This window comes from Aspergillus thermomutatus, assembly GCF_002237265.1.
Source record: "Aspergillus thermomutatus strain HMR AF 39 chromosome Unknown NODE_28, whole genome shotgun sequence".
In the NCBI taxonomy this organism is placed as follows: domain Eukaryota; kingdom Fungi; phylum Ascomycota; class Eurotiomycetes; order Eurotiales; family Aspergillaceae; genus Aspergillus; species Aspergillus thermomutatus.
Genome location: NW_020798076.1, coordinates 1 through 131,762, shown reverse-complemented (window position 1 = coordinate 131,762; position 131,762 = coordinate 1). Strand labels below are relative to the sequence as shown.

Here is a 131,762-nt window from a genome sequence, read left to right as displayed (position 1 = left end):
GACCAAGCCCGGTCAATACTCCCCCAGAGGTGGGATAGCATACCTTCCACAGGTCCCATGGATTGAGCGAGGAACTATCAGAGACAACATTCTGTTTGGTACTCCCTTCAAACCGGACCGGTACGCGCACGTTCTATTCGCCTGCGCCCTGGAAAAGGATCTGGAGCGGTTACCGGCCGGAGACCTGACAGAGATTGGGACTGACGGCGTCAATTTAAGCGGTGGTCAGAGATGGCGGGTGTGCCTTGCTCGGGCATTGTACAGTCCCGCGCATACCCTGCTTCTGGACGATTTCTTCAGCGCCGTAGATGTACATACGCGGGCCCATCTCCATCGTCATGCGTTGATGGGAGAGATCGCCCGTGGGAGGACCCGGATCCTGGTGACGCATCATGTCGACCTCTGCCTGTCTTCGGCAGAATACCTGGTGTCCCTGGGCAATGGCACTGCGGTTGCGATGTCGGTGGAGGATGCTCGACAGGAGCAACTGGGCAGGGTGCACTCTGTGGCGACAGTTGATGATGATGGACTGCAGGAGAGCGAGCCTGAGATAGAACATACTCAGGCTCCTCGTAGAGATGACGAGGAAACCGCAGGGCTGAGCTGGGAGGCAATCCGGGCATACTTGAGCCAAGGAGGTGCAGTATTTCACTGGGCTCTGGTAATCGTGTCATTTGTCGGATATAGCGGGCTCATGCTGGGTCGGGTGAGTCATAATCTCTTGTATTCTACTTGTCCAAAATGGTGTTGCTAATCTTCCACATCAGGCCTGGTGCATCAAGCTCTGGACCAGTCGAGATGCCCGCAAACCAGAAACGCCCTCCGATTACCCCGATAATCTCCGGTATGATTTCGCTATCTACCTAGGACTATCCCTCCTTACTGGCATGGTTGGAATTGCCCGCTGCTATGTCATCATCCGTGTTGCCTTTCGAGCCTCCCAGCGCCTGTTCAATCAGATGCTCCGAACGATCCTCCGCGCTCCGCTGCAATGGCACGCTGCCACCCCCTCTGGCCGCATTCTGGCCCGGTTCTCATCCGATGTGACCGTCATCGATTCACGACTGGCGAAAGACCTGCGCAATACCCTCGATCGCGTCGCCGACGTCGCCATGGCCCTTGCGGCAGGGTCCCTCGTGAGCCCCCTCGTCCTGCTTGTCGCAGCCGCCCTGGTCCTCCTGTATCTCCGCTTCGCACACACCTACCTGCGCGCATCCCGCATGCTCAATCGCCTCACGAGTGCCGCCAAGGGCCCCATCTACGGACACTTCGACGCGTGTCTGGCCGGACTTCCCGTCATCCGTGCCTTCGGCCGGGTCGATGCATACCGCCGCTCATTACTGGACAAAGTCGACAACCACAGCCGGGCGTACTGGTCTCTACGCCTGCTCACGCGCTGGCTCGGCTTCCGCATCAACATGATCGGGGCCGCATTCTCCGCCGCCTCCGCCGCGCTGATCGTCTCGCTGCGCGACGTCGACGCCGGGACCGCCGGGTTCGCGCTCAGTTTCACGATGCAGATCTCCGCATCCATCGGGCTGGTGATCCGCTACTACGCCTTCCTCGAGCAGGATATGAATAGCGTCGAGCGGGTGCGCGAGTACGCGCGGCTCGAGACGGAGCGGTACGACGGCCGCGATGCACCCGCCGCCTGGCCCACCCGGGGCCGCATAGAAGTCTCCGATCTTGCCGTGCGACATGCGCCGCATCTACCCCCCGTGCTGCAGGGCATCAATTTCCGGGTGGAGGAAGGCCAGCGCGTGGCTGTGGTTGGGCGCACGGGCGCCGGCAAGTCCTCTCTTGTGCTGGCGCTATTCCGGATCCTGGAAGCGGCACACGGCCGGATCCTTGTGGATGGCCTCGATATCTCACAGCTGAAGCTGCAGGTGCTCCGCGGCCGGATCGCAGTTATCCCGCAGGACCCGTCGATCTTCCGCGGGACAATCCGGTCGAACCTGGATCCGTTCGAGGAGCACGAGGAGAGCGAGCTCCTCCGCGCGCTGGAAAGCGTCCGGTGGACCATTGACTCTCCGTGCGCAACCGGTGATTGTTCGCCTCTGGATCGCGCGGTGGCCGCCGGGGGTAGCAATCTCTCGCAAGGCCAGCGCCAGCTGCTCTGTATCGCGCGGGAGATCGTCCGGCGACCTAAGATCTTGGTGCTGGATGAGGCGACATCGGCGGTGGACAAGCAGAGTGACCGGCTGATCCAGCAGTGCGTCCGGACGGTCTTTGGGGGCGGTTCTACCACGTTGCTGGTCGTTGCGCATCGGCTGGGCACAGTAGCTGATTTTGAGCGGGTCCTGGTGCTGGATGCTGGGAGGGCGGTTGAGTTTGGGAGTCCGCTGGAGCTGATGCAAAGGGAGAATGGGATCTTTCGCGAGATGGTCGAGCAGGATCAAGAGAGAGCCATGCTCAAGGAGATAATTGCCAGAGGGAGGTTGGAGAGTGATTCTTGTACAGAGTGACTTGTATATTTCCTGATTGGACATATGTATACTATTGTAGATTCCAGAGTATTTTATTTCCCCAGTACACCACAATCGCCCTCGACATCGATCCATTCTACACTGAAATTGCCCTCAACTGTGCATGAAACTGTGTTTTACCGAGCTAACTTCGTCGTCGGATAGCTGACCTCAGTTCTCTACATAGGCCATTTCGGTGCGGAAAGGCAGACTGTCACTGCGCTTTGCAGGACGAAAGTAGCGGTGAAATCTGCATCTTTAAGGATTACCTAGAGTCTGAGGAGTCACATACAGAGTACATGATTAGTTCACTCCTTGAGCTATGCATGACGACTGTCAATAAAATACATGTGGCGTATAGTACTACTGCAAATATTCTAGTGTTTTATTCCAGGTATTGCCATAGTTTGTGTCGTGCTATACGTGTAAATTATAATATCAAGGGCTGAACTGAACGAATGCCCCACAGGACCATCTGGAGGTCAAAGATGACGACTGGCTCATGACTGTTCAGTGTTCCATGTCCAGTGATGATCCTATCCATGTCCGTCATAGCCTGGTAGATTCAGATCAGGAGCTGATCCATTGCCCCTCTCAGTGGGACAGACATGAATTGTGCGGAGTATGGTGTACCCCATCTGTCGTACCAAGTAAATTCGTATGATGCCGAGACAATGATATGCACTATCCAATGGTCTTAGACATGAAATATCCTGCTCTTAGCAGCCGAGGCAGTTCATCTAGACCAACTCCCTTTGTGCTTCCTTTCGACCAAAACTGATGATGGCACAATTCAACTCAACCTGGGCCATTTCTGGCCGCCGCAGCGCCATCAGCGTAGATACTTTCCATGCATTATCGATTCAAGCCCCCGGGCTCCTTCTTGGAACATTACTTTTCTATCTCTTCTACAAGTACACCACACGGATCTACTTCCACCCGCTGAGCGGCATTCCCGGTCCCCGTCTGGCGGCGGCGACTCATCTGTACGAAGCCTACTATAACATTCTGAGGCAAGGATTGTCCAAGCGTGCCGTTCAATTGCACAAAGCATACAGTCAGTGTTTAGCTTGAACATTCTGGACCTCGCTAAGCATATCAGACTCCCCCGTCATCCGGCTTGGGACCAATCGTGTCCACGTGGGTGATCCCAGTTACTACCATACGTACGGCAATCCTCCAACCGTAAACATCAGGATATCAATTGACTGCATGACATTAGGATCTACAACTCTGGCACGGACTATCACAAAGACCCCGGAGTCTACAAGTTGCTCGGCATCGATGGATCGATCCTTACCATCACCGATCCCGAGGAGCACAAACAGTACCGCAGCATCGTCGGTTCCTTGTTCTCCAGGAAAACGGCCGATGACCTTGCCCCGATGATGGCGGCATTGTTGAACAGATCGACCGAGTCAATGGCGCGCCAGGGGAGAGAGGGCAAACCCTCCGTCATCCAACGCATCTACCGGTCAGTCGCGGTAAGACAGCAGCATCACCCGGATCCATGGCTAGACTGGAATCCTGCTGACCGTCCCTGGATTGTCCCAGGCAGATATGGTGTCGTATCTGCTGTTTAATCGGCCGCTGGGTTTGATCGACTCACCCCAGGAGGCGGATCATTACCACTCGTTCATGCTGAGTATTGACCGATTTACTGCTATCACCTGGCCGAGTAAGCGGGATTGCTTCATATGCCACGGCGATGTCGCTGACTATAACCTAGGATTCTACTACCCGATTTTGAACTGGGTTATTGATTCCTTTCCTGCCTTTGTGGTGGAGAGGCTTCAACCGGGCCTGAGAAACTTACAGGAGGTCAGTCTCCGCCCTGTCCCTAACCTCTACGCTCTAACCCTTTGCAGCTATTCAAAGGGTGGCTAGACGAGAGCATCGCCGCACATGATGCGGGAAAGCCCGTCGAAAGTCGCAGCACCTACTTCGACCTGATGATCGAAGCAAAACGCAAGACCGGCGAGCCTCTGCGCCCGGACCAACTCTTTGACGATATCTTGAATTATCTCGTGGCCGGCATGGAGGCGACCAGCTATGTGCTCTCCTTCGGGACATATTTCCTGCTCAACAGCCCCGAGGCGAAGGCGAAGCTGGAGGCGGAGCTGCTGGAGGCTAGCCCCTTCATTCGAGAGAAATTCGACCATCGCAGGATTATGGCGTTGCCTTATCTGGTATGTTCCCTTCGTCAATCTCCCCTGGAAGTGTATCTGAGAATCTCCCAGACGGCAGTGGTCAAGGAGTGTCTGCGGTTGAGTAATACCGTGCCGGGCTTCCTTCCTAGGGTTGTGCCAAAGGGTGGAGTGGATATCGGCGGCTACCACATTCCGGGTGGTGTAAGTAAGACATCTTTCGTTAATGGAAGGTATCTGACGTGGAGGTCGAATAGACTCAAATATCGATGATCCATCCCGTCGTCGAACTGAACGAGGAGATTTTCCCGAACCCGCACGAATTCATCCCAGAGCGCTGGCTCGGCGACAACGGCCAGGATCTGGAGAAGTGGGCTATCGCATTCAGCAAGGGGCGCAGGCAATGCATCGGCAAGAAGTACTGTCTTCCCCGAGATCCATGGAGAATAAAGCTAATGAGGGTGTTTAGTTTGGCTTATATGATGCTGTATGCGTCCATCGCCGTGGTGTTTTCGCGACTTGAGATGGAGTTGTACGAGACGACAGCAGCGGATATGGAGATCATTGACCAGTTCGCGCCAATCATCCAGGGCGTGGTCAAGGTGAAGATCACCAAGGATCGGTGGAGAGAATGAGCCACGGGAGGCCACGAATGAGGACGGGTAGGAAATAGGAGTGCGTGCTGTATCTGCCTTACAGAACACTACCATGGAACTTTCAGTTTTGCAATTTACTAGCTGTATGTACGTAGGTTGGATCGGCATCTCCACTGTTCAGCTGGTTTCGAACCCGCCTGCCATTTCCAAGGCACAGAACTGGGCCCAGCGCCTGTAGATCCGAGAACCTTACTCCATAGTCCATCTGCAAAAAAGGGCTGCAACTATTGCGTTAGTGGAACTAGCGGAGTGAGAGCTTCATGCAAGACCCAGTCACAACGTTGCCTAGGTTCTGGCAGCCCACAAGTCTCAAATGAGCCGTGCAGTGGCCATAGCAACCTACTGCGTCAGTTAACTTCCAGCTTCAGACCATAGGAAGCCGGCGCACATCTCGTCAGTTCGTCCAGGTCTCAATTCTTCATAGGGCATTCCGTAAATCTCGTGACATCTTTTGACTTGAGTAGTGGCATCCTGACTGAATAGCATATTCACCTTTGACATGACTGTGCCACCAATAAGCGAACGAGCCTCGTTCGAGGTAGCCAAACGTCTTCTCTGCCAGATTCTGAACGAAGGTCTTGTCAGCGGGACTTTAGAGACATTCGAATCTGAAGAACCGTACCTGTGTCTGTTCAGGAACTCCTGCAATACAGAGAAGCCGGAAAAATGCATCCGCGTCAGACTCCAGCCAAGCGCGCAGGCCGGTATTTTCATGCGTTCTGCGCGGATCGTGTCGCTCGTGCGCCCGGAGATGTTGCAAATGCCTGTTACTCTCGTGGATGGGACGTCTGAGCGGCGGGAGCTTCGTTCGGGGGCTTTGTTTCAGTTTGCAAGTAGCTTGTTCACGGAGCATGTCGAGGCGTCTACACTGGAAGAGATAGCGTTGGGGTTGGAGAATAGTGAGGCAAACACAGGTTGGTAAAGACTCCCCCGTCTCCCAAGTCATGCTGATGAATGAGCAGAGAAGTGGCTGGAATTGCACTCCTCCCCTGGGCCATTAGACCTCAACTCGCCGTCGGTCTTGTGGGAACGAGCGCTGATCTGGGGACACCCGACTCATCCGGTATGTAGTCGTCCCTCTGCAAGGTTCGCCCTGTTTAATCGTCCGTCAGTTTCATAGACTGTGCTATGCGCAGGAAGGCTTAGCCCCAGTTGAGCCCAGAGATCTGCCCGAATTCCTCACGCCAACGCTGGCATTCGTGTCCGTCTTACGGGATGAGATCTCCATCTCGGGTCCTTTCGAGGAGTCACTGCAGCCTCTGCTGGCGCAGCTGGACGTCCCCGCTCCCGAGACTGCCGACAGGGTCGTTGTCCCCTGTCTCCGTCTTCAACTCCCCTGCGTCTTTCGCCACTTCCCCAGTGCCGTCCTGGTCAAGACAGTTTCCGGCTGCGCAGACACGCAAGCCTCGATGCGCACCCTCACCCTGCGCCCGGAACTCAACTTCCCCTACCACATCAAACTGTCCATCGCGTGCCAGATCACCTCGGATGTGAGGGCGATCCGACCCTGCCAAACCCTCGGCGGACAGCTGGTAAGGAAGCAGCTGCACGAATTCTTCCCGCCGGATCTGTGGTGGTTTAAAGAAGTTGCGTCTGTGGCGGGGAACCAGACGGCGCAAGGAGATACGCAGGAAAACGAGGATAAAGCGCGTCATATTGGCTGCATTCTGCGTGAGGATCTTGAGGCCAGAGCTAACGCGAACAATGAGGCGCTGATCATCGCCGGGTCTCTGGCTCAACAACCCGCGAACGATCCTCGGACTCATGCGGAGATTGTCTTTGGTCTGGAAACTGTCGAGCAGAAGCATGATTGGCTCAAAGAGTAATTTCTTCTCCGCTGGAGGGCAATAGAAGAAGAGACTGATATTGATCTAGGTATGTGGCGGGCTTTCTGCGGGCTGTCCTCCCTTCGCTGGTGCAGTACGGCATCGGCATGGAGGCTCATGGACAAAACGCCCTGGTTCGCGTGTGTCGTGATACCAGAAAAATCACAGGGTTCGTCGTCCGAGACTTTGAGGGAATCAAGGTGCACGTCCCCACGCTCGAGAAACTTGGCATAAACCTGTGCATGACCTCTCCAGGATGCACGAAAAATCTCGAGGACATCTGGAGCAAGATTCACCACTCCATCTTCCAGAACCACCTTGGCAATCTGGTCTACGCGCTGGGTCTCGACCGCCATGATGGATGGACGATCATCCGGGACGAGCTCTTTGCGGCCCTGAAGCCGGACACGGACCCGCGAGCCAAGGAGTTATATGACTTTATTCTTCAGGATACGATGCCATTCAAGTGCTTCTTGAGGATGCGGATGAGCGAGCACTTTAATGATGTGAGATTCTCCCAGTGGTTGGTGTGATAGTGCTGACTTTCTTTCGCTCTGTCGTAGTATGATGGTGATGAACAGGATCAGCCGCGCGTCAAGGTAACATTCTTGATTCTGTTTACGTCGTCTTATTACTAACAGTTCTTGTGGCCAGCGTGACGAGAGACCGCTACCTAATGCCCTTCTCATGGGTTCTGCTAGATGGGAGAAGGTTCTAAATGAGTGTGCACCGAAAAAGCTCGAGAGTTGAAGTTGCTATTTGACGCAGTACCTGACTTGTGGCTGTGAGACTATATTTACTGAGGTGATTTCATTATATATATTCATTTAATCCACGTAGCCTCAGGAGTGTGCACTCCGTATAGGGTTTGGGAGTCTTGGATTTGGGACTACATGATTGTACGCTTTCGATGTTTGCATTTGATCAGAGAATGGTTGTAGAATGATGTCTATTGTCCTAGAAGGATGGTATAATTTGTTTATGCCATATCACGCCAATACATTGTCCAATCATGAATCATGACTCCATAGATATAGTCTTCAATCAGACATTGCAAATACATCCCTTTTATCAATCGGGGACTTCGTCGTAGTTGACATCCCCATTCTGCTGATACCTTCTCCTCCACTGCATATCGCCTATTCTCCACTGGGCTCACTGTACACATGACTGAAAGGCACCGACGTCCCAAAGTTCGGGCTACCATCGCTATGCGTCCCAAGCAACTGGACCATCGTGTACCGAGTATTATCACAAGCACCAGCACTGTTATTTGTCGCATGGTACGCGATCCACGTCTGCGTGGTATCCGGGCTCTGGAAGAACGAGTTGTGGCCCGTGCCATAGTTTCCGTTCGCCGAGGACAGCACACATCCATTGTGCTTCGTCCAGGCACTGGCCGAGGTGGGGTTGGTTGTTCCGTCCCAGGTCAACAGGCCCAGACAGTAGTACGGTGTCCAGCAGTAGGAAGCCGAGTAGGCGATGTATGTGACGCCGTTGAAGTAGAGGGCGACGGGGCCTTCGTTGACGGGTGTGCCGTGCGTCTCGAATGTCTCGGTGGGCTGCGAAATGACGGAAATGTCGCCGGTGAGGGAGACATAGTCCGAGCCCAGCTGCTGCAGGCAAATGGACTGGTAGGTTACGCCGTGGAAGCAGGAGAACATGAGGAAGTTGCCGTATTGGTTGGTGCGGAGGACGGAGGCGTCGATGGACCATTCGGTTGTTAGTTGGCCGGTGTAGGTGAATGTGTCCCAGGGAGTGGAGCCGCCTGAACTGTCAGTATTTCGTTGAATGGGGAAGTTTCCATGGTGTCTTACCGGTGAGAACGTGGAGCCGTTGGCCGTCCAGATCAGTGGTTTCGCCGGCCGTGTAGTAGATGTACCACTTGCCGCCGAGGTAGTGGACCTCGGGAGCCCAGACATTGCAGCATCGTGAGGTAGTCGAGGTAGAGTACACCACTTTCTTTTCGGCGGTCTTGAGACCCTCGATGGTGGTTGCGCGTGCCATCTCAACGTCCGTCCATGTTGTGGTCATGAGATAGTAGTACCCGCCAGTATACACCATGAACGGATCGCTTCCCCCTGGGTTGCGTATGGGGTTTGTGAATGCAGAAGTGGAGGAAATCAAGGCCAGGAGCCCTGTAAGGGCCGTGATGAGCCTGGAGAAGACATTCGCCATGTTGGCGTTGCGTTATTGTGGATGGTCTGCAGTGTATGGTCTCATGGTGTCGTTGAGGCCGTATTTATAGGAACTCTGAAGGAGTCGATCAACGTGCATCTCGGTAAATTTGATCTACTCGCAGTGTAGCTCGGTCAATAGTGGGCTTTCCCGCTATAGTTTTGGTAAGATCATAACCCCGCCGGAGAGTAGCTCTTTTGATATATCGTCAGTCTCGCATTTTCCCCGCAATTCGTCATGAAGACCGGGGTCAAGCCGCGCCACACGACGCTACGGAAGATTTATGGGTGCCAACGTTATTTATGTTCTTGAAGAACTCTGCCGAGGGTTCTTGGATTGTGACAATTCGTTGTGGCAGTCTGCTTTGCCAGTAGTGGAGGTTCATTTCATCATTCCGCGAGCCATGATTAGAGGAAATATTGGCAGATGTCTTCTCTGCTTTCACCACAATGAATAATAACGAGAGGAAGATGTTCAAGACACGGTGGACTTTTGCGGCAAGACGTTCTATCCTGATTACATACAGTGCGATATACGATATCATCAACCATTGCCGCTGACCAGTAAAGCTTATCAAGTTTATATTGGTGGTAATATTATACACGCTTCCACAGGTGCCGCTCCTGAAGCTCTATCGTCATGCGAACCATGTTCTATTTCCATCAGCACAGATCACAAAATAAAAATTGGTCCAATGGCATACCAACAACTCTTACTTCAAATCCTTGCGCTTCGTGTTGGGCTCAAACTCCAACACCTGGAAGCTCTTGATATCCGTCGGCAGCGCGGTGGTGCCGGCCTCTGCAATCGAGAATTCGAGGTCCTCGCAATCGGCGTCCGAGAATAACATAACCTTCTGGTTCTTGGGCAGTTCGCTGACGGTTACTTCGAGACCCTTGGCCAGGGTTGCGGAAGTGCAGTAATCGACCTCGGAGCTGGCCCAGTAACCGGTGGTGACTTTCCAGGCGCTGGCGGCGAGGGGAAGGGCAAGAAGGGCGGCGGTGAACTTCATGGTTATAGTTTGGATTGGATGGTTGATTCTAGCAAGGTACGCCAGGAGATGTAATGGAAGTGGGTGGTAGGCGCACGATTGGGAGCTGAGCGAGAAAGGTGTCTGTTTATATGTTGGTATGGGCACCACTGCAATTGAGATGTGACCAGCTGAAAACATGCATGAAGCTCATCCCTACTATTGGGAATGGTCTCATTGAGTCTCCATAGGACTCGCTGTACGATTCGTCGACCCTGGGAGTTGTCACGTAAGGGATATTATAATGTTACACAGATCCACAACTAACGAGAAAAGTTCAAGTGTGATCATCACCGGGGTGCTTGTTCCTGCAGTGGCAAGCTGAATGGTTTGACAGACTCGTTGCCAGGCTGAGACTTGCATATGGAACTCTTCTTGGGCATTTGATGACCGCGAAACACTTGGTGCCCTACACCTGCGCTACAGTACGCGTCGCAGCTGATCGTTGGCAATTGCTCATTTTCTGGCTCTTGTTTTAAGACGCAGTTATTGAAATAAGAGATAAATAATCCGCAAGCAAAGTCCCAACGTCGATAGGCATTAGCTGGTTTCTTGACCCTGAAGACATACCTCCATGTAAGGGGTGGATACTGCTATGTTGCCAAAGAATGATGAGGGCGTTGGCTGGGTGAATTTATTCAGAATACATTGGCCCCCTGTGAACCACAGTTTCTAACTCAATTTCAAAGATCACACGCTGTTTAACAGACGATGGCTCCATTTGGTCTTTTCAACTCGATGGGGTGAAGGTTGACAAATTTGTAGCAGCATTTTCAGACGGCAATTCCATTCCACAAGATGGTATACAATGGCCTGGCCTGCTTCATGTTCAGGTGGTCGGTTCCCGAAAGAAAGGCCCAAATGACTTTTTAATCAGTAGAAGGAAAGTAACAATATAAGTGGGAATTCTCGACCTGAAGTCTGTTATGCTGGCAGCACAGCTTCCCTTTCATTAATACCACACCACATGGGTATATAAAGCCTGCATTGGCAATTCTTATGCTTAGAGCAAATCCAGCAGTCTCCGACTCAGAACTCTGATGCGCTTGTAGGATCATTATTCATCTAATAAAATAGACGAGGTTTTGGGAAAGAATAGAGCGAGTATAGAGGAAATTGGAGTAGGTGGTCCTCTGATTTCACCATGCGATGCCAGGGTGACGCAAGTTAACCCCACAAATGATGCCATCTAGCAATGAGGATAATGATTTCACACCAAAATTAACGTCTGAACTATATAAGATCAAAAAATCCAAAGTCTCTAAAGTGCCAAAATGCCAGATATCTCGCAATTCCAATAGATGCTGTTAATTGGGGGCAATAACCGTCTGGCCCTGCTGAAGGAGTCGGACGACTGATATCTTCGAGAAGATATACAGCCAACCTCCATGAGCAATGCAAGCCACAGATTGCGAGCTTGACGATGTAGATTGACCCAGAGCTTTTGTGTCAGTCTCGAGCGTGGTACATCAGGTGCCTTGGCGGGCGCTGGGCAGATGGTGCCATTGAATGTGACTGGCCAGGCAGGCAGGACACAGATGAAGAGACAGGAAGCACAAGATAATGCAGAATTAGAAAGGGCAATTGAGATATACGCGACAGTTGGCGTAAATGGCGTGCCAAATCGAGATCAATCCGATTGTCTACATATACAACGCTGATATTTAGTACAAGTTTCTGAAGAAAAGCATCAGGTTACCTACTCAGACAGTCAAGATGGCCAACGACAAGACGATCACGCAGAAGCTGGTAGAAGAGAGTGAAAGACAGTCCTATACAAACCCGCCTTCAAGCAATGAAGATCTCAAACCAAAACGTGACACGCAGGTGCGAGTCGAGTCCTACGAAGAGTCAATCGACCCACACTCAAACAACCCCTTCGCGGACCCAGAAGTGGCAGAGCGATATGCCCTGATCTATGACAAAGCACAGTACGAATGTCGCCATGTCTTCGATCCCAGCATGACATGGACACCGGAGGGAAGAAGCTGGTGTGCGCAAACTGGACTGGCATGTTTGTCTATGGGCGGTATGACACCTTTTCTCTGCTTCCATGGACCTGACTGATGCCAGCTAGTGTGTCATGTTCTTTGGTCTCCAGGTCGACCGAGGCAACCTCGTCCAGGCAGTGTCGGATAACTGTTGGATGACCTCAATTTGTCCACGAATGGTAAGGACGCACAAACCCGCTGGGGCAAATGTTGATGGCGACAGACTACAACACTGGAAACACGATCTTCTACGTTTCGTTTCTCCTGGCTGAATTGCCCTCTCAGCTCATCTCCAAGAAACTCGGTCCTGACCGGTGGATCCCCATGCAGATAACCGTGTGGTCTGTGGTCGCTACCGCGCAGTGTGCTTTGACCGGGAGGGGCTCGTTCTTTGCTACGCGCGCGTTGCTGGGCATCTTGGAGGTATGGATGTTCTTCTCTAGCAGTGACAGCGAGGCTGATAAGACTAGGGAGGATTCATACCAGATATCGTTCTCTGGCTCTCGTACTTCTACACGAGCCGGGAACTTCCAACTCGATTAGGGTATATCCCTTGGATAATGCCTGCTACTCATGACTGACTTTACAGCCTTTTCTGGACGGCTCTGTCCGCGACAACCATCATCACCTCGTTCATGGCATTCGGTCTTCTTCATATGCGGGGCGTGCTAGGATGGGCGGGCTGGAGGTAAGTCCGCCTCTCCATCCACTAACGGACGATACTCACAGCCCAGATGGCTCTTCCTCATCGAAGGGCTAGTAACCCTCCTCGTTGGACTCGCCTCCTTTTTCAAAATGCCCGCCTCGGCCGTCGACACAAAGAAATGGTTCCGGCCGAAAGGCTGGTTCACCGACCACGAGGTCAGGATCGTCGTGAACCGCGTCCTGCGCGATGATCCCTCAAAGGGTACGCCCTGATCATCCCCTCGTTGATCCAGTACTGATGACCCGGCAGGAGACATGCAAAACCGCCAGCCCATCACGCCGCGCATCCTCTGGAAAACCCTCCGCGACCACGATCTCTGGCCCATCTACGCTCTGGGGCTGACCGTGTACACGCCAATGGTGCCCGTGTCTTCGTACATCACACTCACCCTCAAGGGGCTGGGATTCAATACCGTAAGCCTACCCCTCAAACTGCTCCATGCGATACTGACAAGCTAGTTCGTGACAAACCTCCTTACGATCCCCTACAGCGTAGGCCACATCATCATGCTCCTCGGCCTGACCTGGTTAAGCGAGAGGCTGAACGAGCGCTCCCTCGTCGCAAGCCTCCAGAGCCTGTGGACGCTCCCCTGCATAATCGCACTGCGGGTTTGGTCGGGTACAATGAGCGATGCCTGGGGGACGTACTCCGTCGTCACGGTCTTGCTGTGTTACCCATACTGCCACGCGATCCTTGTAGGCTGGACATCGAAGAATGCGAATAATGTGGGGACGAGGTCTGTGTCGGCGGTTATTTACAATAGTAACTGTTCCGTGCATGAAGGAAATTTTGTGTTAAATTGGGCTAACTTGTGCAGTGTGCATGCAACTCGGCAACATCGTCGGAAACAATATCTATCGCGGTGACGATAAGCCTCAATACCGACGGGGAAATTCAGTGTTGGTCGGGATGAATGTGCTGGCTTTGGTGCTGTTTGTGTTTACGAAGGTTTATTATGTTCTGAGGAATCGGTATAGGGATCGTGTGTGGGCTGGGATGACTGAAGAGGTGACTATTTATGACTTCCGTCTATGACTCAAGATGACTGACAGTGTCTAGGAGCAACAAGACTATATCAAGAACAGCAAGGATACAGGGAGTAAGAGATTGGATTTTAGGTTTGCGCATTAGGTATCGACTACTCTTGTGACGGTGATACTTTGGGATTCAGAACACAGTATAAAAAGATGAGACTTCAGATTAAAGTATAGCTAGTATGAAACAAACCCAACACCACATCCACTACATCAGACATAAGTTGTCAAAGACAGCGATCAGGCAGCCGACTTGCCAGTAACAGTCTCGTGGTACGTCGCCTCAGCCTGGATCTCCTTCTCAACCTGGTGCAGATCAATGTGCGCCACGGCGTCGTCGCCGTCGAAGATCCGCGCCACCTCTTCCAGGGTGTTCCCCTTGGTTTCGACGTAGAAGAAGTAGACGAAGATCAGCTCGCAGAAGTCCCAGAGGGTGTAGAAGAGCATAAAGTTCCAGTGGTGGGGCAGGTTGGTCCAGGCGACCATGTTGGTCTGGTTACCGATGGCAAGAATAGCCTGGACGGCGATGTTCATAATCATCATGCCCTTGGCACGGAGCTTGAAGGGGAGGACCTCGAGGGCGTAGGCGATGAGCAGACCGGAGAAGCCGATGTCGTAGGAGACACCGAAGAGCCAGATGAAGACGAGCTGCGCGTAGCCAGCGTGGCTGTTGGTCTCGCCGGAGTTCTCGTAGACGGCCCCGGTGATGGTCCAGCACACGAAGGCGGCAACCATGCCTATGCCGGTTAGTTTGATGATGAACAGGATAAGACAAAGGGGGACAAACCTGTCATCGAGACCAGGAACAGGGGACGACGACCGAAGTTGTCGACCTGGGTGGCGGCGGCGACCGTTACAATGATATCGAGGATGGTTTTACCGGTACTGAGGGCCAGCTTCTGGTTCTGGCTGGTGATACCGGCACCCTCGTAGACCTGATTCATGTAGTTGGAGAACAGCGCGTTACCGGAGTACTGGGAGATGACACCAAGCGAGATGACAATGGCCAGACGCCAGAGGTTGCCCTTGGTGCGAAGGAAGTCGATGTAGCTGCTCTCGGCACCGGCCTCCTTCTCCAGACGGATGGTCTCCCTGATCTCACGGTATTCGAACTGCACGACGGTGTTGTTCACGTCGCCACCACCGTGGTACTTTGTGAGAACAGCGAGGGCCTCTTCGTGGCGCTCCTTGTCGACGAGGTAACGGGGGGATTCGGGGATCCCTAGATGCCACTCGGTTGAGCGCTAATCCGCCAATGAAGCGGTAGAAAGGATGACTTACACCAGATGAAAGTCAGCTGGATGATCGAAGGAATGATCTGCAGCAAGGTGATGGACCGCCAGGACCACTCGCTCTTGACGTACGAGGTACCCCAACCGATGACGGAGACGAGCAGAGCACCGGCGTTCCAAAGACAGTTGTAGATGGTGGTGACGGGCCCACGGTGCTGGGGGTGGACAATCTCGACGAGGAGCAGAGGAGAGCACATCTGGGCCAGGGAGTTGCCGAAACCCAGGATGAACCGACCGGCGATGTACATGCCGTAGCCGTTAGAGGCAGTGCCGACGACACCACCAATGCACATGAAAATGCACCCGATGATGATGGCGATTCTACGGCCGAAGCGATCGGCAATGTACGGACTGGAGGTCGGCGTTAGAATTGTCAACTCATGGCCAGAGGCTATAGAGAACATACGTGATGAACATGCCGATAATGGAACCGATGTTGAACATGTTGACCAGCAGACCCAGCCAGTTGCTCTGCTTCACCTTGGGGGAGAAGAACTCGGTCCAGGTGTCCATCATCTGCGAAGTATTGACAAGCATACTATAGTTGATGATAATTAGTCCCGCAATTGCTTTGTCCCCAGCAGAGATACGTACCCATCGTAACCCGTGGTGGCCGAAGCAACCATCAGCGCTGCCGTCAGGAGGTACAGCTTGCGCAGGTGAGGCTCTCTCTTCCAGTCGACTTTCTCAAACTGGGGAGCCTCAGCCTGGGCGATCTGCACCTTGGCCTCTGCGCCCTTGGCGCCGATGTTGGCGATCTGAACCATTGTGACTGTGTTGCGAACAAATGCACCTCTGGGACGAACTCGAGAGGACTGATCAAGAGCGAGAAAATGGCGGGGTAGAAGCTACATATTATAGCTCTCAATCTGGGGACTCGGGAGAGACACGAGGATGGAGCACACTGGCCTTGACCCGACTTGGACAAAGCTTGGGACGAAGCAAAGCATAGCAGAAGGGCTAGAGGGGAAAACATGGACGCCACCAGCTGGCATGATTGATTGGTGTGATGAATTGAGCCGGAGACTACGCTGTCTACCGTGTCTAGCGTGATATCCGGGGTAAAACGAGGACGAACTGGATAAAAGGGTCGAGCAGACTGGGATCAGAAAGGGATAGGCGAACAGCGCACGAGAGGTGATTGGGTTGAACGAGCAAGCCAAGGAGCACATGGACAAGCCAACATCAGGGCCAGAGCTCTTGGCGTCTCGCTTGCGCTGACGGTTTCTTCGGCTGGACGGGCCGCATTCTTTCTCTCAGCTTTGGTCAGTAGACTGTAGACAATGCTGCTGTTGGAAAGCTAGACTGGCAGATGTGTGGTTCTTATTCATGCCATCGAGATATCTCAATATGTTCTCAACTGAGCGGATAACTCTTGATATCTGAAAGAAACGGAACATCTGTCGAAATTTCTCCGTGTCAGGCAGCCTTGGCCTTCTAGTCCTGTAGGCTCCACCAGCTGTGTCTCTCTCCCCGGATAAAAGATCGGATCTTCAGGATAAACTCGAGCCCTACAAAGGGCCAGCAGAGATGGACGTATTCGGTTAGTTCTCCGGACTTGACTCGTTTTGACTTTATCCCCGCATTCTCTTCTTCTTTCCTTGGGTCCCCCGTCTTTACCCTGCCAGCCCGTCTTCAGCCGAGGTTATCATTTGACGGCCCTTGCAACATATCTTAGCCTGTCGGCACTGCAATTCTGGACCCAACAGCCTGTATTCATTTCTATTGTTCTCAGGATGCTCTTCAGCCTGGAAAGTCCTTGAATGAGCCTGCCAGACATGCGAGTTAAGCGTCCAGGTCAAAATGTATCGACTAACGGGCTATAACGGCAAGACCCAATAATACGAGCATTCTTCCGGTCAGACGAGGCCAATCCTTTCAATATGAAACAGCAGATGCTCCGTATGCAGTCTGATATTTCCCCCTCGGTACTTGCCACCTGATACTCAAAGTTTAACTACAGAGATCAAATCAAATCTAGTGGTCATATTAACAGGGTCTTTGGCTCCTCCCAACACGAATTCAAGCCATGGTCCAAGTAGACCTCGCGCCACTGTTAGTATCCAAAGGGTGAGTCAAGTGTCAAAGCTGAAAGTATGGGATGTACTCTGTAAACGGGCCGTTACGCCGGCACAGGAAAGTTGCACGTACACAGCAACATAAGGCCTTTGGGCTATGTTCAGGACGGGACTCCCAAAATAGCGGCGAGACGCTACATTAAGCGAAACATCGCTTGCCACTACTCGTTGACGATGTGAGATACAAGCCGTGTGGCCTGGAGCTGGCCACACAAGCCAACCGTGGCGATAGTTATCTGGGCCTCTGGGGTGCATGATCGGATGGATCTCGGTCAGAGAGTAGCTCATCTATTGCTCGAAAGTCTGGCCCGATGAGGAGGAGACTGGGAACCCGTGACAGGACTAGACTGAAGGGCACAGAAACATGTCTTCCCGGACCAGGGAGAACGGAGAGCTACTGGTATACCGGTTATTGAGTGGAGCTGTTGATTAGGCTATCAGGTTGCCTGTCCCATCAGAACAGCTGACTCTTACCAGCTTCCGTGGCAAATCTCGGTGAATAGATCATGAGATAGTAGCTTTTCTTGATAGCCATAGGCAGATTTTGATTTAGGCGACCATTGCACCAGCAGAGTACTTACGTTTCGGCTCCGGGTGAGTCAGGCCCTGCGAAGATAGCTGGGAATTAGCCCAAGGCAGAGTAACAAGGATGTATCTACTCCGTATTCTTTCTGCCATTTGGGTGGAAATGCTGCTTGCTCGTCTCGCTTCTCTTCCCTGATGTACATTCATGATCCCTGCCTCCCTGTCGGGTAGCCACCGATCTCCTTTATGGCAAGGTTCCATTCCTGTATGTCCGCCCTGCTGGGATTGATTTCAAAGCAGACATGATTTACGACACGTACCAATTGCGTGTATAGCATAGCAATAGTTCTGTTGGTAGGTCTGTGCTTTCATTCCAAATACTGCCTCCCGCTCCGTCAGGCAGTAGAGCTCAGATAACAGACTATTTGGCCCTCAGCATCTGTTGGCACCAATCTGGTCTTGATACAGGTATCTTCAAGGCGCTGAAATGAGCCTGTTCAATCGGCCGTGCGTGGACCGGCCGTCCATCCACGGTTCTCCACGATCCTGCCAACCGATTCCATTTTTCGGACCCTTGCCCCCTTGGAAACGATATCAGCTCAGATTTAGAACAATAGATATTCACGCCCAGCGCCATCATGTCCGGTTTGATTGGTAGGGCGACTCGCTCATTGACATCTTACCATGCCTCTCCTGACCCCTCGTGTCGCGCACAGGCTCAGGGGAGCACGACTGAAAGCCCCTGAGCACGATATGGCCTACATTCTCATTTGCTAGAAGCGATTCCTGACTCTGATAAAATATCATCAGTTTGGATTCGGGCTGAAAATGGTCTTGAGAGGTCTATGCCATTGCTTGCACATTACCCAAGGCTCATTGCCGGTGTCAATTAGTCTCAGCTATTGTGACCGACTGGTGAGCGTCCATTTCTTATCATTGACAATGCGGCACCTTTCACTGAATGTCTTGTCTTCTTATCTAGGTACCCCTGATGCACGAGTCCAAAACCCTTCGATCCGGGAGTGGTCACCAAGATCAGCTTTAATCCGCACATGAGATTAATCATATCAGATTTGGAATGTGTATAGTCGACTCCGGGTCTTTCTGGTCACCTTCACCCATAAGGTAAACGTTGACACAGACTCAAGGATCAGACCGCGAGCATTGAGATCCAAATGCATATTGATGAACAGTCAATGATTCATCCCACAGACCCAGATGGGGTCATAGCCGATTGCCAGAGACGACTGGAAGGTGATATCTTCATACCGGGTCCCAAGTCCATGCATGCAATTGATTGAACAGATCCTTGGTACTGATGGCCTTCACATTTACGAAGACACAATGGTAAAAAGACACGGTAATAAAATTTCTGTTCACCTCAGCAACCTCGTGATACATGATCCCCAAGATCTTGCCGCAGGGTGAGCTTGCACATCAATGGACCCCTCTCCCAAACAGCAAATATCTTCTGGTCCTTCCAATCACGACTCCCCTCACACAGTTCCAAGTCGAAAGTCCAAAGCACCCGTGCAAGTACCATCCGCATCTCGGTGTAAGCCAGGTTCCTGCTGACGCAGTTCCGCGGCCCGATAGAAAATGGTTGAAACACGTCACGGTTGTCCGAGAAGAACGGCGAGGCTGGGTCATCGATAGCCGCTGGTAGCCATCGTCCAGGGATGAATTTGGTCCGCTTGGTGGAAATTTCTCGGAGACGAGTACGCGGCAGACTGGTGGCCAGGAACCTTGGTCTGAGAAATCAGTCGGGGCCCATTATATTCTCGATGGAAGACCTACGTTTGGGGGAATGTGGTAGCCCGAGATCCAGGTGGGCGCTTCTGTCCAACGCTGGACACCTCCCGGCACAGGAGGATACATCCGAAAGGCTTCGTTCAGGCACGCCAGCATGTATGGTAATTTTGCCGTGACCTGGTTGAATGTGATATCCGTCTCCGACGCAAAAGCCGCTCTCACCTCTCGCGTCACCTTGTCAAGCGCATCCGGGGTTCAAAGAAGCCAGTACGTAACGCCAGACAACAGCGCAGCAGTGGTCTTACTCCCCGCCAGAATCAGGATATTCGCGTCTGCCTCGAGTTCCTCCAGACTCAACCCTTCCTCATCACCGCCATGACGCAGCATCAAGTCCATAAAGTCCCCGCGGCCTTGTACCGCCGGGTTATTCAGTCGTTTACGCACAGTCGCCTTCGCGTGCTCGACCTGCTTGCTCCTCGCCTCCATGAACGAGCCCGGCACGAATGCGAGAAGCACTTTGAACAACACCGGATACTGATTCATCATTCGGAGAAACGGAATCGCCTTTATAAACCCAGACATAGTCGCTACCCAGTGATGATACTCCGAGATATCCAGTCCCTCAAACGGCTCGCCGAACGCAAGGTCCCCGATCAAGTCGAACGTCGTCAGATTATACCACTTGCCCATATCCGCCGCCGTTCCCGACTCCGCGAACCCCTTCAGTCGTTCATCAATTTATCGATGTACCGCGTGACGATTTACTCCTGTGGCTGCAGGCCTTCGGAAGCGAGCATGGTCAACGTCGTTGGCGCTGATGATGTCCCTGCCGCTGTTGGTGAAGATTTGCACTTTTGGTAGCTGGCGGTGGCCATGTCCGTAGATATCCTTCCAGGCTTCTGCGGTGATGAAGGATACCTCATCCGGGCCGAAGGGTACCACTTGGCCGTATCTTTCATGCCAGTAGCGAAGGTCTAGGTCTAGTCTTCCGCGGATGGCTGAAAGGTGCTGGAGGAGTGGAAATGCAATCCATGACTTTGGTCCGGGGATGTGGCTTAATGGGTGGAAGAAGATGGTTTTGATGGCTGACAAGAAGATATAAGAGATGTAGAGGAACGACACGGCGGTGAGTATTATGAACATCATGACCTATTTATGATTGCCAGAGACACTTTAGAAGGACCACCAGGCACTGCTCAGTCTTAAAAAGTTGTTGAGTGGGGAACTACATTTCCCAAGATGTTGCACAAAAGGCAAATACAGAGTAAGTGACACGGCATAGGCGTGATAACTTTGTGAATCCCATACCTTTAAACAAGAAATGGTCATCCTTATCTAACGGATGATTGGACATGCAAAGCTTGTATGATTGTATCACCAGGTCAGTTAGCAATCTGCACGATGCCAAAGCAGGTTATTTCACAATCCATAAGGGGCCTACACTTCAGCAAGGTCTCAAACTCTCTGGATCCTCTCGAGTGACCTTGATGGGCTCCTTTACTCTTAAATAACATTCCTGAAACCCCCTCTTACGACCCTAAAAAGAGAATCCTTATTTCTAACCTATATCTACCGCCTACTCCCTAATCGCTCCAACCAATCTAATGACCCTAATCCAGGGGGTCAAATTCGATGGTTAATAAAATGAATAGTTGAGACCTTTTTGAACTGTAGCCCAGACATGAATGGCTTGTATCAGCATGCAAGTGGGCGCAAGTGGGCTAGCAACAGGACGCCGGCCATGTTGTTTCGCAATCCGCAAGAGGCCTGAGTCCACATATACACATTAGGTGGCAGAAATGGCTGGACGGCTGCCTAAGTATCTGTAGATGATTTTTCTGGCCTGAAGCCAGGTCTCATCTTTTAGAAAGATGATGGTTTATCGCGCGTACGACTGGGGAGTTGTCATCTGGTGCGGGTTATATATTCCCTATGATCAGGTATGGAGAGGAATTTTAGAAAGAACCACAGATATACCTCCTGGCTGACAATAGCCTCAAGATCCATCCGATGCATCATTATGAGTATTGAACTTACAATATCACTGTCCAGGACCATATTACTATTGCACAATTATCCAATATCTCTACCTAGCGGAGACTACACTATACTAGAACTCAACGAAATGGGACTCCATCAATAGATATTTAGACAATATGTTCCGACGTTCCCATATTTCCCTCCTCCTCCTTAGACACGTACTCCTGCTGATTGGCAAACTCTGCCCGTTGGTTAGAATAGTAGATACGGAGCAAGGGGAGGAGTAACATACGGTCCACCTTTGTATATTTGAACTTTCTTGAGGGCACGCGGTGGTGAAAGAGCAAGTCAATCTCTCCAAAGGTGCGGTCCTTGGTCTCAGGAAGACGGAACCAGCACCAGATGTTGCAGAGGAGGTTGGTGCCAGCGTAGAAGAGGCCTGTCTTTGCTCCCCAGTTCCATGCTACAATATTCAAGGTCAGTTTTGTTCAGTGAGAAGTGCTGGAACTTACAAGAAGCAGCCACCATGCGCGGGGTCAGCGAGTTATTGAAGATGCCCGTCAGATTGTACACAAACCTCCCAATCACAATTGTCTTATACCTTAGCCGTCCCGAAGGTGTCTCTGCAACGATGGGGTAGCAGGCCGGTCCGACGGTAATCATATTGCAGAGAGTCGAAATGACCAGTAGGATGCCGATTGCCATCTGTGCGTCCTTGCTTTCCACCCAACCGAGGGCACCAATGACCACGAGGCAGACAAACATGAAAGACATGCCGCTCATGTAGATGGTTGCGCGGCCGAAGTGCGGGAAGAGAAGCCAGCAGATGATGCCGCCGATGATATAGCATGCAGAAAGGGAGATGTTGACATCGAATGCCTGCAGTTCACTGAATCCGGCAGCTTCGAGAAAGACGACTGAGTAACCGAGGATGGCATTGCCGCACAGGATTTGAGCCGCCCAGACGACGCAATTCTGGTAGATTGGGTTAGCAACTGAAGGACAATCCTCCACAACAAGACCGGATCCTGATTGAGCGACCTACAATTTCCGTTCGCCGCAGGTTCGTCCCCTTGAAGCATTCCAGGAAGCTTGCATTCGCCGTCTCCGCTTGCTCCAGCTCCGTTGTATGCCGAATATATGCCAGTGTAGCATCGACCTCTCGCTCTTTGTCTGGAGTGTCCTGTCGAAGGCGCATCAAACTCTTTCTCGCCTGGTCGATCTTACCCCGTCGGACGGCATTCCAGGGCGATTCAGGGGCAAAGTACGCTCCCACAAACAAGGGAATAGGCCAGATCCACTGTAAAACAAATGGTAGCCGCCAGCCTAGGTCTCCTTCAATGCTGGCGACGGCTCGGACAACACCAGACGACAGTAGAATACCAGCACCCCAGCACATGCAGACATAGGCTGTGACGTACGGCCGTAGGACGGTAGGGACGACTTCGGAAGCATACGTAGTCGAGAGGGTCTATCAAAAGACTCAGAATCATGCACTTCAATGGGGAGGTGGACGAACCTGAAAAACTCCCCATGAGATCCCACACATCGCCTCTCCCCAGGCCAGGACCGGCAACGAAGGCGCAAAAACAGGGATGAAGATCATAACAGCCATCCATACCATGAAGAACATCATTGTCGGTCGACAGCCAAACCGGTCTTGAGTGTAAGCGTTGACAAGTAACCCGGCCAACTGTCCTACCATGGACGAGTTCGACAGCCCCGACTGCCATGCTGCTGTGATAACCTTGGTTCCTGTTTTGGTTGAGAAGACGCCGAATCGGTCGATAAACTGGGATTGCCCATAGAAAGAGGTTATCTGCCGGTTCTTGTGTCAGATTTTACTCTTCCTCGTCAGATGGAGAAGCAAGCTACTGACGATGACCAGGTCGTATCCCTCCATAATCAGACTGGTAGAAAGGAACATGGCCCAGAAGACAGCCTTTTTGTACTTTGACAGGGCTTGTCTCACGGTGAGTAGGCGATCGGCTGCATCACTTTCCTGTGCATGGTGAATGAGCTCGAGCACATCGGGGTTGCCAGGGTTGAAGTTTCTCAGTTCGTTCTCGGACGGGACAACCGTTTCGTTACCCATGATGACGGTATGTGGATGGGACGATCACTGATAAGTTTAATGATCTCAGTGAGTGGAGACAGGGTTCTAGTCCGTTTGACGATCTGGGGAAACGGGCCGTTATAAAGACCATGGGATGTCGATCGTGTCCCCGCCGGAAGCAAGGAGAGGAGGAGGCCTCCATGGCCTTGTAAGGTTCATCTCCACCTCCCCCGGAGTCTCACGATGCTATGGGTGGCACGCTTTCTACCACAGTGGTGATGGTTGGGATTCGACTAACATGCCGACAAAGAACGGGGCTTCCCGCTGGGGTGTCTCTGCCTTTTGTTCCCTTCTGGTAGAGGAATCATGGGCTCGGCTGACCCCAGATTGTCCGGGGCAAAACTCCGGGGGTGGAGACCCGATCACCGTCTCCACCCCTTGACAGCTGATCCTCAGTACTTAGGCTGGCAATTGACTGTTCCAGCTTTATACATTCGGACGCTACGGTCAGGTTCTAATTCGCCCTCCGAATACTCATCGATCACTTTCTCCCCGGTTGGAAAGGGCTTTCTGCCGACATTGAGCCCATGGAAGCAACCCGCAAGGTGAATGCAGACGATCATAGTCCATATTTGCCATATATATCGACTGTAAATGCTGTACAGGATTGCAAAGTGCAAATTATACTGCGAAAGAGGGTTTAATTATTGTTCCCCGAGCGCAGGACCATTGCGCTTATGTTGCAAAGGCACGGGGATACCTCCAGTTAATATATATTAGCGAAAGAGCGCACTAATACGGTATCATTCAAAAGAGCCGAACATTGAATCCTATATTTTCGAATTCCGATAGGATGCAATCAAAGAAAGGAAGCTAATCCTATTTATTAGCACAGAACTGCCTAAGCTTAGTAGAAGAACTGGAGCTCCGGAAGTAGTCAAGATTGAGAAATAATAGGCCGACGGCACGCATCTCGGCCAGAATACGGAAAAGTCCCGGTGGATTCTCGAATAGTATTGCAGCCGATTAGCCAGCCTTCTGGGTGAACTGACATGGTACTGTCCTGGCAGTCGTAAGGTTAGAGTAAGACGGAGGCAATCCTTTTCAACCAATAAGTAGATGAGATAGGCTCTTAATCTCCCTCATTACGCTTGATCCCCTGTAAACAGACATGAAATGGCAAGGATCTAGAAACAACTCGTTATATGAAGTGCGTCCAAAGGCGAAAAAGCACGGTAAATTTATATAAATATATATTGAAAGCGAGGTCGGAAAGTTGCTTAATCTATCGTCCAGTCCACGTTAAACTGTCCTCAACGTCAAAGGCAGTCGCAAGAGATCCCACCGCAAGACGGTAGGTTCCAGGCTCCAACCGCCATTGGTTGACATCCTTATCCCAGTAGCTGAATGCATGTTTCTTACTCAAGAGGAGTGTCACTGTTTCCGACTCCCCAGGAAGTATCCATACTTTTGCATACCCCTTAAGCTCGCGAGCAGGACGCCACACCTTCGTGCTCTCTGGAGGAGATACATAGAGCTGGACAACCTCCTGACCCGGGTAAGTCCCAGTGTTCTTGACTTTGACTGAGATGGTCAGGTCAGAGTCGCATGCCTCCTCAGTCATGCCCCGGCCGCTGACAATGATGCCCGAGTATTCGAATGTAGTGTAAGACAACCCGTGACCAAATTCCCATTGCGCAGTGTGCTGGGATCGAGGATGTCTGTATCCTATCTGAATGCCTTCTTCATATTTGATTTCATATCCACGTTCGGTAAGTTGCGCAGGGAAGTTGTGGTAAGTAGGCACGTGCTCATCATCGAACTTCTTCGGCCACGTCGTCGCCAAGCGGCCGCTCGGGTTGGTTTTGCCAGTCAGGATATTAGCAATTGCCTGTCCGCCCTCCTGGCCAGGGAAGTGAGCATTGAGAATCGCGTCTACTTCATTCACAAAAGGCGATACGTCGATCGGATTGCCGCAGTTGAGGACCAAGACTGTCTTCTTGGAAACTGCCGTGACGGCTCTGATGAGCTTCACCTGGGGTTCGGACATGCTCATGGAATCAAGATCAAACCCTTCAGATTCGTATTGCTGATTTCGACCGGCAAATATGATGCTCACGTCTGATGTAGAAGCGACCTGGACGGCTTCGGATATCGACGCCCGCTCATCATTGAATTCCTCGTAGCACAGCGTTGCACCGTGAGGAGTGGGCTCGTAGTCGTTCTCCCGAGGGATACGGGCCTGACTCAGTAGGCGCACCAAGTAAGGCTTTCCAGCCTCCATGAATACAGAGGCGCGGTGTTCCAGGCGAGCTGGCTCGAAAAGGAAATCTTCCATTGTCACTTCATGTTGTTTCGGGACCGAAAGAACCGCCCTGCTCTCGACAAATAGAGAAGAGCTGCCCGTAACGCGAGCGGCTAAAGTGTGTGGGCCGGTCGTCTTGGGGGTAATGGTAGTTGAGATCTCGTAGCTGAAGCCCGGCTCTATCAGACCGGGTTTCAAGTTTCGAACCATGGCAACCACCGGAGTCTTCTGGTGTTCGGTGTACACGGGCAGATCAGAACCCTGGTTAAAATAAGAGACGTCAAAACCTGGGCTGCCATTCTTGGACAGAGTGTAATCCAGCGGCACAATGGGGACGGTTCTGTTTGTATTAACCCCTCGAGCATATTTCACCAATGAAGGGAAGGGGTGAGCGTCTTTCAAATAGTCCAATGGCTTTTGTAGGTACTGCGGAGGTGCACTGGCACTACCTCCGCCGCTCACGACGGGCTCACTGGCGGGGACACCAATGACTGCAATCTTGGGAGCACGACGCATGTCAAGAGGCAAGACATCCTGCTCATTTTTGAGAAGGACAATGCCTTCCGATGCGATCTGCAGGGCCAGTGCGTTCGTCTCCGGATTTACTTCAGATCTTTCAGGTTCCTGTGAGTGAGACTCGCGCGTCTTCTCGACCAACGAGAGAACTCGAGAAACACACTCATCGACCGCTTTTTCGTCAACAAGCCCGTCCCTTACAGCTGCTACAAGCTTTGGACCACGAAAGACGGATGGACCGGGCATCTCGAGGTCAAGCCCAGCATTAATGGATGCAGCACAAGATTTAGTGGCAAACCAATCGGATACCAGACATCCATTGTATGCCCATTCACCCCGCAATATCTCCTTCAGGAAAGGATGCTCTGTTGTATGTGTGCCATTCAGCTTATTGTAGCTGTGGCAGGTGTCAGAAATTTCATCCAAAAATCATGGCAAAAGTGGAAAAGCAATATGAGGGGATACTGCCTTGATACGTACCTAGCCATCAAGCCGTTTGGCTCACTTCTTCTCAACAACTCCTGGAAAGCAGCTACATATATCTCCCGAACAGTGCGGCTGTTGTGAGACTCGGCGACACTGTACTGTCTCCTTTTGAACTCACTCTCGTTGCAAGCAAAATGTTTCGGGCAAGCAGCGACCCCTTGTGACTGTATGCCGCGCACGACCCCGGCCGCAAGCTGACCAGATAGAAGAGGGTCTTCGCTGATACATTCAAAATTCCTCCCCCCTCGAGGATCGCGGTGAATGTTAATTGTTGGTCCGAGAATGACTTGTGCGGATTTCAATTTCGCTTGGTACGCCAATGCCCTTCCTAGTTCCTCCATGAGCGTATTATTCCAGGTCGCACCATATAAAGTCGAGCTTGGAAAAATGGCTGTTGGGACGCCGTGGTGAAGTTCGGAGCCTTTGACCCCGTTGACGGAGTCGACGAGCTAGACAATCATGGAGGCTAAGTCAGCCGTACAATGGAAGACACAGGGGATGTGCCTACCTTTAATGGAGGAATGTTCAATCGTGAAACTCCGCTCGAGTGAACAAAATCTGTTCCCGACAACAAGCCAACCTTCTCCTCTAGCGTCAATTCCGGTAGTAGGGAGGTGAAGTTCGGTTGCGCTGATCGTTCAGCGACCTCTCCTGTGCTCTCATCTTGGGAGCTTGGAGTACCAGCTCTAGAGGAATCAGATATTTCATCAACAGCGAGTGTTACAGCCTTGAGGTCGTTGCCCATTGCTGGGACTGAAGATGCCGATTCGACTTGCATGTTCGAACAACTGTAACCAGTTCTTGCCAACGCTCGAGCTGATAGATCAGAAGGGATCCGGTGGAATGAATAATGGAGAGACCTTGACGGATGAAGATATAAAATCCGCGATGGTAATATGAGTACGTAGCGTCGTCAAGTACCCCGACATCTTCTTTCCCGAAAGTTGGCTCGCCGTCCGTATTACAGGACCAGTAGAAGAAATTGGGAGATAGCCTAGATGGTCTCATTGGCTTTTGCTGAGGATAGTGGATAGCTGGAGGGCGGAGATGCCGGACAGTGGACGTGAAGGGTGGAGAGACGGACAGTCATGTGACACTACAACATCGGCTCACGTGAGCCTACAACGCCGTCCACACATTTTTCCTTCGTCCACTCTCGCATTCCACCTCAGCCACCTTCAGTCGTCCTCCCTCCAGTTCAAGATCCGGTGGCATTGTCATCGCTATTGATTCTGACGATCCACCTTCCACCTCTATGCGTCCCATTTGCTACGAAATTCATTCCATGCCTCAGTTGGATCTGAACTAAGATTAGATTACTATGCAGGTCGCATCAGCAAAGGCAACTAGGCGCGAGTCAAGGTCGCATAGGAAACAACCCTCTGGTCCATTCCTCTGTCATACTTGTGGGAAGGTATTTACACGAGTTGAAAATTTGACTCGACATGCGGAGAATCGTATGTGCAAAGTCCACCTCCATCTCTTAGACTGGATCCGTATGTACTGAAGTGAGGTTGTGGTAGACAAAACTACCGCCAAATTTGTGTGCCATGTCTGCCAGAAACGATTTACTCGAAGGTAGTTGGCCCGCGCGTTCCTGTGTTCTGCCCATCTCGGACGATATATCTGTATGTTGCATTGGTGATTGACAAAAGTGGCGACTCCTGGACAAAGTGCATCAATCGCCTTGTATTGTGATTTTTGAACTTCATGTAGGGACAAGTCGTAAGGCTGACTTTTCTCAAGTGACCTTCTGAAACGTCATTCAAAAATTCATGGCAAGAATGCGGGTCGCCAATATCTCTCTGATGCGCCTATGCCGGACCCTGCGAGCAATCCGCACCTTGACTATGATGATCAACAGCTTCAGCAGACCCACCCTAGGGCTGAGGACATCGACGAATCCCACATGCATATCGTCCTTCGTTCATCAGATACACGGCCCGTGCATTCCTTCGACTCAAGGTATCCTGAAGTGTTTAACGCGATCCATGACTCCACCCGGGATGTTGAGGTCAGTGGAGGTCTTAGTGGTAGCCATGATGAAGGACAAGACTACAGAGCACCTTTGGATCCCAACACATACTCATCAAGCAAGTCGATCACCCAAAGCAGTCCGAATTCCGGTTCGCCATGGCCCTACGGCTCTTACGGAATGTATGGAGAAGGTTGTCTAGATACTGATCTAGCCTGGATCCTCGACATTGATTTAGTGGACTATCCCGGTCTTCAGAAAGACCATGGCTTCAATCTCGACAACATCGGATCTCAAGCTTATCCGGATCGGCATTATGAGCGGCCCATGCCCGGTAACATTTCAACCATGGGCGAAACAGCCTCCAGGCATCAAGGTGGTCAGACATGCGATTACCCGGCTGATGACAACCAAAATGATTGGCCCGACGAAGATCCCGTTCCAGGTGCACCAGCGCCGCCTGAGATACCACCAACCGACATTCCCGGTCAGGAATCGTGGGTAGAGCCTGACGAAGTCAGACTTTTCCGTAATCGGTACAAAAGCGGCCACTGGCAATTTCTGGGAGTAACACCTGACGTGAGAGCGCGTTTGTTGGCCACCTTAGCTGATAGTGCTTCGATCGAGCATGGACTCTTGCCGCCAGATGAATCGAAGTTTCCTGTTCCAGAGGTGCTTGAGTATTTTCTTTTACTCTTCTTCGAATTCGTGCATCCTAGGTTCCCTGTTCTTCACAAACCGACATTTAGTATGGCCGCTGCGCCACCATATCTGGTGTTGGCGATGATCCTTCTGGGCTCCAGTCACTCTAGGACAAACCGAGGGAAATTCGTTGCTGTGTACCTACACTCAGCTACCACGATGTTTATGAGGCTACATGCCTTGAAGCCATCATTCGTAAGAAACCCTTGGCCATTTTCACGTCGAGTAACATCACAGGACTCGGTCGTCGCTATCCCAGCTGTATTATTTTTTAGTCCATTTCCAAAATCTTGCTAACCGGTTTCTGTGCTCAGCTTCGCTCGGTGGAAAATATTCTGACGTTACTGTTTCTCTGCGTCTCCGGCGCTTGGTCTGGACATAAAAGTGAGTTTGAGTTTGCAGAAGGGGCTCGTGGGATCCTTGTTACTGCTTGTCGTCGCTGCAGGTTGCTTGATTGTCGTCCAAAGCCCCTTATTAAGGACACAGGAGCTACACGGTCTACGCGAGCGAAGCTTCTTGACACTTGGAAGGCCTGGATTGAGCTGGAGCAACGTAAGCGCCTGGGACTTGCCATATATGTGCGTCATCTATGACTTGGTGTGGTAGAAAGTACTAACAGCAGGAGAATAGATGTTTGACCTTCAGTTTCCAGCATTGTTTCACAATCAACCATACATTTCCAAAGGGGAAACTGTAAATCTGGTGTTGCCTTGCGAAGCTGCATTCTGGGAAGCCAAGTCTCCTGAAGCGTGGAAAGTCCTCCTTGGTCCCGCCGAAATACCCTCTGCAATGTATTTCATGGTTCCGTTGGATACTTGTCTTCTTTATCCGGAAATCAAACATGACCCTCCTTACGCGCCTATCGACTCCTACAGTAAAATTATCCTCATGTACGCTTTGTTCGGCCACATTTTCGAATGGCGACAGAATATGAATATTGTTCTTCATTCCGCCTTCATCAGAGGCCCAGAGAGCATTGGGCCGGCTGAAGGTCTCGCCGACCGTCAACGATGGCTTCGCAATGGTCTCAAGGCTTGGCTCGATAACTACCACCACTCGAATACGAGGGGGAACGCATCCCAAGCTCCACCCGCGGGACTCCTTTTGCATCATCTCGCGAACATATACTTGGACATAAACATCTCCGATCTCCATTTGTATGCCGGACGTTCGGGGTTAACTGAGGACATCCAGCTAGCTGAGGATGCGTTGAGAAGATGGTGTCAGAGCTCGGGTTCAAGACGTACGATCGAACGCGTCCATGAAATGCTTGATCTGGCTCGCCGAACCATTGAGGATGAAATAGCACCTACATGCAGCTTTGAGATCTCGGTTGCATTGTTGACCGGTGGATTAATATGTTGGATGTACGATCGATTGGGCGGGGATGCCCCATCTGGTGATTGGGTATGTCATTGATTCCCTTTCTCTTCTTTCTGGTTCCCGTACATCCTTCTCTCTCGCTTCCTCAACCGGCACTGGGGGGAAGAAACGGGATCCTCAACGTCAACTGATCAGATAGATGAGTCCTCGAGCAGGCTTTAGCTAACATGAAGAACCAACAGTTGCAACAAGCAAGCCAAGCGCTTGAACGACTAAACAGCTGGGGTATATGTACCAACTTTGCTCAAATATTGAGAAAGTTCAGCCGCTAATATGTGAATATTGTCCCTTTCCCGTGAATTGCTTTGCGACGACCTTTTCTATCCATGTGTGCAAATGGTCGCACGCCCTGGACCCGCCACCATACAATGGGGTTTTCAGATATATATTAGTCTATGCAACAACGGATGAGGACTTTTTCGGCGGCCAATTCCGGCTTATCGGACATGTCTCCAGCTCAAAGCCGTATACATATATAAGTTTATTGAGACTACTATCACAGGTTTGAGAGCATCAACATTCTATTCGATGTTGGAAAGCTAACACATTGCCCAGACTCGGCAGCTACCCTCTATCTCGATCACAAATCTCCCACCTTTGCCTCTAGCAGCATTGCAAAGCAACTGAGAACTTATTTGAGCTCACCCTGTCCAACGCAGCGCTTGACAGGGTAAGTATCTCTCAGACACGTCGTCACCACGCCCTTCACCCAGTTCAGCGTTGCGGCATTATAGGTATAAGTCTCGTCGGTAAAAGAATCCGCCTGGTAGTACTCAAATTGTCCGCTGCCAGGCGAGCCAGTGAAAACATAACCTCTTTTCCGGTGCGTCAAGGGATTGCTCACTATGGCCCCCCATTTGTTCTTCGGGATGGTCATGGTCACCGTGCCGGTGAGGGTGCTAGTTTTGGTGTACTGGTAATTTGTGGTCACTCCGATTTGGAGGAATTTCTCGACGGTCGCAGTGAAGGAAGCACCGACCGAGATGCTGTTGGCTATCATTTGGCCTGCTGCCATGGCCACGGTTGCGTCGGCTTGGTTGGCGTGGACAATGGTGGACATGGGAATGTCCCAACCGAGGAACTCCTGATCGGGAAGGGGGATGATGATTTGAGGGCCTCCGCGCTTCTGCAGGCCGTTGAAGTTGGTCGAATTGAGGGACCGCGGGATGTTGTCGGTGGGAGCCTCGAGCAAGATGCCGTCGAGGTGAGAGGCCAGATCCGTTTTCTCAATGGTTTTGGTAGTTCCATCGGCGAGAAGCAGGATCGCCTTGTCGGCGTCGACATGATCTGTGGGAAGTGCCGCAGCGAGAGCGCTATTGGCAAATAGAGCTGTGAAAAGCACGAATGGGAGCTTCATTTTGTGCTTGTTCAAAGTTATACACTTGAAGACCTGGGACGAAAATGCAAGGATAGAAGGTAAAAGATATGAGGAAGGACCAGCCTATATAGCATGAAGCCGAAGGATGTGATCTCAGAAGTGTGCCGTGCTAAAGGACCCATGTCCCAGTACATGGACGGTGGATTCCCTACAGACCTTGTCCATCACACATTGAATCGAATATTCGGAGTTACGTGGGATTATCATGGTCAATCTATAGGAATTCTCCGAGGAATGGCCGCCGACGCTGAGTACCTTGAGACATATCAAGTCAAAGGATCAAATCCTGACCCTTAACACGCAATAAAGCTCGCCTCTGGCGAACAGATTGACCAACAATAACCCGCGATGAACACATGGCGATCGATTTTGATTTCCGTCTGAAGATAGCGTCTGCGGACCCTGTTCCTGTCGATCATCCCATCCTGACCCCATCACAGAACCTCATTGGATGTGATTCAGCCCAGAAAGACACAACGTTGGCGGTCTGTAGATCTTTGCCAACCCGAGAGAGGATAGAACATATCGGAGCTTTATTGACGAGCGAGTTCCGACCTCAGTGAGAGAGAGATGCGAGAGGGACCAGAAATCTGACGCCGAAACAGCCACGGGGAACTGTTATCTGTCATTTATCTGTTGCAGCTCCTTTATGGATGACATCTTGGGTCATCCCGTTGCATAATAACGGTCGAATCCGATAGGACAATGGACTCGAGAGATTCAACCCGTTGAATGCCCCAGGACCGCAGGAATCGGCAACCCACTACCTTTATTAGAGTGAAACATGTACCAGGCTGCAGGAATCTACTATGCATTGCCTTGTTAGATTTTCATTGGCCAAAGGAGAGAAGTATTTGGTCACGTCGCTGCCGGCCAAGATCCTAGCACAGCATTATTGAACACCTGGACGAAATTGTCTCAGCGCTCGCTGAAGCTGTACGGGGAATCCTCGGGCTGATCAACCTGTGCGAGTTCGGCATCACGACCGCCAGGGGACTTTGTCGAGCATTGTGCATAGAGTTGATACTCCTGGGTCCTCCACTGGCCCTTAAGTACCTGCTGGGTTCGTCGAGAAATAGAAGTCATAGAAGTCAACGCTCATTCTCAGTCCTATACACTCCTTCACGAGCTTTCCTCGCCCAATATACCCGTTCAAACATGAAGGCCTCTATCTCGCTCGTTGTTGCTAGTCTGGCCGCTAGGTCAGTCGCCTTATGTCCATGATGATTGAGGCCATACTAACGGCTAGAAGTGTTTTTGCGGACCTACACTACACTGGGATCTGTGTTGACAATCCTGCCAGGGATGTGGTACGTCGCCTCAAGGTCTATTTCGATGGTCTAGAACAATTCAATTGACAATGGTTAGACCGTATACAACAAGCAAGCGACTGAAAAGGCATGCGCGGCATATAAAAGACGCAACACGGGAAATGAACAATGGGATCAATGCCCGGACTGTACACTGAAGAGTGACCAGGACATTCTCTTTTATTGCCAGTCGGCGGCGCAGCACATCGGGGGAGACGAGTTGGAATATTACTGCAAGCAGAATGGGGCGAGCAGCAGTGTGGCTTGGTGAAGGGAGCAATTAAACTATATTGCTGAATTTGTGCTTCCATATACAGAGATGACTCCGGGAATGTGAGAAGTCACCAAGCTCAGAGAATAACATGATAAAGAGCTGTATATAATGCCTCCCGTGAGCTAATCCCGAGTGTCACGAACGTCTTTTAGCCTTTGGCAAGCGGCTTCGCATGACCTGCGAACAGGATGGTCTGATGGACAGGCTGTTTTCGCTGCCGCAAATGCAGTCTCGAATGTGTCCCGCGCAGTACGCAACTTTCCCTGGCGCTCATAGAACATTCCAAGAGTGAACATACTCCACAGCGTCGAGGGATCATCGGGACCCAACACCTTCCGCTTCACATCAACCAGAGAAATGTTTAGCTCTGTCGCCTCGACACACTTTTCCTGCCACGCCAGCACATTGACCAGGTCCTCCATGCTAGCTATTGTCCTGGAATGTTCAGGACCTAAGATCCGGACTCGTCCCTGAAACGCCTGTCGGTTCAGATCTTCTGCCTCGGCGAATGCACCGCGTTTCTCTAGTACTTCGGCCAGGTTACTACACGTTGATAGTGTATTGGGATGATCGGGTCCTAAGACCAAAAGCGAGCCCTCAAGGACCTCTCGGTGGATTGCTTCGGCGGAGGAATGGTGGCCACAGCTCTGTAGCACGCCTGCCAGGTTGTTCAACGACGTAAGCGTGTAGGGATCTACCGTGTCTAGGGCGTGCTTGTCTTTCGAGTGTCTTCTAGTCTGAACTGCTCGCTTGGCGAAATCAGCCGCAGCATTTGTTCGACCATGATCGAGCATCAGCATTGCAAAACTGCTCATACACTGTAGCAAGTCCGTGCTGTTTCCTCTGATCAATTCCACCTGTCGATCGATGGTGTCTCTCAATAGCGATTCCGCCTGCCCTCCTCGCTCTGTTACAAGAAGGAGCTCGCCCAAAAGCCTTACACTGTCCATGGTTTCAGGGTGGGTGCTGCCCAGAAGCTCCTCGCGAAGTGCGAGTGCCTGTCGAAATAGGCCTTCTGCCTCCTCGCAATCACGTTGATCCCTCATCACTCGCGCCAGATTTGTCATGCTGGTGATGCTGGAACTGTGCTCTTCGCCATAGTGCGCAAAATACGCCCTCATGGCTCGTTCCAGCATCCGACGCGCTAGGTCATATTCCCCTTGTTTTTGTAAGAGTAACCCAAAATCGTTGAGAACCCGCAATGTCACAAGGTCATCGCTCCCGAGAGCCTCGTCGGCAGTTCGCAGGGCGCTTTGGTACATTGTCGCAGCTTCATCGTCGCGATCCTGCTGCTTTAGAATCCCCGCCAGTGTAGTGGCCGTCGTCAATGTTTCGCGATGGTGGTCCCCAAGCAGTTGTTTTTGCCCGTCCAGAGCATGTCGTGCTGTTTTCTCTGCCTGCATCAATTGTCCTCTTTTCCAGAATGCCTCCGCGGCGCGGCTGAGGTCTTTCAGAGTGTCTTCTTGGTTGGCTGCTGCAAACATGTTGGCGACTCGTCTCTGAGAGTTGACGCTGTGAGAAATTCATGGAGACATGGCTGATGGAGGGGAAGATCCACCCTTTTAAGGACTGCCTGGAAGATCCCTCGTATTCTTAGACTTGGCATCCATGATTGTCAATGTTTGCTCAGTCATGACAAGCTGGCTAGTGGGAATGTTCGATGACACCTATCAAAATTTGTCTTGCATTTTAGTGAAGGTCCGAAGTGCTCTTTAACACCAGGGCAGTCAAGTATTAGCGGACATCTACTGTCTTTTGTAACTCCCTCACTGTTTGATCTATAGATCTACTGTCTGCAATCACTATGGCTCATCTGTCTCGAAATTTATGTGATGCAGCTTCTCCAGAATCTCTCTAGGCATCAAGACGAAAGACATGCACAGCAATCTCACTGTTTCTATTATTTGCAGTGGCACATTGGCGGGCAAGGCAGTTTAGATATGCCTCATGATTCAAAATGTCCAAAGTCACCTCAAGTGAGGGCTTCATGGTTCTATCTTCTTTCCTTTCAAGAAGATCATCCACCGATTCCTAAGTGATGAATGGTCTTTAAAGACTTGCCTCATTGTGACACAGCCAGATCCCTTTGGTGTTCTTGATAATCTGATAAAAGTATATCGATGATAAGCTGGCTAGGCACTTGCTCTGCTCACTGCAGCTTTTAACGTATATTGCAACGATTTCATATTCTCTGCTGGGGCTTAGAAGATAACTAACACATCATACTTGGGACTCGACCTCGCTCAACGGTTGAAAACCTTTCATTTACCCTATTGAATCTCGCTCAGGCCTTGACGACGTCGAATCCCTCCTCCCAATTATCCAGGGCCCTCCGAATTTCCATGGCATAAGTGGGGATACCACCAGCGTAGCACACTGGTTCATAAACCTTGCCAGGGATGCTGCCACCCATGTAGGTCGACCTCGTCGTGGGAAAGAGAGTCCGGTCGTTGAGCTCGACAACATGCTTCTTCCACTTATTAGCGGCCTCGATCTTGGGATTGATGTACTTGATGCCATTGGCCTCGATCTTGGCAATAGCGTCGGCGATCCACCGGCCCTGCACCGCGACTGACGTGGGGCCATTGCTCAGGAGCGTCGGGCCGTGCGGGCCATAGATGTGGAACATGTTGGGGTAGCCACTGACGGTGGTGCCGAGGTAGGTCTTTGCGCCTGGGATCCATTCCGTCTCGAGCTCGGCGCCGTCGATGCTCCTCAGGCCGAGCTGGGTCATGACGCCGGTGACAACATCCTGTGACTGTCAGTCCGTGTGCTGTCTTGCTGGTGTATCAAGCGGAAAACCTACAAATCCAGTTGCGACAGCAACGACATCAAGCTCATGGTGAGTCCCGTCCTCGAGGGTGATACCGGTCTCGGTAAACTCCTTGATCGGGTTGTTCTTGATGTCAACCAGGTGCACCGATTCCCGGTTGAACTGCTCGAAATACGTCTGCTCCAGGCACGGCCGCTTGATACCAAAGTAGTGCGGCATCTCCCGCGGCGCAAGCAGCTCCCTCAGCTTGGGGTCGCCAATACGAGCGCGGGTCTTCTTGGCCCAGAAATCGTACGACTCTTTGTTGGCCTCAGGGTTGACCAAGTTATCCTTGTACAAGGAAACCCAAAAGCGGAAGCCGCCGTCCTGCCAGACGCGCTCGTATAAGGCCTCGCGCTCCTCGGGGGTGTCGTCGAAGGTGTTGCGCTCGCACCAGTCGTACATGAAGCCGGCAAAGGTGGTCTCGCGGTACCGGAACAGCTCCGGGTAGTAGGGCTTGATGCGCTCCTGCTCCTCGACGGTGAGGTCGCGCTTGCGCATGGGCACGGCGAGGTTAGGAGTTCGCTGGAAGACCTTGAGGTCGCCGGCCACGGGGCCCCAGGCCTGCGTGATTTGCACACCCGAGGCGCCGGTGCCGATGACGGCACAGCGCTTGTTTTTCACGTCGACTTCTTCCTCGGGCCAGAAAGACGAGTGGTGCACGATGCCCTTGAACTTGTCCATGCCGGGCCATGGGGGAATATAACGCTTGGCGGCCTAAACGCTTGATCAGTAGACGCTCAGTTGACTGATGGGTGCAATGACTTACAAAGCCGGTTCCGAGGACGAGGTACTTGGCCTTGGTCGTGCGACCATCTGCAGTCTTAATATTCCATTTCCCCTCCCCGGTATCGAACTGCGCTCCAATCACGACGGTGTTGAAAGCGCAGTCCTTCTTGATACCAATTACCTTGTCGACGTGATCGAAGTAAGCACGCAGGTTTTTGTAGTCGGGGTAGTTGTTTGGCCAGTTCCATGTCTTGTACACCTCGGGCCAAGAGAACTCATACTCGGGGACTTCGGAGTCGACACCGGCGCCGGGGTAGCAGTTCCATCGCCAGGTGCCACCCGTATCGTTGCCGGCCTCGAAAATGACCGTCTTCAGGCCGCGATCGCGCAGGGTCTTGAGCATGAAGACACCGGCTGTCTCGTTAGCTGGTGGATGAAGCCTGCAAGTGATGGCGACTTAACTTACCAAAACCGGCACCCACGATCAAAGCATCGACCTCGAGGTTTTCGGCATATGGCCCAGTCTTGTCGGCGTGGACTGCCGAGTAGTCGGTGAGCTCGGTGTTGTACTTCTTGGGCCTAGAGACCGTCTCTCCTAGGCTACCCATTTTGATTATTGCAGTGGTTGTAATACTCGACAGAAGAAACACAGTTTGAGATGTCATTCGGAATTTTTCTTTTTCGGACACCTATTTATATTGACTTCGTTTCTATACATGCCCTGGTGTTGAAGTTAGCATCCGCTCTCAGCAGTGTCACATGAATCATCATGATACAGGTAACCGCAGCTCTGTCGATCCAATCCATTGTACGCGTTCGATCTAGATACACCCGGCCGTCATGCACCACGACATGTCATTGGTTCCCCGCGCGCCCCAGATTCCATTCATCTTTAGGTGTGCTAGTTGCGGTTGCGGAGACGGTGCAGCCCGCAATCCGCAGTCCGCAGCGGTTCCGCAAAGTGCGGGTCCGCAGTTGTATACAGCCGCTCCAGGATCAGGGGAACTCCTCATCGGTGTCACAGGCAGACTGGGGATTGGAGAAGTTATTTCAACGGGCTGTTTAAACTGATCGTTAAATAAGCCACGCTTGCACTCCCGGGCACCCTCGCTGTTACCTTGGAGGTAGATCTAACCCTATATACTCAAGACCTATAATTTCCCGGACAATCTCCCACCTTTCCTCATACAGCTACCAACATGACTCTCGATGCGGAAGTGACCTCGCGTCTCCGCGACATCATAGACACGGCCTGCGAAGACCAACAGTCCGGTATCCCCGGGACCACGGTCGTCGTCGTTGGCAAAGATGGCAACGAACTATTCGCTCACTCTGCCGGTAAGCGAGGCACGGGATCCAAAGACCCCATGACTTTAGACAACATCTTCTGGATTGCATCTTGTACGAAGATGTTGGTGGGTGTCGCCTGCATGCAATTGGTTGAGCAGGGCATTCTCAAGCTGGATGATGGGGCGCAGACAGAGAGTCTTTGCCCTGAATTGAAGAATCTCAAGGTTTTGCGGCCAGATGGCAGTTTTGAGGAGAAGAAGCGTGCAATTACCCTGCGTATGCTGTTGAGCCATACTGCCGGATTCGGCTATACTTTTTTCAATGAGAGACTGAGACAGTGGTCGTATCCGGTTGGCGTGGATGAGTTCTCTGGGCGGATTGAAGACATGAAGCTGCCTCTGCTTTTCCAGCCCGGGGAAGGTTGGGAATACGGCGTAAGTGTCATTCATTCAGGGCCATGAAGCGCATCGCTGATGAAAACAGGTTGGTATCGACTGGGCGGGAATCGCACTGGAGCGCGCCACTGGCCTGACGCTCAACGACTATCTCCAGACACATGTTTTCAGCCCCTTGGGATCAAGGACATGTCCATGATTCCGAGCCACGACATGCGCCAGAGGCTGGCGTATATGAACAGTAGAAGTCCAGACGGCACTCTGAGGGCCCGAGACCATCTTCTTCGAGCGCCTCTGGTTGTTGATCCGGACAACAAGGCCGAAGTCGCCCGAGTGTTCAACAGCGGCGGCGCAGGCATGTTTGCCAAGCCGCAGGAGTACTGCAGTGAGTAGCCCCGAAATCCTGGCGAAATTCCACACACTGACCTGTGACCGCAGAGGTCCTAGCTGTGCTGTTAAACGACGGAACGTGCCCTAGGACGGGCAGCAAGTTGCTTCGCAAGGAAACCGTCGACGAAATGTTCTCCAACCAAATCCCCCATTTCCCCAACTACAGCCGCCAGGGCATCCCAGCTGCAAAACCGGACCTGACAAACCCCATCCCTGAGCTGTACCCGGTTTCTGGGGACCCTCCACAGGGCTGGGGCCTCACGTTCATGCTGAGCAACGGCGGCGCGACAGGGCGGTCGAATGGCACAGTGCACTGGGCTGGGCTGCCGAATTTGTGGTGGTGGGCGGACAGGGAGAAGGGCATTGCAGGGATTGTCTGTACGCAGATTCTGCCGTTCGCGGACGCCCAGGTGCTTGGACTATGGGGAGCAGTCGAGGCCGAGATATACAAAGGGCTTGCCTAGGTCCCTAGCTAGTTGTCATGGATCGATGCTCTGCTGTGGTCTTTTGGCCGAGCTAGAATCTATATCCGCGATGAGCTTCATAAAACACATCTTGTCCGTACTTTACGCACCTGGGATTCAGACTCGTACGCCGTGGCATGTACCTGTAGCCTGTACACAGCACACGTCCGAATCCAATCCCAATCATGGCCAATCATCGTCGAACCAGCAACATAAATGCGGGAAATCCGGGGAAATGCGGGGTATCCAGGGACCCACTGTCTGTGTATAAGGATCTCCCGGTTCCCCGCCTTTTGCCGTCGTCCAACTCGCCCCGCGACTCCACTAGCTCGACTTCATATTCTTCACATCCAACATCTCGAATTCTCACACAGTGGTCGGCATGCCTGTGGAGAAACACGCCACAGCGCTCGCTCAAGGATCCAGATCCAGGCGTCAGAAGCACTCTTGTGACCAGTGCAGAAAATCCAAGCGAGCATGCGATGCACTGTGTCTGGATCTGACCCGTCGAGCATCATTTAGCACCGTCGATGGCCAGCGACCACCATGCTCCTACTGCGCCAGAACAAAGAAACGCTGTACCATGGAATGGGCCCGGTCACAGGCTCAGTCTGCGCTGAAATTCCCTCGCCAACAACCCCATCCCGAGCGTTTGAGTCGAGACGTTCTCTTCCCATGGAAGGCTGATGAGCCCCAGGCCGAGACTGGATCTGGAACATGGGATGACCTGCTCGGAACGAATCCCTGGGAGCCAGCCAACGTCGATCTGTCCGGGTCGTTGTTGGACTATGATTCGATGCCGCTCAGTTCCATAATACTCAATGATAACGAGGTCCCCCAGGAAGAGATGCAGACGGAGATGTCTGACGCATTGACGTCTGCACGATCTCTGTCTGATCTCCTGCTACCAGACTTATCCAGTACCTCAGACCTCGAACTTGATCCGATGTGCCATCAGACGTGGCCGTCCTCCCAGGCGTCCCAGACGTCTCAGACGTACCACAGCCTCCAATCGACCTCTTCAAAAAGCCCCTGGCGGCCGAGTGACTCCGCCTGGGTGTCCTGCAACCAGCCATCCTCCCACTGGAACAGCCCCCAAAGCTCGCTCTCCCCATTTTCCATCGACCAGCAAATGATCACCACATCCAACTACCACCTGACTTCAGCAAACCTGCTCCAAATCTACCACGACGTGCTAGAGCACAACCTATCGTGTTGGGTGACCGAGATGACCTGTCCCTACCAGCGCAATACCACCCACGTCGTGCCGGAATGGGGTTCATCGTGGTCCAACAGGATATACCAGCGCACGATCAAGCTCGATCGCGTCGCGCAGTCTTGCAAGCTTCTGCAGCTAACTCGCTCTGAGGACCAGGCCGCGTCCAAGGCTCTGCACCTTGCCATCATGGCGTTTGCTACGCAGTGGGCGCAGGGAAGCCGTCGGCACCGCGAGAAATATCCCACCGGGGCTCTCGATCATGGCGCGGACGAAATTGCAGATGGCATCGCCGACGAGTTCGACCGCATTCTGCAGCACCACCTTTGGGACCAGGCGCAGCGCGCTCTGCAACAAGTCGCCGATCTCGAGTCGTACAGAGTGGCTTGTGCCGAGCTGATCTTCGGATTGACACAAAGGCCATGGAATCCCGGCAACCAGACTCCTGGATATAGGATGGAAGCACGAGGCCGCAAGTTTGCCATGGACTCGGTCTTGTCACAGGTGCGTGATATAATACGCAAGGAAGGGCCGCCGGTATACTTGGAGAGCGCCGCTCGAAAAATGCACGCACTGAAGTATCGCTGCGACGCGCTCGAAAAGGGCCTCGGCAAGCAGTGCGGCAGTCGAGAGCAGGGCGCCCACGGCATTGCAGCCATGAGTTCCGAGGATCGAGCGACGATCGGCCTGCTCTACTGGCTGGCCATCATGGTCGACACCGTCTCCTCGTCCATGAACGAACGGCCCGTCGTGGTGGTGGATGAGGACTGCCAGCACGAAGCGCAAAAAGAGATCCAGCAAGCTGCGAATATGGACAAGTCTCTCGCACGAAGCCGGTGGGATCTCGACCTTTTCGTGCAAGGAAGCCTCGAGGAGACGCATCAAACGCACTGGCCCTGCTCCTACGAGGCCGCCGCCGAGGATGTCATCAAGTCGGCGCCGGTCAAAGTTCTTCTCTTCCGCCACCTCTCGTACCTACAGAACGCCATTCGCAAGGGCGCTCATGAAGAGCAGATCGAGGACATCATCCGCAGCACGACGGCGCTGTATCAATACTGGAACAAGACGCACGGTGCCTTCTTCGGCGAACTCGTGCAAAACTACAGTGCGGTTCCGCAGCGTATCCAGAGCTGGTTTGTCTGTATCTCTGCGCACTGGCACCTCGCAGCCCTGATGCTTGCGGATCTGCTGGAATTCGTCGACGAGAATGGCCTGGGTATGGAAGATGCCGCTTGCAGTCGTATCACCAGTCGAATGGCTAGGAGAACTCGGAAGCATAGTGCCAGGGAGCTATCAGCTCTGGCAAGAGTCGCTTCACCGGCTACCCGAGATGCCAACCTCGGGGTGCCGCAGATGCCGGACTTTCACCACGCCGTCAACGAGGGGACGCTACTGACTGAGCCATGGACGATGATTCTGATCAGGGCGTTTACCAAAGCTTGTGTGATCTTTTTAGGTGAAGCAGAGGAGTCCTTGCGCTATGCCGGGACTACTCTCGGGCACAATAGACATAATTTTGAGCGGAATATGGAGCAGGCTGAGGATTGTATGAAGGGGCTGTGGCTGCTGGGTAAAAAGTCGGATATGGCACGGAAGATTGCTGAGACACTTTCACTCGCGTTGGGAAAATTGCGGAATGAGTGTGGAGAGTATCAGTTCGGGCTCTCCGGGCTATAAGGCCCTCTGAAGAGATCAAGGCCAGGTCCAGATGTGCCGCGGACAAACCGTGGTGCCAGAGAGTGACCTGGATTGGTCCAATGGGGACCTATATAGCTTATCTAGGTCCCCCTAAATGCAAGGAAGCCCCTTTCTTTTGCTTCCTCGCGCTACATCTTGTATCTAGAGTCGACTATAGCTGTTCTCAATACTGATGATTCATCTTGAAGATACTATTCACCTCTATGTATTTGTGAGACCCTCACATAAACCCCTAGAGTGCCGTGGTCAAGACTAGCGAAGGTAATGTAATGTTGTATAGTTATTGACGTCTTAAGATAGGTGTTTTCGTCGGCGATGGGGTTAATTCTTAGCCTTCACATTCTGAGCACACATGGACACGGTGTGTCAGGACACAAGGCATGATTGTGGATGGCTTAGCTGGTTTCATCCGAAACTTCCATCTCCACTTGAAATGCTCTTACCTATACATGAGGGTGGTGGAATGAGGGTGGTCAACGGAGAGGTGGTTAACCCCATGGAGATGAGAGACGGGCACCCGACTACTTGGGATGTGCCGGCGACTAGCTTCCACAGACGACATGGAACGGACTGCGATATGTCGGCTCATATCAAGGATCAACGTATCATTCTTGACACTACCTCTATGTACAATAAGTAAAAGGTCCCGGGCGTGTACAAGGTCCTTCTCATCCAGCCAAGTGTTCTCCTGATTGTCGTACCCCAGCCATTTGACCAGGTACTGCGTTTTAGTCTTTCCAGCCTTGGTGCGGTGGTGCCGCTTTGCCATGATTCTCCCAACTTCGTACTATCTTGTCCTTCCATCTGTATCGGGCGTGATTGGTGGGGTGCGAGACGTTCGAACGGGTCGTCGCCCGATGGATAAGGTTCGAGGTGCGCAATCGAGATGACGGGATGGATGCGCCACGATTGCGGTATGTCAAGTTGGTATGCCAGGGATCCGATGCGTCGCAGTACGGCGAACGGTCCTGCGAAATGGTCGCTGTACGTTCGGGATAGCACTTGCGGTGTTGTGTGTCCTTTGTGTAGGGCAAGGAGTACCTTACTGCCCGGCTCGAACATAATAGTCTTGTGAGCTCTATCATATTGATCTTTCACGGCGATCCCAGCGAGCTTGAGTGCTTCCGCGGTTTCGATTTGTGCCTTAAAGCTCTGCGTACGGCTCGTGCCTCGCAGGCCCTAGGCGTTTGGTAATGGTAGCTTCATGCCGTACATGAGTTCGTCTGGTGAAAATCCCGTCGATGCGTTGCGATAGCCATTCAGGGCCTCGGGTACCTGGCGGAGTTCAGGATGTGCCGCTGAGACTGGGTATAATACTTGCGAGGGCCATGTTCCTGGAGACTTTAGCAGTGCTTTTTGAACCTTCAAATCTCTCAAGGCCTACACTTAGATTCTTAGCAGGGCTGTTTGAACTGAAAAGGACAGATAAGTATGATTTTTCTGTTTATACTTGGACATGCTATCCATGAGGCCGTCAGTGATGGTTCAATATCTCTCTCAGGGCCGTCTGAACATCGGTAGCCTGCTCAAGAGAATAGAACTCTCTGCCGTCGGGAAGTGGGGTGCTCAGACGCGAACCCCTGATTGTGTCTGTGGAACGGTCGTACTGGAAGAAGCGCACCCTTGCGAGGATTCCATACGCGGGGCGTTGCGCGGTGGGCCGCATTCCATGCTTCGTGCCCAGATATCTCTGTAGCTGCTCTGCCCCGTCGTCCCAAACTCCATCCTTCCCTTCGCCTTTTGCAGACTTGCATTGAGTGATTAGGAAGGACCGGCGAGTTCCTCCCGCGACACTCATCGTGTGAAAGTCGGAGAATCCCCTCTTGCCGCCGTATTGCCTGTGCATCGCCTGGGGCTGGGTGACGAATCCATTGACTGGGTCAAAAACCCAGTTTAATATGGAGTTCCAGACTCCATTGACCTCTCCTTCCATACTCTGTGGGTTTAGGCGACGTATCTCAGCAGCTATTGCAGGGATGTCCGTGTGCTTGGTATAGCTGCGCAACGGACCCATCATCCCAAGCCCAGGCGGAAGTATGTATAGGAACGTGTGTATATGATTGCAGCATGACAATAAAGATGCTTTCCAGAAGCAAGATAATCCATGCGGGGATGCCATCATCAAAGAACTGAGCCAGTAGTTTGAATGACCGATCCGACCAGTCTTTGCTTGGATCCTGGAATAATGAACCGGACTTGAAGGTGGAAAGCCGTCCAGACTGAATTATTCATTTGTGACAAGGACCCGGCTTATGACTCCGTTAGAGCTCGACCCGACGTAGAGGCCATACTCAAGATAACAAAACTGTTGACGGGATTGAAAACCAGTTCAATGTGGAGTTCCAGACTCCATTTACCTCCCCTTCCACACTGTGTGGGTTGAGGCGACGTATCTCAGCATCTATTCCAGGGATGTTGATGTACTAATCTTGGTCAATCAACAGAACGAATCTCCATCAAAGTCCAATACGTACAATGCTTTCAATCCTAGCAGGATTTGATCGATAACAGTCATATTGTCATCGAGTTGGTTGTTTTGGTGGGCTTGGAGAGAGTGGTAGGAAGAAAGAGAAACATAAGCAGACTCTGGGGGCGTAATATATCTGGATGCTACCCCTCCAAGGTAAAGTGGAGCAGACAGGATGGTGAATATACGCAATGCAGGATAGTGAATATAGTAATACTTGATAGTGAATACAAGAACATCTACTAGGTTGTGAATAACAGCCTAATGTACAACCAAAAGAACAAGAAAAAAGAAAAGAAATAAGGGGAGAGGAAGGAAAAGCCATTAATTAAACTAGCTTCTAGCCCCTTAGCAATAGATTTTTGATATCTTAGGACTATCAGCGAATACTCCAGATCCATAACTCGAGCTTCTACATCCCAATCACTGGCCAACGCCCTGATTCAAAAGATGTAGAAAACCCTCCTTGATGCCATTGAGCAGTTTCAGCGTTCGAGCACGATTATTCAACCCACTATTACAATACCAATCGTCGTCTAATAGTAGCTCCTCGATCCCCAGGCACAGACCCGGCCAGTTTACTGCAGTTCCGGCCTTGATCAGGTCGTCGAGTTCAAACAATAGCGGTGTGTTGCATCGTGCTTGCCAGTAAGTGTTGGGCAATCTCCATCGAAAGGCTTCCAGTAGATTTCGTGTATCGTCAATGCGCTGCTGACAATGAGGCTGAGTCTTATACATCAAATCCACGATAGTCACCGCAAGATCGAGAGGCAAGCAGAAAACCGGCGACTCGATCTTATTCTGTCCTTGACCAGAATTGTCTCTTTGTGACAGAAGATTTTGAGTGATCAAGCGCTGGATGTCAGGAATTCTCAATGGACTCCCAGGGGCATGCCACTTCCTGATTGCATCCGGGTACTCAGGACAGGAGTCCGGAGTACCCTGCTCTGTGGGCCAGTGTGGGCCTTTGTTATAGCAGACCGCATCGACAGACACATGGTCTAAGAAAACAGCCCAGTGCCTTTTGTTTTCCTTCCAAAACCCTTTGACAGCGCGGACAAAGGCATGGAGACTTGACATGATGAGATCATGTCCAACAAAACGGTCGAGGAGCAGCCAGCAGTGGGGATGAATCGGATAGGCTATGCGTTCCCCTGCCTCTCGGTTCCAGTCTGGTTCGAACAGATTCGCCATGTGGAAGTCCGCATTCCAATGGTTCTCTGTTAGTGCCAGATTTAGGAGGGAGGCCCTTTGGGGGTCTCTCGGGACGGGGCGTGGCCGGAAGTTAATGGAAAGTCCGTTGGAGATTCCAGATAAAAACATCTGGCTTGTCTTCGGATCGTCGAGGACTAGAGAATTCGACTCAATCAGCATGATCATGCCCGAGAAGCTATCGAAGTGATGGCTGACTTGCTCGAAACCAGAACGACCACAGATACGGATATTTCACAAAGTCCGTCTGCTCCAACTCTTCGGCTGGGACAATTACAGATTTCCTCCGACGCTTGTTTGCAAGCTCTCTCCAGTCCTCTCGCTCCTCCAATACTTCCTCAACAGCGTACATGGGAAGCTCAGCTCCACAAATCACACAGCAGAGCGTTGGATCCCGCTTGGCTGGAAGAGTCCTGCAGCGCCTGTTGATACCCATCTTGCTCTCAACCGCACACGAACATATGGCTACTGACAATAAGCGTCATGCAAGAATACAACAAAAAAATTTGCAAACTTCAAAAATGATGTCATGTTGAGCCGTTGAATGGCTATACGAGAAGTCGATCTCGGAGATAATAGTGATGTCAAGGGATATGAAGCTCATCCATTATCTGGTATCTCTTTTGTTTACGATTCTACGCTCTAATATATTGACAGACATTTTCATTGTCCTGGTTTGAGTACATTTGCCGTAATGATATATATACTGAGGAGCGAGGACTTTTCACTTATATAAGTTTTATAGACTCTACCCATTATGGGTTTAAGCCTCGCCCAGCCCACGAAAGGTCGGAAACTGTTAATCTAACTGGCTAGACACGTAGGCAAAGGTTTCCAAGGCCTTCAGGGCCTCACCACTCGCGATACAAGACCTTGCGAGACGGACACCTTCCTTCCATCGACCGCCACCGGGGCCCCTCTCTGCGTTGGCATCCTCCTGAGATGTATCACAAATTCCAGAGGTAACAAAAAGCGCGGCAATATGCATGAGCACACATTGCAAAACAGGGTCATCGTCAGACAACTGATTATGCAAAACCCGAGAAAGAACAACAGCCTCCTGGTCAAAACTACCTTTCGCCTCAATGCTGGTCAGTGGATTTTCCGACAGCCCAAAGTCCCTGGGCTGCAGGCGAAACTCCTGTATCCCTGAACCGTTGTCCTCAGCGGGTAGATCCCTGACCATCCAGCACGAGGTTGAACCCTCCGGACTGATAATATCCATTGAGTCATTCCCACAGACGACGAGGGCTTTCCTGACCCCCATGTTTTGGATAGCCTGTGCCAAAACAGGGCCGAGGACTGGATTCGCCACACCGACCACCCGGGCCTCCAAGACGCAGCTGGCATGGATGGGATGTAGCAATGTGCTCGTTAGGTCAAATATCGTCCTGATCCCCAGTCCCAGCCGAATGCGATTGGCGTGTTGCATTTCCGGAGCAAAATTGCGCTCTGGGAGAAACGCATAGTTGCTGCGTTTGTAGATTTCGGGGACTCGTTCCGCCGTGACCTTGGCCAGGAGCGGAGCGTTTGGTTTGATGTTTGAGAGGATGTCCTCAGTGTTAGCCGAAGAGGTTGGAGATGTCGCGCTCAAGTAGCCATGCTGGGCGATGAGGAGCATCGACGATGCGAGGACTGACGCCACGGCAGCCACGGAAATGATCGCGGCCGCATTTCCTCCTGTTCCTGAAATATCACACTGGAATAATCGGCAAAGTTAGCTCTTAATTGCCCAGTTGTACTTTTTGATGGCTACAACTTGCCAGTCCGCCCAGATATTGTCCGCACGTTTTGTTCCGGTCCAGAATGACCCTGTTTAATGCAGCTTCATCGACTTTTGCCTGCGACGCGGCCAGCGAACGAATACACTCTGAAATTACGTTCACATCTTTGTCTTTATTTCGGTGATGCAGTAAAGCCAGAAGAGCAGCAGCTTGTAGTTCACTAAGCTTCTCATCCAGGAGCAATGACAGGGCGTTGGCGATCTCGGCGGCCAAGCCTGGGTCTGATGCATCTGACTGTTGAGCCAGTTTTTTCAGTGTCGGCTCGATTGACACATAGTGTGAACTGCCTGGATGTGCCATTACAAACAAAAATATCTTATACTGATATTGTGTATTCCACAACTCCTGTAGAAATGGAGTGGTTAAGTCTGGGTGGGAAAAGTGGCCAGCGCATGCTTTAAATATGCACAGCCCATAAGCATGCTCCATTGTGATAGGAGACAATTGCCCGATGATTGTGACTCATCAACTCCAGACTAAATAGCTAGGTAAAGGCTTAAAATAATTCATTAGGTGAATATAGCTGGTATAACCCAAACCTCAATACAGGCCCTTGCTACAGCAACCTGCAGCAATGTTCGGCTGCCAGAATGATGTGAGTGTAGAACTCCAGGTGCCCATACATGTCATGCTATTGGGGCCGTGGGAGAGGTCTTCTTTTCAGTGTACACACCATACCTACGCCTAAGTACTATCACTGGGGTGTACAGGACCTACTGGTGGCCGCTGTACGTGCCATAATTTGACCACTATGTCCTTATTATTAGCTGTGAAGGTAGCTAAGACAAGGCAAAATCATGCCAATGTGTCCGCAGTCCATCCATTGTCCCAATTGTACAGGTTATAAGGAGTCACTCCTGTTAAAACGGGATAATTCTGTTGATCATCCGACAGCGTGCAGTTGCCTGATCCCTGCAAACACGACGCGATGAATTCGCCCGTATGCTTTCCCTCGAAATAGGCTCCTTGCAAGTAACCGAAGAATTCCTGGCTAGTTGCCTCCCCGGCAAAAAATAAATTGCCCACATTGGCACGGAGGTTCTGATGCGCCTGGAGGCTCGTGGCAGGTGGCCAGTTGGAATATGAGCCGAATGCCCTATCTCGCGGTCAGTAGCAAAGAAACCGTGCGTGGTCCAATACAGAAGGGGAAACATACCAAGGAGTCTGAGTCCATCGCTTATACCACAAATGCGAGGGATCCGGGATGTCATTGCCGTACATGGATCGCAGAACCGCCATGACCTCCTTTTGAGTCTCTTCGTTGGATTGCGCCTCGACCCGATAGGATTGATCGTTCACCACTGTTGCCACAAGAAGCCCCGAGCCCTCCAGGACCCCCGGCAGGTCTAGAGGCTGGAACTCCGGGTAGTAGCCTCTAGTGTCTGATCCGCGTAGATGAGGTACTGCGCATTGTCCCAGAAGGGCTCGTCAAACTGCATGAAGATCTTCGTGTACGTGCCCAGCTCGAAGCTGCTAATGGCCGAGACTTTCCAGTCAGGGAGCCGGGGGGCGAATTCGACGACTTTCTTCTGGAGCACACCGAGTGAGAAGGTCATGATGGCGTAGTCGGCGTGGATGCAAGTGCCGTTGTTTGTGTGCACAGTGACTGCATCCTTGCCATATTCCACTCGCGTGACTTGGGTGCTGAGCCGGAGTCGAGCGTCATCCTGGGCAAGGAAGGTCGCCGCCTCTTCGCGAATGATAGTGGCGAACCCGCGCTGGTCATATACAAAGAGATTCTCCTCGGAGAAGTATTTGAACGTTGCATTTTCCGCCACGGAAGTGTAGACCTCGGAGCTCTCTTCTGGACTGTAGATGAACTCCCCGTCAAAGAGCCACCATTCCGCGGTCTGCCGATGGGAGTCATTCTTTGCCGGATCCCAGCCCTGTGTCCGGAAAGCAGCGCGGAACGTGCGATCCTGGAGATTATTGAGTAGCAGAGATCCCGCGTCCACTGTGACTTTATCGAGTGCGTCGCTGAACTCGCGAATCGCATACTCAAAGTCTGCGGGGCCGTTTGCGTCAAACATTGTCAAGTTGTCCTGATCGGTTTCACTACAACATTCAGCTCTGCTTAATGTTCGGACTCGCAATTTTCCTCTGCTTACAGGGTTTTGATGTTGTATTTCTTGGCCTAATGTACGACTATCAGTGTCTTTGCCGTAAAGTAGGTTTGTTGCAGCTGTGATGGCTGTCTTACCAGAGTATAGATAGGGTTTTCTGGGCCATCGTCTTTGACAGTTCCTTGGACCTGAGAGCATAATTTCGGTTTTAGGACATTGGCCAAATATTCTCTTGAATCAGTCAATATAACATACCCAATTGGCTCCTGCTTCGACGGTATACGGTGAGCCATCCGGTCCTTTGCCAAACTTGACATTGTGCATGCGACCCCCAATCCGATCCTGATACTCGATGATAACGAAATCATTGATATGGTTGGCTGACAGTGCCTCCTATATCGTGGAGATGCAATTATTATCCGTGTGCACGTCGCACAAGAGGCTGACCTACTGCCGCTGTGATACCTGCCACACCTGCGCCTCTGCGGTGATTTAGACATGATCATTATGTAGCAAGAATAAAGAGGCATAGGCATACAGCACAGCAACTTTCGTTCTCTCACATGTCTCTTGACCCTCCACAGCCAGGGCATAAAGAAAGGTACCGACCAGAGTACACGCTCGCTTCATGGTCCTGGTGATGCCGACTAGTACTTTTGAAACAGTACGGTCATAGAATTGGCCAGAGGAGGCTTCTGAACTTGGCAGAAATACGAAATACTCGGGGCTTTCCTGAGACTATATGGAGCTTCCGATCGGGTGAAGTTTGCTGGGGTATTTGAATATCAACCGGGTGCCTTCTGACTGTTACACAAGATTCCTCCTTAATGCAGGTGACATTCCTGTGCTATTGCAATCTGTCAAGCATATGTAGGCCTGCCCCTGCGAATATTCTGAGCCTGAGTTGGATTATTTAGTTATGGAACGGTTAGTGTGCTCTTTTTGAATAGGATCTAATTATCCAGGGTGTAGAAGACCAAGCACTAGGGGAATGTCAGCCATTGATGGACATTTGGCACAAGCACTGTAGATTTAAAATGAAGATGAAAACAAGGGATTGTGTAGAGACTATCACTTCGAGGTACTTGATGCTTTCTCCAATTTCCGTGGTTAAATGATATACTTATGTATGTTCAGAGGAAAGTTAGATATAGGCAGGTAATGAATGGCATTCTTGCTGCCTCTGGAATGCTTGAACAAACATAATTTGGATTATCTTCCTTGCATCTGCTTACTTAATTATCATACTACAAACTTAGGCGTTCGGAGGGGGTAAATCATTCAACATCCCCTTAGAATAGTCCAATCTTTGTCCGAAAATGCCTGTTCAGGGGCCGCTTGCATGAATACTGGTACGAGTCGTCACAAGAAAGAAGGAAAGCAAGGGATGGAAGAGAAAGACGAGGGTCTCTGGTTCTAAGCGCGGAGAGCAGCCCGCCATGGTAAGTTTTCAGTTGGAAACAAAATATACTGCCTTCTTTAAGTGCACTCTTGTTCTGCATTCTTGCCATCTTCAAGGCACGCGAGGACAGCTCCATGAAGATGCCAACAGACCAGGTCGTGCCGATCAGCGGATTGCTTGCTTATGTGAACGGCACTAGAAAGTAGCTTTCAAATTTGAAAACGTACCGGATCCGGACATATTGCGCCAATGTCTGATGCGGCTGATGCAAATCATGAACTGGAGGCAGCTGGGTGGACATCTTTGTCAAAGGGTCAGCTCTGCCAAATACTGGGTGGACTGCCTTCACGGCAATAGAAGTAAGGTATTGATATATATAGGGCAGTTCTGACAGGACGAATTTCGAGCTCCATCTTTAGACATCGGAGTGAGCTATCAGTCTCAATGCCCACCTTGTCACCTCCCAGTTGCCGAGAGGAAGTGATACTCTTTCCTTTTCTCTGAGACTTAGATATGCCATGTCTATCAGTGTTACATCGGGGGGATCTCAATATAGCATCGCTCCTACTTTTTCTCAGACAAATTAAGCAGAGATAAGCTTTGGAAGCTTTTGGCGCAAGGATGTATTAACACTATCAATACATAATACTCTTGGAAGTTGAGACTGATGCCCTTCATAGGCCAAACAAGCCCTGCACGGCTACGGAGTAATGTAGCTCATCTTAGGGTATTGTGTGACTCATCTTAGAAATAAGATGCTAAACAGGCCGCAATTTCACTCAAAAAGAAGAAGTATTTATTACCAGAGCTGATCTGCATTTTGAAATGCAACATACGGGTAGATAGTGAACCAGAGCTACTTTGCTTGGACTGAAGTAATGCATTCCACTGTTATTGCACATGTCCTTGGGACTGTGGACTTATTGTACAGTTCACTGTACAGCTATTCCCCGGCCGTTAAGTGAACAGGATTAGGAAACTTGGATCATTTACTGTCTTGGTAACCTGGCTTCATGTCTGTAGTATATCCCCGCACAGTGATCTATTCAGCCAGATCAATGGACAGGAACTCAGTCATGCCACCCTTCTCCGTCAACAGAGAGAGTATCTCTGAGCAGAAGGCGCTCCAAGGAAGGGAGCCACAAGAGATCAAAGACGAGTCTAAATATCTGAATCCACAGACAGCAGTTATCAATTCCTCCACCCTCATCACCGCTCAGGCAATCACTACCTCTGACCTCACCCAGAATACGCTGCCAATGGCACCGCAATTCCAGACGTGGGCTTCGACATAGGCGAATCCTACGCTGGCCTGATACCCTTCCACCCTGACTGATGAGATATGCCAGTTGTACTTTTGGTTTTGCCTGCTTCCGTCGACCTCCAACGAATGACATTCTGCGCGACGTCGTCTGAAGTACCGACCTTGAGATGTACATGATGGTGATGTTTGCTGATAATTAGTATTTCAGCGCCAGCTTCGATCCAAGGCTTTCCAAAAGATGTACGGAATTAGGAGCAATGAGTCGGACAAGGAAAGAGGGAGGGGAGCTCAATGTATGTGGCGCATGGTTGTTGCGGGATGATGTGCGTCCTCGTAGGATCAGAAAGAGGCAAAAAGGTAGGTGATTTTCAAATGTGATGCCTGCATTATATATAATGCCAAAGTGCTGACCTTTTAGTGGAATGGCGGCTCTCTTTGCTCTCGAGTATTTTAGCATGGGTATAGGGGCTTTGTCCCCCGAGGAGTGACTCAGAGAGTCCAACAAAAGTCCCATTTTCTTGTCATCACCACTACTCCTTCCTCACGAATCTTTGGGAAAGGTCAAGGCTAGCTGGATTTCAACATGGTAGCTACCAGGAAAACTCTCCTATCTGCATGACTCTCTCTTCTACGTCGGACCATATAATCATCCCAGGTCTGTTGTCATTTCTGGTATCGCCCAAAAAGGCACAATGCCTTCAGCATCATGTCTACAAGCAGACCACTCCTGGGGACCGACTTTGCCAACGCATTGTCATGGAGGGTTTGACTTTACTATCTACTTTGAACAAATCTGTGCCATCAATCTTGTTTTTGGTTTTCAGCGGTCCTCGGCTGTGGCAGCTCTGTCAAGCCCCAATAGTTATCCGCAGATCGAAGAGCCAATTCATCAAATTGGTAATACGGGATTCCCCAGCATTTATGTTGGAGTAGGACTGACACGGTCTTTCCTTTGACACTATCAGGGCACTATCACTCTCCTGATCGTTTTTCAGTTGACCCTGCTTCCCCTGTGGTCGTTGAGGACATCACTGCAAACCTCTGCTTCCATCCCAGCTGCTCTCTTCTCATTAGTTGCTGCGCTTATGCTCGCTCTTCTGTCCTATTATGAGCACCAGCGATCCCTCAGGCCGTCCACGTTGCTGAGTATTTATCTTTTCTTTTCAGTCCTGTTTGATGCCGTCCAAGCTCGATCACTATGGCTTCGCAACACCAATGCTCCGATCGCAGCGACATTCACTGCAGCGCTGGCGGTTAAATTGATCATCACAGTCCTGGAAGGACGCGAGAAACGAGCAAGTCTACAAGCACAGGGCACCAAGTTGTCACCTGAAATCACCAGCAGTATATACAATCGCACAGTTTTCTGGTGGTTGAACCGTCTGTTTCTCGCGGGTTACAAGAGTACCCTGCGCTTGAACGACTTATATCCGCTTGAACCAGATATGGCCTCAGCCAAACTAGGCGCCGCCATCGAGAATGTCTGGATGAAAAGTAAGCGGCCAAAACTGAGTGGTACAGCAGCAACAGGACTAATGTCGACCAGCCAAGCAAACTAGGCTGTATGCTCTGCTTATGACAACTGCAGTCGCACTGAAATGGCCCCTGCTCTTCCCAGTGCTCCCTCGTATCGCGCTCATTGGCTTCAAGTATTGCCAACCACTCTTGCTGGCGAGCGTAGTCAACTATGTGCAGCTCCCAGATACGGACCGTGACAGGAATGTCGGCTATGGTCTGATCGGAGCGACAGCCATCGTCTACATCGGAATTGCAGTGAGTGTACATAACTGCTAAGGAACTAAAATGGATGGCTGACCCTATCATTTAGGTGAGCACTGGACTCTACAATCTCAAAGTATACCGATCCACCGTCATGATACGCGGCTCGCTTGTGAGCATCATCTACCGCAAAACCCTGAGACTACATCTAAACGAAGCCAAATCTTCCGCCGCATTAACTCTGGCTAGTTCGGATGTGGATCGTATTGGCCTGACCGTTGAAAGTGGCCATGAGATTTGGGCCAGTAGCATTGAAACCATATTAGCCCTCGTGCTGCTGCAACGGCAATTAGGCTGGGCCAGTATTGCCCCTGTATTATTCGCTTTGCATATGTCTGAAGTCCATTGGATATCCCAAGTATCGCTTCCTGACTCTTTCTAATTCAGTGGCTACCGCCGCAAATACGCGAATCGCAAAGTATATCCCACGGCGCCAACGGGAATGGGGCGCTGCGATCCAGGAGCGGGTAACCCTCACATCATCAGTCCTCAGAAACATGAAAAGCGTCAAAATGATGGGCCTGCAGGAGACGGTTGCCCGGACGATCCAGAGGGCCAGGGTCTACGAGCTAGATTTGTCGAAGCGCTACCGGAGGTTCTTTGCGTACATGGCCATTATCTGTTGGTTCTCCTCCTAAGAGCACAAGCATATGAACTAATCCCATAACTCTAGCAACTATACCTTTGCAATTTTCCGCACCGTTCGCTTTTGTGATCTATATATATGGCGTCAAATCACACCATGGACATGATTCCGTTGCAGCACAGATCTTCGCCTCACTTTCACTGACCCAGCTGCTCGCCACACCATTGCAAAAGGTCTTCTCTTCCATTCCGTCATTTGCTGGGACACTCGGTTCCTTCACTCGTATCGAGGCTTACCTTCGGCTTGACGATCGTGTCGATGGCAGGGATACCGGCCTTGCAAGTAGTCGAGAAAGCTGGAAGGAGTCAATTCTAAGCGAAAGCCAGCTTGAATTGGGGAACTTGCGAATGAGAGGGAGAATCACGGCTATCGGTAAACATGCAATTTCAGTGCATGAGGCAGACATTGCCTACTCAGCGGACTCACATCTAATACTCCACAAGCAGAGCTTTGAAATCCGCAAAGGCCTCTTAAATGTAGTCATCGGCCCTGTGGGCTGTGGAAAGACCACGCTGCTCAACGCCCTCCTCGGCGAGATGACGATTTCCAGTGGCAAAGTGATGGTAGATGATTCTCCAACTGCCTATTGCCAGCAAACGCCTTGGCTTATCAACGCCTCTGTCAAAGAGAACATCCTGAATCAATCCCCGTACGACGAAACTTGGTATAACAGGGTGGTTTGGTCCTGCGCACTGATTGAAGACATTGAACAACTACCTGATGGAGATGATACTACTGTTGGAAGCCGGGGAACCAGTCTAAGCGGTGGACAGAAGCAGCGGCTGGCCCTGGCTAGGGCAGTCTACGCTCGAGCACCATTGGTCGTCTTGGACGATACCTTGAGTGCTCTCGATGTGCGAACGGAGAAATTGGTGTTTGATCGTCTACTGTCCAAAACGGGACTCTTCCAGCAACTTGGAGCGACGGTCATCCTGGTCACCCACTCAGTGCAGCATCTTCGATCGGCGGACAATATCATTGTATTGGATTCAAAAGGACATATTGAACAGCATGGCTCATTCAGAGAGCTAAGTGGCCGAGAGGGACCAGTCCGACGCCTGTTAGCTGATTGCCCTCCAAACAAATCCAGGGCAGAAACCCACAGTTTGGAACCGGCTTCAGATACATTCTCTTCAAGCCAAGATCAAAAGGGAGCAAATCCGGCATTTTCGCGTGCTGCTGGTGCCCCAGGCGTAAAAAGGAAGCCTATCTCCGATTCAGCTGTCTTGATGTATTACTTGAAGTCCATCGGATGGTATCGTGCCTCGATATTTCTCCTCACAAGCCTGGCGTATGTGATCTGCACCAGCTTCACCCAGATCTGGGTCCAGTGGTGGACCGAATCTGAGAATCCCAATAATGGGTCCTTCTTAGGGGTCTACTTTGCTCTGGCTGTCGGAGCCATTGTGAACTATAGTTCGAGCATCTGGTGCATGATGATCTCTATCGTGCCCATTTCAGCGGCAAAACTGCACTGGCAGCTCCTTGATTCCGTTCTTCATGCGCCCATGTCATTCTTCTCGTCCGTAGACTCGGGGATTACCCTAAACCGATTCAGTCAGGACATGTCGCTGATCAACAGTCGCCTGCCTGTATCCACGATGCAGGCAACGCCGATGGCTTTCCAAGCGCTAGCACAGATTGCCCTCATAGCCGTCGGGTCTACCTACCTGGCCGTTGCGATTCCCTTCTGCCTCGGTACTACCTGGGCCCTACAACGATTCTACCCTCGGACATCGCGACAGCTTCGCTTACTGGACCTGAAGCTGAAATCTCCATTGTTCTCAAGCATCTCCGAGACCCTCGAGGGTCTCCCGACGATCCGCGCGCTTGGCTGGCAGGAGAAATTCGAACGACGTAATCAGGAACGGCTGGACGCCTCGCAGCGTCCAGTCTACCTCCTCTACTGCATCCAGCGCTGGCTGAATTTTGTCCTTGATCTGATCGTCGCAGCACTGGCTATTCTGCTGGTCAGTCTGGCGACTCAGTTGCCGAGTAGCACAAGCGGGGGCCGTCTGGGAGTGGCGATGCTCAACATCCTCGGTTTCAGCCGGAGTCTGTCTCAATTCATCTTCTTCTACACGGACTTGGAGACGTCGTTACAAGCGGTTTCCCGTGTGAAGGAATTTGTGGAAACGACCCTCTCGGAAGAAGCGAGCCCTGGGTCACGGACTCCGCCGCCGGAAAACTGGCCTGCTCGCGGCGCGGTGGAGTTTCGAGATATCAAGGCTTCATATGCTAGTGACATGAACCGCAACGTTCTGAAGAATCTCTCCCTTGCCATCCAGCCCGGACACAAGGTCGGAATATGTGGCCGGACAGGAAGCGGAAAGTCCTCCTTTCTTTGTGCTTTGTTCCGCATGATTGAACTCCAGAGTGGCAGCATTACTATTGATGGAATTGACCTCGACAGCATATCCCGGCAGGAGGTGCGTTCACGGTTAATTGCGATTCCACAGGATCCATTCTTGCTCCCCGGAACAGCCCGTTTCAATGCGTCGCCGGGCGAAACAGTCGCAGACGACCGGATCATAAAAGCCCTCGAGAAAGTCGGGCTGTGGGAGCACATTCAGAAGCGCGGTGGCCTTGACACCGATATTGATATTCTTGCTCTGTCACATGGCCAGCAGCAGCTCTTCTGCCTTGCGAGGGCAATGCTGAGGCCCGGCACTATCCTCGTACTGGACGAGGCAACCAGTAATGCTGACTGGGGAACCGATGAGGTCATGCAACGGGTTATTCGGGAGGAGTTTGCGAACAAGACTATTGTCACTGTTGCGCATCGCTTGAGAACAATTCTGGACAGTGATTTGGTGGTAGTGCTGGGTCAGGGATGTATCCTCAAGGCAGGTCATCCGGGGGAACTGCTGGCGAGTCCAAGTCGATTTCGGGAATTGTGCAGTGCTCAAGGGATCACCATTGACAGCATCTGATGTATCAAGGTTTCCTGCGAAGCCTTTGACGAGCACCTGCTGAACGCAAAGGCACTGCCAGAGTATGTGATATATTGTCTTCTTGGGTCGCGCGTGGAAATCAGAACCGTCAACAGAAGGGAGATAGACCAGGCAGAGTACTGAGGGCACGGAGTACATAGAGAGAGAGAGGATTTCTAGCATAACAGTCTGAAAAATAGAATCTGTCCAGTCCGTGTGGCGGTCATAGTAGGTAACCACGTTTCCTTCAGCACTGACGAGTAGTGTAACACCTACCATCATTAAATCCAAACAGCCATTTGGCATATAACTGAACAATGGAACTGTTTAGGCATGCTCTTCTGGATCTTCTAGGATTGTGAGAGCGCTATTCACCCTCGATTGAGTCTGCCCATTGCCTGAGTGCTTAACCGACTCATTATCCAATAGATCCTCGCAATGCACTAGGGCGTGGAACAGAAGGGCAGTATAGTACGTTAGATAATTCGAGTACCTATTCTGGTTTTACAAATGACTGAACAGACGTGAATCATCGCAGAGAGACACCACCTGTTACCATCCATGCGGCAGAACCTCATCCTCTGGTAGTATGTCGTCCGGAGGTCTGAACGGCGGCTGCAACGCTCTAACGGGCCATTCCTGGGGACGATAGTCGACTTCCCATGTTCTCTGCCCTGACCCAACAACAATCAAGTCCGACGAGCCCGGTAAACGGACCTGGCACTTTGTATTAGGCGGCACGACCACCTCCAGCCAGAATCGCTGTTGTTTGCCCTCGTCCTTGATCTCCCACCTAACACGGCAGTCTCCGTACACGCTCCGGTACTCTGCCTCCGCCCATTGTAGGTTTCCCCCCGGGACAGGCTCAACCCTAAACACCCTCCAGCCTGGCTCCATGGGTTTAAGCCCAGCGATAGTCTGATGCATCCAGCTAGCCACCGCGCCCAAGGCGTAGTGGTTGAAACTAGTCATGTCGCCCGGGTTGATGCGGCCGTCGGGCAGCATGCTGTCCCAGCGTTCCCACACGGTCGTGGCGCCCATGGTAACCGGGTAGAGCCAGCTGGGGAATTCGCGGTGCAGCAGCATGCGGTAGAAGACGTTGGACATGCCGGCCTTGGTCAGCGCGTGGCCTAGGTATGGTGTCCCCGCGAAACCGGTGGAGATCTTGAAGCGGCTTCGCTGGCGGATGAGGAGGGAGAGGCGCTCGGCCGCGTGCGTCTGTTGTTCGGGGGTGGGGAGGAGGTTGAATTGGATGGCGAGCGCGTAGGCCGTCTGCGTATCGCATGCAAGGCGTCCGGAGGGAGTGAGATATTCGTGTGCGAATGCGTCGCGCAGGTCGGCGGTCTGCTTCTGGTAGAATGCCTGCTCCTCTGGAGGGGCGTTCAATGTGGCGGCGATGCGCGCCATCAGCGTCGTGACGTGTACTAGGAAGGCGTCGCAGACAAGGTACATATCTGTCATGGCGTTGGAGGGGTCGTCGGCGGGGGCGCTGGGGTCTAGCCAGTCGGCCAGTTTGTGGCCTGCCTGCTTCCATAGACCAGAAGTCGAGCGAGGAATTGCATTTAGCCAATCCTTCATGCTCTGGTAATGCCGTTGCAGCAGGTCGATGTCTCCCAATGCTAGGTACAGAGCCCACGGCAGCATGACGGCCACGTCGCCCCAGACTGCTTCGGCAGATTTTCCAGGGCCAAAATCTCCGAGAATATACGGGATGACCAGCGGTACGACGCCATTCGCAGCATTCTGCTCCACTATCATATCCTTCATCCATGACGATAACATGCCGCTGACGTCGAAGAGGAAGGAAGCGGTGTCGCCAAACATGTTGATATCACCAGTCCAGCCAAGTCGCTCGTCGCGCTGGGGACAGTCTGTCGGGATGCCCACAAAATTGCCTCGCATGCTCCACACGATATTTTCATGCAGCCGATTGAGCAGGGGATTCGAGCAGCGGAAGTGTCCGGTGCGTTGCATGTCTGAATGAATCACTACCCCGACAATATCCTGGGCTGTAAGAGGAGACTCTGCGGGCCATCCGTCCACCTCGACGTATCGGAACCCATGAAAAGTGAACTTGGGCTCCCAGGAAATTGGCCCTTTACCGTCGAGGATGAGCGTATCGACGCATCTGGCAGACCGCAGGGGACGAACCCCGATCTCGCCATCCTCAAGTACTTCTGCGTGCCGGAAGCGAATGGTTGTCCCCGCGGGTCCGGATACTGATCTGACCCTTATCCAGCCGACGAAATTCTGGCCGAAATCCAGAATAGTCTTCCCGGAAGGAGATGGGATGATTTCTCGCCCGGCCAGCTCCTGCGTCTGCCGAATCGGCGGACCGTCGGGCGCAGTGAGGTGCGTCATGGAATAGCCGGGGACCGTTTGGACCGGCTTCCATACTGTGTGCGCTGAGTGCCTCTCACGAGCATCATATATCTCGCCGTCGAGCAGGCCAGCTTCAACAATCGGCCCGTGAGCCCACACCCAGTCCGGATTCGTCCCCGTCCGTACAATCATGCCATCATCCAATTCGACAAGCACGAGAGCGATCAGCCCCATCCGTGAACCGTACAGGTTGTGCTTGCGGAGAAAAGCCAGGGATCCGCAGAACCATCCCTCAGCCACATCGACCTCGATCTGGTTCTCCTGCCCAGCGAGCAACTGGGGTCCAATCTCGTACGTCTGATAGATCAATCGTTCCTGGTACGAGGTCCACCCTGGCGCAAGAAGCTGTTCCCCTATCCTAGACCTATTGAGACGCGCCTCGTAGATGCCATGCGCCGTGATATACAGTCGTGCGCGCTTGACGGCAGCACCCTCGGGCAGCACCAGTTGGCGCCGGAAGATGACTGGCCGATGCTTCCCCGGCACGGTCTCGGTAGATTGATTCGGCTCGATCAACTGGCATCCGCTCCAGTCATCTGAGCGCAACAGGCCGGCCTCAATCACCAGCGGTGATGACCAGTCACTGCATGAGCTGGCGGTGCCGCCTACTCGCACTCGGACTTCGACCCGCTCTCGTGACGACAACGGTCGGAATGGCCACGGGACGAGTCGAGACTGTGATGACTCGATCGTTGCAGACGATGGTGTTCCATGATCGTGTTTGACCTCAAGCTCGTAGCTGCTCTGCTCCCAGTCCTCCTCGTCGCCGGCAAAGCTCCAGGAAATGCGTGGTCGGGCTTCACCAATGCCGATAGCGTCGGGCTCGTGGTGCTCGGCCCATACCTGTGTGATGCGCACCATCTTTGCAAGTAAGTCAGTACGTGACACAGAGATGCAGTCAACTTTCACAATTGCCTGCAATCGACTGTCAGAATTATTTCATCGGGCCTTGTTGCACGTCACTGCCTAGTCATGCGGGATATCCAGGACGGCACGTGGCCGGTAGACAGACAGAGCGTCCACTTCGGCGTCCGCCGTCCACTTATATCGGCAATTCCGACACAAGCTGCCGAGACTGATGGATGCAGATTCTTCATAACTTGAAATGAACTCTCGTTGCTGAGGTTTCGTGGATGTTCATTTGGAATCCGCAGCGTGAGGACATAGCGACGTGAGACGTGTGTTGACAGCATTCCAGCTCCCTACGTAGGGTTCTGTAATCTCTACCGACATCATTTCTCCTCCATTGGAGGTAGTAATGTGTAATTATAGCGGTGAACAAATGGTCCTGGCCTATCATTGCCTGATAATTAGAGTGCCTGCTAATCCTGTCCGTCTTGGTTGTCTTTCTCATGTTGTGGAAGGCCGTTGATGCAGAGTTCTATGGCACGGCAACTCATTGATGGCCAACATCCACTCAAAATCATGTTTGAGTCTATTGTATGTCGGTTCAAAGATACACCGGCCTCTCTCCGTATCCCTCCATGTCTGGTAGAAGTTGTCTTGCCGGTGACTACCGCTAGACGAACAGAGTTTACAGTCCACTTCCCCAGGCGAACCGTCCACAGCGCCACAGATCAACATTTTCGGACAGACTCAACATGCGGGGATTAGCATGGAAAATCTGGGGGTTGCATCAGGTTGACAGAGCTATATCATGCGATGCTAACACTGCGGGTTTCCTGATGTGTGACCAGTCTGCTCTATACGACAAACCTGCAACCAACTCAGTGGTCGTTGTGTCTCCAGCAACAGCACCGCCAACATGCCCGAGGACAAGGTCGAAGCCATCGAACATGTCGAGTCCAGTCATCATGATGTCAAGGTCCACCAGGAGGCGATTGAGGAATTCCTTCGTGCGGAGAAGGAGATGACGACCTGGCAGGCCGTCAAGACGCATCGGCGCCTGCTGCTCTTTGGTGCGTCCCTTTGCATTGATCGTGTCTGTCCTACTCCAGTGCGGCTGCTTACCGAGTCAATTATCTAGCCGTTCTCCCCTTCATTTGTGCGAGTAACTATGGCTACGATACTGTCTCCAATGGTTCCAGCATTGCCATGCCCGCTTTCATCATCTCCTTTGGCGCCGTGGATCATGCCACAGGGTCTATGTATCTGCCATCCATCTGGACGTCGCTCTGGACCTCCATGACCAACCTTGGCCAGGCCTTGGGCTCTCTGATAGCCGGTTTTCTCGCCGAACGCATCGGTCGTCGCTGGACAGCCGTGTCACTTGCCATGCTTTCTATCGTGGGCACCTTTATTCTCTTCTTTGCCTCCACCAGAGGCATGTTACTGGTTGGCAAGACGATGAACGGAGCTGTTGTGGGAGGACTGATGGCGATCGGAACCACGTACGCCGCTGATGTACGACATCCCTTTGTTATGACTTGATTTGATTAGGAGAAGTGCTAAGAATTATTCTGCTGGTAGATTGCTCCCATCAAGCTCCGTGGTGCTCTCCTGCAGGCCATCGTCTTCTTCGGCGTGGCCATGCAGGGCGTGAGCTTGGGAATCGTGCGCGCCTTCATCCTCGATATGAGACCGCTTGCCTGGAAAATTGTCTTTGGCATTCAATGGGCTTTTGCCGGCTTGGTCTTGATTGCTGTTCTCCTCGTGCCCGAGTAAGTTCCCATCCTGCCTCGCCGGTTTCTGATGCCGCATCTAAGACCTCCGTCCCTAGATCTCCCATCTTCTACGTGGCACACGGAAAGCATGATAAGGCCCAAAGCGCACTCAGACGCTTACACGGCAGTGCCGACCCATACCTCCACACACGCTACCAGGCGATCGTCCATGCGCTCGACGAGGAGCGGAAGCAGCAGTCCGAATCGGCTTCCTGGACCGAGCTCTTCAAGGGCTCCAATCTCAAGCGGACCATCACCATTGGGTTCATCATGTTTAGCACAAGCGCCATCGGCGTGCCCTTCCTCACGCAGAACATCTATTTCCTCATCACCGTCGGCCTGAACGTCACCAGCGTTTTCGACATCGGTATCGGCGGTTTCTTCCTCGGCTGTTTCTTCGTAATGCTCGGCTGGCTCTCAAACGAGAGGATCGGTCGCCGGAGACTCTGGTTCTGGGGTTTGATCGGCAACTTTCTCTGCATGGTGACCATCGGTGCCTTGGGATTCAGCACGAAGAAGGCGAGCCAGTTGGCCATTGCCGTGATCATGTAGGTCTTCCCCGATTCAAACCACCACAGACACTGTCTAAATATTCATCTCCATGCAGGAACGTCCTCATCTCATACGGTGTATACGCCACGGTTGGTGTAGCCTGGACCATCTGCCCCGAGATCTCGTCGCTCCGGCTCCGGCAGTACTCGCAGTCTGTTGCCTTCATTGTGGGCGCCATCGGCGGTTGGCTGTTCAACTTCATCACCCCGTACATGTACAACGTCGATTCTGGCAATCTCGGCGCGAAGACCGGGTTTGTGTATGCCGGGTTGACGGTGGTCGTCACCGTTATCTCTTGGTTCCTCGTTCCCGAGACGGCAGGCCTCAGTGTTTAAGACATTGACAGGGCATATGAGATGAGAACCGCACCACGGCACTTCAGGTCCTCCAAGACGGCAGTCGGTGAAGAGAGTGGACATTGATAGGCTACATAATATATGTCATGATCTCTCTATCTGCAATGTGGCTCCCTCACCACTGCCGAATTTGGCCGCGGATTTGGTTGGAACAGGTACTGCCTGGAAGAGGAATCGCTGAAGAATCCATATTGCTTTTCTCGTTCATCGACCACATACGAGCGTTGATTTTGCTCTTGGCAGAGAATCGATAGGCTTCTGAATCGCCACATAATTATAACGCCGATATATATAAATATCTAGCACATTCTAATATTGAAATCCGCCCAGAAGTTCACAAAAGGTTTTCACGAGTAATGTAGACCTCAGAATGTTAGATTACCAGCCTTTCCAAATGAAAATAATCTCGACACAGGGCGATGGACGGTATTGGCAGCAGGCAAGGAAAGGTGTAAAGATCTAGCCCGGTGGCCAGACTATCCTGTGCACTCCTATTGGATCTGGTTTCTCGAGATATTGCATCTCGAGGAAGGTCGAAATCCTTGCTATCTGCATGGTATAGACAACGTAACCTTCTAGAACATAATAAGGAAGAGCTAGCATTGATGCATTGGTTCCTGAAAAACCGGCATACTTTAGGAAACAGGCCATGGGATGATATTGGCAACTTTGAGGAGATTCTGAGACAGTTTCTAGGAAGATGAATGGAACCATGGCCCGAGGATCTACGGAGTAGTATGGGAACTTGCAGGGATGGCCGTCTGGTGTATATCTCTTCTTGGAAATAGACTCGATTCCGATTGAGGCGTTCTCCGTCTTCTGCAGGACGCACCGTCAAGGATTTAGAAATGAGAAAGTGTCACGGGCCAAAAGTCAAAAAAGCAAAGGGCATACTGTGAGGGAGCCCATATAATTATCAGAACTGTTCTGCCAGTATCCTGCACATAGGCAGGAAATGGAATCCCCCGCTCCTGAGCCCTTGGCTTCGCTTCATCTGAGTCGCCATGGTATCCACAATCCACCACTGCCTCCGCAATACTCGTCCAACGACGATCGATGCTATAGGAAGCCTATGGGGTATGTAGATAGCTGCTTACACATCCCTCTACAGTGATGAAGAGCCACAGTCCTCCTGGCCAGCCGGGCGCCGAGGACGAAGACATAAGTGATTCACGAGATCTACGACCCTGCCTCCAGGGAACACAAGCCTTGGCGTTCCTTCTTGCTCTGCGGACATGAGAGGAGCCCTTGGAATACTTGATCTGAGTTGCAGCTTCTGTTTTATCACCGACGGGAGCAGATATGCCCCTTCAATACACGATTCGGGAATGATATCATCGGAGTGGCAGGGTCCGGTTAAAGGTTATGCCTCATAAACACTCTTCATATTTGGCCATGGCAAGCAGTCTCATTTGATCAGCGGCCCTTGCAAAATATATCGATGCCCTTTGTTTTGAACAAAACGGTCATCCGTCTATGGCGCAGAGCAAGGGCTTCTCCGGTATGGAGCCCTTGCATATCGCGCTGCGATAACTTGATGGACGTTAGCTGCACATTATCAATAGTCCTGTGCTACATTTCTCAGTCGGTGGGCTCGATTTGAACCCGAATAATGTGGCGACAGTCTGAATCCACAGGCAAAATTCAGTGCTCGCAGCTAAGGACTGATTACGCTCCTGAGTAAGGACCAGGTAGATACAGTGTCCCCTCCCTTTCGGCCATTATAGGTTCGATGCAGCCCGGAACGTAACTCCGAAGCAATACGGCCGGAATATGGTGATAGTAGGCGTGGGGGGTCTCAAGGAATGTGAGAACGACGTTTTTGGCAGAGGTTATACGGGCAGCATTGCGAGCAGGCAAGGGATGATCTGCGACCCAGTGAATAGAATTCGGTGAACTACAGCAGATCCCGAGGCATGACGCATTTTTGAGTTTGTGGGCCAGTCGAAGATCTCACTAGGATCCAGACATGGTAATCGACGCATCATACTCACGATCCTCTCATAGGACAACAGCCCAATTATTATGTCTCTTTCGCCCGTTCAGCAGCTGCGGATAGGCTTCTAACTCAGCTACTTTTACCTTTCAGAAACATACTCCCTGGTAATGACAATTTGCGTTACTTTATCAACGTGGCATTGCACGGAAGCGACAGGGAAAACTCTATCAGCCTTCCGCTGATCCGGACATCTCGGCTCCAGCGTCATTCTTCGCACCGTGCACTATGACAATGACTTTGCAATAGTACAGGAATTCTACAAGGATGGCCGTGTAGATGTCTTGGAGGGAGCTTGTATGTCTAGCATCAGAAAGGCTGAGCTATCCGAGTTGTTCCATCGATCGGCCTATGGGCCTCGATTCAGTCTTTTCTTTTTTGCGCCGAGTCTCGGTAGGTTCATGACGAGGCGGGACCTCAATGTACGAAGAAAGCAGGCAGCTCAGTCGGCATCAGCAATCTGTGTTGACGATCATCGAGCGCGTATGCTCATGTCTGTCTGTGACTGCCTCGTTTATCGTGATTGCGACATTTCTCAGCTCCAGGGAGTTTCGCAAACCAATCAATCGCTTGATCTTCTATGCCTCATGGGGCAATATCATGTCAAATGTTGCGACTCTCATCGATGAGTCCAGTCTGCAGGGTGGGTCGGAAGGCTCCCTGTGCCAGTTCCAGGCATTCATGATTCAGTGGTCAGTCAACGCTCGTGATATGGCAGGACTCGTTCACTGATACCGGTCTGTAAGGTTCTTGCCAGCGGACTCTCTGTGGGCGCTCGCCATGGCTTGCAATGTGTACCTGGCCTTCTTCAAGCATTACGATACCAGGCGTCTAGGGATGCTCGAGTGGAAGTATCTGCTTTTCTGTTACGGACTGCCGTTTATCCCTGCGTTTATATATCTCTTTCTCCGCTCCGAGACGAGGGGAAAGGTATACGGTGATTCTGTGGTAGGTCTTGTTAAAACACTTCTTGGAGATGTCAATATTTATCGTGATCAGTTATGGTGCTGGGTCTCGTTGCCGTGGGATTTTCTCCAGATAGCCCTATTCTACGGACCAGTCTGGTTCATTGTCTTGCTCATCCTCGCCATCTACATCCGTGTCGGTTTCACCATCTGGCAACAAGGACGCGAACTGAGCAATCTCGCTACGCCAGACTTCGCACATGCGACAAACACCACCTCGTCGGGGGATGTTGAACTCCATCAAATACTACAACCAGTGCCCCTTGATAGCTTCCGGCGGGACTCAAACGGAGAGCAGAGCCCTGCTACTTCTGCCCCTACTTCTTCCCATCTTCACGTTTCTCCCGAGAACTGGTCTACTCAAAGTCACGCCGGTCCCCCAAACGCACCTCCTAGTCCTGCATGCTCTGCTTCCTCCAATATCTCTCCTGGAACCTGGACTATAGCCAGCCCCCGCAACTACGACCTAGACCACGCCGATACCCTCCACCAGCCCGATCCCGGCTCGCACAATATCTCGGCCTCCCAAGCGTACTTCAAATATGCCGTTCTCTTCTTTGCGGCATTAATCGTCACATGGGTACGTGCTTGGCCCTCTATCATTCTGCAAATCTACTGACATGGCGTAGGTCCCTTCATCCGCCAACCGGGTTTATGCGCTTGCCAAGTCCAATCACTATGACTTCGGCCTGAGCTGTGCCTCGAGCTTTGCTCTTCCTCTGCAGGGATTCTGGAATAGCCTTATCTATATTACCGTGTCTTGGCAGGCGATTCTGACCTGGTTTCGACATGTTGGGGCGCAGGCGCGGCGCACTTCGAGTGCTACACTCCGACCTTTGAAATTTTCCTTGCGTCATTTGAGTCGGGGTTGACTGGAGTTATGAACTGTGGATCAGCCATTCGACGTGCTAGATCTGATATCGAATATACCCCATACAACGGCAGAGGTATGGTGCTGCTCACTGTGCCATAACATGATAGCACCATATGCAGTCATACTTCTAAGGGTCCGAGCAAGCTGTAAAAGAGCGGTCATCCCTGGCAGGATGCGGTGTCAGTGCTGTCAACGCTAGCCCTGGGTGACTCCTTCGTTTTCGTCGTCGGGGATGGTTGGGAGATTATCTACCCGACTACAACACAAGAGCACAGTAAAAATCCAGGTAGCTACAAGCATAAGGTACGTAATTGTCAAAGGCAGTCTCTCACATTAGTAGTTACGAAGATGCTCTGTATTTTACCACGGACTTCACCTGACAGTATTCAATCAGCCCCATTAGACCATACTCTGCACCTACTCCACTCTCCTTATGGCCCGAGAATGGTACTCGGGGATCAGGACGCGAGGGCCCATTGATAAAGACCGTTCCCACATCTAGACAGTCCGCGATTCGCTGGGTGGTCTCTGCATGTTCGCCCCATACACTTGCACTCAATCCGGTTGACGTGGAATTGGCGGCGGCAATTACCGCGTCGGTATCAGAAAAGGGCATGCATGGGATGATGGGTCCTGGCATGTCTTGTCAGTGTTCATCCTCCCTGAATTTCGGCCCACCCACCAAACTGTTCATCAGTGACCAGCAGAGAATCTGCCGGAGGATTATCTACAATCATCGGCCAGAGAAAGAAACCAGACTCGAGGGATTGTCGCGCGAGATCCTCCTCTGCTGTAGGAGGTTGATCCAAGGAAAAGTTGCACCCTTCCCGTCGGCAACTTTCGATCAGGTCTCTTAGTTTCTGGTACTGCGCCTCGTTCTGAATTGGGCCCAAGACGGTGGCACCATCAACCGGAGAGCATCCGACCGTCACCTGGGACCTGGTAAATTCCACCAGGGCTCGAAGGAAGCGCTCATAAATGGACTCGTGGATATAGACGCGCTTGATCGCAATACATGACTGACCGGAATTCCACCACGCACCCATGGCGACCTGCGGAGCCACTTTTTCGATGTCAACGTCCGGCAAGATGATGGCGGCATCATTTCCTCCTCTGCCTCGGTCAGCCTGAATTGGCGGAATGTGCAGAGACAGTGGGTACCAACAGCTCTAATGTCACCTTCTTGAGCGTCTTTGCCGCGGCCTGCATGATCCTCTTCCCGGTGGGCGTCGAACCCGTAAAGGAGATATGGGCAATGCCAGGGTGATCTACCAGAAGAGGCCCTAGCCGGCCATCATCCGCCAGCACTTGCACAACGCCGGGAGGGAAGATGGACTGCGCCAATTCTATACACTTCAGGGTCGTGTATGGTGTGGAGAGTCTGCAACACTTAGTCTCGGCTCCATCATCAAAAGCAATTCCCTTACGCAGGCTTCACAATTACACAATTCCCGACTGCCAGCGCCGGGGCGATCTTGCCAAATGCTGTCTTGGTCAGCTCCTTTCACACCACACTCATTATGTCAGTCTCACATAGCATGATTGGATCTGTGAAACAATTGTCAGCAGGTTGTCCTGAGGATCAATAAGCAAGTAACTTACAATTCCATGGACAGATGGCCGCCACCACCCCTCTTGGCTCATACCTGATGGTCACTTGCTTGTCTTCATCCTGCAGTACCTGATGAGGGAGAACAAGCGACGCTATGTCCATCAGCTTGTCTCTTCCCGTCAACTGTGTCGTTCTCTCACTCACCTGGATAACGAAGCCAAAGGACGGACCAATGGACCTCAATCTGCGCGATATCCTTCTATTATAGCTATCAGCAGCGTTTACTCGGCAGAAGCCCGATAGAGTTGGCAGCTTGACACAAATAGTATGAACTTGCAACTCACCGTTCGACCAGTTTCGGCCTGGAGCAGCGCCGTAAATTCAGGGGCCAACTGCAGGAAGGCATCGGCGAATCGGTTGAGCAGTTGCACACGGGTGCTGTACTCGGTGGCGGACCACTTGGGAAAGGCTTTTTGTGCGGCACGAACGGCCTCATTGACATCCTCCTCTGTGGCAATGGGAACATCCCACAATGGCTTTCCTGTTGCTGGGTTGATGCCGTGGTGCAAGCGGGACGACCCCCGCCGCTCACCGTCAAGGATATTCCAGAAAGAGTCGAACGATATGTCCGTGCTGTTGGCCATGGCTCTTGCGGGGTATCGAATTGTTACAAAGCTGCTTTTTCCGTCACTGGGATGTCCATCGCGTCCAAGCGTGGTATTAAGCTTTGATGGTGGATCGGCGTATTTCGGCGGTTTCGGTGGACGCCATGTGGTTCACAATCGGGCAATTCTCCCTCTCGCGTGGCTTACCGGGATGCGGCTGAAGATTGGATCAGATCCCTAGAGACGATGGCATGACTCATTCCGGTTTATGTCAAAATTGGCCATGATCCGCGCAAGATTAGCGGGAGAAGCAACCACAGTTACAACCATAACCGGTTTATTCCATGGCTCTTTTCATCCTAAGGCTTATTGTCGCGGCCGTCACTGCCAGGATCACCATGGCCAGTGCCAGTAATGCTGCCCCGTCAGCAACAGCGTCCATCGCGCTGCCCATGCAGTCATCGGCGCTAGGTCCACTTTTCAACATCACTGTCGGAACACCTCCGCAGCCACTGACCGTGTTGAGCGACTGGACCTGGATGTCTCTGTTCACCCGCTCTGCACACTGCGAGGGAAGCTACAACGTCACCGCGTGCATTCCACCAGGCCAGCAATGGTACAATGAGCGCCAGTCGACCACCTTCCACAATACCAGCTATGACGCCACGGCGTGGGAAAACACCAGCTTCCTTCCCGGCTACCCTTTCGCGGTGACCTACGGGCAGGACAGGGTGTGCATGGGCGAGATTTGCTCCAACGAGACGGTGTTCCAACTCTCCAACTTCAGTATCACCATTCCCGACGTCGTCCCATTCGGTGGCATCTTCGGCCTCGCGCCCGTCCTGCCCGGTCTAAACGAGACTTTCTTCCCGGCATCCTACCAAGCCTATCTGGGGGGACGCTTGGGTCCCCAGGTCGGCTTCCATTCTTGCGCGGCCTTGTCCTCCACGGACACCTGCGGCGGAGGCGATATGCAAGCCGTCCTCGGGGGCACCGCCGGCCCGGATGTATATGACCCGGCGGACCTAGTTTGGTTCGATGTCGAAGCGGAAGACTGGCTCTCTGAGAGTGCTCCGTTGAATGTGCGGCCGGCCCGCAGCAATTTCTGGGCTGTCCAATGGACGGGGATGTGGATCGGCGAGGAGAGTCTACCGCTGGCCCAATCCACCACAACGGGGGGTTGTGAGAACATGCCCCTGGCGGTTTTCGATGAAGGGTCCGAGGGATATAGAGCCCCGGTACCTGCAGCGGCCTTGGATACGTTTCTGAGCGCGACAAACGCCACCGTGTCAGGCTCGACGTATTCGCTTCCATGTGATATTGATCAAGAGGGCCTTCCGACCCTGAGATACGAATTGCAAGGCAAGCACAACTATACTATCCTCCCTTCGGAGTACGTCACGCGCAGCGATGAGGGATGCGAGTTGAGGATCCGGGCGTGGGATTTCGAGAGCAATGGGCCCATGGCACTATTTGGACAGGCTTTTCTGGGACGGCTCTACATTGTTCTTGACTTTGCAAGATTGCAAGTTGGTTTGACTCCATTGAGAGAGGAGTTGTTTGTATAATTCTAATTTTTATTTTCCTATTTTTTCTGGGGAGGCATGCCGCCGTTTGTATATAATCGTCCAGCGGGCTGTTGGTCAAGTCTCAAAGAACGGAAAGCAGCGTAAATCTAAACACGAAGGAGTTTGACAAAAATAAACCAACAGCTCACTCGACTATCACGGTGCTGCTGCAGAAAGACCTCCTTAGTCAGCTTGCTCCATTCCACCAACAATCCCTCGCGGGCACCTTCGTCCAGTCCGGACGCCGCCACTTGCAACGCTTTGGCAAAGTATCCCGCGATGACAGCCATCATCCAATCCACCACGGTATCCGCGTACGATCGGCTTGCAGTTTCAGACTCGACGCCCCGAGTTTTTGCTTGCTGCAGCTGCTCGTACGCGGGATGGGTGATTTCCGCCTCGAAGAGCTCCTCCGTCTGCCAGAGATGGTTAACGTGGGCCAGAGACCGTTGAACGTCCTCTATCGTCCGATCGTAGGTGGGAACATGGAACGCGCCGGCCACCTGGGGGGAAATCCTCCCGTCCATGACCATCTGGATCATGGCTTGTCGGCAAGCATCCACCAGGTCAGGGTAATTGGGGACTCCTGTCGATGATTGACTCACGAAGGAGAGGACCAAAGAACCACCTTGTCGAAGCTCCTGAGCGCGCAGAGACAGGAAGCGAATGAGGTCCTCGTGTGCCTGTTGTCGGTTCAGTTCCTGGTTCTCATCTGCATTGTTAGATGCCGGAGTGTATGAAGGCGATCGTTCCAGATGATGTAGGGTCGCCAGGGAGAATCCGACGTCGACGGTGTTTTCCGGGACGACGCGGTCGTAGAAGCTCCTGGCCACCATCGATGTGAATATCGTAGGCCGTTGGGGCATTTCAGGGAGCCACTCTGCCTGGCTGATGGTTTGCACGAGGGTGTTGAAATCGTTGCCCGGACGATCTGAGAGGATCAGATGGGCTTCGTGTGTGTTTGCATTCTCGGCTGAGAAGCGAAGCTTGAGAATGTGTTTGAACGGCAATAGTCTACTCTGTCCCTTAGTCTCTGAGAACGGCTAGAAGAAGGAAGGCATCAGGTATACGCACGAATTCGCCCCCTGGGCACAACCATACTCGACGACGGTAAACAGTTCAGATGCAGTGTTGACCGGAATGGTATCAAACAGAGGCAACGCTCGATGCATGGCAGCCGCCTGGAGGGCCGAGTGTGCATTATAGAAGCCGGCACCCTGCATGGGGACATCGTTTTCTAAGGCCCTGGAGTGGCCATGCCCTTGGTCAACCGGGTTCAAGTGAGTTTGAGCCGTCATTGTGGAGTTTGATAGGACTCAGATGATCATTAGGTGGACAGAATCTACATCCCCGTCTACGACCCGTGGACGTCTTCTAATAACCATTGCCATTCGGTGGATTACTATCCTTCATTCTTGCTTCTGCCATCGGCCACTTTGGCAGACGTACAGTCATACATGGGCTGTAGCCGGTATAAACCCCCAGATACGCTCCCCTCACAATTGAAAAGTCGACAAAACAGCCGCAAAGAAACTCATCCAACCAGGCAGATCGGCCACCAGCACGCGGATCCGGTGGATATCGATCCAGCGCTTCAAGTCCTTGGTGCTTTGTCCCTCGGAACGATCCTCCATGATATCCCGGATGGGATAGGCAATCAGGGGCACGAACAGAAAATGACACACAGTGAAGCCCAATCCGGCCCAGTACCACCGACTCGAGCGGAGCCGGTCCAGCGCGGGCCGGTCGATCAGCAGGTTGGCGACGGAGGAACCCAGAGTGAGGGTGTTGAGGCTGGCGATGATCCAGATGCCTTGCTCAAAGAATCGGCGGAAATAACGCGGCAGCATTGCCTCACTGTGATTCTTGTACTCGGGACGCAGGAAGCCGGAGAGGAACCAGTGCTCGTCCCAGGCGTACATGAGCGAGGAGGTGGTGGTGACTAGGGGGGCGATGCGGAGGAGTTTCATTGGGTCGAAGAAAAGCCCCGACGCCATATTGACTGTATGGAGGAGCGTAGGATAGTCCGGAGATAATATCGAGTATTTGCTGGATGCAATTGATAGCGCAGTTGACGTTGAACAGATGCCAGATGTTTGAGAGTTTGTGGTGGACAAATGAAGCTGAAATGCAGCACAAGGCAGGAATCCGCCGAATGCGCCGAACGGAATCCGCCGAATCAATTACGGGTGGGATAAGCGCTAAAAATACGTGCAGAATGCTAATTGGATGATTGAAATGCGACAGACTGTGAGAGAATAGGCATGAAACGGACAAGGATTCAACTTGGAATCTGGCGAGAGCAGTCCCACACGGAGTAATACATGATGTATATATAGTTGGCCGTTGCCTCAGGCAATGGTTCTGTGTCACGTGTCAAAACAAACTCCAGCGTCCTGCTCAAACCATGATCTTGTATTTCTACAAAGAGGAGAGCTAACTAAGGAGCAGCCATTGGTGCAGCTTCTTTCCCGGTCTCCGTTTTGGTCTCGAGACCAAATTCACTGCTGACCTCCTCACGGAGATGCAGTTCCTTGATCAACAAGGCCAAAGGCACTCCGATCCCGCCAAAGGCAATCGAGACATACCACACCGTCTTCAAACTGTCCAGGTAGACGTGGAGAATGGCTGGCCAAAGAGGGGAATGCCGGTACGCACCAAGAAATTGTTTCGTGGCATGTTGATAGGCGCCCCCATTGACGAGCCATGTGCGCGTCGCAGCGTCGGGAATTGTGTCCAAGAGGTCATTTACCCGGGAATTGAACACGGCAGACGGAATCGCCGTGCCCCAGATTGATCCAAAGCTGCGCAGGAAGGTCCATGTCGCCGTCGCCGTGGCCACTTCGCTCTCCGGCAGCGCAGCGAGAATGGCGGGGAGGCAGCTGGTGAAGATGAAGCCGGCACCGACGCCGAATAGAATCTGAAACCCTACCCAGTCACCGGTCGAGGAGTGGTCGTCCAATAGTGTGAAGAGACCACAGGCGATCGTCATCATGCCAAAGCCGGCAAAATGGAACACGCGGTAGCGGCCTGTCGCTGTGATGAGAATGCCCGCCAGCACGCCAAAAGGGGCGGTGGTGGTGGCGATGGGGAACAGCATGATGCCAGACCGAGTGGGAGACGCGTCCAGTACGGCCTGAAAATATACAGGGAGGAAGTAGCACACCCAGTAGAGGAGGATCCCATGCAGGAAGCTCAGCACGAAGGTGGTACTGGACGTTCGGTTGGCGAACAGCCGCATGGGCATCGTAGGCTCCTTGACCGCCGGTGTCGCTTCGTAGAGAAGAAAGCCCAGCAACCCGACAAATCCCAAGACCAACGGAACGATCGTGCGCCAGGAGGACCAGGCGTGGACGGTGCCTCCCCAGGTCAGAGCCAGGAGAATGGCCACCACCGCTAGGATCAGGATGATATTACCGACGTAGTCTACGCGTTTGAGGCGATCGACGAGACTGCCCTCACGTCGATAGCGCAACCGCAGGAATGGAATCAGCAGAGCCAAGGCAGCACCGGACAGCGGCAGGTTGATGTAGAAGATCCAGCGCCACGAGACGTGTTGGGCAAAAGCACCTCCCAGGATAGGCCCCACGACAGATCCAATCGCCCACATCGACCCGATCAGACCGACGTATTTGCCTCGCTCGCGGAGAGAAACCAGATCGCATACCACGATCTCCACCATCGTGTTGATGCCTCCTCCCCCGATGCCCTGCACCGTCCGGCCCCCGATCAACATGGCCGTGTTGTAGGCACCACCCGCGATGCCACTGCCGAGAGCAAAGAGAGCAACTGACAGCAGGGTGAGGCTGCGCCGGCCAAAGATGTTGGCGGCCTGGCCAAACAACGGCTGCACGGCTGTCGAGGCGAGCAAGTATGAGTTGATCGTCCAGACATACAGCGTTTCCGAGTCGAGATCAGCGGCAATCGTGGGTAGTGCCGTGGAGATGATGGACGTGTCCAGGGCCGAGAGGAACGCGGTCATGCACAAGGCGCAGAAGATGACAGTGAACCGCCATCCTTTTTTGGGAGGTTGGGGGGCGGAAGTAGACGCAGTCATGCCGAAATCATGCGTTGTTGTGAATGTTCTGTACCGTCGTTCAGTTTAGAGAGCTGAGATCGTAAGAAGAAGAAGAATGAGGAGGAAGAGTGAGAGGAGTAGAGAGTGGCGCAACCTCGGAGCGATTCGGCGGGTTTTGGCTGGACTGTCGGGGGAAGAGTATATCACAGCAGTGATTAAGACATGCACAGTCATATGAAGAGTCATGGCCCAAGGCATGGCAAGGTTGATCAGTTCAATCTCTTCCATCAGATCTAGTGAAAGCACATCACAATGGGCGTTGCTGATCTCCAATCCCTCTCGACGGCAGGACTGCTTCGCAGTGCGACTGTGGCAGTGATCCTCTGGTTTCTGATTCCTCGACTCTGGCAGGTGAGAGAAACCCTCAGTCTAATTGGCAAGGGTCTCTAAACCAAATTGCAGGTTCTTCGCGCTGCCGTCTCTCCCCTCAACTGTATTCCCGGTCCACGGCTCCATAAACTGTCCGAATGGCCACTGGTGCTGGCCATCACCAAAGGACGCAGCCACCAGAAAATGCAGGATCTGCACCAGCAATACGGCCCCATCGTGGCGCTGGCACCTAACATAATTGCCGTATCGGATCGCCAGCTCATCCGGCGTATCCTCGTCACAGAAGACTGGCCCAAATCCAGCGCCATCTACGCCAATTTCCGCCAGGACCCTGAGCGTCCGACGTTGTTGGCGTTTACCGACAAGAAGGCGTATGCGGTGCGCAAACGGCTCGTCTCGTCCATGTTCGGCATCCGGTATATACGGGGAATGGAGCCCATTATGCGCGATTGCGTGCGCATAGCACTTGAGCAACTGCACAACGCCTGTCAGCAACACGGGGGTGAGACAACGGTGGATATCCATCGACTCATGCGAGCCCTCGCAGTGGACATCATTGGCGCTACGACGTTCGGACAGTCGTTCCATGTGGTTGAGCAGGGGAGCCATCCCCTGCCGAAGAAGATCGAGTACAGTCTGCTGCTCTCCGGAATTTTCCAGTTCCTGCCATGGTTGAAGGGACTGCCCGGATTCCCAACCCGCGACCCGTACATTGACGAGTTCACCAGGGCGATCGTGGACCGACGACGGGAGACCATGAAGACAGAGCACCGGCACGATTTGCTGCAGAAGCTTGTGGAAGCAGTCGACGACCGGCCCTGTTCGCCCTTTCGGACGTCAGATCTCCAAGATGAGGTAGTTGTGCTGTTGACAGCCGGTAGCGAAACCACCGCTAACGCCGAAATCTTCCTGCTGATGCTTCTGGCCAAGCACCCGGCCAAATTGGCTCTGCTGCACGAGGAAATTGATAGGTTCTACCCAGACCCGGAGGAGGAGATTACGGCCGAAAAGGCGCCCCAGATGCCATACCTGCAGGCCTGCATTGACGAGACGATGCGCCTGTACGCCGCCATGGCAAGCGGCAGTCCGCGAGAGGCCCCCGAGGACGTGACGCTGCTGGGATATCACATCCCCAAGGGCACCACAGTCTTCCCCACCACGGCCACCTTGCATCGTGATCCAGATCTTTGGCCCCAGCCGGATGACTTTTTGCCGGAGCGCTGGTTGGATCCGGCTGTCGGGCTGAAGCGCAACGAGATGCCCTTCTATCCCTTCTCCGCAGGCAGTCGGGTGTGCATTGGCAAGTATTTTGCTTTGCAGGAGATCTACCTGAGCGTCGTGTCGCTCTTGAGGAATTTTACGCTGAAATACATACTGGGACAGGATGAGTCGACAGTCTTTCGGGTGGCATTACAGCTGAGCGCAGGGAAGTACATGGTAAAGATTTGTGAGCGTCGACGTCAATAGGAATGATATCCAAATAGGTCAAGCTAAATCAACGTCATAATTTCCATAAACTTGCTATGGTGTGATCTAAGGGTGCTCTTGTCTCTCGCTGATGAAAGTCGCCTCGGCAAAAACACTGCGGATTTCCTCCTGGGCGATGACCTGGTGATACCATCGCGTCACCGAGGGGAATTCCTCGCGCATCTTTGTGTCAATCACCTGCATAAACCCCCAGTATAAAGCACTCGCCAGCGAGACATCTGCCAGGCTCAGTGTTCCTTCAGTGACCAGCCACTGTCGTGCTGCCAGATGCCTCTCGAGACACTGCAGTCCCTGGCGCAGAGTGGCCATAGACTGCTCCTCGATCGTGGCGCCGAATGCCGCCATGCCAACTCGCCACATCACCAGTTGAATGACCGGGTTCATGATCTCATGGTCGGCGAAGCAGATCCACTGCCGGATGGAGGCGCGTTCGAGGGCATCGCGCCCAAGCAACTGCTCGCGACAAGGGCCACTGTCAGCGATGAACTGAGCAATGGCATCGGACTCGAACAGAAGCGTTCCATCGGAAGTTTCCAGGCAGGGAACCTTGCCCATGGGAAACTTTGCGAGAAACTCGGGCGAGCGGTTGGTGACGCCCATCTGGAAATGGGGAGCGAGGTAGATGTTGAGGCCATTGATCTGAGCTGCAGCTTGGATCTACGCATGTCTCAGTATTGAATAGGATAGGCAGTATAGAAACATTCCAGTACCTTCAAAATCCGTGCGTTGGGAGTGTACGTATACAGAGTTCCAAAGGCCATTGCGTCTCGAGTTATCATGGATTGCACTATAGGGATAGACCACACTACCTCCAAGCACCAAGTACATAAATAAAATGAAATTCGGCCAATCCACCGCAGCAGAGATCCCTTCCTCCACCGTTCACCAGCCCCATTCGGCGGATCCCCCTCATCGGCGGATTTGCAGCTGCTCGTCGAGCCAAGCAAACATGCGCTGCTGCTTGATGCCGATTGCGCCAATTTTGGCTTGTAACCCTCCCTGGCCAACGCCCTCAGCCACCCACAGTTTCTTCTGACTCGGGGGTAGATGCTCTAGCTTGGCGAAGATCCGTTCCGCGTTCATCTCCGGCGAAAAGTACATGGTGTCCTTGGCTCCCGTCACCAGCACCGCCCCGTCGATCTTTCGGAGGAATTCTTTACCATCCGGCAGTCGCAGGGTGAAGGTCTGCATTCGGCGCATCACATCCGCCGGCGTGCCAACACCGTACACCCACATGCTGTGCCCGAACTCCCACGCCAGCTGGAAGCTCTGACGCGACAGGCAACCCACCACCCAGTTGAAGACGGTATCGCTGATCCAGCCACTGATCCAGCCGTTGATGAACCATGCAGGCATGCGCGTGCGGGTGATGTCGAACATGTCGTAGAACCCGTCGCAGGAGACACAGGCCCGGATCCGGGAATCAGCGGCTCCTCGGAGAGCTAGATATCCGCCCATGGAGGCGCCAAAGATGGCAATCGCCTTGGGATTAATGTTGTAGGGCGCAGCTGGACCAGGCAGGAGAGTGTCAATCACGTAGTCCAAGACGCTGCCGACGACTATCTCCCAGTCCGGCCGGAAAGGCTTGTGGTTATGTCGTAGGACAGTTCCTTGACCGGGTCCGTCGAAGATCAGGACGGCGTATCCTCGTTCGGTGGCTCCCGATGCCACGTAAAAGTAGAGCTCCTCGCCAATGGAGTCGAATCCCCCCGTGTGAATGATCAACGGAGTTCCCCCGGACAGTCGTTTGTGCACCGGCGGGAGGAAGAGATATCCAGGCAGATGGATGTCTTCGTACGGGATTTCTAACACCATGGTTGGGCCTTCCAGCAGGGTGATCGCCTGTTTGAAATTTGACACACTCTGCTCAAAGACGCGCAGGAGGCGCGGATCAGACGGGGTGCAGTGGAAAAAGAATTCACTCGCCCGCCAGTAGTTGGACGAACGGAAGAAGGCCCATCTCGCAGCCTCGCGGTCGTTTACCTGCAGGGCCTCTTCGCCGAGCGTGTTTGCCCGTCTTGCCAGATCGGTCCAGACATTGTACCAGCTGTCGATATTGCCGTCCTGAATGCGCGACACGGCTTCCAGACATTCGCCAATCTCGGCTCCCTGCACAGGAGCAGTGCCAATGACGCGCAGGAATTCAAAGTCAAAGAACTCGGACTTGAAAAACCAGCCCATAGTCGCGAGGAAGGACAGCCAGCAGTGATGGGATGGTGTAGGCCAGAACTGAGGCTAAATAGTTGATATCCACCGTATATGAAGCAGGGATTCGGTGGATTTTGCCTCCTCAACCATGTGGCCGCCGACGGGCCAAATGCACACGTGGGTAGAGGGAGCACTGGATCTCTTGATATTCCATATATCATTGCAGTTGCAGCATGCTGGTATCACCCTCCATCCGCTGCACTCTCACCGTTGTACTACAGATCTAGGTTCAACACCCTATATCCTAACTCATTCGTTCACTGAATCTTTTCTCTCATAATGGCTCCCAGACAACGTCCCGAGCCAATTGCGGTCGTGGGAACAAGCTGTCGCTTCCCCGGTGACATCCACAGCCCTTCTCAGCTCTGGGAGGCGATCTGCTCACAGAAAGACCTGCTCACCCGCATTCCTCCGTCCCGGTTCAACACGAAAGGATTCTACCACTCGAACGGCGAGCGACACGGCAGCACGAACGTCGACCATGCCTACTTGCTGGGTGGAGACGTCAGCGCCTTTGATGCCAGCTTCTTTGGAATCAATCCTCGAGAAGCCGAAGCGATCGATCCTCAGCAACGGATGCTCCTCGAAACCGTCTACGAAGCGATGGAGGACGCTGGTCTGACCATCTCCGGAATGAAAGGATCAGACACCGCGGTGTACGTCGGCTTGATGACCGGTGATTATCATGAAATGCAGATCCGCGACCCTGAGAATATGCCTATGTATATGGCCACTGGAACTGCTCGCAGCATCGTCTCCAACCGGGTTTCATACTTCTTCGACTGGAAGGGACCCTCCGTGACCATTGATACCGCCTGTTCCTCCAGCCTTGTTGCTTTGCATCATGCCGTCCAATCCCTCCGAGCTGGAGACTGTCAGATTGCACTGGCAGCTGGGGCCAATCTCATTCTTGGGCCCGAGATGATGATTGCCGAGTCGAATCTCCACATGCTGTCACCCACTGGACGATCTCGAATGTGGGACATCGCAGCGGATGGATACGCCCGCGGTGAAGGCTTTGCCGCGGTCATGCTCAAGACGCTCTCCCAGGCGCTGGCCGATGGGGATCGAGTGGAGTACATCATCCGGGAAACCGGAGTGAACCAGGACGGCCGGACGCAGGGTATCACCATGCCCAACGCAGCATCCCAGACTGCTCTCATCCAGCAGGTCTATCACAAGGCTGGCCTTGACCGCGCGCGCCCTGAAGATCGGTGTCAGTTCTTCGAGGCGCATGGAACGGGGACACCCCGAGGCGATCCCATCGAGGCGTGTGCCATCAGAGATGCATTCTTCGCCGACTCGCCGGCCACAGAGGAGCCGATGTACGTTGGATCAGTCAAGACGGTCATCGGCCACCTGGAGGGCTGTGCCGGATTGGCCGGTCTGCTCAAAGCAGCTGAAGCTGTGCGTCGAGCCGAAATCCCCCCCAACATGCATTATACAGCCATGAATCCCGATATTGTCCCTTTTGCGCGGCATTTGCGGGTGCCGACCAAGGCCCTTCCCTGGCCAGGTCAGAACTCGGTTCGCCGGGCCAGCGTCAATTCCTTTGGGTTTGGAGGAACCAATGCCCATGTCATCATTGAGAGTTATGATCGCCCCGATCCAAGCCTGAGTCCTTCGTCACCCAGCATCTTACCCGTTCCATTAACATTCTCGGCCGCCAAGGAGACGTCGTTGGCCCGTCTGATCACTGAGTACGTCAATTTGATAAAATCCGAGAATACCCTACCTCTGCATGAGATAGCCGCAACTTTGGCATCTCGGCGCTCCCAACACTCAATCCGAGCCACCTTCTCCGGCACAGACAGGGACAAGCTTCTGCAGAAATTGGAGACTGCGCTTACTGCACCGTCTGTAGGAGAGCGTAAGCAGACAGCAACCACGTCGAACCGGATACTGGGTGTCTTCACTGGCCAAGGAGCTCAATGGGCATGTATGGGACGGGAGATCCTTCTCTCGTCTCCAATGGCAAGAAAAACTCTGAAGCACCTTCAGGCGTCTCTGGACGAGCTTCCTGATGGACCAACATGGACTCTCGAGACGCAGCTGACCCAGACTGAGGACCCATCGCTGATCCAGGAAGCCGCGCTTTCGCAGCCCTTGTGCACGGCAGTGCAGGTGATGTTGGTTGATCTGCTGCGGGCCGCTCATGCCTCATTCCACACTGTCGTAGGCCATTCGTCTGGAGAGATTGCCGCGGCGTATGCGGCCGGAATGATCTCCGCACGGGATGCCATTCGCATTGCATACTATCGCGGACTATACGCCAAGTTCGCCGGAGGCAGAGAAGACCGGAAAGGCGCCATGATGGCGGTAGGTATCAGCTTTGACGAGGCGCAGGAGTTCATCAACGACACCAGGTTCCAAGGCCGCATCGCCGTCGCAGCCAGCAATGCGCCCCGATCCGTGACCCTCTCTGGGGATGAAGATGCCATCGACGAGGCCAAAGCCATTTTTGAGAGACAGGAAACCTTCTGCCGCCTCCTCAAGGTCGATACAGCTTACCATTCGCACCACATGCTTCCGTGCCTGGACCGATACTGTGCCGCCTTACAGGATGCCGCGATCACCCCCTTGAAGCCCACCGACGGATGTATCTGGGTCTCCAGTGTACACGGACGAGTGATGACCACTGATGAGGAGAGAGAGTCACTCAAGGCCAAGTACTGGGGTGACAATATGGCCAATACAGTGCTCTTCTCCCAGGCGGTTCAGAAAGCGACGCGGCTACACGGCCCTTTTGCTGTCGGACTGGAAGTTGGGCCCCATCCCGCACTGAAAGGACCGGTCACTCAAACGACAAAGGAGGAGAGCAGCCAGGTGTTGCCTTACAGTGGTACTTTGGCGCGTTTGGGACACGACGTTGAGGCTCTCTCCGACGCATTGGGCTTCCTGTGGAAGGAAACCGGCCCTCATTCGGTTGATCTCCGCGCATACGGTGCCGCGGCGTTTGAGATATCATTCCAGCGCCATCCCCAGAAGCAGCTACCGCGGTACCCGTGGGATCACAGCCAGCGATTCTGGAAAGAGTCTCGCGTGTCTAGAAGATATCGCCAACGCTCCCAGAACAGGCACGATCTTCTCGGCACTCGCTGTCCTGACGACCATAACCACGAGTTGCGCTGGAGGAACACCCTGCGCGTCTCCGAAGCGCCGTGGCTATCCGGTCATAAGGTCCAGGGACAGGTTATCTTCCCAGCGGCAGGGTATCTCGTGATGGCCATGCAGGCCGCGCAAGAACTCGCTGTTGACGCTCCTATTTCCATGCTACATCTCCGAGATGTCAATATCGACCGGGCGATTGCGCTCCCAGAGGACAAGGGAGTGGAGGTTATGTTTTATCTTCGGCCAGACAATATCGCCTCGTCCATGATAGAGGCTAAATTCTCATGTTACTCGGCCACTTCGGACGAGGAAGGTGCCCGGTGGCAGCGGAATGCCTCTGGAGTGGTGCAGGTTCATCTAGGTCCAGCAGACCACATTCAGCTTCCATCCCCGCAGGAAGAGCCCGTCTCGCTAGTGCCGGTGAAGATGGATACTTTCTACACGTCATTGAACGAGATTGGCTTGGAGTATACGGGCCTCTTCCAACGGCTAGACCAAGTAAACCGTCGCGCGGGCCGGGCTACTGGTTACGCACAGGATATCCCGTTCGACAGAGAAATGCCTGTCATGATCCATCCGGCGCTTCTGGATGCCGCGTTCCAGACCATTTTCGCTGCTTTCTGCTGGCCAGGAGACGGCAGTCTGCAAGGCCCCTACGTCCCCACGCATCTTCGATCTCTCCACATTGTACCAACCACCCATTTTGATGGGCAGAAGATGACAATCGAATGTACCATCACTGAATCTCTCCCGCAGACAGTCACAGCGGATGTGGACATCTTCGCGCCAAACCAGCCGCGTGTCCAGTTGGAGGGACTGACCTGCACGTTGCTGGACCCTCCGACTCCTGAGGACGACTGCGAGCTGTTCGCCGAGACGGTCTGGCATGCCGATGCTGGAGCCGGTCTCGATTCCGCTGACCTAGCTAGTGACCGTACCGATGACCTAGAGCTTGTGGACCTCTGCGAGAGGCTGTCCTACTCGTATCTCCGCCAGCTCAATGCCACTATTGACCGCAGCGAGGTGGATTCTTTTGTCTGGCATCACCAGCGTATCTTCGAGTTCATCGACTACCTATTTCCCCTGATCGAAAGCGGCCAGCACCCCACCATCCGGCCAGAATGGAAAGATGATTCCCACGAGTGGTTGCTTGGCCAGGCCCGACAGCATCCTGGCATGGTGGATCTTCAGCTGATCTCCGCGGTTGGCGAACACCTGGCGGACGTGGTTCGGGGCAAAACCACCATGCTGGAGCATATGATCGCCGATAACACCCTGGACCGATTCTACAAGTACGGCCTCGGTTTTCAGCGGGCCAACAGCGCTCTCAGTCGTGTAGCTGGGCAGATCGCCCATCGCTACCCGCGCATGAGGATCCTGGAGATTGGCGCCGGCACAGGGGGCGCAACCAAGGGGATACTGGAGCAGCTGGGCGACGCGTTTGAACAGTACGTGTTTACCGACATCTCTACAGGCTTCTTCGAGAAAGCCCAGGAACAGTTTGCAAGGTGGGCGTCGCGGATGACGTTTCGGCCCCTCAACATTGAAGAGGAGGTAGCCTCCCAGGGATTTGAGGACGGTTCTTTTGACCTGATCATCGCCTCAAATGTGCTGCATGCGACCAAGAGGCTGGAGTACACGATGCAGAATGTCCGCAGATTGCTAAAACCAGGCGGGTTCTTGCTTCTCCTGGAGGTAACAAGCGATATTCTTCGGGTCAAGTTGATGATGGCAGGCCTTTCCGGATGGTGGTTGGGCGCTGATGACGGTCGACGATTCGCCCCGACTATCAGCGCCCCTCAATGGCATGATCTCTTGATCCGTACCGGATTCTCCGGGGTCGATCAGAGGGTGACTGATTTCCAGGATGTGTCCAAGCATATGACCTCGGTGATGCTCTCTCAGGCAGTGGATCCTGACGTTGCTTTGTTAAGGGATCCCCTGGCCCTGCCTCACCCTGCAATGACTGTGGATCGGGTCATTCTCGTCGGAGGCCAAACCGCGACTGTACGCACGTTAGCGGAGCAAGTCTCGTCTCTGATGCTGAGCTGGAGCACTGAGTCGCCTGTTATTGTGCCCTCTTTGGAGGACATGGCTCGCTGCGATATAGGCTCTGCCGCCGCAGTTGTGTGTCTGGCTGACCTGGAGCAGCCCGTGGTGTGGGGTGTGAACGATGAGCGACTCGCTGGACTGAAGAAGCTTCTCAATCAATGCCGTCAGCTGCTGTGGATTACGGCTGGAGCTCGCGATAGCAACCCGTACGCCAACATGAGCATCGGGCTCGGACGGTCGTTGATGTACGAATACCCTCACATCCGCATGCAATTCCTCAATTTGGCCAGTGGTTGGGACGGTCAAGCAGCACAGATCGCCACTGCAATGGCTCGCCTCATTTTGGCGGACAAGATGGAGCTTCCATCGAAGCGGACGTTGTGGAGTGTCGAGCCAGAAATCGTATTGCAGAAAGGCCGCTGGATGATCCCTCGCATTCTGCCCAACGATCGTATGAACCGTCGACTCAATGCCAGCAGAAGGAGGATCACAGATAACCTTTCTTTGTCAGAGTGTCCCGTGGAAGTAGTCGGCGATGGCGCAGATATGTGGTTTGAGAAGGCCGACCTTGCGGTGCAGAATGAAACGCTCCTGGTTCGGACCCAGTACGCTCTTTTGCACAGCCTTTCATTGACCAAATCTGCGTCTCTATATCTGTCAATCTGCAAGGTGGAGCATTCGGACTCGAGCAGCCCCATTTCCATGGGCTCGACGGTTCTGGCTCTAAATCACCGGAATTTATCCCTCTCACGGGTCCCCCTGGCCCATGTTGTCCCCATTGTGAGGTCCAGTGCGACGCCGGACTGTCTACTGCTGACTGCGCTGGCACTGGTGGTCAATACGGTCCTCGATCAAGTTCCCTTGCAGGGACGTATCCTCCTGGTAGACCCTGATCCAGTCGTGCGACGACTCGTCGAGGATCGTGCGCGCACCCAGAGCTTGTCGGTGACAGTCGTGCATTTCTCCCCTGGGCATGAAGACGCCATCTATATTTCTCGCTTACTCCCTCAACGTCACATCTGTGCACGTCTTCCCGTCAGAGTGGATTGCGTACTCGACTGCTGCTTTGAAAGACACCCACTGGAGGAGGTACCGCATCGACAACACACCATTCGTTTGCACGATATCTTTCAGGCTCCATCTGCGGTCCACAATTCAGCAGCATTACCTTCACAAAAGGATCTCGTGGGAGCCTTGGGAGCCGCCTCAGATTGTCTCGAAGTACACAAGGTTCCAGTTCAGCTCATTCCACTTCCCGATGTCAGTAGTGCATCCCCTTCCGCGGATTATACATCTATTATCGACTTCACAGCCGCGTCGACTGTTCAGACGCGTGTACGGCCTATTGATACCCACACCCTCTTCCGGTCGGACCGATCTTATCTGCTTGTTGGCTGCACGGGTGGACTAGGTCAATCACTCACTCGCTGGATGGTGCAGAATGGCGTTCGCTATCTCATCCTGACCAGCCGAAGCGTGAAAAATGTGAATCAAGTGTGGCTGGACGAACTGAAGCGCATGGGGGCGCAAGTTCATCTATTCGAACTGGACATTGCAGACAAATCGGCCCTACTAGCGATGCACGACCAGGTTCAGCGTGAACTGCCCCCCATTGCCGGAGTGGCCAACGCAGCGATGGTGCTCTCGGATCGACTCTTCAACGACATGACTGTGGAAGATCTCCGAAAGGTGCTCAATCCCAAAGTGGCAGGTACTGCCCATCTCGATGAGTTATTCTCCACTCCCACATTGGATTTCTTCGTGCTGTTCTCCTCGCTGGCCAGCATTGTGGGAAACCGCGGCCAGTCAAATTACGGTGCAGCGAACTTGTTCATGACGAGCCTGGCCGCGCGACGGAAGCAACGAGGCCTTGCAGGCTCCGTGCTGGACATTGGCATGGTTTTGGGCATTGGGTACGTCTCGCAAACCGGCATCTACGAATCCACGCTGCGCCGGTTCAACTACATGCCCATCTCGGAGCCCAAGTTCCACCTCATGTTCACCGAGGCCATCGTCGCCGGTCGTCCGGACCAACAGGGCGCCCCCGCCGAGATCATTACCGGTCTGCATCGCATTGCCGAGTCGGACGCAAGTGAAAACCAGGCCTTCTGGGCGGGCAATCCACGCTTCTCCCACTACACTCTCCGCGACAATATTGGCCCCGAGCGGACCACCACTGCTGTCGTCGCGCTGAGAAGACAGCTGGCTGAGGTTGAGGACTTGGCCGAGACTACACAGGTAGTGTCAGATGGCTTTCTGGCCAAACTCGGGAGGATTCTCCAAGTTCCTCCGGAGCAGATCAACCCCGCCCAGCCGCTGATCAATCTCGGCGTCGACTCGCTAATGGCGGTCGAGGTACGGTCTTGGTTTCTCAAGGAGATTGACGTGGATGTGCCGGTCTTGCGCATCCTCGGTGGCGCCTCGCCTCTCGAGCTCTGCCAGGAGGCCGCCGATCGCTACATGTCGACGCGGGCGCCTACACCCCCGGCGATGGGCTCTTCTGGGACATCATCCCTGAGTACGAGTCAGATGCTCGACTCCAGTCAGCCCATAAGTTCGGCAACCTCCCATACGGGCTCGCTCTCATCCGACGGGATCAAGACCCCGCCGGAGACGGTTCAATCTGAGGCTTCGTCTGTCGAGGAGGAGGAGGAGGATTTGGAAGAGGTCGAAGTGGAACGAATGTCCTTTGCCCAGGAGCGGCTATGGTTCCTGAGAGTGTTCCTGGAAGATCGCTCAACATACAACGTGACCATGATGTACCATGTGCGCGGACCTACGGCCAGTGCGTTGAGTGACGCCTTCAATGCAGTTGTAAATCGTCATCACGTTTTGCGTTCCGCATACCGGGAGAATCAAGGGACTGGTCTCCCGTATCAGAGCGTTTTGCATCAGTCTCCGTTCCGGTTATCTCAAAGGGGATTACCCACGGCAGATGGAGAGATTGATCGGGAGTTTCAGAGACTCTGCCATCACGACTTTGATCTGGAACATGGAGAATCCATGGCTGCGGTCCTATTCTCCCATGCGCCAGACACCCATACTCTTCTTTTGGGCTTTCACCACATCGTTTTCGACGGGTTCAGTGGTCAAGTCTTCATCAAGGATCTAGCTGCTGCATTGTCCGGTCACTATCTCCCTCCCCTGCGGCATCAGTACACTGACTTTGCCCGCCGCCAACGGGCCCGAGTGCAAAGCGAGATGGCGGAGGATATCGCGTATTGGAAGGAGGCGTTTCCTACCCTGCCGGCCCCTGTGCCTCTGTTCGATTTCTGTCAGGTTACGACCCGGCGAACATTGACCGAGTATACGATGCATGGAATCCAGCGTTCGGTCCCCGCGTCGACAGTGCCTACATTCAAAGAGATGGTACGACAGTTCCACGCGACTCCTTTCCACGGCCATCTGGTCATTCTGCAGCTTCTTCTCGCTCGCTTTCTGGATCTTACCGAGGTCTGCATCGGAATCACGGACGCGAACCGCACTGATCCGGATTTCCTGGAGACAATTGGGTTCTTTGTGAATCTTCTTCCCCTCCGCTTTGACGTCGGCCAGCACGACTCTCTGAAAGGGCTCTTGCAGAATACCCGCGATGTCGCCTATCGAGCTCTACAGCACTCCCGAGTCCCGTTCGATGTCCTCTTGGATGCGCTGGCTGTCCCTCGCTCGACAACGGAAAGTCCCCTCTTCCAGATTCTCATGAACTACAAGATGGGATCTGCTGGCAGGGTCAAAACAGAAGAACTGGAGGCGGAGCTGCTGCAGTTCCAAGACGCTCGCAATCCCTATGATCTGGTGTTCGATATCGAGGAACAAGATGACGGGACCACCCTTGTCGGCCTCCAGTCGCAGTCCTACCTCTACAGCCAAGATGATCTGGGTATGTTACTGAATGCCTACGTGTGCCTAATGAAATCATGCTCCATCAACCCCAGCTGGTTTCTTGATAGGCATACTCTCTACCATGAAGAAGATGTGAGCAAGGCACTGGTGCTGGGAACAGGCCCTCGACTGGACTTGAGCGAGGTCATGACTATCTGTCGCCAAATCGATGAAATCATTGCGAGTCAGCCGGACGAGATGGCCGTCAGGGATCATGAGGGCCATTCTCTCACCTACGGACAGATGCACAACGAAATTCAATCCATTGCGGCCACGCTAGAGGCCAGTGGAGTGCGCCCAAAGGACTATGTGGCAGTTTACTGTGAGCCTACCATCCACTCCGTCTGCTATTTGCTCGCCATTTGGCGTCTGAATGCCATCTACGTTCCCTTGGATCCGCAGAACCCGGCGGCCCGGTTGCAACTGATCCTAGACGATTGCCAACCGAGGGTCCTTATCTACCATGAAGCAACCGAACGGACCATCCGCGAGTTCCACCTGTCTGCCACCAAGCCCATCACCTTCTCCAGTTTCTCTGCCTCGGTCATCTCCCCCGTCCCTGACCGGTCCGAATCTTCTTCCCCCGCCTGCGCTCTATACACTAGTGGCTCGACAGGGGTGCCCAAGGGAATCGTCCTGACCCATGGCAACTTTGTCAACCAGATCATGGGCGTCCGGCATCAGTTCTCCGTGGGACGTGAGACCGTCCTGCAGCAAAGCTCGCTCGGGTTCGATGTGTCCCTGGACCAGATGCTGCAGCCCCTCGTCGGCGGCGGTACCCTGGTGGTGGCCCCTCGACATCTACGCGGGGATGCCGTGGAATTGGCCCGGCTGATGGTGCGCGAGCATGTCACCTACACCTACGCCACGCCGTCCGAGTACGCAGCACTTCTCCGGTATGGGGGGGATGTGTTACAGCAATGCTCGTCCTGGCGATTCGCCTTTGTCGGGGGAGAAGCGCTCCCTCCGCATCTGATCCGGCCCTTTTATGCTCTTCAGCGTCCGGGCCTCCGCCTGATTAACCGATATGGCCCTACTGAAATCACAGTGTCGAGTAGCTGTCTATCTATCGATACTTGTGATCCTGCGGTTCTCCAACTATCGCGGGTTAGCGTGGGATACTCGCTGCCAAACTATGCGACCTACATCATGGATTCCAATGGATGTCTTCTGCCTGTCGGATACGTGGGGGAGATTGTCATTGGGGGGTCTGGAGTGGCACAGGGCTATCTACAGAAGGAAGAGCTCACCCGTGAACGATTCGTGCGGGATCCTTTTAGCACTTCTGACACCAAGCCCCAGCAATGCGGCCGCATGTATCGGACTGGAGACAAGGGCCGGCTGCTCCCGACGGGAGAATTGATGTATCTGGGCCGAATGAACGGGGATACCCAGATAAAACTGCGAGGCTTCCGGGTGGAACTGGAGGATATTGCGCAGACCATCCTGCGGGTGGCTCATGGTCGTCTGGCTGATGCTGTCGTCTCCGTTCGCGGCATCCACGACGAGGATGGGGACCGACGGTTCCTGGTGGCCTTTGTTGTTCCTGCGCGGCAGAACGACGGAGCTGGTGAGATCCAGACCTTCCTTGACCGACTTGTCCACTCTCTCCCTCTACCTCAGTACATGATTCCCCGGCTGATTCTCGCCGTCGACCATCTGCCGCGGAATCCCAATGGCAAGCTGGACCGACATGCGCTGGATCAAGTGCCGCTGCCTTCCCTGTCCACCGAATCTCCTCCACAGAAGCTCACTGCCGCACAGGAGGCGGTAGTTTGCGCGTGGAAGCGATATCTCGATCCGTCCAGTCTGCCTAGCTCATGGAGCCCATCCGCGGATTTCTTCGAGCTCGGGGGTAACTCGCTGCTGATGGTCCGTGTGCAAGCTCTACTGTGTGAGGCCTTCGACCGCCGGATTTCCCTACATGAGCTATTCCAGTCGAGCACCGTGCAAGGAATGGCCGCTCGCTTTGCACCGGAGGAACTCGCCCAGTCCACCTCTCTGATCGACTGGGAATCGGAAACAGCACCAGGCGAACTGGAGCGACAGGCGGCGGACTCCGTCTCACCTGCTCGGCTCCATCACAGCGACGGGAAGATGGAGGTGTGTCTGACTGGATCAACCGGGTTCTTAGGCTCCGCGCTTCTTCGACACTTGGTCGCCGATCCTCGTGTGTCCCGCATTCATTGCGTCGCCGTTCGCTCCTCGGATCCAACTCGCCCGCGGACCTTGGCCGTCACCTCCGACAAGATCGTGGCCTATGCGGGTGACCTGACGGCGCCTCGTCTGGGTCTCGACCCGGAGACGTGGGACGCCTTGGGGGCGCGGGTGGATGCCGTCATCCACAACGGGGCGGATGTGTCGTTCCTGAAGTCCTACCACTCGCTGCGCAAGGCCAATGTCCAGTCTACTCGCGAGCTGGCGTGCTTGGCCCTGCGTTACCGCATCCCGCTGCACTTTGTCTCCACGGGGGGAGTGGCCCAGCTGGCTGAGGTCGAACCCCTCGCACCACAATCGGTCACGCAATTCCTGCCTCCGGTCGACGGCTCCATGGGCTACGTTGCCTCGAAATGGGCCAGTGAGGCCTATCTGGAGTCGTGTGCGTCACAGTTCCAGCTGCCGTGTATCATCCACAGACCGTCCAACATCGTAGGCGAGGGCGTTCCATCGACCGATCTGATCCATTCTATCCTTGAATTCTCAGTTCGAATTCAGAGCGTCCCTACTTTGGACAACTGGTCTGGATCATTTGACTTTGTGCCCGTCGAGGATGTCGCGCTCGGGGTGTGTGGGGAGGTGGTCCGCAGCGTCGATGCCCTGGAGTCCAGTACGGCAGCTGGGCCACTGCTGCCGCGATTTGTTCACCACTGTGGTGCGGAGAAGATCCCTGTGGGCGACATTGGCATTTATTTGGAGAGAAAGTATGGAGTTGCGCTTCGTGCGTTGGACGTTGATTCATGGCTGGATGCCGCCTGTGCGGCTGGGCTTTCGGCGGCCATGGAGAGTCTGGTGACGGCAACATTGAAGGAGAAGGACCATCATTTGCTGCCGTCCTTGTCTCAGTAGGACCGTGTCTGAGTGGAAGATGGTTCTATGTGGAGGTTTGGTTTGTGAGGTATCTTCATGTTGTCTATTGCTATGTGTACATTGCTCCCAACTCTCCATAACCAGTTTCCTAAAGCTGTCTAGGGCTAACACGTACTATGGCAGTCTTTGGAAGATCATCTTGACGATGATGCACTAGTATAATAGATTGAACCTTCTCAAGTCAACCCTACTGGCAGGAAACTTGTCTGCACATAAGCTAGTCATGTTTGATTCTATGGTCAGTTCCAAGACTGAGGCTTACTATACTTCACGTCCACTAATATTGGGTTCAATCCTGTTAAACCGGCCATCTAGCTGACTAGATTTAAGGTGTCTTAGTTTGTCTCTGCAGTCAGAACTTGGCACTTGGCCCCCTCATGGCCTGATCCGGTTATCACTCACTAGTCGCTGACAGGCTCCAGTTTCCCGTCGTGTGAAACGCTCCTTTAGTGACCCAGTCTAGACTTTCTGGTGGAAATCATGGAATTGCATGGAAAACCCAGATCTCATGAGGTCTTGAAGCGGACCAATCAGGTCCACTCTTGACTGTTGGTATATCAGAGTTACATTGTCTCCCCGAAGGATCGCTCATCTGCAGTTGTGGGCTGAGGGAGACCGAAACAGCCCTCTTTCAGGAGACGATGCAGAAGGCAGACTGCCGAGCATGCAAGTTGCATAATAAGGCTACATGGTGACCTTGTATTTCTGCAGCAATATCTAGAATGACGTAGATCACTCGCGGGCCAGTGGTATATCACTACCACACGTATATATAGCAGAAAGAGAAACGCACCGTCTATCTATCCAGCTAGTTCGGTATCACCTCGCACACCATGGACGCTTCTTCCACTCGACCTTCTCAGCCTGTGACCCGCTTGGCCTGCAATCGATGCCACCAGCAGAAGCTTCGATGCCACCGCAGTCTAATCCCCGGTCAGCCCTGCGCTCGCTGTGAGAATGCCCGCGTCGAATGCATTTTTGAGCCGCCTCTACGGCCGGGGAGACCCAGCACTCGTCGCAAGTCGCGCAGTAAACCAACGTCTCCCTCCAAGAGCGTCACAGCATCGTCCTCTGTGACGCCCCCGAGGCACCAAGAAGAGGACCCGTCAGCGAACGATCCGCCGGGAGGATATCTGTCGGAGCTAGATGGACTGTTCGAGGTGGTCGCATCTGAGTGTCCAATGGCGAGCAGTAACGATGACCAGGGTATGTTATCCACAATTCCTTCAACCCATCTACTGGGCACACCCAAGAACTTGGACGCAGTACGGATAGTCGGCTAGTACTCACTGCAGCTGGGGCCACACAGTCTCTCTCTCTCCATTTCCTGAGCCCAGCCCCAACGAGCCATTCGTCTCTCTCGGCTGCAGATCTCCGTTGAATAGTGGCCCACTGTGTATGGCGCCTGACTGGCTCCATCTTTCCGCCCCCAAATCCCACTCTTCATCCTTGTCGCATGGAGAAACCATCCAACCAACCGCCGCCAGTGCGATGACGAACCCTTTTGGAACCACAACATCCTCGTCCTCGTCATCGTCGGTCTCGACGCCGTCCTTGCTAGCAGCAGCCGACGTCAACTTCTATCGGCTGTCAGAACTGAGCATGACGCTGCACGAGTATCACTGCCAACTGGTGACCGCCCACGGAGCGCAATCGGACTCCGTGGTGGATCCGCCCCCAACCATCGACCAGATCCTCGCGGTCACCCAGTCGCTGGCAGAGATCCTCTCCCCTGTTCCCTCACACCATAATCGCTCTAACAATAACCTTCCCCCTAATCACAAACCCCTCTGCCCATGCCCACGCACGGAAATGGACTTGCCCTTCCATGTGGCCTGTCGATCCTCGCCCGACGGCGCTACCGCTCTCCTGATCCTCTCCTGCTACCTTCGCCTCCTCCACCTCTACAACGCAGCCCTGTCCAGCCCGTCCGCCGTCGCAGTGCGCCCCATGTCTCCAGCAGGGAATGGGAACGGGAATGGGATCGGGATGCAACCGCTGCGCTTCCAGATCGGCTGTTTCTCCACCCCCATGACCTCGTCCATGGCGCTTCTCGCGTGCGTGAGTTCGCAGCTGCTGGGCAATCTCGAAGCCGCGCTCAGGCGCCTCGCTTCCAGTATGGATCCTTCGAAAGGGCCTGCTGCGGGCCGGGGTGATCAACCCTGGCCTTGGGAGCCGGATGCGGGCCCGGCGTCGAGTGTGATGGTTATCGCGCGCGCAGCGATGTTGGAGGCGAGAACACTGCAGGCTAATCTCCGGCAACAGCTACATTTGCTGAATTCTGTGTCTTGTCCTGAATGACTAGATGTGGGCTGCCTGGTCGGTCCTCTGTTATTGATAAGTAGCGTCAATTCTGACGTTTGTTCGCCTAACGGATAGACAATTAAAAGTGCTTACCAGATCTCACTGAGGTAGAAGGCATATCAGCTAAAGAAGGTTGTGCAGGGGACTCAGTAAGTGGGAAGTGCCCTGACTTGCTATAGACGATATGAAGAGCCTCAAAAATTAATGGCTAACTCTGCCTCTGGTCTACGAAGCGGTGCATTTCTTTATAAAGTCCATCATTGCCTGCCTGCCCGCCGGTTTGACCGGTATCTCCATGTGCATTGCCCCAGAAACGTCCAACCTGTCCATCTTTAGTCCAAGTCGTTTGCCCTCTTGTTCCAGCTCTGCAGCCGCATACGCCGGGATGACTTCGTCCTTCTCGGCGGAAAGTAGCAGAATAGGCGGAACCTCGTGCTCATGCCCTCTCTGACCATGATTTTGATCCCGCCACCGCGCCATCCGCTCCATGGCCACCGCACTGCTCCAATTGTTCCAGAGAAAGGGCCACAGGTACCGATACGGCAGCCACTTTTGCGGATACAGACTGATCAGCATGTCCTTGGTGCTTGACATTGGTGCTTCGAGTATCATTCCAGCGATGGGGACTACAGGACCGTCTGTTGAATGACGAGCCAGGTATGTCGCAGCCGCAGAGCTCGCAATCGCTGTGCCCAAACTGTGACCCCAGAGCACAATCCGGACATCCCTGTCAGGTGCACTGTAAGTCTCCGCCACCCAGTTCAGAAATGCCACCGCGTCGAGCTCGATCCCCGTCTGGGTTGCACGACCGGAGGACTTCCAGTACCCGCGATACGACAAGGCGACGACGAGGTAGTCCACCTCCCCAGTTGAAGACGACGGTGTTGGCGGGTTGATAGCCCGCAGGAACTGCGACAAGAGCGGCAGACGCATGGGAGTCGAGCCGCCGTTTCCTTGGAAGTAGCAGATCACCACCAACTTCTTCCGTGCCGGCGCATGCGGCTTCCGGGAGCTGCGGTGAGTATCTGGGATATGCCCTTCACAGACAGCCAGCTTGGTCCCGTCCAAACTTCGAATTTGCTTCTCCTCCCAGCGGACGGGCTTACATTCGCCCGCGTAGTCGGATATCTGCTCGGAGCGGGCGAACGGTGGGAGCCATGAGATGTACAAGAGCTTGTCTTGCATGACAATAATCCAGAAGCATTTCCATGTCCACAGACCCAGCAGCAGAGTAATGAAAATTACGGGCGGTATCAGGACAGTTGGAATGGCAGATGTAAACAGGCCACGCCTCTGCAATGGTGCGACATGCTGTGGCCTTTTCCCTGGTGTAGCGCGGATGAAGTGAAGTGGCCGAGAACCCAGGGACTTATACGAGAGGCCGACTGCCCTAGTAGTACGAATCCCATTCAGACTGCGCTGAACGCGCTTCAGAGCCCATTTTGCCAACATCAATATGGGTTGGAAATGAGGAGGCAATCTGGAGTCTGGACGCGTTGGATGTTATCATGACGGCAGCAAAGTCATGTGATTGATGAGTCAGTGGATGACGATAAAGGTATGAATAGTGCAATATAAATATTCCACATGTTCAGCATCCTGATCCCAAATGAAGATGCTATGATTCAAGCCAGGTTGATTCTGGAGGGAATATGTCATTGTCAGTTTTCTCGTCTACAACTTAAACATGTGTGAAACAAGTAGACTCTGTCGGCCCGCCTCTGTCAGCATGTTTATGTATATTTGACTAGGGCAGGTGATTCGGAGGGTATAACATCACTAGTTTAGGACAAGGCCAAAGAGCCTGAGTAATCATGGCAATTGATAGAACAACGCATCGTTACGGGGGACTCGCTGCAAGACGTTTCCTCTGATTGAGAGCCTTGTATGAAAACCACGCCCCCACAGCCGTTGCGATGAAGCCGAGAATACCCACGACAATACCGACGATTTCTCCCACCCCCAGTTTGTTTCCATTGCCTTGACTGGTCTTGTCCCCCTCTCCAGCAGTCTAGGAAGTCGTCGGTGTCGCCTGGGTTGCCAATGGCGGCGAGTGGCTAGTAGACTCGGTCGTTCGATCCGATGAGTTCTCACTCGTGGACGTCGCAGCACTCGCTTGGGAAGTCGTGTCTAAGCAGCCACCTTTGGTCAACCTCGTCCTCACAGCAGGATTTTCCCAAGTCTTGCAGCCTGCCCAAGGACCGCCGGCCGCAGACGCCCTCCGCCAGACGAGAGGACCGTTTGCACGACAGTCACCGTGACGGTCGCAGGGGCGATGCGCGTACCGATGAAGTCATCCTGCTCGTCTGCGCGGCGGACGTCGCCCTCGTGTACCCGTTACTCGTACAGTAATCGTCGTATATCCTGACCGCGCTGGAAACATCCAAGGCATTCGCGTCACAGTTCTCCCTCACGCATTTGAGCAGGAACGAGTCGGCGGATTGCTGCAGATCCGAGCGACATATGCATTCGTTCTCGATGGGATCGACTGCGCAGCCAATCCGGTCCGCGAGGAAATCGGCCCCGCCGTTAGAGGACGCGCCCCAGTAGAAGCAGCTTTTTGCGCAGGGTTGTTGCGACGCATAGGCCGGGGACTCGGTGAGAGTCGCTGTTGTTGCCCCCGCTGCGTTGATGAAAAGGATGCCGCAGAGGAGAATGAGGAGCCGTGCATTGAGAGTGGAGGGCCTTTTCGCTGTCATCATCGCGAACCGACTGGCGCTGCTGGCCAGCTGGGAAGAAGCCGCTGGATCCGAAGACGTCCCGTTTCAGTGAGGGCTTGCCCATAAATACTGAGCGGCTGATCGCTTGTTCCCAGCGCGGCTTGCTCCTGCATCATTTATGATACACATGGGCGACGAATGGCGTTCGCAAGGGTTGGCTAGTCTTGTCGACGAAGGCGCTGATATCAGGGCCTGAGCGCAGCAAGACTGTCTCTGATATGTGGAAACATCCAGTTAGTTCTCGCTTGCTAGGCTCCAGCCTTGGCAGCTCGTATTGTACCTTGGCCAAGGACTATCGTAATAGGAGCCAGCAAGTAGTGGTGGATTTCCGATAGTCTGCAGACAGCCTCGTTCCAGTTGGCGTTAAATCTAGCTGAATCGGGAGGCAAATCAATAGATGGAGGCCAAGCTTTCCACCGATGACTTTAATATCATGCCATGGCTGAATGAAATGGGTCCGGATTGTCCAATTAGCAGTAACTTACCAAGCACCGCACCTGCCAGATACTGCCCAGCAGCTATCAGATCTAGGTGTGTTCCATCTAAGAATGCCCCGCGATATATCATCTGTGGGGATCCATCGGCAGTCGGAGTCGGATATGGGGGCGGGGAATCATGGAGCGATGCGGAATCCCCCCGGAGAACCCCCGCCATCTCCATCGATATCTGGGGTTTAAGTACTCCATATTTGGCTTCAGGAAAGAACAGGAGTCTCTTATCTTTTTCACTATCGAAGACGCAAAATGGCAAGTAATCAACCCGCACCCAGCAAACGCGGTATTGTCTCCTACGGCTCCTACAAGACAGGAGGATGGAAGCTCAAGGACATCACTCTCCGTCCCTTAAAAGAGAAAGAACTCCTGGTCGAGATCGTAGCCTCGGGAATCTGCCAGACAGATCTGCATTTTGCAGGCGCGGAGAGTGGATTCGGCGTGCACTATCCCCGGATCATGGGCCATGAAGGTATACCATCTGTCCTAACACAAGTACACCAGCTAAGTTCGAGCACCAGGCGCCGGATACGTCCGCGGAGTGGGCCCCGGGACACACATTGCCCAAGTGGGCGACCCGGTCATCCTCTCCTTCTCCGCGTGCAAGGGCTGCGAGCCCTGCGAGAGAGGCCATCCCGCGCATTGTGTCAACTTCGACGCGATAAATTTCGAGGTGGAGGCCGACAACCTTGTCTTCAGTGAGGCATCCACCGCGGGGGAGCCGAGCATCTACGGGAGATTCTTCGGCCAGTCGAGTTTCTCGAGCTACTCGATCGTCCGCGAAGACTCAGTGGTCAATGTGCGCGGGGTGGTCGAGACCAAGTCGGAGCTGCAGTTGCTGTCGCCTCTGGGATGTGGGATTCAGACCGGGAGCGGGGCGATCCTCAATGCAGCAAAGGCTACTGCGAAGGATCGGGTGGCTGTCTTGGGTCTCGGAGGGGTCGGGTTGAGTGCCGTCATGGGCGCGAAGATTGCAGGCTGTGCGCAGATTATCGGCGTTGATCGACATGCTTCGCGTCTGGAATTGGCGAAGCAACTGGGTGCTACGGATGTAGTTCGGGTGGATACAACGGCGGACCCGCAGACTGTATCAGATGCTGTTCTGGCGGTGACGAAGAACCTGGGTGTTAACATCGTGCTGGACACGACTGGTGTGCCGGCGCTGATTGCCCAAGGGGTCAGGATGGCCTCATGCAAGGGGAAGATTCTGCAGGTTGGCACGGCGCCGGAGACGGGGACGTTGACAATCCCGATCCATGAGTTCATGGTATCAGGGAAGCAGTTTATGGGGGTGGTGGAGGGAGACGTGAATCCAAAGGAGTATGTGCCTAAGATGGTCCAATGGGTGCAAGACGGGAGTCTGCCTCTGCGAAAGATTGTCAGATTTTACAAGGCCGAGGACTTTGAGCAGGCGATCCGTGATATGCAGTCGGGGGAGACGATCAAGCCAGTCATTTTATGGTAGGCAATAGTCCGCAGGCTGCGCTCTTTCCAGCTGTTCTAAGTAGAAAATCACAAGCTACATGAATCATCCTTTCAAAGTAACAGTCTTTGTCTGCAAGAATTCATCCAACCCCCAGCCTGCGCCGAAGCGGCCCCATCCACTATGACCGTGGCCTCCATGTGGCAGAGTCGCCTCGTCATGAACCGTCATGGAATTGATATGGACTGCTCCCGCATTGATGGACTCCGCCAGTTGGAGAGCCTTGTAGTGATTGCTGGTGAAGATAGCAGACGACAATCCATACGAGAATTCTTGGATGACTTTTGTGATATCCTGCTCCTGTTCCACTACAGTCATCCCCACCACAGGACCGAATGATTCAATGTGGAAAAAGTCCATGTCCTGCGTGAGGCCCGTGATGAACGTGGGAGGGAAGTTGTTGTCAGAAGAAGAGACAGATGCCGCATGAACCGTAGCGCCTTTGCTCCGAGCGTCCGAGACGAGTCTGTTCAGCTTTTCTTTTGCCGCTTTTGTGATGACCGGGTGGTCATTCTTGATGTCGTGCACAAGAGCGAGGATCTTGGCTTCAAGCGATGAGCTGATAGCCTTGGAGGCAATGACTAGATCGGTTGACATGCAGATTTGACCGTTCTACCGGATGTCAGTAAAGCCGGGTGCTTTGAAAAATATTCCTACTCACGTTCAGAAATGCTCCTTTGACAATTTCTTGCGCCGCATGGTCGAGATCCGCATCGTCGAGCACAAGAGCATAATTCTTGCCGCCTAGTTCGAGGAGCACCGGCTTCAAAGCATACGCAGCCTTGGAGCCGATGATGCGGCCTACTTCCGTGGAGCCGGTAAAGTTGCACTTCTTGACCGCAGCATGATTGATCATCACTTCAAAGACCTCCGACGCATCCTCCGGTCTGTGCAGAACAAAGTTTACCACTCCAGGAGGAAAGCCAGCTTCACGAAACAAGGATGCCAGCAGATAGTGCGTCCGTGGACTGAGCTCAGAGCCCTAGGTAGATATATCAGCTCACGAGATCTACCACATCAGCATAATCCAATACCTTCAGAATAGCCACGTTGCCGGCAGCAACAGGCGCCACGACGGCCCTCAACCCCAGGATCACCGGCGCGTTCCATGGTGCGATCCCCAAGATCACACCCAGGGGCTCCTTGAAGACAAAGCCGTATGTGTCTCCTTCTGTTGGCGGAATACATCCCGTACGGGAATTGTTGACCAGCGACGCCGTCTCCTCAATCAAGTCGACACCAGCCTGAGTGATAATGCTGGCCCAAAGTTGGCCGCAATGGATTTCCTCTTCAACTAGTTGTTGGATCTCTTCTGATCTTTGCCGTACAAGCTGTGTCCATTAGCATGTGTAGTAGGTTAACGGCGTGGGAATCCTACACTGGCCAGCTTGAACAGCAGCTCTCGTCTCCTCGCAGGAGGTGTCTTGGACCATGCTGGGAAAGCGCTGGCACAAGATCCGACAGCTTGAATGGCGAGCTCTTTGCTTGCGCCCTGGAACCCAGACGGGCTGTCTGCCTTTGCTGCAGCAATAGTGCCTCGTCGTTCTCCTGCCGGGAGAACAATGTCCTCGCCGTGAATGATCAGAGGGACTGTAGATTGAAAAGACATGTTTGAGAAGTTGGTCAGTAGTATATTGCGATGCCACAATCCGAAATATCTCAAGTTATTCCTGGAAAGACACCCTCATTTGTAGGCAAATCTTCTATCAAGTGAGAGTATCGGGGTGGGGGTGGGAGCCACTATGGAGACAAAGCCTATCACCGGGGATAGCAGCCCCCTACTTCCCCATAAAGTTGCCATTGATTCCATCCTCTGTCTCCAAAGAGTGAAAGCGCAATTCTCTGACAAAGACTCTGGGGGAAGCTCGTGGTCAAGACATGCGATCTGGACTTTGTTGTGGGCTGACAGCCATTCGGCTCTTGAACTCGGGATGTACAGTGACTGGGGCTTTCGGATTTGGCAGACGCTTCAGTCTAATTGGTTATTCTATTGAATGCTCTTAAATCCGTACCTTACCGGACTCCGGAAATGTCATGGATTTGATGCTGGATCGCAGCCATTCCCCGCAGACACGGATATACGGGTATACGACGGAAGCATTCCGTTCAGCCAAGCATTCTTCGTAATCAGCTGCGAATCTACCAGTTTGATCTGTTTGTGACCATTGCAAACAAGGTCAATTCAGAGTTCTCATTGGATCATGTCTATTTTGCGTCGTTTGTTGTGTTTGAAGATGTACGGAGTCTACTCCGTACTGACGTCAGCCAGCATATCAGCTATCGCAACCGAAGTATAAGACACAATGGACTGAACATCGATATCGATACAAACGATTCTAATCCAGTAAATCAAGCAGTTCGGAAAGCCGATCAACTACCTCATGCCATCAACACCGCCCATCACCTCCCGCCCCGTGGTAGCTATCGCCGGCGCGACAGGACATCTAGGCAAGCATGTCGTCGCAGCCTTCCTGTCTCCTCCCTTCCACGGCTACTTCTCGGAGATAATCCTCTTATCCAGACAGGACAACCCCTCCGTCCCTGCACACCCAAAAGACGACCACGGCGCAACGATGACGGTCCGCAAATACGACGAGGACAATCTTCCTGCAGCCCTGGACGACGTCGACGTCCTGGTCAACACAATCGGCGCATCCGGCCACGCCTTCAAGGAGAAGCTCCTGCGTGCGTTACCGTCCACCGGGGTCCAGGTCTACTTTCCCTCCGAGTTCGGGGTGGACCATTACGTCCATGACTTCCCGCATGGAGAATGGGGTCAGAAGAAGAGGCATTTCGAGCTTGCGCGACAGCTCATCCCGCAGGTCACGGTTTGTCGGGTTTTCTGTGGGCTGTTTCTGGAGGATAGTATTGGGCCGTGGTTTGGGTTCGATACCAGACAGGGAAAGTATGAGAGCGTGGGGAGTGCGAAGTCGTTGGTCTCGTTTACCGGATTGCAGGATGTAGGGAGGACGGTGGCGTCTTTGGCGGCGATGCCGTTGATGAAGATTCCGGATGTGGTGCACATTGGAGGTGATACACGGACGATCGAGGAGATTGCGAAGGTCATGGAGGGCGCAGGAGCGGGATCGATTGAGATCACGGAGATTGATCTGATGAAGTACAAGGAGGAGACGACGGGGAGGGTCTCGAATGAGCCTGCGAGATTTCTGCGTTTCCTGATGGGGGAGAATAAGATCAATCATACTTCGTCGGGGCTGGGGAATGATAACCAAGTGGTCAATCTGCAGGAGAGGACGTGGAAGTGGAAGACCATGGAGGATCTGGCCAGGTCGACCAACGGAAGGCCTTGGAAGGACTTTCGGTGGCCCCCTGAATAGTCAGCCCGAATGAATTGCTTTTACAGGTCACGTCAGGCAGATGATGTTCAAGTTCTTATCTCTAGCGTACAAGGAAATACATATATGCCAGTCTGTTCTATCCGATCTACCCCAGCGGCTTGTATCCGGAGAAGCAATCCCTTATGCACTGGAAGGAGCGGCACCAGAAGGCATAGCACCCGAGGGAGCAGCCCCCGAAGGCATGGTACCGTTCATATCGCCGCCACCAGAGCCGCCAAAGGCCGAGCTGGCGGTGTTCTGGTGTCCACCGTCTTCCTCATAGTACGCAGCAATGCTGTAGTACGAATTGTCGGTGTAGTCGGCCGAGGCATTGATACCGATCTGGATCCACGCGAAGAGACCATCCTCCAATCCCTCGCCCAGGTACAGGTACTCAGGGAAGGGGTCGTACTCATCCGACGCCTGCAAAACACTCCACATGTCGTCCGCGTTTGTGGTGACGGCCTGCGTGTTGGTGTTGTAAGGGGAGGTATCCTCGACGGCGGAGCGAAGGACCTCGTTCCAGAAGAGCTGGCCGATGTGCGCGACGCTGCCGGTGCCGACTTCCAGGGTGCCATTGGCGTTCATCGTGGCGTTGAGATGCGTCAGGAGGTGCGTGTGGGTGGCACGTCCGTCGTAGTGGCCGGGGAAGATGGTGTCGAAGGTGACCACACCGTCGTCGTCGGTCTGCTGGATACCACGCAGGTAGGTAGAGTCCCAGCCGTCGGCAGCGTAGTTGCCGGAGGTAGAGATACCACTGTCCAGGTCAGCTGTGACTCATCTTCCGGGTTAGTGACGACATACCTGTAGACACCGGTGGCATTGGCGTTCCAGATATCCACCACGGCGCCCTTCACGGGCCGGCAGGTGTTGACGTCGATGTACTGGACCTCGACAGTGAGGTCGACACCGTCGCAGTACTTCTCCTCCTTGACATTCTGGCGCAGGATTTCTCCCCAGACATAATATGGTCCATCGGTAACGGTAGGGGTCAGGATGGCGCTGGTGTTGCCGCCGAAAATCACTGATTCGGGCGTGTTGGAGGAGTAGTCGAGGGACCCGGTCTTGTTGTGGTTGATAGCTTCCCACTTCTCGAGGGCAGCCAGATCACGACGCCACTTGTGGGCGTCTGTAACTGTTAGCAGAATCATTACAAATTATTGAGGGCAACTCACTAGTCGTGATGCCCTTGCTCTGGCGCAGCTGGCGGGCAGTGCGGGCGCGACGAGCGACGTTGCGCTGGCTCAGCTGCTGTGCCTCGGTGGTACTGGCACAAGCATCCAGTGCACGCTTGGCCGCAACGGCATACGCATCGCGAGCGCGAATCTCCCGCTTCAGGGCGCGAGCATCGTGGACTTCGCCGGGGTGGGCGGCGGCGAGCGTGGCAGCCGCGACGAGGAAAAGCTTGGAAAAGTGCATCTTCTTTTGATATCGGATGGTGAGACTCTAAGGAAGCTTGTTTGCTCATTCATCCTGATATCGCCATGTCCAGCCTTTTATACTCCTTTGGTTGCTGTCACCCTGAGATATGACTGCCCTAGCCGCGTCATCCTCTCCAGACCCATGAGCGCAGAGCCACACAACAGAACCACATGCTGCCGACAGCTCCCAGCATAGACCTAAAGATGCGTAATCCCTCATCAGTGATTGATTCATAATGCGTGGTGATTGCTTGACTTGGTCAAGACCACACTAGAGAGTAAGGTCTTGGCGCCGCGTATATGGGATCCGCATCCTGAGCCATCCGCAGAGATGGGGAAGGGAAGAAGAGGAATGATCGACAAGGGCGACGAATCCTGTGACGAGTGTTATTCAGGTCGGATATGCCTCTCGATTGTAGATGTGTAAATCCAGCCAGCTGCCAGTGATGGAGTACAGACGATCCTCGGTTCGAGAACATAATAAGCATGCGCAGATCGTAGCTTGGCGTCGTTGTACGCGTTGATCTGCTTATTTGAAACAGTCAGAATCTTGGCTGGAGTCATCTGGCGTCTCAGAGGCCAACAAGTCCGTCTCTTCCCCTAACATCCCGAGCAGAAAGTTCCAGACAAGTCCACAGGAAAACGGCTTAAATTAGCATCAGTGTTAGTCAACATGGCTACTGACATTACTATTTGACTGTGTAAATATGACTATAATACCCAGTCACAGGAGCACCACATTCCATTGCCCTAGAACGATAGAACCCGATGATTCATACATCAAATTGAACAGTTCCATTCCTCCTGGTCTTCCATTCCAGCCATTTAAACGTTTTGTATAAGATCAAGGCACCCGAGGCCAGGACATCTTCATTTCATGCGAGAGGCGCAATCCTGTCATGTCTGTGATATTAAGGCTATCTGCAAATGACTGATACGAGAGCATAGACTACGATGCTCCCGTGGGAGAAAAACCTTAACGGCCCCTCTAACTATCTCTAACCGATTGTCAACTCAGGATGCCTTCAATGATAAACTCGCTTACTGTCAATATCTTGCCAAAATGTTGCGGAGTTGCGAGAAACAACCTCGTTTACCCATGCCCATCACGGTTGACAGTGCTATGAATCTGCTGCTTTTGAATCCTGTTATCAGAAAATCTAGGCCTAGGAGGCTAAGACATATGAATTAAGGAATCAATTCCGGTTTTCCTGCCGCGATTGAGCGATGGCCAAGGCAATCTGATTCGGGCGATGCCATGCCCCGATACGAGGTGTCGAGCCCATTGCCCAGCTTGGCGTATCACTGCCCCAATAGCCCTGAACGGTCAGCCAAGTGCACATTGCGCATGGTCAATCTGCCTTGTCAAATGCGCGATAGGCGGCTTTTGCTTTAAGAATGTACAGAGTACCATGATATGGACTTTGGCAAGCAACAACAATCAAGCAACCACGACACACCATGTTCTCAACAAAACAACTATTCTACTTGATTGTGCTTCTTCTCTGTCTGGAAGACGTGCAAAGCTACGACTCCCGCATCACGCTCGACACAACCAGGACCAACGCCGGCCCCTTGACTACACCCTTCGTCCCCCCATCCTCCTGTTTCGACGTCCACACAAGACTCTACCTCAACTGGCCCCGGCTCGAAATCGGCTGCCAAGGGCCCTACGGCAACGACTGCTGTCCGGACAACTGGCGGGCAAACGTCTACTACAGTCCCGGGGTGTGTCCGTCGGGGTACTACGGCTGCACACTTCCGACGTCGAAACAGCGGCAGGAGACGACGAATCTCTGTTGTCCGGAGTGAGTGTTTCACCCGATCATCTTGAGGGCTGGTGTTGATTAAGTAGACACTTTGACTGCGCGGGCCAACATCTCTGCACGAGACCGTTGAATAACCGGCAGATCATCACGTACGTGGACTCGACTGTTTCGACGCAGGCAACGGCGTATGCTGTAACGGCTACGCCAATCCAGATACGGTTCCGGGCTGCGGAGTCGACGATCGTCCCTGTGCCGACTGATTCTTTGAAGTTGCCGAGGGGGTATCTGCTTACGAGGGAAAAGGTGGGGATTGGGATTGGGGTGCCGGTGGCTGTTGCATTGCTCACCATGGTGGTATGGTATTTCTGTTGTGCGAGGAGGCAGAGGAGGGATCAGGTCGTTACGGTGACGGATAGGGGCCTGGACCTGGGGCTTCCTCCACCGTATCCTGGAGTGGACAATGGACGGTCTACGAATGAGGCTCGGTATGGATCGCGTCGGAAGAGGTTTTGGATCTTCAGGTGGCAAGAGAGGATTCCGCAGTGAGAATCAGTGAGACGCGAAGTTTGGCGTGTAGTGTACCGCAATGCTGGATGAAATGCATGTTCCTGAATGTGTGATCTCGTACGTACCGAGCAAGTGCGGATCCTTGTGGCGCTGGGCGAATATATCCGGACGCGATTTCGGTCAAGTGCGGCGCGTTGGGCAGATTCCTTGTCAGCCATCCACCATGATGGTAGATCTGATAGGGCAGGGGCACAACATCGTGGACGTGCAAGTCCGTTACAGCTAGTTAGTAGAACAACCAAGGCAAGACGCCATGAAACGGAAGAAAGAGTATGAAGCATGTCCTTTCGCTGGTATTATCCAGATCAAGTTCAACGGTATTTCTCAGATCGAGTCATGCGGAAGCAATCCTCGAACACCCGTCATGCTACATACGAAAAGTCCTCCACTTACCTGTCCCCGAGCCTTCTATCAGCTGCGGTGGTAGGCTCACTGTGACACCACTGCATGCCTAAGCAGACGCGACCCCATTCTCCGCCGAGTTAGCATCATCCGTGGTATCCGAGCTGTCGTCGACCTCCTTGAGATTTCCAAACCAGTCGTTCCGGGACTTGCGCCACCACTCCTCCAGCGCAATGACTGTGATGCCAGACATGATGACAATGCAGTAGTTGAACAAGCTTGCATCCCCGTCGATAGCACTATCACCGTACTGCGGAGCGCACAGCACCGAAAAGGCGAAACTGTTCCAAATAAAAGTCACAACGGCGCAGAGGACTCCCGCTCGCCCCAGATCCCAGAAGCCTGGTTGAAAGGACTTGCGGGTGATGAAGGCGCGGCCAAAACCGACCAAGCCATACGCCGCAATGGAACCAGCAGCAGAGGTCGACGTCAAGCTGTAAAAGGCAACTTGGGAAGGCAACTGGGTGCAGAGCAGGAGAGCGGCGCATGTCGAAATAAAAATGACCGCGTTATGCGGTTGCTTGCTCTTCGACACGCGGGAGAGTACATCGCTGAACGGGAAAACGGAGTCTCGCGCGATGGCAAAGACCAGTCGGGAAACGGCGACAAGTGAGATGGATGTGTTCAGAACCGCTCCGATGATAGCGACTGTCGTTGCCACGGCGTGAGCATGGGGGCCCAGAGCCATGGCATACATGTTGATGAACGGCTGGGGTACACTGGTGTCGTAGAATGTCTCGATCGGGGGCATGCAGAACAGGAAGAGGATGATAATGGGGAATCCGCAGAGGGCTGAGGCCACAGTTGACCAGAACACTCCTTTCGCGGCGGATTTCCTGGCCGTGAGCGTTTCTTCGGCGACATGGCCAGACGCATCCTGGCCGACGAGGCAGCTGGCAGGGAGATACCAGGACAGAACCCAGTTCAGGCTAGGGGCTGTACCTCCCCCGTTGTATGTGGAGGTGAAGACGTACTCCGCGGATCGGAAGCCGTATGTTTTGGAGACTCCGATGGGCAGCCAGATCACATTAAGCAGAATGTCGACCACGATGACGATGAAACTTGCGCGGAAAACCCACGCATAGGACCGGGGCGGAAGAAAGTTCAGCGAGGTTGCAAGTGCCAGGAACAGCAACGACAAAGCCCAGGCAACCGCGCGAGCCTTGACCTCGGATGTCTCATATGGCATCGACGTGTTCGGGTTGAAGGCCACCACCTCGGAAATGACATAGTTGGCCACTCCAAACGAGTCGGTTGCCAGGAACGAAGTCCAAGCGACCAGCGTCCAAGCCGCAACAAGGAAAGAGACAAACCGGCCGATCTTGCCGCCTCCCCAGGAGCGAAAAGCCCAGTAGTAGATCGATCCTGCTGCAGGGTAGGTGGAGCAGGCCTCTGCCAGAGTGGCAGCGGTGATGATGGCCACAATACTTCCAGAAATCCATGAGCTCCACCTTCTCACGCGTTAGCTGGACTCAGACAAAGACGATCGAACAGAAGACATACATAGCAGCTGGTCCCCCGGCGCTCAGGGCAATGTAGAAAAGCACGCGAATACCGCCAATGCAGTACAGCGCGGAGAACGAGCAGGCAAAATTGTCGAATGCACCCCATGCGCGGGCCAACTCGGATCGATAGCCCAGTTTCAGCAGCTGCAGGTCATCCTCGTCTTCTTCTGCAACATTGGCCATGGGTCGTTTCTCTTGGCTCTCTTGGCCTCCTTGGCCGAGCTGGGCAATGGGCATAGCGGCGTCCATGGCTTGTTGACAGTCTTGCTTTCTGTAATGGAGTCGTGGCAATCAATCCTGCTTCGAGATGAATGAAGAGCAAAACTCGAAGAAACAACCAGGACCGCACAAACAGGGGCCGATTTTTTGGAACTTTTTTCCTGTGCGGTTCAGAAATCGCTAAGTGACCAATCACAGTCGGAGATGCAGGACCGTTGTTGATGCCTCATATTTCAGGCGCCACTTTCTCTGAATGTCTAACCATGTGTATCCAAGAACTGACAGAGTCTTTCCAGGTGATAAATTTAGGATTTTTCTCAACATCTTTGGTTGACTGATAATTAAAAAAAGTGTGATATTATGGGGTCAGTGCCAAAGTATAGAAGTGATCTCTAAGCTCAGCTGTATATCTTGCTTCATATTAGCACAATTATATTGAAGCATGAAACTAGGTAATACTAGTGGTAAAATATTCCTTTTCTTCACCTTCACAATCATCCAAGACGTGCGCCTGATAAGTCTGTCTATAGTTCTCGGAAACTGCTCCGCATTAAACTTATTCCACAGGCATATCAGGTCATGTCGTAGTCTACCCATTGCTGTAGTTCGACGCAAAAAGTACTGCTTTAGTACCATCAAGTGATAGCACCATGCCGTATTCAGCTGTCTATCGGGAGTGGAAGTTGCCTGAGATCACATTTTTGATGTTGCTCTTGCGGCCAGAGATGGATTTCCTAATCGCACAGGCTAACAGATTGGCTCATCCCAAGCAAATGCTCAGGGCACTGGCACTTCTCAGGCAGACAACAGGCGAGTTGGCAGACTCCTTCTCGATCGTACCCAAGCTACATGGAGGCAGCGACTCCGACGCTTGTGGGATGGCCTTTGTGGCACGGGTAGCATTGGCGATGAGATGACCGGGACAAGGGGAAAGAAGAAAGAAAAAAAAGGAATGCTTGGAAATTCAATGCCTAAAATCCAAAACCCCTAATACTTCCTGAAGCATATCACTCTAGTCTTTTGAAGTAATCAAACACTGTATGTGCGCGACAACCAGAGCCCAGCTGTATAATCTTACTGCACAGTGATTGAGGAGACAGAGTCTGTTTGGTCGAAAATCACCTCCATTGAGCCACGTCGGTAGCACAGTAGCACCTCACAAAGGAAACTCACGGGGATTGTCGTGTACAATACGTGAATTGTGATTTTCTAGTAATGGCGTCACAGCATTATACCCGTGAGCGTTGTGAAGATACGCTAATTTCTTAGCAACAGACTCATCCTCTCGTCGCCATCTTAGAAATGACCAACCCGGCATTTTCCTATCAGGTTGAAGCAGGTAGACTGGAAGAATTTTCGCTCTGTGTGCTGTGCCAAAGTCGTAGTCATGATGATTGATATCAATGTCGATAAAGACGCGGTCAACCCACACTTCAATAGCGAGAAAGCGAATCCGGTGGTCGCGTTCCCAGTCCGGGAAAACCTCCTTGACAGTTTCGTAGGCTAAGGTACGATAGTCTTCAACATCCCGACTTTTTGTACTTATTATGACAACAATCCGTTTTGCCTCGTCATTTGCGAATATCTCTCGGCGGATATCAGAGAGGCTGGCCATGACTCTCGTGCAATTGCAGGCTATGTAACGGGAGTCGAAGATGAAAACACTTATAGAGAGGTGACGAAGTTGGGTTGCTAAACAGTAAGAATTGCTGGGGAGGAAAGTTAGAATTGGATCCCTTCTTATACCACGCGCCATTGACTCAGCGAGAGAGAACGGTACCTACATAATATTTGATGTTCCGAACATAGGATAGCCAAGACACCTGTTGATTTACTAAATACTATATAAGCATAGCTTGGGGAAAAGGCACATATGCTGCGCAAGCTAAAGAGACTGTTAGTCCTCCTACTGCATTCTGAGTTCCTTTGATGGCTGAAGTAATGAGATAATATAATAGAGCCACCAAAAAGTGAGGCCTTTCACAAATCACATGAGAAACACTGCATAGTTAGGTTGAGGTTATCTGATTATGGGAGATTTCGTTCGAATCCAAGCAAGTAAGAGACATTGAACCATTGGGATGTCAGCCCTTACATTATTAGGGTGTTCAGCCCACAGCATGGAGGCTACGTATTCAATCCAATTGGTCAGAGATGTGTGCACTAGGTAGTCACATAGTGAGAGTGTTGCAACCACCCCCGCTTTCTTTCCTCTTCCCATGCCACCATTCTGAAGCGGAAACCAATCCGATTTGGCAAAGCCGTCTTAGATTGGCCGTCCAGTCCAGTCCTACCTATTCATTTTGCGGCAATGAGTGGCAGTCTGGAGTGTGTGCAGATGCTAGTTCGTGAGGGGGCCAATATCCATGATGTCAATAGGCATGCGAAGACGCCGTTACACTTTGCAGTGGGGGAAAGGAGTGTATGGGCTGGGGAACAGAGGGCTGAGGAAGATGAAACAGCACTACTGAAATACTTTATTGCCGCAGGGGTAGATGTTAATGTTTTTTCATCCTCTGGCACGAGCCCGCTATGGTACGCAGTTCAGTCAGATAATCTTCCTGCTATCAGAGAGCTACTTGCTGCCTCGGCGGATATACAGCTCCGCAACCTCTACGGGGAAACTGTGCTGCACGAAGCGGCGTACCATAGTTGTCTGGCTGTGGTGCAGGTGCTGGTACAAGCCGGCACAGATCTCCATGCCCGGAGCAAGACAAATGCATCGGTTCTCCACCGAGCGGCAGAGGCTGGTCGTGTAGATACTCTACAGTGGATTCTGGATCATAGCCGCTTGACTGTGAACGAAACTGGTAGCCATGGCTGGACCCCGTTGCACCATGCTGTCTTCGCCGGCCAAGCTACTATGGCCAAGTTCCTGCTCGAGCACGGGGCTGACCCGACGATCGGTTCAAGTCCCGGAGGCCACGCGGCTTTACACTATGCCGCGCGTTCAGAGCGAAACGAAACCGGTGAGTGGAAAGAGGATTCCACACTGGTGCGCTACCTGGTCCAGTATGGCGCTGATGTCAACGCACCTGCTGATGCGGGCTGCTGCTCATCCGGCGGGGAGACGGGGGAGTATCTGCATGAATGGTTCTTTGATGCACAACCAGACGAGCCACCTGAGGAACTTGTCTATCCAATTCACTGTGCTGCTTCCTCAGGTATGCCTAGCAGGGTGGAGGCTCTGCTAGAAGCAGGTGCTGATATCCAAGCAAGAACAAGTATATATGGCAGTACTCCTCTCCACCTGGCCGCGAGGACAAGTGGACCAGAGATGGTTCGCTTTCTCCTTCGCAATGGCGCGGACCCTGAGGCAACAGACACTGCTGGTTGTAAGATGGCGCATCATCTGGTGTTTGCGATGCGGCGGACGCCGCGGAAAGCAATGGAGTTTCTGGTGGAGAATCAGTTATGGGATGCGTCGACAGTGGAGGAAGATTTAGAAATGATCAAAGTATATGAACAGATGGCCAAGTGCTTAAGGACAAGGAATTTTACCAACATAGTGGGCTGATCGAATGAGATCAATCTCACCAAAAGGATCTCCTCGCAGATGAATACGTTGCAGGGTCATAATAGGTTTCCTTGATTGCCTTGCAGTGATAATAGGGTGGTGACAGGGGCTGATTCCTACTTGAGCAGAGCATACTGCTATTGTCTGATGTCACCACTATACTCTTTCATCTGTTGATTGTTCAGTACCCCATATATACGGAGTAGTCTAATCAGGGTCTCAGCTCTTGAACGCATCCATCCCACGCATCCGTGGGGGCAGTATTTGCGGAGGCGTGGGGGTGCAATGTGCAAACTCTGAGAATGCGGGGGACTTTTCCGGGGACTCGACAGGTGAATATCAGTCGGATGGAGTACGTACTGTATTAGATCGACTTGACTCTCTGTTAGCTCAGCTGATTCAATGGCCGGCTAAGCTCGGACCGTATGAATGGCCCAGACTGTGTGCCGAAAGCTTCAACCCCGTGGAGAAAATCAAGGACAACGCGTGGGGGTGCATACGCCTACTCGATATAAAGAGTTCAGATCGTCCTGTTGACTAGAACTTTCCGTCAGCCGAGCATCTGGCCTTCTCCTGCTCAAATCACCGTTCACAATGACCTCCAAACCAGCTTCCTTCCACGATGAAGGCCAGGAATTGGCCAAACCCACCGGCCTCGACGCCATTTACACCGTTCGGATTCCCCTCACAGAAGAAGACAGCAAGCGTATCCGTCGCAAGACCGACCGTGTTATTCTCGTCATTCTGGTCTGGGTATACTTCCTTCAGATTCTGGACAAATCTGTGCTGGGCTACGGCGCCACATTCGGCCTCCAAACCGACACCCACCTCACGGGCAACCAGTACTCGCTTGTGGGGTCAATCTCCCCTATCGCTCAGCTGGCCTGGCAGCCATTCTCTTCGTTCTTGATCGTCAAAGTGCCGCATCGAATCCTGATGCCTGCGTTGGTGCTCGGGTGGGGGATCGCGCAGACATGCATGGCGGCATGCCATAACTTTGGCGGCTTGATGGCCACGCGGTTCTTCCTGGGTCTTTTCGAGGCCGGCTGTTTGCCGCTGTTTTCTATCATCACGAGTCAATGGTATCGCCGTGCCGAGCAGCCGATTCGTGTCGCGGCCTGGTACAGTACCAACGGGTTGGCGACGATCGTGGCCGCCGCCCTATCCTACGGCTTGGGACATATCAAGTCGGATCTGCTAAAGGAGTGGCAGATGTAAGCTGCATCACAGAACATCGAAATCACAAGCTAATTGGCCCAGCATCTTCCTCTTCGTCGGCCTCCTCACGGTCCTCTCCGCCCCAATCGTCTACTGGCGCCTGGACAACGACATCGTCTCCGCCCGCTTCCTTACCGAACAAGAAAAGCTGCAGGCGATGGAACGTCTCCGCGCCAACCAGACCGGCGCCGGAAGCCGCGAGTTCAAGCTCTCGCACGTCGTCGAAGCCGGCCTCGAACCAAAGACGTACCTGTGGATCGCGATGGCGATGCTCCTCAACATCGGCGCCAGCGTGACTAACGTCTTTGGCCCGCTGATCCTCAAGGGCCTCGGCTTCAACAAGTATACCACCACCTTGCTGAACATGCCGTTCGGCGCGCTGCAGTGGATCGTGATTCTGCTGGCTAGTTACCTCGCGCAAAAGGCCCGGTTGAAGGGCGCGGTCCTGGCGGCGTTCATGCTACCGGTGATTGCCGGGCTGGCGATGCTGCACGCCCTGCCGCGCAACGGGTCGGTTCAGGGCGCTCTGATGGCGGGATACTATCTGCTCTCGTTCCTGTTTGCCGGGAATCCGCTGGTGGTGTCGTGGATGGTTGGCAATACGGCCGGTATGACGAAGAAGTCGATTGTGATGAGTCTGTACAATGCGGCGAGCTCCGCAGGTAATATCGTCGGACCGCTCCTGTTCAGCTCGGCGGATGCGCCGACGTACCATCCCGGTCTGCAAGCTTGTCTGGGGATCTTTGTGGCGCTGGTCGCTGTCGTATTAATCCAGTGGGCCGATCTGGTCCTGCTGAACAAGCTACAGGAGAAGAAGCGAGTGCGGAATGGGAAGCCGGCCAAGATGGTGGATCGCTCGATGCAGGATCAATATCATGGCGCAGGGGGGGATGAAGAGGATATGCAGCAGGAGATGGGCAACAACGGACTGCTGGATGTGACTGACCGGGAGAATGATGAGTTTGTATATATCTATTGAGATTTGCAGAAAAGAGTTCCCATCAAGACCATATGTGGCAGCCTAAGATCTGTCTCAAACTCGTAGAAGTGATTGGCCGCCTCAATTGCCGGATACGGGCAATAATGAGCATCATGATACTTACACTTTGCTCTGCCCCACCCATCACATGGAGGAGCTTACCTATTAATAAAGGATCTCGTTCCCTTTCACCAGATCACATCAAGTCAGAGAGTACAATCCACCCAAAGTGAGTTGCAAATATCCAACGTGCAATTATGAGGTTCTCTCAAGCCATGTCAAAGGCAGCATCTACAGTAGGACAGACCGCTGCCAGATACATTTATCCCGCAGAAACCTCCCGTCATATCGCAACCATCTTGGGATTCCCGTCCAAACACTCGATCGCTTCAGCCTACTATGACAGTGCTTGTACCGACATCGCCAATCTCGCCTCCGCAATCTCAGCCTTCGAGCCAGTCCGGTTGTATTCGCGACCTGAAGATCTCCCAAAAGCCCAGTCGATGGCCAGCCAGGCCATTTCAAAATATACCGGCAACACCTCGAATATCTCCTTCATCCCCTTTCCCACGAATCATCTCTGGGTTCGGGATACGGGGCCCGTATATGTCCTCGGCACTGAAGCAGATGCCCGCTCGAGCCGGTTCGCGATCAACTTTCGGTTCCGCGAGTGGGGGAAGAAAGACGAGATTGAGAGCCACGAGCGCGCCGCCGATGGGCTTGACTGGCCGATCATGAATGCTGAGCAACTACACGAGAACGCGACTTTCGCCCGGAGAGTCATAGAGTCTGATGTCTCTCCTGCTCCAGTGACACTCGTCGAATCCAGAGTCTGCCTGGAAGGCGGCGCATTAGTCGTGGACGGGGACGGTACCCTCCTGGCTACAGAAAGCAGCATCATCAACGACAACCGCAACCGGGGCCTTTCGCGAAGCGAGATCGAAACAGAGCTACGCCGCTTGCTGGGTGTTGAGAAAATCATCTGGTTCCCAGGCAGGAAAGGTCTCGATATCACCGATGTCCATGCTGACGCTGAGGTCAACTTTATCCGGCCTGGTGTTGTTGTTCTTTCGAGGCCGCATGCGAGTGTGCCTCGGCCGTGGCTTGAAGTTTACGAGGAAATCCGAGACATTCTTTCTCAGTCAGTGGACGCAAAGGGTCGTCCTTTCGAGATCCATATGGTGGACGAGCCGGACCCTGATGTTCTTGGGCATCTGTCCTACGAAGAACCGGCGACCAACTATGTGAACTTCTACTTTGTCAATGGCGGCTTGATCCTCCCTCAGTTTGGTGATGAAGTGAGAGATCGGGAGGCTGTGGAAACATTTCGAAAGCTATGTCCTGGCCGAGTGATCCGGCCTGTGTATGTGCATGCACTTCCATTAGCTGGTGGTGTGATTCACTGTGCGACTCAGCCTGTGATCGCTGTGGAAGAGGACTAAACAGGTGGTAGAATAGGAGTGACCTGCCCAATTGTAGATGTTTCGAGTACGAAAGGACGTTGGAATGGCATATGATTCAATAAATCCCCCGGAAAGAAATGGCTGTTTGTTCTTGTTCCTCCTTGTGTTAGAATTCCAGCATCGCCAACCTTTGACACTGACCTCACCTCTTGTTAGGATGGCACCAAACCGAGAGCCTTGTCTCGGAGATTACTCTGTGCTGTTTCTTGAGTGACCAAAGAGATTAGACCCTGTTCTGATCATCCCCTGTTCCCATTCTCACCCTCATAACCAACCTGAGGCTAGGCAGCAAGACTACAAGACTAGCGACTCTAGCCGACATAAATATGAGTCACGTAATTCAACAACACAAGTTTCCTCTCCCTTCACAATCCCATATTCCCTACAATTATGAAAACAGCATCTCTCCCAACTAAATGCCTCCTGGAACCCGTCAATTTCCACGACGCAGACCAATTCGCCGAGCTACACAGACAGCGCACAATCTGCGGCTGGGACTCCGACCCCCAGACCTTAACAAAATGGAAGGGAAAACAACAAGAGAACCTGAAAGCCCTCTTCTGGGTCACCATCCCCAATCCCAGCACCGGTGATGAGAACAAGAATGACAACGCCATCGCCATCCGCGCAGGCCACATCGCCCTCGACGCATACTGTGACCCGCCGGAGCTCGACCTCGCGCGCGCAGACAAGTCCGTGCTGGCAATCAGCTCGTTCTTCATCCTACCTGAATACCGCTCGTACGGGCTGGGACGACGTGCCATGCGCTTAGTCGAAGAAATGGCCATCGCGGAGCCATATGGCAGCCCGCGCTGTCGCTTCATTGCGCTCACTGCGCTGAGCAAACGGTATGTGTATGACGAGGGGCCCGAGTGGCGGGGTCTCTGGGGGAGACTGGGCATGTCGCCGCCGTCGTTTAGCATTCAGGAGTGGTATGAGAGCCTTGGGTATGTGAGCTGGAAGGAGGAGCCGCTTTATGAGGAGAGGACGCTGGATGGTGAGGTGGTTAAGCTATGGGAGGCGTTTATGAGGAAGGAGGTGCAGTCGGAGTCTTCTGTCTCGTGATGAGCATAGACTGCAGTGCTCAGGGGAATGACTCGTTCAATTGGTCTTCTCGAAATCTGTGAAGTAAAGGTTGGTTTCGTATATCCCTATCTTAATATTGTCATAGCCTCCGCATTTGGCTATTTGGCGTGCATCAAATCTTGGGAAAATGACAATCAGCAAATCACGGCATGAACTTTGATATAGCCGAGAAACTTGTCCATATGCAAGCAAGACGCGATGTGTCTCTCTCGAGTATCGCTTAGTCTTAGATACAATGCATTGTTCGTTCTCCCATGTATCGGCTGAGACAAAGGATGGGTAAAACAATGCTTTAATGTCTAGAAAGAGGTCTCACCGTCTCACCGTAACTATTGAATTCTATTCAATTGCTTGCTCAAGCATTGTTTTCTGAGGTCATGAGAACAAAGAACAGGGCATTCTATTCTCCCTACAGTTCATGATTTCTACACATCGGCGGTGCCGACGCAATGCGGCAGCTGTCTCATGCTCAGGCATGACAAACTCAAGACAGGTGATGCCATATCTAAGACAATTGCAGAAGTAAGCTCTATAAATCTTCCCTGCCTTCTCAAGATTAGTTGACTTTCTCTTCGACGCCTTTCTGCAATCATCCACTCTGTTCAACTCAGTACCTCTCTCAAGGCTTATTCTGCGATTGTCATTCGGCACTGAAAATGTCATCAGAACGGTACAAAATCTCCCTGTCCGGTCTGAAGTATCTCGAGTCTCCGGAACTCTGGAAGATCATCGAGTCAGACGGTGAGCTTGCACCCCATGCCAAAGACATTGTGCAGAAACGCTTCATCGCCAACAACATCTACACCGTACCCAGCGCCAAAGCCTTCAGAAATCTGACTGACCACACATCCGACCCCATCGCTGACATTATTAGGTACGACCGTGTCAAAACCCTGAAGAGTCTCGTCGACGCCGGCCTCAGCCTCCAGCACTACAGCCGCAGCGGCTGGAAGCTCCTCGGCCTGGCTCTGGCCTCCAAAGCCGAACGCATCTCCCGGTACATCATCGACTCGTCCTCTCCGGAGGACCTCTGCGGACGCATAGGCGCCATCAACGACTGCGAAGAGGGCACGTTCCTCTCTCTCGCCGCAACCTGGGATGCATCGATCTTCGCGCAATTGTGGGACCGCATTCGCCACCTCCCCAGCAACCAGCGCAGATTGTCCGACGACGCCATTTACGCGCTGTGCAGATTCTGCGATGCCCGTTTGGCGGAGTGTCTGATGGCTGATGGGGTCGATCTGGCTGCGTTTGTTCATGGCACCTCGGGCGAGACGGCCTGGCATGCGGCGGCCGAGTGTGCCACCGATTCGGAGTTTCTCGAGTGGATTGCGGTTCGGTCGCCGGAGAATATCAATAGAAAGACACTGGGTGGTATGACGCCTCTCATGAAGGCTGCCGTCTTCAATCGTTTTCCGGAAGTCGCCGTCTTTCTGCTCTCGTGTGGCGCCGATCCAACACTTGTCAATGATGCGGGTGATACGGCAGCCAGTCTGGCGCGGCAGTATGGTAACCAGGCTTTGGTGGATTTGCTCATGAGTGAAGAGTAGTTGTTGGTTTGTTTTCTGTTGAAGCTCGCTGTATGGTGCTGAATCTGTCGTTTGCCGTCCTATTTGCATTGAGTGGTGTTTTTTATTGTCTCGTGAGTGCGTTGTCATTCTCATCCGTCTGTTGTCTGTCCCTGTCATATCCAATTTGAAAGCATATCGCGGTTCATCAACATAGCTTCAATGTATCACCGCAATTGGCGTAGGCGTAGTCGTAGTACCTGGACTTTTGATGCATGTGCAGGGATGATCCCACCCTGATTCGCCATCAGGCATGGCTTTGATGCATGAATATGCGTCTCGCCCCTCGGTTCAGTCGGTGAACTGGAGGTGATCCATCGACCCTTACCCCGCCATGCCTGCATACCGAAAGACTGAAAGATGACAGTCGGTGACTCAGTTTTCATCGAAAACTTACCTTTATACACAGTTACAATCATACCCGACAGCCTCGTAACTCACAGATGCATGTCATTATAGTTGGCGGGGGAATCGGCGGACTCGCCGCCGCGACAGGACTCCGTCGTGCCGGCCACAAGGTCCAGGTGAATATCTGTTAGCACAGGTTGATTCTAAGCAGAAACTAAGCATGGCAGATCTTCGAACGCTCCTCGTTCCTCCGCGAAGTCGGTGCCGCGATCCATGTCCAGCCAAACGCCGCCCGGATCCTCTTACACTGGGGGTTCGACCCTAGAAGAGCCCGCTTGGTGACAGCTCGTCGGACAATGGTAATACCAGGAACATCGCTCACGTCGAAAGTCGGAGTAGATTGCTCCCACTTTGCTGAAACCTACGGTGCACCATGGTATCTGGCTCATCGGGTCGACCTGCACTCGGAACTGCGACGCTTGGCGACAACCCTGGACGCGCCGGGAATGCCCGTGGAGATCATGCTGCGATCTGAGGTTGTGAGCTTCGATGCTGAGAATGGGTCGGTCACTTTGTCTGATGGGTCAATTCATCGGGCGGACCTTGTTGTCGCTGCAGATGGTGTGCATACTACCGCCATTCACCAGGTCATCGGCCATGCCACGCCGGCTGTCTCTACGGGCTCCGCTGCGTTTCGGTTTCTGATTCCGACGGAGGAGATCCAGCAGGATCCAGAAACGGCGAAGCTTCTGGAGGATGGTGTGATGAGGATATACGTTGCGGAAGGTGTGCGACGACTGATCTGGTATTCGTGCGCCGAGTAAGACCATGAGCCGTTGACTATTGTGACGCGTCAACTCATGAGGATCAGTAACACCGTAGAGAATTTCGTGGGCTTACATATGGATGATCGTAACGATGGTCAAAAGGAAGGTTAGTATCGATATCTGTGCAGTTCGCCGCAGGTAACTGACCGTCTCTGGGATAGACTGGGACTTGTCTGCAGATGTCAACGACGTTCTGGCTCAGTACCACGACTTCCACCCAACGCTTCTCAAAATCATCAAGTAAGCCTGCCAGCAGCCAGCCCATCTGGCACACTAACCAAGTAACAGAAAAGCAACAAGCATCAAACGATGGCCGCTTCTCTACCGCGATCCCATCCCAACCTGGACTCGCGGACGCCTTGTGCTAATTGGCGATGCAGCACACCCAATGCTCCCTCGTAGGTCCTTTGCCCGTGCCCCGTTGAAGTGCTCTGACCTCTCCAGACCAGGGTCAAGCCGGCGCCCAGGCGATCGAGGACGCCGGTGCCTTGGGTGAGCTCTTCGCTAGCATGCCGGATCACCCGACACAAGACGAGATCCGGACCCGTCTAGCGCTGTTTGAAAAGGTCCGTATCAACCGTGCATCCGTGATACAAATCTTCTCCAATGCCGGACAGGACGAGGGCTGGAAGGTCAAGGAACGCGCGCAGCAGTACATGCCGGAAGGCGCCAAGGTCCCTTCGTCCCCACCGGAGTTTATGGAGCATAATGCGATGTGCTGGAGGATAGCCGGCGTCAGCTGAAGTTGTATCTGAGTCATTTGGATGTTTGAGTTACTCGGACTATACACCTATACGTATGTGAGTTCATTCACATATTGGTTGTAGGCCTGTGAGCTTGGTCTTTGCTTGAATCTATCAACAACACTACTATGGAATCTCTTGTGCTTTAGCAGCCCTTACACTCCTTCACCCAAAGAGGGGCATTCTGGAACTGGCCGTCTTCCCCACCAACCCAGTAAACCTCCTTGCTCTCTCCAGCATCAGCCAACACGCCGAATAGAGTCTCCCCCCCAACGGTGAAGTATCCCTCGTCATTCACCCCAAAGCCGGTCAGGTTGGCTCCGGCAGGAGTGGCGCCCGAATGAGGAACAGTCAAAGCAATAGGCTCGTTGGTGTCCTGGACGACGTACAGATTCTGCCAGCCGGTCGGGGTCTGGTCTTGTGCTGTGTAGCTGACCATGCCGTTGCTAGCTGGTCTCACTGTTGTGTCGTTAGCTCTGGTATCTTCAGCCGGTGTGAAAACGTACAGAGGAGGATGGGATGGGTGGTCGCGTCGGCGCCAATAAAGGCATTGGCTAGAAAAGCATTGTTAGTCCGTTTGTCATTGAGTGATGGGATATCGACTTACTTCCATCAGTGAGGACAGTGTATCCGCCCTCTGCGACTAAGGTGAAGGCCTCTGGGAGGGTGGCTGCGACAGTGGCTGCGATGAAGGAGGAAGCAGCAGCGACAGAGAACTTCATTTTGATGACGGGAATAGCTTGGTTGTAATTCTCAGTGAGGAATGGGCCTCTGGCAGGTTTATATATGTAGTTCAGGAGGCATTGAAGTGTCGGTCAATATATGGTGGAGCATGTCTCACATATTCATAGAAACTATGACTTCACACGCCAATCTGCTGCCATTACAGTAATGATCGTGCTGCTAATGTTGAATAGTATGAGGAAACGTATCAATAGGGGCTTTCCACAGGTGTCTTTGACATATCTTCGAGCTGCTGAGGTAGACCAATCTGGCCATCTGTTGTCTTGTAAGTCACACCTGTTGCCTGTTTGCTTTATGTTTCTAATGACACACCCCTAAATCTCTTGCCACCTCATGAAATGCCATAATTATTGCATGACTTATCAGTGAGGGGTCTGACGAGCTAGTTTCACATCCCCAGTTGGCGCCCCGCAACGATGTCTTGGATTAAGCATCAAAGTACGGGTGGCAGCCGAAGATGAAAAGCACCTCTCGGGGCAATCATGCAATGTAAGGGAAAGGAAATGTGTCTGAGCTGAGCCGGGTTAAAATTCAGTAACGCAAGGCCTTTAACTGTATGGACTTTGGAAGTGCGCATCCACGTACATATTCTAATGAGGAGAAGCCTGCTTGGATCGATCACCTTTCCGTGAATGATGAACATGTATGTACGGCGAATATACAACCTGCTTTTTCTCCCATTGTGCTATTACTCGGACACAGCAACAGCAGCTTCATTTCAGGGTATTAAATATTCGAGTATCAAAGTCTCTCGTCGACATCAAAGAGACACCTTCACCAAGCCCATCCATATCCCAGCGTCCAGGTACGGGGGAGGCATGGCAATAGGATCTTGGTACTTGATAACCGGAAACAGGAGATAAGTATGTCTGCTCAGTTTTTCAACGATCACAGCGCTCATATGTCTGGCAATGGCCACTACTCTAACTCAATCAATCCCGTTCTCGAGTGCAGCGATGGGTCTAGCCATCGCATCAACGATCCTCAATCAGAGGCTCAAGAGTGAGCTGCGTCCTGTTCTTTCGGCCAATAGTCGCGTGCATTACTCGAAAGTCCCAATATCTCTGGACTCTGTCTCCGATGCTACAGAAACGAGGCGGGAAGATATTCGTGGATAGCTATCAGCTGCAGTTTCAGGTTATGCTGGCGTTTGCAGTCTTGCAGACAACGATGGGTGCCATTATCTTGTTATATAGTAAACTAGGCAACATATTTCAGCCAATAGGACTGGTAGCTCAGTGGTAGAGCGTGAGATTGCAAATCTTAAGGTCGCGTGTTCGATCCACGCTTAGTCCTATTTTTTTTTTTTCCCACTCCACGTCCAGAACCGATTTAACCATAGTCACGTCTCTTTCTATTTTTCTGAAGAGAGATAAAAATAATCGATTCATAGAACAGGAGTCTCTTTTACGTATGTCCTACAGACAGTTGCGACCATAAATGTCCACTTAATAGAATCTCATCCGATTGCCTGCCAAATACGTACTTGGAAATGATCAAAGACTATGACCAAGTCTCCTTGATCAACTCCGCACATTTTTCACCAATGCCATACGCAGGCATCTGGGTATGTCCCCCATGCAGCGTCGGCATGACACTGCAATCCGCCACTCGAAGACCGGCCACTCCCTTCACCCGCAGCTTGTTATCCAGCACCGCCATCGGATTATTGTCTTTGCCCATTGCGCAAGTGCCGGCGGCGTGATAGCCTATCCTGTTAGTTGCAGCTTTGACCACCGATCTTGAGTGACTCACAAGTTGTCGCATGCTCCTTGACATACGGAATCCACTCCTCCCTCGTCTTGTATGTATGATGGTTGAGATTCGGCGGCCACGAGCCCTTGACGATATCCTTCGTCCCCGCACCGTTCATAACAATCTCGTTGCCGAAGCGGCACGCCTCGGTCAAGACGAGCAGATCCAGCGGGTCGGCGAGATAGTTGCAATCGATCACGGGGTTCTCCATTGGATCCTTGCACTTGAGCGTCACTGTGCCGCGCGACTTGGGCGCGAACAGCTCGGCGATCATGGAAAAGGCGTGTTTGTGGTCGATGGGGAACTGATTGTACTGCTTTGGTCCGCCGTAGCACTCCGTCGTGAAGAACTCGATGTTGGGCTGTTTGGGGGTGAGGCCCATGGGGTCGCGGCCGGGTTCGCGGGGTGCATCGCGCCAGAGCGGCTCGTCCTGGAGACGGTCGTCGAGTCGGGCAAATGCAAAGGAGCCGAAGGGGAAGGTGGAGAGGAATCCGGACTTGTGTTCTTTCCACTGCTGGTAGGTTTTGGCGAAGTTGTCATCGTGGTAGACGTGGAAGTCGGTCGTGAGGCCTTCCTTTTCGGTTTCGTAGAAGATGAAGACGATCTGCGACGTGAGCATCGTGTATACGTCCCCAGAGGGAATGATCTTACCAGGTGGTCCAGGAGATTCTTGCCCACGCCAGGGAGATCCACTTGGCAGGGAATGCCGTGCTGCTCCAACTCGTCGCGAGCTCCAATCCCCGAGCGCATGAGGATGGCGGGACTGCAGTATGCTCCCCCCGACACGATGATCTCCTTGCGTGCGTGGAATGTGCGCGGCGTCCCGTCTGCCAGCTGAGTGATGACGCTGGTGGCTCGGAGCCCATTGGGGCCCTGTTCGAGCACAACACGGTCCACAGTGGTGCTTGTCTGGATCGTCACATTATTGCGGTGGTATTCCTTGGTGATGAAGTCCGCCGCGGTGGACCGAATGCCCTTGTATACCGTTCGAGGGACGTGGCCGCATCCATGTGGTATGTCACCGGTGCTGAACATGTCGTGGTGTAGAGGCAGACCCTGTGAAACGAACGAATCTAGCAGGAGATTGGCGATAGGGGCCAGGTCATGGGGCTCGGTGTGCAGCGGGCCTGAATACCCGTGGCTCTTCTCGTCCGCTTCAAACCAGGGCTTGGGGTGGAAGGTTTCCGCCTGTATAGTCAGTATATCCCACATCTACTTTCTGTTGTGAAAAGCTACCTTTCTCATGGCAGCAAAGAACTCCTCGCCACTCCAACCCTCCAGTCCCCAGTCATCGTAATCCTGTTTGGCACCTCGAAGGCACAGTGTGCCATTGCATCCACTAGAACCGCCGAGAAACCGACCACGACTCAGTTTCACCTGGCGATTGTCGACTCCGGGCATGGGGGTTGTCACGAGGTTCCAGTCGGTCTCCGAGTCAAAGTTGTTTGACCATCTAGACCGAGCGTCAGCGAGGGGACGATGAGATCAACTTAGTACACCACATACCCCCCGGCCATGTGTACATTTTCCAGGTCGCGATTGTGTTGTCCGGCTTCGATGACGAGGATTTTGATATCGGGATTCTCGGCGAGACGGCCTGCGACTACACAACCGGAGGTTCCTCCTCTGGAAAGGGTGAGTTAGTGGCAACGAGCGGTATACGTGATGGTATACTCACCCACATATAATGTAGTCATATACGTCTTGCGTGTCCACACACGAACCCATGATGTCTCTAACCGTCTTTCTTGTTCGAAGAATTGAGATTGAGAAAAGTGACAAAGTCTGGTTGAAGCAGCATCTCGATGAACAACCCCCTTTATTATCATGGACGACGGCGTTCATGTAAAGGAGGGGTAAAGGCGCAGCTAAGTCTCTGTGTCACCAAGCCATTCACTCCTGCCACTCCTGCGAAGACTCAGGAGAGCCACTGTCTAACCATGATTAGAGGGGAAGGATGCAGCATGTCCAAGCGGGGTCGACGCGGAGGAGACCTAAGCTGTCAACGACTCAAATGGTGCTGCTCATCCGGAAAACTAGATCCAGGCCGCTGTGTGACGACTGAACTCTATTAGCCTGATGGACGAATATGGTCGTTTATGATGGTCTCTCATTGGAGCTTTTTCGGGAAACCTCGACGCATTAACGATCCCTCTTCTGATGAACGGGTCAACAACCAGAGAGATTGGGGCCAGAACTCGTCCAGCAGCAACACGGGATTCTGGCGAGAAATTGCTCCTGAGAGAACTAGTCTGTATCTATTTCTGCATCATCCCTGCTGGACTCCTCTCGGCGGAAAGAACCGGCGATCGTTCCCACGGACAGACAGCTTGTGACACGTCCTCGTCCATGGATGTTCTGTAATCTTCACCATTGATATTCGGTCGACTCCAGAAGTGGAAAAGGTAGAAAAAGAAATGCTATAGTCAATCGGATGGAATCTTCTCTGCAGAACACAACCCCCATGCATAATCCAGTTCTCAGAGCCAAGAGTGCACACACATATGACAGGTCGCCTCCGTACACCTCCAAGTTCAACGGGCTTGACTGATATTGAGACGGCTGGAAATCACCCCAGAAAAATAGTGGATCCGATCTGCCCCTGGCCAAAGACGGGCTGCTCCCCGAGAGTGCCATGCTGCTCTTTTACTGGTTCTGGTAACCGGTTGTGCCTTGTCGCTTGGACACCAAGGTAATAGGCCTAAATCACCCGCTAGAGTCCACTTTCCGAACTCCGACGGTGTCAATCTAGTAAATGTACTTTGGAGCCAGAACCGGAAAACAGTTACCTAACTTGTGAGGACACGGGGCTGGCCATTTCCAATTTCTCTCACCCATAGAAAGCTACGGGCATATACGGTACGTAATGCACTCTGGATAATTTTATACTACAGACTGTTGGGGAAGCTGACGCCGCACCAATACAGGCCAATCAACTCTAAAAACGAGCATGGGACGTTAGCTGAATGGTCATTGAGTCTAGACTCTCTCTTCAATTGCTCGTACCATTAGTGTGTAGATAGATACGCCGTAGTAGGGATGCGATGCGTTTCCTTGCTCGGGGAGAAGGCAATCGTCCGCCATTAAGATCTCGCAGATTGCTCACTTGCAGTTATGAGGCAGAAAAGAACAAATCCCCTATCACGCAGAGTACTGTAGTCTGTAAGAGCCCCGAAGAGATATGGCATTATTAAAAGCAGCGGATTTGTTCAAAGCGCCACCTCCTCCGGGATGGGGACAGCCTCGTATTTCTCTTTCCGGTCCCACATCAGCCAACTCGATTTCACTTGCTGCCCTCAGGAAGCCAAGACAGTGTAGAAAGTACGGACATTATGTTGGTTCCTTCAGATAGCAATACTCCTGTTGTGTCAGTCTTTATCAAAGAACGTACAACAGCAGAATCACTCGAGTGGAGCGCCACTTAGAGCAACGACTTTGTCGACAATGGCATTCTTCCAGCAGTTGCCACCTGGAACTCGTTTGTGAACCCTAAATGCAACTTTCTCTGAGTAAAACCCCGGTCAGGGGTGCTTTAGACTTTCGACGATCGCCATCAGCCAAGGAGACTGGACTGCAGGCTAGAGAATAATGGTATGGAAGCTTCGATCATCCATGCTGCACTCTTGTTGCACCATTGACCAACATCCTGGAAGGTCCTCCCGGCAATAATCCAACAAGACATTGTCTCATACTCGAGACAGGGCGTCGACGACTAATCTTATTGATCTGCAGATCATCCCAAACGAGTCCCTTCGTCTCGCTAGATTTTCCGCTTTTGCGAGAGGTACCCTAAATCTATCCACCTTACCAGTCAACGAGAGCCCACAGGACTGGATCGGGAGCCTGCAAACCTAGATGGCCGTTCTCGGAACCCAATTCTTGTCTCGACGTCTGGGTTCCTCCTGAGGTGCACCTCCAATGCCCTGATGAAGACAAAGCTTGAAGGTATACTTCACCGGACGCAACACCACTAACTATATCTGCAAGTGGACCTGTCACTTCCTGGTGCATGGGTGGCAAGCCCCATCCGGGACAAGTCGTGCTGGGGTTCATTTAAGATACAGCATCTAAGACATCAGGCATCGTACGATCGCTTGGAATCGTCCCACGCTCTGTCCTTGCTCATTTATCCAGTCTACCAAGATGGGACAGGCAACTCCATTCCAGAAGGAGGCTTGGACGGAATACGGGATCGGGGTTTTCATCATTCTTGGCCGGATATTTGCACGATGGAAGGTGGTTGGAGTGAAGAACTGGCAGGGCGATGATTACTTTGCCATCGTCTCATTGCTCTTTTGGACGGTGGGTTCTCGCGCCTTTGGCAGAATGACATATCGGAATACTGACGGAGATGTATGCAGGCCGAGCTCACTATGTTGGAACTCATCGGTAGGTGACCTGGACCAATCTGCGATGTTTAATTGACTGACTGTGCAGGCCAACATGGTGCCAACATTGGCCTCAGTGCTGCTCAGCGAGCCGCCATGACTCCGGAGCAGGTCAAGAGTCTTGTCATCGGCTCCAAATGTCTGCTTGCCGGATGGACCTGCTACGTGACGCTCATCTGGTCGCTCAAGGCCTGCATGCTGTTCTTCTATAACCGCTTGACGTATGTTTTCCTGTCACCCTCCAGACGAGATGCTGACCTTGGTAGACTGGGTCTTATGCAGCAGAAGCTCGTCAAGGTCAACGCAGTGCTGTGCCTGTGTACCTATGTCGCGGTCATCTTCACCATCTTTTTCCACTGCCACCCGATACAGAAGCATTGGCAGATAAACCCGGATCCTGGAGGTAGGTAGCAACACTGAAGTTCTGCATATGACGATGGGATGCTGATGCAGGATAGCCAACTGCACCGTCGACTCCATCAACTACATCGTCATCGCTGTAACCAACGTCTCGTACGTCTCATATAACGAATCAAGCCGCGAAGAGACTAACCAAAGCAGAACGGATGCCATCCTTGTCACGATTCCGATTCCCCTATTAGCCAAAGTCCGATTAGCACTGCGCCGGTACGCGAATCACCTCCTAACCTGCAGAGCCGAGCACTAATGGAAACAGAAAACTCGTCATCGGCGTCCTCCTCTGCGGCGGTGTCTTCGTCATGTGCGCAACCCTCCTCCGCTGCATCCTCTCCCTACAGAGCATCGACAGCATCAACACGAGCACCATCTGGGCCATCCGCGAAACCGTACTTCCCCTCCCCAAGCAACTTCCCTCCTCTGAACACCAACTAACCCAGCCAGTTCGTCGCAATCATCGCCGTCAACGCCCCCTGCATCAAACCCCTCTTCAGCAGCTCCGTCTGGCTCGGCTCCTCCAAGGACCCCTCCTCCAAGAACGCGCAGCGCTACGGCGCAAGCGGCAGCTACTCCCTCTCCGTCTTCGGCAAATCCAAACCGGATCCCCTCACCTCGCACACGAGTAAACTGGGCGATCACGCCAGCGACGAGTTCATCCTTCGCGAGCAGAGTGCGCCTACCTTCGTCAATGATGTGAGTGGCGGCCATGGTCGGCAGGCGGATGAAGAGTCGGGCAAGTTCACCGAGGGAGGGATACAAGTTACCACTATATATGAGGTGAAAAGGGGGACGGCGCAAGGGCAAGGGCAATGGGAGTGATAAGGCGCATAGAAAGATGGGCTGTTTTTGGGCGGGGGATGTATATTAGTGATACCGGCTGCCTCGGCGGCTCATTTCATTTGTATGTCTTGAACGATGTTTTTCTCTGCATATTCAACTTTCGTCTTTGTAGGATGATTATGGGTTTGTCTCTGTTGTCTCTGGCAAGAATCAAATTTGTGTTGAGAGGAGGACGAGGAGATTTATATGCGAGCTTTCTCGCTCGTGTTTCATTCCACCGACCTCGTATTTTCATCAGATTGTTTCTTCTCGTTTCTCTTCGATCTGTCTTGTATATTATCCAGTCTCCACTTCCTGGACAAGGATATACCACGCCGCGAGTAACCGAAGGATCCGGACAGCCTTGGAGGGTCCCGCTCGCAACAGCCTTGATTTTTGTAGCCCCAGCAAATCACGACGAGAATGAAAATAATTTGGGGGAAATAAAGAAAAAGTACTCTGGAGAGACCGGGGACAAAGCAAACAGCCTGCAGCAAGCAAAAGGAAGGGAGGAAAAATATTGTCAAAAAAGAAAGGACTAAGCGTGGATCGAACACGCGACCTTAAGATTTGCAATCTCACGCTCTACCACTGAGCTACCAGTCCTGGTTGGGAATGAGTGGCGAAATTTATGTTACATCAGCATAAGCCAACTAGCGGGGAGGGGGCTTTATGGAAAAGTCTGGCCTTGTAAAAGTCACGCGATCACTACCATCTAGTGTAGTCATGGCAGATCCTGTACAATCATCTTGTTTGGGAATGATCATGAGATAACTACATCTTGTCCTCATCATGATCTCTTGTCCTTTTGAAGCTCACAAAGACACTGGTACAATGTTGCTTGGCAATGCTTGACGACTGATCCACCTCACGTCCAAAGAACCTCTACATACCGTCTCGAGGGCTACGAAAAGTCAAGCACTCAGCTTTCAGTCTTCACTTGCGAAATCAAGCCTGTCCACTCATAAGATCTCGAGACCATATCGTGTCGAGTTGCCTTTTGTACCTGACCATAGCGACAGGCTGTCTCTCTTTTACATAATAGTTTGCCTCTTCCGGTGGATGCACCCGTCAATTTCTGACGTTTGTGTACTTTGGGTCCTGCAAATTCTCCACTGCCGCCAGGCCAGGCACGGTCCAGAAAAATGGAAGGCAAAAAAGAAAAGAAAAGAAAAAATGGGACGGGCCATGACACAACTGAGGGGCAGAAATTTTCATTTGACACAATCTGCCATCCGCTGCTGCGCTTTTGCTGCGACCTTGAGTGCTGTTCAACTGCGCCTACATACCTGACTGGGCAACATGGCCCCTCAAGATGAAATAACCTCTGATGCCAAGGGCCTGGAGGTTTCCACTGAACAACGCCGCAGGTTGCCAGATAAGGTCCGGTTTCGAGCGCATAATGTGAATGCGCTGCGAGGCGACCACCACAGCGATGAGGAGAGCAATGAGGAGGTACAGGCGTCTGAGACGCCGGATTTGAAGCGGCAGTTGAAGGACAGACATTTGCAGATGATTGCCATCGGTCAGTATCTGATCTTCTGCCGACAGCAAGTCTAGCAAGTCTAACAGCGACCAGGAGGAACAATTGGAACTGGTCTGTTCATCAGCAGTGGAACGGCCATTGCGCACGCTGGTCCAGTCGGGGCTTTGATCGCCTATATCTTCGTTGGATCGATCGTATACTCGGTTATGACATCGCTAGGAGAAGTAGCGACGTACATCCCCACTGCCGGCGCCTTCACCTCGTATGCAGCACGACTGGTCGATCCCAGTCTGGGATTTGCCATGGGATGGGTCTACTGGTTCAACTGGGCTTCGACATACGCCGTGGAGTTGACGGCCACCGGGATGATCATTCAATACTGGAACGAGGACTTGTCCATTGCCATCTTCATTGGGGTGTTCTGGGTGTTCATCTCGTTGATCAATTTCCTGCCCGTCGGCTTCTACGGAGAGCTCGAGTTCTGGTTCTCGGCCATCAAAGTGCTTACAGTACTGGGCTTTATGATCTTCGCCATCTGCATCGATGCCGGCGTAGGCAAGCAGGGCTACCTGGGATTCCATACCTGGAAGGAGCCCGGCGCCTTCGCACCATACCTCATCGAATCAAATGAAAACACTGCCAAGTTTGTTGGATTCTGGGCTGTACTTATCCAAGCTGGGTTCTCCTACCAAGGCACCGAGCTCGTAGGTGTCGCTGCCGGAGAGACCGAGAACCCAGAGAAGACGGTCCCCTCCGCCATCCGCAAGACTTTCTTCCGCATTCTTGTCTTCTTTGTCCTGACGATTTTCTTCATCGGTCTGCTGGTCCCCTACGACAACCCCAACCTCGTCACGGACACCTCCAACGCCTCCGCTTCCCCCATGGTCATCGCCGCCAATCTGGCCGGTGTCCAGGTGCTGCCCGGCCTGATCAACGCCGTGCTTCTGACCGTCGTCCTCTCCGCCGCCAACTCCAACGTCTACAGCGGTAGCCGCGTGCTTCTCGGTCTGGCGCGCGAGGGCTTCGCACCCCAGTGGTTCGCCAAGGTCACCCAGCGCGGCGTCCCGTACATCAGCGTGGCCTTCACCGCCGCCTTCGGGCTCCTCGGCTTCATGAACGTCTCCGAGTCCGGCGGCAAGGTCTTCAACTGGCTGGTCAACATCTCCGGCGTGGCAGGGTTCATCTGCTGGGCGTCCATCAACGCCTGCCACATTGCGTTTATGCGCGTGCTGGCCGCGCGGAATATCTCCCGGGATACGCTGCCGTACAGGGCGATCTGGCAGCCCTGGCTGGCGTACTACGGGCTCTTCTTCAATGTGCTGATCATCTTCACGCAGGGGTTCACCGCGTGGATCCCCACCTTTGATGTGTCGGATTTCTTCGTCGCCTATGTCTGTCCGATTCTGTTTGTGGTGTTGTACCTGGGCCACAAAATCCTCTTCCGGACACAGTTTGTGGATCCTCTCGAGGCCGATCTGGATACTGGCCGGGTCGAGACGAAGAGTACCTCGTGGGAGACCTCTGCTCCTAACAAGGGGTGGTTCGAGAGGGCCAAGGGTCGGTTTATTGGCTAGCTTATAGACGACACGCTGTCACGGTATATATATATATATATATATAGATAGATAGATAGATGGATTAGACATGACATTGTTAAGCTTGTTTCTGTACTATATGCTTCTATTTAGAATACTAGTCACACCATACGCAACCCAGTCCTTTAGTATAGTACACCAACACACGATTGCCACGCAACACCTCCCTCAAATCCACCGAAACATCCTCGCCATCGACGCAAACCCGCCCAGAAACGCCGTCACACCGGTCAGCACCACCAAAACCCCATACTCGGTCCCATACGCCCCAAAGGCCTCCCCCCTCCACCC

General features: G+C 52.9%; 53 protein-coding genes across 53 annotated transcripts in view; 26 read left to right on the top strand and 27 right to left on the bottom strand.

Moving 5' to 3' along the window:
* Positions 1–2,465, top strand: part of CDV56_108862 (uncharacterized protein) — a gene marked incomplete at both ends in the record, with an annotated part of 4,608 nt that extends 2,143 nt beyond the window's left edge. The window contains 2 exons of the mRNA XM_026762481.1: positions 1–706; positions 768–2,465. The exon at positions 1–706 is cut by the window's left edge and continues 1,661 nt beyond it. Coding sequence (XP_026617164.1) covers positions 1–706; positions 768–2,465 — 2,404 coding nt within the window. The remainder of the gene's footprint in view (positions 707–767) is intronic.
* Positions 2,466–3,248: 783 nt separating this feature from the next.
* Positions 3,249–5,247, top strand: CDV56_108814 (cytochrome P450; the record flags this gene model as incomplete). The annotated part of the gene is made up of 9 exons (XM_026762433.1): positions 3,249–3,522; positions 3,568–3,631; positions 3,688–3,949; positions 4,020–4,143; positions 4,195–4,286; positions 4,334–4,654; positions 4,706–4,816; positions 4,870–5,030; positions 5,082–5,247. 9 exons carry the CDS (start codon positions 3,249–3,251, stop codon positions 5,245–5,247), a joined length of 1,575 nt encoding a protein of 524 aa, XP_026617163.1.
* Positions 5,248–5,767: 520 nt separating this feature from the next.
* CDV56_108768 (uncharacterized protein) lies at positions 5,768–7,844 on the top strand (the record flags this gene model as incomplete). Its single annotated transcript, XM_026762387.1, has 6 exons — positions 5,768–6,182; positions 6,231–6,331; positions 6,381–7,090; positions 7,144–7,600; positions 7,658–7,693; positions 7,749–7,844. 6 exons carry the CDS (start codon positions 5,768–5,770, stop codon positions 7,842–7,844), a joined length of 1,815 nt encoding a protein of 604 aa, XP_026617162.1.
* Positions 7,845–8,233: 389 nt separating this feature from the next.
* Positions 8,234–9,272, bottom strand: CDV56_108740 (glycoside hydrolase family 43 protein; the record flags this gene model as incomplete). Its single annotated transcript, XM_026762359.1, has 2 exons — positions 8,234–8,862; positions 8,912–9,272. 2 exons carry the CDS (start codon positions 9,270–9,272, stop codon positions 8,234–8,236), a joined length of 990 nt encoding a protein of 329 aa, XP_026617161.1.
* A 712-nt stretch (positions 9,273–9,984) lies between these two features.
* On the bottom strand, positions 9,985–10,284 carry CDV56_108717 (uncharacterized protein; the record flags this gene model as incomplete). Its single annotated transcript, XM_026762336.1, has 1 exon — positions 9,985–10,284. The coding sequence occupies one exon, from the start codon at positions 10,282–10,284 to the stop codon at positions 9,985–9,987; it is 300 nt and encodes a 99-aa protein (XP_026617160.1).
* A 1,734-nt stretch (positions 10,285–12,018) lies between these two features.
* CDV56_108631 (uncharacterized protein) lies at positions 12,019–14,130 on the top strand (the record flags this gene model as incomplete). The annotated part of the gene is made up of 9 exons (XM_026762250.1): positions 12,019–12,331; positions 12,478–12,716; positions 12,764–12,837; positions 12,883–12,981; positions 13,028–13,200; positions 13,249–13,412; positions 13,458–13,767; positions 13,817–14,007; positions 14,059–14,130. The coding sequence occupies 9 exons, from the start codon at positions 12,019–12,021 to the stop codon at positions 14,128–14,130; spliced, it is 1,635 nt and encodes a 544-aa protein (XP_026617159.1).
* A 143-nt stretch (positions 14,131–14,273) lies between these two features.
* CDV56_108587 (putative MFS hexose transporter) lies at positions 14,274–16,092 on the bottom strand (the record flags this gene model as incomplete). Its single annotated transcript, XM_026762206.1, has 5 exons — positions 14,274–14,770; positions 14,821–15,255; positions 15,315–15,676; positions 15,732–15,863; positions 15,920–16,092. 5 exons carry the CDS (start codon positions 16,090–16,092, stop codon positions 14,274–14,276), a joined length of 1,599 nt encoding a protein of 532 aa, XP_026617158.1.
* A 3,482-nt stretch (positions 16,093–19,574) lies between these two features.
* CDV56_108468 (putative sterigmatocystin biosynthesis cytochrome P450 monooxygenase) lies at positions 19,575–20,826 on the bottom strand (the record flags this gene model as incomplete). The annotated part of the gene is made up of 4 exons (XM_026762087.1): positions 19,575–19,679; positions 19,726–19,897; positions 19,952–20,400; positions 20,446–20,826. The coding sequence occupies 4 exons, from the start codon at positions 20,824–20,826 to the stop codon at positions 19,575–19,577; spliced, it is 1,107 nt and encodes a 368-aa protein (XP_026617157.1).
* Positions 20,827–21,827: 1,001 nt separating this feature from the next.
* Positions 21,828–23,755, bottom strand: CDV56_108394 (putative MFS alpha-glucoside transporter; the record flags this gene model as incomplete). The annotated part of the gene is made up of 6 exons (XM_026762013.1): positions 21,828–21,901; positions 21,953–22,123; positions 22,173–22,635; positions 22,706–23,131; positions 23,180–23,479; positions 23,540–23,755. The coding sequence occupies 6 exons, from the start codon at positions 23,753–23,755 to the stop codon at positions 21,828–21,830; spliced, it is 1,650 nt and encodes a 549-aa protein (XP_026617156.1).
* A 1,246-nt stretch (positions 23,756–25,001) lies between these two features.
* Positions 25,002–27,768, bottom strand: CDV56_108291 (glycosyl hydrolase family protein; the record flags this gene model as incomplete). The annotated part of the gene is made up of 3 exons (XM_026761910.1): positions 25,002–26,934; positions 27,018–27,472; positions 27,532–27,768. 3 exons carry the CDS (start codon positions 27,766–27,768, stop codon positions 25,002–25,004), a joined length of 2,625 nt encoding a protein of 874 aa, XP_026617155.1.
* A 1,071-nt stretch (positions 27,769–28,839) lies between these two features.
* CDV56_108195 (uncharacterized protein) lies at positions 28,840–31,119 on the top strand (the record flags this gene model as incomplete). Its single annotated transcript, XM_026761814.1, has 4 exons — positions 28,840–29,895; positions 30,015–30,084; positions 30,187–30,278; positions 30,331–31,119. The coding sequence occupies 4 exons, from the start codon at positions 28,840–28,842 to the stop codon at positions 31,117–31,119; spliced, it is 2,007 nt and encodes a 668-aa protein (XP_026617154.1).
* Positions 31,120–31,714: 595 nt separating this feature from the next.
* On the bottom strand, positions 31,715–32,440 carry CDV56_108168 (uncharacterized protein; the record flags this gene model as incomplete). The annotated part of the gene is made up of 1 exon (XM_026761787.1): positions 31,715–32,440. One exon carries the CDS (start codon positions 32,438–32,440, stop codon positions 31,715–31,717), a length of 726 nt encoding a protein of 241 aa, XP_026617153.1.
* Positions 32,441–33,619: 1,179 nt separating this feature from the next.
* CDV56_108113 (uncharacterized protein) lies at positions 33,620–34,042 on the top strand (the record flags this gene model as incomplete). The annotated part of the gene is made up of 3 exons (XM_026761732.1): positions 33,620–33,663; positions 33,714–33,771; positions 33,830–34,042. The coding sequence occupies 3 exons, from the start codon at positions 33,620–33,622 to the stop codon at positions 34,040–34,042; spliced, it is 315 nt and encodes a 104-aa protein (XP_026617152.1).
* Positions 34,043–34,167: 125 nt separating this feature from the next.
* On the bottom strand, positions 34,168–35,529 carry CDV56_108065 (TPR domain protein; the record flags this gene model as incomplete). Its single annotated transcript, XM_026761684.1, has 1 exon — positions 34,168–35,529. One exon carries the CDS (start codon positions 35,527–35,529, stop codon positions 34,168–34,170), a length of 1,362 nt encoding a protein of 453 aa, XP_026617151.1.
* An 800-nt stretch (positions 35,530–36,329) lies between these two features.
* On the bottom strand, positions 36,330–38,194 carry CDV56_107973 (flavin-containing monooxygenase; the record flags this gene model as incomplete). The annotated part of the gene is made up of 4 exons (XM_026761592.1): positions 36,330–36,797; positions 36,852–37,574; positions 37,627–38,000; positions 38,053–38,194. 4 exons carry the CDS (start codon positions 38,192–38,194, stop codon positions 36,330–36,332), a joined length of 1,707 nt encoding a protein of 568 aa, XP_026617150.1.
* A 591-nt stretch (positions 38,195–38,785) lies between these two features.
* On the top strand, positions 38,786–40,125 carry CDV56_107906 (serine hydrolase domain-containing protein; the record flags this gene model as incomplete). The annotated part of the gene is made up of 4 exons (XM_026761525.1): positions 38,786–39,310; positions 39,360–39,462; positions 39,525–39,656; positions 39,710–40,125. 4 exons carry the CDS (start codon positions 38,786–38,788, stop codon positions 40,123–40,125), a joined length of 1,176 nt encoding a protein of 391 aa, XP_026617149.1.
* Positions 40,126–40,507: 382 nt separating this feature from the next.
* Positions 40,508–43,018, top strand: CDV56_107813 (Zn(II)2Cys6 transcription factor domain-containing protein; the record flags this gene model as incomplete). Its single annotated transcript, XM_026761432.1, has 1 exon — positions 40,508–43,018. One exon carries the CDS (start codon positions 40,508–40,510, stop codon positions 43,016–43,018), a length of 2,511 nt encoding a protein of 836 aa, XP_026617148.1.
* A 749-nt stretch (positions 43,019–43,767) lies between these two features.
* CDV56_107740 (uncharacterized protein) lies at positions 43,768–45,056 on the bottom strand (the record flags this gene model as incomplete). The annotated part of the gene is made up of 3 exons (XM_026761359.1): positions 43,768–44,021; positions 44,086–44,218; positions 44,661–45,056. The coding sequence occupies 3 exons, from the start codon at positions 45,054–45,056 to the stop codon at positions 43,768–43,770; spliced, it is 783 nt and encodes a 260-aa protein (XP_026617147.1).
* An 873-nt stretch (positions 45,057–45,929) lies between these two features.
* CDV56_107656 (uncharacterized protein) lies at positions 45,930–47,154 on the bottom strand (the record flags this gene model as incomplete). The annotated part of the gene is made up of 2 exons (XM_026761275.1): positions 45,930–46,855; positions 46,917–47,154. 2 exons carry the CDS (start codon positions 47,152–47,154, stop codon positions 45,930–45,932), a joined length of 1,164 nt encoding a protein of 387 aa, XP_026617146.1.
* A 363-nt stretch (positions 47,155–47,517) lies between these two features.
* Positions 47,518–48,802, bottom strand: CDV56_107586 (uncharacterized protein; the record flags this gene model as incomplete). The annotated part of the gene is made up of 3 exons (XM_026761205.1): positions 47,518–48,417; positions 48,478–48,530; positions 48,586–48,802. The coding sequence occupies 3 exons, from the start codon at positions 48,800–48,802 to the stop codon at positions 47,518–47,520; spliced, it is 1,170 nt and encodes a 389-aa protein (XP_026617145.1).
* Positions 48,803–49,297: 495 nt separating this feature from the next.
* CDV56_107482 (uncharacterized protein) lies at positions 49,298–51,195 on the bottom strand (the record flags this gene model as incomplete). The annotated part of the gene is made up of 8 exons (XM_026761101.1): positions 49,298–49,598; positions 49,659–49,877; positions 49,937–50,557; positions 50,611–50,636; positions 50,703–50,753; positions 50,821–50,958; positions 51,017–51,047; positions 51,104–51,195. 8 exons carry the CDS (start codon positions 51,193–51,195, stop codon positions 49,298–49,300), a joined length of 1,479 nt encoding a protein of 492 aa, XP_026617144.1.
* Positions 51,196–54,316: 3,121 nt separating this feature from the next.
* On the top strand, positions 54,317–58,589 carry CDV56_107137 (uncharacterized protein; the record flags this gene model as incomplete). The annotated part of the gene is made up of 5 exons (XM_026760756.1): positions 54,317–54,725; positions 54,778–55,004; positions 55,060–55,255; positions 55,398–55,631; positions 55,684–58,589. The coding sequence occupies 5 exons, from the start codon at positions 54,317–54,319 to the stop codon at positions 58,587–58,589; spliced, it is 3,972 nt and encodes a 1,323-aa protein (XP_026617143.1).
* Positions 58,590–59,141: 552 nt separating this feature from the next.
* Positions 59,142–61,832, bottom strand: CDV56_106988 (uncharacterized protein; the record flags this gene model as incomplete). The annotated part of the gene is made up of 1 exon (XM_026760607.1): positions 59,142–61,832. The coding sequence occupies one exon, from the start codon at positions 61,830–61,832 to the stop codon at positions 59,142–59,144; it is 2,691 nt and encodes an 896-aa protein (XP_026617142.1).
* A 904-nt stretch (positions 61,833–62,736) lies between these two features.
* Positions 62,737–64,482, top strand: fmqE (MFS-type transporter fmqE; the record flags this gene model as incomplete). Its single annotated transcript, XM_026760464.1, has 5 exons — positions 62,737–62,890; positions 62,947–63,335; positions 63,402–63,592; positions 63,652–64,143; positions 64,203–64,482. 5 exons carry the CDS (start codon positions 62,737–62,739, stop codon positions 64,480–64,482), a joined length of 1,506 nt encoding a protein of 501 aa, XP_026617141.1.
* A 976-nt stretch (positions 64,483–65,458) lies between these two features.
* On the top strand, positions 65,459–68,336 carry gprL (G protein coupled receptor family protein; the record flags this gene model as incomplete). The annotated part of the gene is made up of 6 exons (XM_026760256.1): positions 65,459–65,580; positions 66,705–66,992; positions 67,045–67,191; positions 67,246–67,447; positions 67,499–68,044; positions 68,094–68,336. The coding sequence occupies 6 exons, from the start codon at positions 65,459–65,461 to the stop codon at positions 68,334–68,336; spliced, it is 1,548 nt and encodes a 515-aa protein (XP_026617140.1).
* A 342-nt stretch (positions 68,337–68,678) lies between these two features.
* On the bottom strand, positions 68,679–70,534 carry CDV56_106502 (aldehyde dehydrogenase family protein; the record flags this gene model as incomplete). Its single annotated transcript, XM_026760121.1, has 9 exons — positions 68,679–68,714; positions 68,760–68,971; positions 69,021–69,451; positions 69,504–69,719; positions 69,766–69,823; positions 69,872–69,886; positions 69,941–70,042; positions 70,095–70,149; positions 70,235–70,534. The coding sequence occupies 9 exons, from the start codon at positions 70,532–70,534 to the stop codon at positions 68,679–68,681; spliced, it is 1,425 nt and encodes a 474-aa protein (XP_026617139.1).
* A 305-nt stretch (positions 70,535–70,839) lies between these two features.
* Positions 70,840–72,063, top strand: CDV56_106396 (uncharacterized protein; the record flags this gene model as incomplete). The annotated part of the gene is made up of 1 exon (XM_026760015.1): positions 70,840–72,063. One exon carries the CDS (start codon positions 70,840–70,842, stop codon positions 72,061–72,063), a length of 1,224 nt encoding a protein of 407 aa, XP_026617138.1.
* Positions 72,064–72,170: 107 nt separating this feature from the next.
* On the bottom strand, positions 72,171–73,361 carry CDV56_106324 (uncharacterized protein; the record flags this gene model as incomplete). Its single annotated transcript, XM_026759943.1, has 2 exons — positions 72,171–73,077; positions 73,138–73,361. 2 exons carry the CDS (start codon positions 73,359–73,361, stop codon positions 72,171–72,173), a joined length of 1,131 nt encoding a protein of 376 aa, XP_026617137.1.
* Positions 73,362–73,559: 198 nt separating this feature from the next.
* On the bottom strand, positions 73,560–74,060 carry CDV56_106273 (uncharacterized protein; the record flags this gene model as incomplete). Its single annotated transcript, XM_026759892.1, has 1 exon — positions 73,560–74,060. The coding sequence occupies one exon, from the start codon at positions 74,058–74,060 to the stop codon at positions 73,560–73,562; it is 501 nt and encodes a 166-aa protein (XP_026617136.1).
* Positions 74,061–74,503: 443 nt separating this feature from the next.
* On the bottom strand, positions 74,504–76,120 carry FUS6 (MDR family MFS transporter; the record flags this gene model as incomplete). Its single annotated transcript, XM_026759757.1, has 1 exon — positions 74,504–76,120. The coding sequence occupies one exon, from the start codon at positions 76,118–76,120 to the stop codon at positions 74,504–74,506; it is 1,617 nt and encodes a 538-aa protein (XP_026617135.1).
* A 273-nt stretch (positions 76,121–76,393) lies between these two features.
* Positions 76,394–77,938, top strand: CDV56_106021 (uncharacterized protein; the record flags this gene model as incomplete). Its single annotated transcript, XM_026759640.1, has 2 exons — positions 76,394–76,492; positions 76,544–77,938. The coding sequence occupies 2 exons, from the start codon at positions 76,394–76,396 to the stop codon at positions 77,936–77,938; spliced, it is 1,494 nt and encodes a 497-aa protein (XP_026617134.1).
* A 66-nt stretch (positions 77,939–78,004) lies between these two features.
* Positions 78,005–78,720, bottom strand: CDV56_105966 (glutathione S-transferase family protein; the record flags this gene model as incomplete). The annotated part of the gene is made up of 2 exons (XM_026759585.1): positions 78,005–78,616; positions 78,670–78,720. The coding sequence occupies 2 exons, from the start codon at positions 78,718–78,720 to the stop codon at positions 78,005–78,007; spliced, it is 663 nt and encodes a 220-aa protein (XP_026617133.1).
* Positions 78,721–78,868: 148 nt separating this feature from the next.
* CDV56_105867 (alpha/beta hydrolase family protein) lies at positions 78,869–80,140 on the bottom strand (the record flags this gene model as incomplete). The annotated part of the gene is made up of 1 exon (XM_026759486.1): positions 78,869–80,140. One exon carries the CDS (start codon positions 80,138–80,140, stop codon positions 78,869–78,871), a length of 1,272 nt encoding a protein of 423 aa, XP_026617132.1.
* Positions 80,141–80,446: 306 nt separating this feature from the next.
* On the top strand, positions 80,447–92,278 carry CDV56_104935 (uncharacterized protein; the record flags this gene model as incomplete). Its single annotated transcript, XM_026758554.1, has 1 exon — positions 80,447–92,278. The coding sequence occupies one exon, from the start codon at positions 80,447–80,449 to the stop codon at positions 92,276–92,278; it is 11,832 nt and encodes a 3,943-aa protein (XP_026617131.1).
* An 854-nt stretch (positions 92,279–93,132) lies between these two features.
* Positions 93,133–94,600, top strand: CDV56_104737 (uncharacterized protein; the record flags this gene model as incomplete). The annotated part of the gene is made up of 2 exons (XM_026758356.1): positions 93,133–93,505; positions 93,609–94,600. The coding sequence occupies 2 exons, from the start codon at positions 93,133–93,135 to the stop codon at positions 94,598–94,600; spliced, it is 1,365 nt and encodes a 454-aa protein (XP_026617130.1).
* Positions 94,601–94,828: 228 nt separating this feature from the next.
* CDV56_104623 (uncharacterized protein) lies at positions 94,829–96,055 on the bottom strand (the record flags this gene model as incomplete). The annotated part of the gene is made up of 1 exon (XM_026758242.1): positions 94,829–96,055. One exon carries the CDS (start codon positions 96,053–96,055, stop codon positions 94,829–94,831), a length of 1,227 nt encoding a protein of 408 aa, XP_026617129.1.
* Positions 96,056–96,763: 708 nt separating this feature from the next.
* On the bottom strand, positions 96,764–97,305 carry CDV56_104511 (uncharacterized protein; the record flags this gene model as incomplete). The annotated part of the gene is made up of 2 exons (XM_026758130.1): positions 96,764–96,928; positions 96,973–97,305. 2 exons carry the CDS (start codon positions 97,303–97,305, stop codon positions 96,764–96,766), a joined length of 498 nt encoding a protein of 165 aa, XP_026617128.1.
* Positions 97,306–98,066: 761 nt separating this feature from the next.
* Positions 98,067–99,279, top strand: CDV56_104321 (NAD(P)-dependent alcohol dehydrogenase; the record flags this gene model as incomplete). Its single annotated transcript, XM_026757940.1, has 2 exons — positions 98,067–98,286; positions 98,336–99,279. The coding sequence occupies 2 exons, from the start codon at positions 98,067–98,069 to the stop codon at positions 99,277–99,279; spliced, it is 1,164 nt and encodes a 387-aa protein (XP_026617127.1).
* A 63-nt stretch (positions 99,280–99,342) lies between these two features.
* Positions 99,343–100,906, bottom strand: CDV56_104157 (putative aldehyde dehydrogenase; the record flags this gene model as incomplete). Its single annotated transcript, XM_026757776.1, has 4 exons — positions 99,343–99,909; positions 99,959–100,279; positions 100,332–100,628; positions 100,676–100,906. 4 exons carry the CDS (start codon positions 100,904–100,906, stop codon positions 99,343–99,345), a joined length of 1,416 nt encoding a protein of 471 aa, XP_026617126.1.
* Positions 100,907–101,678: 772 nt separating this feature from the next.
* CDV56_103982 (isoflavone reductase family protein) lies at positions 101,679–102,635 on the top strand (the record flags this gene model as incomplete). The annotated part of the gene is made up of 1 exon (XM_026757601.1): positions 101,679–102,635. One exon carries the CDS (start codon positions 101,679–101,681, stop codon positions 102,633–102,635), a length of 957 nt encoding a protein of 318 aa, XP_026617125.1.
* Positions 102,636–102,776: 141 nt separating this feature from the next.
* Positions 102,777–104,054, bottom strand: CDV56_103844 (intradiol ring-cleavage dioxygenase; the record flags this gene model as incomplete). The annotated part of the gene is made up of 3 exons (XM_026757463.1): positions 102,777–103,392; positions 103,440–103,764; positions 103,811–104,054. 3 exons carry the CDS (start codon positions 104,052–104,054, stop codon positions 102,777–102,779), a joined length of 1,185 nt encoding a protein of 394 aa, XP_026617124.1.
* Positions 104,055–105,517: 1,463 nt separating this feature from the next.
* On the top strand, positions 105,518–106,371 carry CDV56_103606 (uncharacterized protein; the record flags this gene model as incomplete). The annotated part of the gene is made up of 3 exons (XM_026757225.1): positions 105,518–105,864; positions 105,912–106,184; positions 106,242–106,371. 3 exons carry the CDS (start codon positions 105,518–105,520, stop codon positions 106,369–106,371), a joined length of 750 nt encoding a protein of 249 aa, XP_026617123.1.
* A 472-nt stretch (positions 106,372–106,843) lies between these two features.
* On the bottom strand, positions 106,844–108,548 carry CDV56_103384 (amino acid permease; the record flags this gene model as incomplete). The annotated part of the gene is made up of 2 exons (XM_026757003.1): positions 106,844–108,245; positions 108,298–108,548. The coding sequence occupies 2 exons, from the start codon at positions 108,546–108,548 to the stop codon at positions 106,844–106,846; spliced, it is 1,653 nt and encodes a 550-aa protein (XP_026617122.1).
* A 2,281-nt stretch (positions 108,549–110,829) lies between these two features.
* On the top strand, positions 110,830–112,035 carry CDV56_102981 (uncharacterized protein; the record flags this gene model as incomplete). Its single annotated transcript, XM_026756600.1, has 1 exon — positions 110,830–112,035. One exon carries the CDS (start codon positions 110,830–110,832, stop codon positions 112,033–112,035), a length of 1,206 nt encoding a protein of 401 aa, XP_026617121.1.
* Positions 112,036–112,629: 594 nt separating this feature from the next.
* On the top strand, positions 112,630–114,232 carry CDV56_102702 (putative MFS transporter; the record flags this gene model as incomplete). Its single annotated transcript, XM_026756321.1, has 2 exons — positions 112,630–113,249; positions 113,296–114,232. 2 exons carry the CDS (start codon positions 112,630–112,632, stop codon positions 114,230–114,232), a joined length of 1,557 nt encoding a protein of 518 aa, XP_026617120.1.
* A 257-nt stretch (positions 114,233–114,489) lies between these two features.
* Positions 114,490–115,674, top strand: CDV56_102532 (agmatine deiminase family protein; the record flags this gene model as incomplete). The annotated part of the gene is made up of 1 exon (XM_026756151.1): positions 114,490–115,674. The coding sequence occupies one exon, from the start codon at positions 114,490–114,492 to the stop codon at positions 115,672–115,674; it is 1,185 nt and encodes a 394-aa protein (XP_026617119.1).
* Positions 115,675–116,085: 411 nt separating this feature from the next.
* CDV56_102387 (uncharacterized protein) lies at positions 116,086–116,760 on the top strand (the record flags this gene model as incomplete). The annotated part of the gene is made up of 1 exon (XM_026756006.1): positions 116,086–116,760. The coding sequence occupies one exon, from the start codon at positions 116,086–116,088 to the stop codon at positions 116,758–116,760; it is 675 nt and encodes a 224-aa protein (XP_026617118.1).
* Positions 116,761–117,437: 677 nt separating this feature from the next.
* CDV56_102184 (ankyrin repeat domain-containing protein) lies at positions 117,438–118,331 on the top strand (the record flags this gene model as incomplete). The annotated part of the gene is made up of 1 exon (XM_026755803.1): positions 117,438–118,331. One exon carries the CDS (start codon positions 117,438–117,440, stop codon positions 118,329–118,331), a length of 894 nt encoding a protein of 297 aa, XP_026617117.1.
* A 461-nt stretch (positions 118,332–118,792) lies between these two features.
* Positions 118,793–120,267, top strand: CDV56_101916 (putative salicylate hydroxylase; the record flags this gene model as incomplete). Its single annotated transcript, XM_026755535.1, has 6 exons — positions 118,793–118,873; positions 118,925–119,517; positions 119,569–119,630; positions 119,686–119,764; positions 119,813–119,922; positions 119,969–120,267. 6 exons carry the CDS (start codon positions 118,793–118,795, stop codon positions 120,265–120,267), a joined length of 1,224 nt encoding a protein of 407 aa, XP_026617116.1.
* Positions 120,268–120,412: 145 nt separating this feature from the next.
* Positions 120,413–120,989, bottom strand: CDV56_101801 (uncharacterized protein; the record flags this gene model as incomplete). Its single annotated transcript, XM_026755420.1, has 3 exons — positions 120,413–120,726; positions 120,774–120,821; positions 120,875–120,989. 3 exons carry the CDS (start codon positions 120,987–120,989, stop codon positions 120,413–120,415), a joined length of 477 nt encoding a protein of 158 aa, XP_026617115.1.
* A 1,525-nt stretch (positions 120,990–122,514) lies between these two features.
* On the bottom strand, positions 122,515–124,494 carry CDV56_101314 (GMC family oxidoreductase; the record flags this gene model as incomplete). Its single annotated transcript, XM_026754933.1, has 6 exons — positions 122,515–122,720; positions 122,767–123,370; positions 123,418–123,954; positions 124,003–124,219; positions 124,273–124,392; positions 124,445–124,494. The coding sequence occupies 6 exons, from the start codon at positions 124,492–124,494 to the stop codon at positions 122,515–122,517; spliced, it is 1,734 nt and encodes a 577-aa protein (XP_026617114.1).
* Positions 124,495–126,909: 2,415 nt separating this feature from the next.
* Positions 126,910–128,390, top strand: CDV56_100707 (uncharacterized protein; the record flags this gene model as incomplete). Its single annotated transcript, XM_026754326.1, has 7 exons — positions 126,910–127,068; positions 127,128–127,155; positions 127,204–127,375; positions 127,421–127,557; positions 127,613–127,781; positions 127,831–127,960; positions 128,016–128,390. 7 exons carry the CDS (start codon positions 126,910–126,912, stop codon positions 128,388–128,390), a joined length of 1,170 nt encoding a protein of 389 aa, XP_026617113.1.
* A 1,302-nt stretch (positions 128,391–129,692) lies between these two features.
* CDV56_100100 (putative amino acid permease (Can1)) lies at positions 129,693–131,450 on the top strand (the record flags this gene model as incomplete). Its single annotated transcript, XM_026753719.1, has 2 exons — positions 129,693–129,915; positions 129,970–131,450. The coding sequence occupies 2 exons, from the start codon at positions 129,693–129,695 to the stop codon at positions 131,448–131,450; spliced, it is 1,704 nt and encodes a 567-aa protein (XP_026617112.1).
* Positions 131,451–131,762: the final 312 nt, after the last annotated feature.